Source organism: Miniopterus natalensis, chromosome 2 (genome assembly GCF_054644295.1).
Source record: "Miniopterus natalensis isolate mMinNat1 chromosome 2, mMinNat1.hap1, whole genome shotgun sequence".
NCBI classification, from domain to species: domain Eukaryota; kingdom Metazoa; phylum Chordata; class Mammalia; order Chiroptera; family Miniopteridae; genus Miniopterus; species Miniopterus natalensis.
The window spans coordinates 25464663-25594281 of record NC_142082.1 but is presented as its reverse complement, the minus strand read 5'-3'; the positions used below and the strand labels follow the sequence as shown (position 1 = coordinate 25594281).

Here is a 129619-nt window from a genome sequence, read left to right as displayed (position 1 = left end):
ATTTAAATAAGTGGAACAATAAATTGATGTTTCTCGCTCTCTAACTCTTCCTCTATCAAATCAATAAATAAAATTTAAAAGATAGCCAATATGGTTGTATTTTTGGTTTGTAACTCCACTTTGTATTTCCTACATGATTTAAAATAATTATAAACCTGTGTTATCAAGCAAATAATGTATAAATATGTAAATAAATTTAACTCCCCAATCAAAATATATAGATTGGCAGAATAGATAAAAAGCAGGATCCAACCATATGCTGTCTACAAAAAATTCACTCGTGATCTGAGGACACACACAGGTTGAAAGTGAAAGGGTGGAAAAAGATTTTACATGCAATTAGTAGCCAGAAAGCAAGGTGGTTATTCTAATATCAGACAAAATAGACTTTAAGTAAAAAACTTATAAAAGGCAAAGAAGGACATTATATAATCATCATCATAATGATAATATAATGTCCTTCTCTGTCTTTTGTAACAATGATAAAAGGGTGAAATCACCAAGAAGATAGAATAATTATAAATAGATAGAGTTGACCCTTGAACAACATGGCTTTGAACTGCATGGGTCCACTTTTACATGTTTTTTTTTTTTTACTTGACTGCACAGTTCAAACCCATGTTGTTCAAGGCTCGACTCTGTAGTTGGGAATCCTCATATGCGGAGGACTGACTTAAGTTATACACACGTTTTTGACTGTGCCTCGTAGTCAGCACCTCAAAGCCCCACATTGTTCAAGGGTCAACTGTATACACTAAATTAAACATCAGAGCTTCTAAATATATGAAGCAAACAGTGACAGAATTGAAGGAAGCCATAAGCAGCTCTACAGTAATATGCGACTTCAACACCCCGCTTTAAGGTCAAAAAGGATACAGAGGACTTACACAACATTATGGACAAATTGAACCTAACTGACAGATGTGTCTCTCTCACATCAATGTTTCTGCCTCTCTCTCTCCTTGTCCCTCCCTTCTACTGTCTAAAAATCAATGGGAAAAAATATCCTCAGGTGAAGATGAACGGAACAAAACCAAAAAGAGTATGTCTTACTTGGAGTCTCTTTATTTCAGTGCCCCCTAGTTTCTCATCAACCCAGAAGCAGGTCAGTCCATTGAAGAGTTTCAAGCAAAATGTAGTATGATCTAATTTCCATTTTTAAAGCATCACCCTGGCTGCTAACTAGAGTATGACAAATTGGAGGAGGGGAGAAGAGACAGGAGTTATTTTTATAGCCCTCAATAAAGAGCATGGTAGGTTGGCTAGGGTGATGGCAGAGGAGGTGGGAGAAAGTAGAGGAATTCAAGATATTTCAAACTGGTGACTGGTTTTCGTTAGGGCGAGTGAGGTACCTGACTTCTATCTAATTTCTAGTATAAATAACTAGGCGAACACAGTTCATTTCCTGAGGGAGAGGATACTGGGGGAGCAGCTGGTTTGGCAGAAGAGTGATGAGTTCATGATCAGTTGTATCAAATGGCATCTTAAGGATTAAGTACATTGCCCAGTTGCCTTACTGAGTAGTTGTTCTAATTAATACTGCCACCAATAGCGTATAAGGGTGTCCGGAAAACCAAGATTTCAAATGGTTTCCCCCAAAGGAATTTGTGTTCTAGTCTCAGAACGGCAAACCTCAATTTGGGGAAAAATAAAGTATCTGTGGTGGTAGAGGGTTTAGAGAGTCCAGAGAGGAAAGGGAATGAGAAGGTGGCATACGATGGTGTATATGGCAATTGCAGAGAAATTTCATAGGTCTTATGAAAGAAAACATAGTTAGACTTGCCCGTATCATTCCCACTGATGTCAGAATACATGTCTCTGCCTCAGACTTCCCAGTTCAGCCCTCACTCTGTCCTGCCTCTTCCCGCCTCCCCTGTGTCCTGCGGGAGCACCAGGCCTTTCCTGCCAGCCCTGCGGCTGCCTCGCCTCCGAGCACTCACCCCCCCCCCCCCCCGTGCTCCCCAACCGCTCTCCTCAATGTCAGCAGTTCTCTCATTGCCAGACTGAATGACCTCTCTTCACCTTTCGCTCTCCCTGATCCTTGTAACACGTTTGACACTATTGATCGCTCCCTCTTACTCAAAACATATCCTTTCTTGGTTCTGTAAATCAATTGATCCATGTCATCAGCAACCACTTTTTTTTTTTTTAAAATATATCTTTATTGATCTCAGAGAGAGGAAAGGAGAGGGAGAGAGAGAGAGAGAAACATCAATGATGAGAGAGTCATTGACCGAGCTCGCAACCCAGGCATGTGCCCTGACTGGGAATCGAACCCCGATCGCCTGGATCCTAGGTCGATGCTCAGCCGCTGAGCCACGCCCGGCTGGGCAGCAACCACTTTTTATGTTTAGAGTTTGAATCAGCCATGGTCCTGGCAGGAGTAGACGCAGGTCAAAAGTTTTGTGGATAGAGATCCGTGGGGACACTAGTGCAGAGGTGTGGGTGGGGTTAATGACTCCAGTAGGAGCTGAGGAGTACCTCCAGGCAGCCTTTCCTTACCCCAAGTCTGGGGAGCCGGGGGAAGGAAGCACAGATTAGGGACCTGGGAAGAGCTAGAGTTTTGGAAGAGCCCCCCTCGCCCGACAGGAGTTGTGGATGGAGAGGAATGCCAGGGTTGCCCAACTGTGGGCAGGTAGGAAGAGGGTAATATACCCCAGGGGCCTCTCCCCCCTCCTGCCTCTCTCTTCTTCTGGTGACTCCAATTGGCTGAATCCAAGTGGACAGCAAGGGAGAGCAAGGCAGTCCCTGGAGGCTGGGTACAGGGTGGAGGGAAGGGCAGAGCCATCCAGAGAATGGATGGAATGGGGAAGCAACCACTTTCTTAGGAGTGCATTCCCTGTCTTCGTCTCAGAACTAAGTTAGTGCTGAGCTGTGGAATTCTGTCTTCAGTCTTCACCTCTTCTCTCTTTCTGTGCTCTCTCGTCACTCCCACTCCCAGAGCATCCCAGCATCTATATGCTGCCAATACCACAGGTACATCTTAACCTTGAGCTTGTAAGAGCATCAGTCTTGTACTTTGAACAGTCTACTGATGTCTCACTTTCCTATTCCTCCCCAACCTGGAACCCAACTGTCAGAAATGTTTTCCCCAGACTACCCCTGTTCTGTCCTCTCTGCCCCAGCTGCTCAGCCTGCCCACACCCGACTCCTTGTCTGGCTCAGGACCATCCATTTCAACTCCAGTGGATTTGGGCTTTTGGGTATGACTCCTGCTCTTCCCTCCACAATACCTTACAGACCCTCAGCTATCCTAGTGAAGCTCTCTGTAGTAAAAGCTTGCATTTTGGAGGCTGTTGGTATCCATAGCAACTCCCTATATTTAGGAAACCTGCCCTCATTAAATATTGGTGGTGGGCAGGTGCCACCTCCCACCCTGGAAGACCAAGAAGTACCCCCACCAGAAGCTGGAGAATAGGAGAAAGCCCATCCCTTCCGAGCCTCCCCGGCATGGCTTTGACTCCAGTCAGGCCCAATTTAGAGGCATTCCAGCCTGTAGGCACTGCTGGGCAGCCTGGCTTCCTCAGCTCTTGCTGTTGCTTCTGAGCATGGACCTCAGCCAACCCCTAATCCTGTGGTCCCTTCTCAGTTTGTGCTGGCCAGTGTCAATCCCTGTAGCTTGCACCATGCCTCCTAACTCCTCACCTAACTGATGTCCTGTCTCAGATCATGTCTCTCTCCAATCTCTTCTCCCTACCGCCATGGGGCTTATTTCTCTGAAACACAAATCTCTCTTCAACATTAGGAAGAAATTGCTAATTGTCTCCCAATATCTGCTTTCCTCCCCTTTCTTTTATAGACCTTCAAATGCTTAGGTAGCTGAAGGGCCCAGAATAATGACCTCATTTCTAGCTTCCCTGACAGCCAGGTGTGGCTCCTGGCTAAGCCATTGGGACTGTTGTGGTCTGAATGTTTGCAGCCCCTCAAAATTCACATATTGAAATCTAATCCCCAATGTGGTGTGATTATGTCACCCCAGACAGGCCTCTTTGGTTCAGGGTTATTTTGAAAGGCAGGAGAAACTCTGAAAACAGAGTTGAAGTTACAATTTTGTAAGGGAAATTTACATTTGTAAAGGAAATCTCCATTTGTCAGAGTGTTTCCCTCTCCCTACCAGGAGATGGGTGACTAAACCCAAGAAACTTTCATCAATGGAAAAGGCGGGGACTTAAATCTGCATAACAAACCTTACTTTTGTTTACCTGCCTTTCCTGGTCCCCATAATTGGCCTCTCCCATATCTTTCTTTCCTTATTAGCTGAAGATGATTTTTAAGCCTGAATTCAAGCCACCTCTGAGAGTTACCCGTCTCTCCCTGGACCTCTCCCATGTATACGTGAGGCACACATGTTAAATTTCTGTTTTTTTCTGGTTAATCTGTCTTTTGCTACAGGGGCCCCAGCCAAGAATTTAGAATAGAGTAAAAATTATTTTTTCTCTCCTACAGGTAGTATTTGGAAGTGGGGCCTTTGAGAGGTAATTGGGTCATGCGGGTGGAGCCCTGTGAATGGGATTAGTGCCTGTATAAGAGGCCAGAGAGCTAGCTTGCTCTCCCTGCCATGCAAGGGTAAAATGAGAAGGTGGCTATCTGCAAGTCTGGAAGAGGGTCCTTACCAGATCCTGACCTTGCTAGCATCCTGTTTTTGAACTTTGGGTCTCCAGAACTGTGAGAAATGTTTCTCTGCCTGCAGGGGAAAATAATTGTTCCTGGTTCTGTGCTTCCACAGTTCCCGTTCCTAGTCACAAATAGAGTCTTGTCTCCTTATGTCATTTGTATGTGAAGCTGTCTCCCCTGTTTGACTCTGAGCGATCTCTATCTTATTAATCTGTACAATACCAGCCCTCAGCGTACTATCTGGCACATATTTGGAGCTCAAAAGATGTTTTCTAGGTATGGAATGCAGGAAAGATAAAGCTTTTGAAATTCTGGTTTATCTTCTCATCAAAGAACTGTTTTTATCTACTTATTTCTAAAAAAAAAAAAAAAAAAAAAAAAAAGCTAAAGGAATTTGAGCATTAGAGGCTGAGATGACTTATCCAAGGTCATTTGACTTTCCTTCATTTCAGCTTCAGGTGAGCTCTAAGGTCCTTCTCTGAATCTGTAAATTAAGTGGACAGGTAGCAGAGAAGTGACCCAAGGCAGTCGGTTGTGTATAAAGTCAAGTTTCTTACACTTGTGCTGTAGGCTCCTGGTACTGCTTTTACTCCTGGCTGATGGTAAATGGATTCAATTGAGGAAGGAAATGATACAGGGATCTTTCAACTTTACATTGTAGGTTTCCATAGAAAATAATCTTGATATCATTTTAGCCAGAACAATGTGAAATCACATAGAAGGAACACTTTAGAAGAATTGTGGAGTTGAAAAGCAAAGGAATGAAAGGGATTTCTTTCCTTGCAAAAGCCAGAGAACATTTCAGATGAAAAACAGATAAGAAGTGTCTAATAAACAAGACTTGTAAAAGAAATTTTGAGTAAATTTTGAGTGATCTAGAATTTGTTAGATCCAAGGGGTACTTTTCAAAGGGCTGTGGCTCCAGCCTGTAAATGATTGTGCAAGTCTTTAATACATAATATTGAGAGCACAATAATGCAAGAAGGTGAAGGATTGGCCAGTTTTCCAAGAGGAAGACTTTAGATTTGACCAGAAATTTTCAAAAGGACTCATGATGTAAGGAAAAGTAAGAGAGAAATAAAGATGTCTTTCTGGGTCTAGATGGTGGGGTAGGGGCTGAGAATTTCTCTGCAGATGGGGCTTAGAAATGGTGATCTTTCTGAACAGAGGACCAGGGGATTTATCCTTTGAGGTTAAACAAGTACAGATTTTATGATACACACAGTTTTCTAAAGATGCCTTTATATATAGAGTGTCCCCCCCAAAATGTCTACACACACTTTGAATAATTATAAAGGCAGTGTTTATTAAAATACATTTCATTTTCAAAATTGAGCTATCAGCTGTTAAAAATATATATCTTTTTTTCACCAAAGAGGGAGAAAATGTTACTTGTCCATATCCAGAAAAATTCTTCCCCTTCTATAAGTTCTATGACCCCTTGTCCCCCTCCCTATCTTCCCTCCTGTTAATGTCACCATGGCTGTGGTGACCCAAGAAGGTGGAAAACAGGAAATGGCTGGAGAAGAGACCAATGTTATTGAGGAAGGAACCAAAGACAAATCGGATATTCAACAAACAGATTTAGAAAAAAATTTCAAGGGATTAAAAAATTTTTTCTCTCTTTAAAGGACAGTTTCATGGGGTTGGGGGTTAGGATTTGGATCAGCTCTGAGACTCAACAGAACAGACACACAAAGAGGGAGCTCTTGGGAGATGAGGACTTTTCCTGGGAAGGACGTGATCCCTTCTTATAAAACATGGAAACGAATCATTTTCATGTGGTATCCTGGACAATGATACAGGGCTGCTTGCCAACTACTGGGAAGTGGACCAAGTCAACACCCAAATGAAAGCATCACTAACTCATGCTCCCTGAACTTCCCCCAGATATAGATTGGAGATGGAAGTATTGCTGGTGGATGAAATTCCCCTGTGGTTTGGAGGGGCAAGAGATTCGATGAATACAGAGAGTTATGGAACTATTACTCATCAAGAAAGTTGCATTTCTACAATCCAATCTAGATATTTCAAGGCAAGGCAGTGGCTAAAAATATTTGGAAATTCAATCAAATGTTTTATAATTCTGTTACCTTTTAACACAGAAACTGGGTTTTGTGGGATATTTGACAATTGAGAGGCCAAAAGGAAGAACTTTTTGCCCTTTTTCCAAGTAAACCAGAGCCTCAATAAGCTTTCATTGATAGCTCTTAAGAGTTCAGAATATTTCAATATGGTGATTTTTGTAAAGATTTTTGTTTTTAATATTAGAGGTAGTTATCCAGTATAAAACTACAATCTTGAATCTGTAAGGGAGATGTTTAAGATTTTGTACTCTGATCCTCCATTTCTTCCTAACTCTGTGCCCCAGCCCTGTGCATTTAGGTCCAAGGGCTGGAAGGGGGGCTTCTGGCTGCTATCTGGGGGTGAATATTCAAATACAGTAAAAATCAAAGAATTCCTGTGAAAGAAAAATGGAACTAGGAACATATGACCATTTGAGGAACAAAACAGGAATGTAGGATCAGGTATCATGGGGACCTGCTAAAGCGTGAAGAGCTATATACATTTCATCAGCAGAGAAATAAGTTGTTTTGTTCTGCTTACTGGATGTGTAGGACTTTCACAGGACGTGAAGGACTTTCCCTCTGTAAGCCTTTTATTCACCCTATCACCCCACCACCCATGTTTTTCTAAGTGTCCACTGTAGGCTAATCAGCAGAAAGAATGTGAAGATTTTTGCTGTCTTCAAGAAGAAACCAATGCTAATTAAGATGTTAACAGTTTAAGTGGCGCCTTAGTAGAGAAGCAGGAGTGGGTGTGATCAGCATAAAAATGGTTAAATTGTGAAATCATGCTAGGTGGGGTGTAATGCAGTAACATGTTGCCCATACAGTGCAGAGAGGCCTTTGCTCTGTGCTTAAGTCCTCTGCGATGTTAATTATGCCTGAGCTCACTGCACACCACACAGGGTGCAGCTTTGAACTTTGGACTCCTAGGCCCTGCCCACCCTCTTCTGGGTCTCTGCCTCCCCCTACCCCCCAGTGCCCTGGCCCTGGCAGTGGCAGTGGAGGGTTGCAGGGGGCACAAGTCACCTGGGCTCAGGGCCCACCAGTCCCACACTTAAGGAGCAAATTAGGCTGCCTGGTTTCCCTCCCCAGCACCCTTCTGCATGGACACCGGTAATCTGTGAGGAAGCCGTGTGTGGGTGTGGAGGTTGAGGGCCAGGCAGGAACAGGAGAGCACCAGGTGGACAGGGCCTTGCACGATGCATGGGCACACACCCTGTCTCCTCCCTGCACCTGAACACTCACATATGCCCTCCTCTTGTGTGTGCACGCATGAACCCAACCAAATGCGCCCACATGCATGTACTAGCCTGCCTTTCTCTTCACGTACACATACACACCTGCATGCACACACCTCACCTCCTCTCCAACGCGTTCACACACCCAGTCTTCTTTCCAACTCCAGGTGCACACTTGCAGGAGCACATACCAGTCCCCTTCCTCCGTATGTGCACATAAGTATCCATGTGAGCAAAATCAACCATTTTTCTGCCTGTATGCACACTCTTGCAAGTACATTCATGTGCACATGCACACTGCTGGCCCCTTTCCTTCCTGTGCACATACACATGCGCACACACAGCCTCCCACTCTAATCCTTATGTGCATACTCACAGGTGCACACACCAGGCCCCTTTTCACATGTGCACACACACCCCTGGCTCCTCTCCTACGTGTGCACACACACCCCTGATCCGTTTCCCATGTGCGCACAGGTGCACACACCCCGGGCCCCTGTCTCCGGGTGCGCACACGTGCACACCCCACTGGCTCCTTTCCCAGGCGCGCGCACCGCCGCATCCTGAAGCCAGTCCCTCGGTCACCATCCCCACTAGGCGCGCTCGCACACGCGCACGCGCAGCCCATCCCCCTCGGAGCCAAGCGCGGGCCGCCCGGCGGGAGGAGGAGGAGGAGGGAGCCGAAGGCGCGAAAACGCGCGCAGGCGCCCTGCGGGAGCCCGGCCGCCGCCCACGTCACCGCGCCGCGCACGTTACGCCGCCCGACGCCCGCTCGGCAGGGTGAGCCCCGCGCCCGGCGCCTTGCAGGGCAGGACCCCGGGCCGGAGTGCGCGCCGGGACCGCCCGCGTATCCGTGTCCTCGTGTCCGCGCCCGCGTGTCCGTTTCCGTGCCCGCGTGTCCGTCCCCGCGTGTCCGCGCGCCGACCGCCAGCCAGGTGCGGCGGGCAGGGGGTCGGAGAGGGCCGGGGTCCCGGGAGGGGCGCGGACACGCGGGGCGCCCACCGGTCCCCCGTCCCCCTTCCCCTCTGCGTGTGCGCGCCTCTCCGGGCTCTCCCGCCTCCCGCCCCCGGTCCTGGGCGCCACCGTCGGGGGTTCCCAGGTGACCCGGTCGTGGGGTCGGGGGTCCCGGGTCCCCGGCGGGGCCTGCAGGTGGCCTTCAGGCGGAACGGCAGCGCCGGCGTCTGTATCGGTCGGGGACCGGGGTCGGCCCGGGCGCACGGGGCCCGGGGGTCCTGGGTGCGTGGGGGTGGTGCTGACCCCGACTTGGCCTGCCCGACTGCCGGTTCCGGCGCGCGGGAGGCGCTCGCGGCGAGGCGGCCGCGGCCTAGTGACAGGCCGGAGCCCGGACCCCGGAAGCCCACCTGTCAGAGTTACCGGCCGACGGGGTGGGCGAGGGGAGCGAGCCAGCTGGACCCGGGCGCTCCTTGGGGTGCGCTTTTGCGCAGGGACAGCGGGGCTGCGTCCAGGCGGTGGCCAGGCGTCCCCAGCCGCGCCGGGGTGCGCGGGCGCAGGCTAGGTGCCAGTCCCGACTTGGTGCCGAGTCTTTGTGTGGGCGTCGGGGGAGGATGGGGGTCTGCAGGAGCGGGACCGGGCATCCTGGTATTGAATGCATTTCCATTCTTTGAGATGACTTAAAATCCCAGCTGTGGGTTTTTTTTTTTTTGCCAGCTGCGCTTTCAGGATGGAGTGTGGGTTTAGAAAGGAAAGTGCCTGCTACCTGGAGGAGCAGTCAGCATGGTGATGGTCCTGGGGAAAATGTTGATATTTTATTAACTTAATTTTTCATTCTTACTCATTTCTTGTTTTTCCTTCCTTCTCACCAGAAAAATCATTTTTCTTCTCTGGAGGGTGAACATTTATAGCATTGATTTCACGGATCTGGTAACATGGCAAAAGATGTAAGTATATTTGCTTGGTTTTACAGGCAGACATTTGCCTAGCACTACATTCTTTGTAGTTTTCCCACTTTATTTCAGAATGACAGCACAAATTACAGTTCTGTTTATTGCCAGACTTTTAAAGCAAATGACATAGGAGGAAAGAAATCTAATAGCTTTTGCAGAGATGTGTGTGATTTGCTTCTACACCTGGGTTTTACAGTCTTGAACACCGATGACCAACATTGCATGAGGCATAAATGATATCACTGACTTTTCTTCGTCTTTTCAGACTGCATTAACCTATAATTTTGAATATCTTTGTTGAAGGCCACCCTGAATTCAGTGAGATGGAGGGCTGAGACCATGTGCAGAATGACTCTGAGCATCTGTTTTGTGGAGAGTGTAGGAAGTTAATTCAGCTTTGATTCACAAAGTGCTCCTGCCCTTTAAAACCCACCTTATTTTGGCCACTTTTTTCTCAGAAAAAGTGAAGTTTGGTAATAAATGAAGTGTCATAAAAAGTCCTACTTTAGCTTGCTTTGTATTTGTCATGAAACAGTAGAATATACTGAATAATGTTTTTAACTTATGCCAAGAAATAGGCTTTAGGTGTAAAAACATAGTCTATTTTATTGGTTATGTAGTTCTTCCTCCACTTTGTAATACCAGTTAAAGTCACCAAAACCCCAGTTCTATCCTTTAGTGTTTCTCAGAATGCATTGTTCTGTAAACATTAGTGAGAAGAGGCTGTTTGTTTATTTACTTATTTATTGCACAGAGTTGGAAATACAGTTCCAATAAACTGCATCTACCTGAAACACAACTAGAAGTAAAAATGTGTCCATATCTGTGGAACCAAATAATAGGCATTATGCCTTTTCATCATTTCAGAGGTTTTAATAGTGTCCTAAAAGGTCTGACGGAGAGTGCTCCATGCTCTCACCTACTGTTGGACATGCTCTCACCTTTGGTTCCTGTCTTCTATCACTGGGTTTGATTTCCTAGAGAGTGTGTATGAATACACAGTTGCATCCTGTGTGGTGTGTTTTAAGTTAAAGTCATAATCCGTATATCACGTTAGGTTGATTTTTGCCATCTCTAATTGCATCTGTCCATGTATTCCCCAAAGAGACTAGACAGGGAAGTATGTGCTTAGTAAGAGGTTAATTAGGCATCTTTAAGAGGGTACTGTTGAACCCCAGTGCCTCTGTTAGAGTGCAGCTCTGGGGTTGTGTGTTTAAGGGAACCTAGTTTATTTGCTATTTTTTATTAACCAACTAGAGGAGAAGGGGAGACTCCTTGTTTGAGAGGCTCTCTTTGATTCCTTGTTGGCCTCTGGAGGATGTAAAGAGATCGTTTTGGCCCCTGCCATCTGGTTGGAGGGAGAAGGGCTCATAAACAATCTTTCCCGATATCCACTTTCTTTTGGAGGAGCAGCCCCTTGAAGTGCAGGGCAGCTGAGGGCTGCCTAGTGGCTGGGTGGTGGGTGGTTCCCCTGGAGCTAATGTTTGGTCACGGGCACCATGGTGATAATGGGGTTGGTAGTTCAGGCTGAGAAACTGTGAGGAGAAGCAGAGGTGAAGCGGCCTTCCCTCTCCTGAGAGCTGGGTGATGTCAGGAGTGGCTGGAGCCAGGTTTCACCAGGGCTGGTGGACCAGGCTGGAAATGGAGATTGTGGTCAAGTCAGGGCAGTTACTTTACTTTGGCCTTTTCTCTAGTGACCTTATTTTTTTAATAGGGGAGTGACATTTGAGTTTGGAAAGATGACTTTGGTAGCCAGTGTTGCAGGGGAAAGTAGAAGTAGTTCATTTAAGCAGTAGCACTTCTGTTTTTTTCAGGTGTAAGATCAAAGCCTGTAAGCACAGGTGGGAGCCAAGCCCCTTGGGCTGAAGGAGGTTGGCTGGGATCCCAGCTTTGCAGAGCTCTGCGGGCTCCATGGGAGGCTGTTGGGGCCCAGGGAGACTGGAGGGGGCTGGAGTTAGGTTTTGGGAATCACAATGGAGGACAAACTTAGGGGAACCATGAGAGGTCATCCTGGCAGGTTTTGGTGAGGAGGATGAGGAAGGATGGTGTGGCAGCTTCCTGCCTCCAGTGGATGTCCAGGGCGACCAGCAGGTTTCAGGGGTGTGGCCAGGGAAATGGCTGGACAGGAGTGAGCCTGTTGACTGGAGGTGAAGGGGTTGTGGGCACGGGTGGGTTTTAAAGGGTAGGAGCCGCCCTTGAGGGAGAGAGGAGTTGGGCTGGGCTGGACAGGACCTGGGGAGGGGCAGCAGGTCAGGGCTGTGATGACTGTCCTCCTGACAGGTGAGCTGGACTACACTAGGGCCAGTGAGCAGTTGTCTGGGCACGGACGACTGTTACAGGCTAACCCACTGAACAGTGTCTGGTCTAAGGGGCCTTTGTCACCTAGTCTTCTGGAAAGACTTGGAGCTTTTCACCTGTCCTATTGTAACAGGTGCATCTCAGATTAGAATGCTACACAAGCCAAGCCCGCTGGTTCCTGTGTGTATTTCATCTGCCGCAGTTCTTGGTGTGTGGGGTAGAGGTGGAAACACCTGAAATAATAACCTGCGCTGCTTTGTTCACACATCCATTGTTGCTATTTGTTGAGCACCTGTGCCCAACGGTGCGCTTCTCATGAAGTTTCCAGTTCGTGGGATACATATAGCCTATGAGTGGCGGGGCCCAGGCTTGCGGGCCTGTCTAGGAAGCGATGCCATTTTCACTGAAATCAGAGGATGAGGAAGAGAGCCACGGTCGTGGGTGGGGATCTGGGAAGAGAGTGGAAGTGGGGCTCCCATGGTGTACTCTGACACCCCTGTATACCCTAGGTCTTCTGTTTCTAGAACACAAATCAAATATTTGTGTATTTTTTAAAAAGATATCTAGACAAAACACTGTAATTCCTTTGTTTAAAAAAACCCCCACATTTCCCAACAGTATATGAAAATGAACCTGATTCTTTGGTGACTAGTAGTTAACATTCATTTCAAAAGCGTGTCTCTTCAGCGGGAGATGTGCTAGGATGTGTGTTTAAAATGGTAGGAATGAGTGGGTCTGCGAGAAGCGTCCTCATGGTAAGTCTCTGTCCTCCTGCTTCTCTGGTTTTACTCTGGTCAGACAGAGGAGTGAGAGGGTGGGAGCCCAGGCTGCTTGTGGACCCGAGATGCCCACTCCTGCCTGTCTAAGTGAAGCCAGCCGACCCAGCCTGAGAAGCAAAGACAGGAGGAGGCCGTAGGCCTTCAGAGCCTTCACTCTTACCCTCAACATTTGTTTGTTTGAATTAAGTTGGCATCTGCTTGAGGTGAAGAATGCAGATGGTAGAAGTTTGAATTCACTGTTCCTACGTGGTGTGGAAGATGGGGGAGCAGAGAAGGGGAGACGTAGCGACACAGAAGCACAGAATGGAAGTTATACAGGTCCCAGGTGCAGTCATTCAAAAGTGATCACTAACAACAATTTTGGGGGTCAGGCCTGGAAATTTAATGTAAGAGAATTATTGGCTTCTATTGGTATTTCGGGCAAGAATTTCCTTACTGAGGGAACTGGCATACACAGTGACAGTGGTTCCTTCCCCAGGCCTGAGACACCTGCAGGGCCACCCCTCCTTGTATTTGCTGACATCCTTGTGGGGGTCAGTGCAGCCTGGAAAAGAACCACTGATTCCATTATTAAAACTTCCCCAGGGTCTTCCATCATTACCCTCATGGAATCTGGTCGCCTTGATGTGTGTGTGTGTGTGTCTGTCTCGGGACTCACTGGCAGCGTGCAGGTTGTCCCTTGTTGTGACACCTGAAGCTTAGAGACCATCTTTAGATGTGCGTTTTGGAATGTTTTTCCCCAATTCCTATAGAGAGAACCTTGGCAGGTCCAAGGGTGTGGCAGCATGCACTTCAGTTGCTGCCCTGGAACTGTGTGGACCTGTGCTCCGGCAGCCTGTTATCTCCATCGTGGGGTCTTGTCACCCTCATACGTGAACAATGTAGCATATCGTTTATTGGTTTATACAAGTAGGTACCTTTGAATTTTATTCTGTGCCACCTACAGATCCCATGAACACAGGTCTTGATTGGGAGGGTTGGCCTTGTTGAGAATGTAGTCACATTTTCAGCACTGAGGAAGACTTCTAAGGTACCAGGAAACTTTAAAGGAAATATAAACCTTATAACTGTTAGATCTTCGTATTAAAGGTCACAATTGTGTGAGGTAGAAAGTGGAAGGCATCTGACATGACTGTGTTCATGTGTGCACACCCCTGTGTGTGCATGTGCGTGCACATGTGTTCTTTCCTGGGCTTCCCCCCTTTCCTACCATCTTTTTCCAATCTGTAGCTCCTCATGAGTAGTTTGGTGCTATTAGCATTTGGAAAACTGTAGTTATGAGATAAAGGACCTGCATAGTGGCCATAGTTCTTTTAGAACTGGAGCCGGAAGGGGCAGTGGGTAAGGGAGCATGGCTCAGAGAGGTTCAAGTACTTTCTCAAGGTCACAGGCAGAGCCTGTGTCTCTAGCTCCCAATCTCAGAAGTTCCTCATGGTCCCAGAATGAGGAGGAGGAGGAATGGTGTCACTTCCATCCCCACTGGAAAGGTCACATTCTCGTCCTTGTTCAGCATTGTGAAGGTTTGTAAAGAACAGGGAGCGAGCTAGATAGTTGATTTTTTTTTAAAAAAAAATATCTTTATTGATTTCAGAGAGGAAGGGGGAGAGAGAGAGAGAAACAGAGTTGTCATTGATCGGCTGCCTCCTGCACGCCCCCGTCCGGGGATCGAGCTCACAACCCGGGCATGCGCCCAGATTGGGAATCGAACCTCAGTCTCCTGGATCATAGGTTGATGCTCAACTGCTGAGCCATGCTGGGCCAGGCTAGATAGTTGACTTTTAAAATTATAGGGATGCTTTTGCCAGGAGATGTTGAGTGGTGGGTGTTCCTGGGCCTCACCTCTCCACACTTCAGGTATGAGAGCAGGTGGACAGCCTGGTGTGGCCAGTGAGTCCTGACCCAGACCTGAGGCCACTAGCCCCGAGCACTTGGCCAGAGGACCTCCTGAGGGGTGAAGATATCTCATATCCAAATATGATCTTGGGGTGGGGACAGTACTAGGACAGCTCCCCGCAGACAGGGTGGCTGTATAAGTTTTTATTCAGAGTCCATGGGCCTCAGTTTTGAAAGCTACTCTGTGAGTCCACTTGTGTTCTGGAAAAAAATCCCTAAATTGTATTATTGAGCTGGAGACCAAAGGAAAAGGCATCCTTTCTAAGCTTTTGAGGGATGCTATAATGAGGCCTGGTTTAATACCAATAGGAGACTAATGAGCTTATCTAAAAATACATGTCCTGAGTATCGTTTTACAGACCTAGACCTCGGTGATGAAATTCAGGGCTGAAGAAATAAACCTGGCGTAGCAATAACCTGCTGTTTCCGCCAGCCTTTGATGAAGTGAGTTCCGGGAACAGCCACTAGTTTAGTCATTTAGTACAGCCTTTTCTTTTGCCTGCCCTCATAAAGAAGCAACTTCACAGTTGAGATTAAGAGGGCAGTACATTTAGCCTGAGTCACCCAGGTTTAAATAGAGAAGAAATCTGTTATGGTGTGTGTGTTTTTTTTGCAGCAGGGTTTTTGTGTTTCAGAATTAATTTTTTTTCTATTTGGAATGAAAATGGAGAACTTTGAGATGGTATTAAACAGCAGAAAGTTGTAGCTTAATTAAAAGTGCTGTCCTGAAACATCTTGCTTTAAAAGGTGTTATACAAACACCTAGTATAAAACTCAAAAGATAAAAGGGATATCTTTTCCCCTCATATAATGAGCTCTTTTTAAGCTGTGTGCCTCTGGTATATAAAAAAATTATCTCAGACTTGGTTGTGAAACAATTAGGAAATTGGCCTGTGGTACTGATGCACAGCCTGACTTGCAGTTTAACCTCTAGATGACGTTTTCCTCACATAACCACCTTTTCAAAGAGCTCTTCTCTCTTGGTATTTAATAAATGATGTTGTTTTTCAGTGTAGAACAATTAGAAAATTCTCATTTGTCATTGATACCTGGCTTCTCTTTCCTGTAGTTTCACACTGTTTTAGGAGGGACTGGATTTCTAGGGAGGAATGGGTGGGAATGGGTCAGAGGTGGCACACAGCCTGCACATACCACGACCCTGTGGGTCCTTGCTGAGGGCATGAGACTCCTGGGATGTGTGTCATCTGGGATGTGGGCTGTTGGCATTGGATGAACTGAAGGTGGGACTCATCCCCAGGCACCTTCTAACTCAAATGATTATCATTATTAGGGTATCGGCCATAAATAGTGCGGATGCTGTGTCTACATGGCACCTGGCCTGGAAAGGAGTCAGCCATCAGTAAATACGGGCTGACTGGCTACAACTCCTGCAGACACGACTCTGCGTAAGGACTTGTATTTCGAGGCCAACTGTCTTTTCAGTTCTCGCACAGTTCATGGGTACTGTTCAGATCTGCTAAAGGTGATTGGAAGACTCCAGAATGAAGAGTCATGTGTACTACCTCTTCCTATCAGAGTCAGTTGTTTGAACTTAGGACCCTGTTCATCAAAATCCTGTTTTTACATGATCCAGTTTTAAAGAAAATGCTTATTTGATGGAATGAAACCATTATGCATTCTTAGGCTTTAAAATGCAGTACCTCTTAACACCCATGCTTGAACTGAGCACCCTGGTGTGTCCTTATATAACATCACATCACCGAGGGCTAAGAAAAGGAGTCAGAGTGAACATCTCTGCTAGGCAGTAACCAAGAAGGTAATTATGCCCCTAAGTCAGAAAACAAGACAGTTTCCAGAGTCCAGTGTCTCTACAGCCCCCCCTAGCTCATCTCTGACCTGTGCCTCCCCTGCCCAGGTGACAGGTGTGCTGGCCTCCTTCATGGTTCATTCTGCAGGGGAACTCGTCATTCCCAGGTGGTTCTGTATGACTGCGGTCTATTCTCAGCATAAACCACGAGTTTTGTTTTTAATGAATGACAGTCCTGTCGCACCAACAAACTTCTGACACAATCATTGGATTATCCATTTAGCAGAATTTCCACGAGTGAAGAGTTTGAAGTACTGAAAAAGTTCAAGTAACATTTCTTCTGTTTATAAAAGTAATGTTAATTGTACAAAAGTTAAGAGAGTTCCAGGAAAGTAAAAAGAAGAAAAAAAATATCAGCGGGTATCTGATATGCATTGTTGGTATTTTATAGTATATTCCTGTTGGATTTTTATTTAGTCTTATAAATAAAGTCATGTTTTACAAAGATGTGAATGTACTGGACGTTCCATTTTTAATCTTCCTTTTCTCTTTAATGTATTGTTAGTATTTCTCCAAGTCAGTCATTTTTTATTTTATTTTAATTTTTAAAAAAATGTATCTTTATTGATTTTAAAGAGAGGAAGGGAGAAAGAGATAGAAACATCAATGAAAAGAGAGTCATTGATCGGCTGCCTCCTGCACGCCCCCTTCTGGGGATCGAGCCTGAAACCTGAAACCCAGGCATGTGCCCTGATCGAGAATCGAACCTCGATCTCCTGCATCATAGGTTGATGCTCAACCACTGAGCCACACCCGGCCGGGCAGTCATTTTTTTTTTTTAAACTACGTTGTTTTTAGCAGCTGTACATTTATTTGATATGTCAGGAAATTGTAGATGGTCAGTTATTGATAAAGTGAGTTAAAATGGGAAATGGTAAAAATGATGCATTCCTTAATATGTCATTTTAAATTCAAACAAATGTGTATTCACTCCCCACTCTTCTGGCTATAGAGTGAAAGCCCTTTCCTGGTGATGTGCCCACTTACTTGAGTCTCTTGCCTAAACCGTACCCATAATACCCAGTTTTGATTGCTGTAGAATGGATGGGGAACATAAAAGACATTTAAAGACACTGATTGAACCTTCTAGATTGTTTGCAGTTTTTCCCTGGCTTTGTTTTCTTTCTTCTTTTTTCCTGAATTTAGTGAGGTGTCACCGGTTAACAAAATTATACAGGTTTTAAGTGCACAGTTCACAACACATCATCTACACTGTATTATGTCTTCACCAGGTCAAGTCTCCATCTATCACCATTTATGCCCCCTGTACCCTCCTCCACCTCCCCCCGCCCTGGTAGTCACCATACTGTTGTCTGTGTTTATAAGTTTTTTCTCTTTTTTTTTTTCTTTTTTGCTCAATCCCTCCAATCCCCCTACCCAGCCCCACAATCCCCCCTCCACCTGAGAGCTATCAGCCTGCTCTCTAACTATGAGTCTGTCACTATTTTGCTTATTATTCATTTCATTAGATTCACATATATGTGAAATCATATGGTACTTGTCTTTCTTTGACTGGCTTATTTCACTTAGCATGATACTCTCCAGGCCCACCCATGCTGTCACAAAGGGTAAGATTTCCTTCCTTTTTACGGCAGAGTAGTATTCCATTGTGTAAATGTACCACAGCTTTTTTTATCTTCTAATTTACTGATGGACACTTGGGCTGTTTCCAAATCTTGGTTATTGTAAATAATGCTGCAGTGAACAGAGGGGTGCATACATTCTTTTGAATTAGTGTTTTGGGTTTCTTCGGTTAAATTCCCAGAAGTGGAATTGCTGGGTCATAAGGCAGCTCCATATTTAATTTTTTGAGGAAACGCCATACTGCTTTCCACTTTCCACAGTGGCTGTACCAGTCTGCATCCCCACCAACAGTGCAGGAGGGCTCCTATTTATCCACATCCTCTCTAGCACTTGTTTGTCCCAGGCTTTTAATAACATACAACTGGCATAAATGGATTTTTAGAGATGAACACAGCTGAGTGCTGGATAGCAAGCTGCTGAACACAGATGTGCAGGTTATCTGAGAGAGTCCTGAAAGCCATCAGTGTCTTATAAGAGAGTGGAGAGTACCAGTTAATTTGATAAACACCGACTCCATGTTGTATGTACCTTAAGTCCTCAGTCCCAGCATTGGGGATACCAGTGGTTTCCAGTTAAATCTTCTCAAATTTGCACAAATCCATGATGATACCTTAGGATAAATTCTTGGAAGTATAATTCTGTGTGGATGTGTGTGGCCGTGCCTGGATAGGCATGCATGTGCCTGGATGGATGTGGGTGTGGGAGGACATGTGTGATGCAACACATATATGCACTGTATCTTTGAGAGATAATCAGATTACTTTCCCAAATGATTATACCCAGTTTTTACTTATTTCCATCAGATTGTAGGCAAGAGCCCATTTTAATGCTCCCTTTTCAACATTGAGTTCGATCATGATGTTAATTTAAAGACCCACAAACTTGCTCCATTTGGTAGGTGAAATTTTATTTTATTTAAAAAAAAAATTTTTTTTAATATCTTTATTGATTTCAGAGAGAGGAAAGGAGAGGGAGAGAGAGAGATAGAAACATCAATGATGAGAGAGTCATTGATGGAGCCCGCAACCCGGGTATGTGCCCTGACCGGGAATCGAACTCTGATCGCCTGGATCCTAGGTAGACGCTCAACCACTGAGCCACGCCGGGCCGGGCTTTTTTTTTTTTTTTTTTTTAAAGGATAGGTGAAATTTTAAATGGCATTTTGTTTTCGTTTGAATTTTTTGATTTAGAAGTTGAATATTTCCCCTTTAAAACATTGTTTCACTGAATGGATGGACATACCCTGTGCTCATTTTTTTATTCACGTGTTTATTTCATGTTGATTTTCATCCATTCTTTATATACTAAGGATATTAAACCTTCATCATTTCACAGCAAAATATTAACATTAGTTTGCTTTTGTCATATAGCAAGAGTTATAAAATCACCTCAACATAAACCTATGGAGAACACACCTTGGATTTTAACATTAAATATGGATAGTCTTTAGGTAGTTTAAATGTTTTTCCTTCACTTGAGTGATGAGTATATATTTGTTCATCTTTATTCAGTGTGATCATAAAGACTCTTTGAGGCCACAGTTCACAATAGTGGTTTGTATTCTGGTAGCTTCTTGGGTAAGTGATTTCAGCATAGCATAAGTATAGCTCATCAGATCTTTTTAGCTATTGCATAATATCTTACTTCCTTTGTTTTAAAAGTATTAATGATTTGGAGAACCTAGTATGGGTCTTATTTTCTGTTGTTTCCTTTGCTTTTCAGAAAAATCAGGGTTTGAGTGAAAATACCTTAAGCCTATACCTATATTAACAGGAGCTAAATCCTATTTTGCAGGGAAGAGGGATGAAGAGGGAGATATGTGTGTGAGAGTTCAACCTCTGACTTCGTCTCATGGCTGCGTTTGGGGATCGGTTTTAAAGCCACATTTGTGTTTGACCTGGTGTACTTTTAGATTAATCCAGATAAAGAAGTTATTTATTTTTGGAGGTTAATATTACTTTAGCAGTTCTTTTGAAAATTTGTTGTTTTTTAAATTTAGGTACCTTGTTTGAAATGATGTGCAGCATAGAAGATAAATGTTTGTCTTCATGTTACCCGGATAAGTAGCCTATGAGTTAAGATGTGGACTACTTGGGTGTTTCACTCTCCTTTTATGATGCCTTATGTGCCCCTCCCCCAACACACGCGCAGCTTGGGTAGGAGGGAAGTCACAGAATTAAACAATCTCATGGGGTTTTGAAACTCCGGAGAGCTTTGAAATCCTGTCTGTAGACTTAGGTGTTGCAGAGCACTTCCACGCCGGAAGTGGAGGCTACAGAGACGCCTTCCTCCCATGGATGTAACTCTGTCTTCTCTTAACAAACTGTAAACTCCTATGGGAGCTGCCTGACCAAATCTGACTTTGGGGATGGAAAGGATAAGGAGTTGGTTAGTGTGGAGGTGGGTTGCTTTGATGACTGTAGGCCCTAGCTCTCGTGGAATGATGGTGACTCCATCTGCCTCACCTCATAGGCCTTTGTCCAAGTGAGGTATGGATGGACAGGTGTGAACCATGGTCCTAGAAACCCTGCTTAATCTGTATTTTTGAGCACTCCTCCCCCTGGGAAGGGAAAGAGCCGATGATGGTGGCAGACTCTGCTGTTTTTGTCACAGCTGTTCATCCCCTGCCATCTGCCCACCTGGACCCTGTGCAACCTTCAGATCCTGGGCCCAGCAGGCTCCTGGAGCCTTCCCTGAGGGTTTGAGGAACACTGGTCCTTGTTCAAGCTCCCAGCCCTGGATGATTTAGTTTTTGTTAAAAAGAGTTAGGTTCTTTGTAAAAGGGAAGAAAGTATCCTGCAGTAACGTTTCCAGTAGAGAAGTCAGATTAGTGTATTGTTATTTTTAAAATTAGCTAATAAAATCAGTACATTAGATGATCAGAAAATGTCTCTACCTCCAGTTGTGTTACTCTCAGGAGAAACCACATGCCTGGACTCCTCCCCCTCCATGGAGTGGTGGGGGTGCCGGGTGCATGGGAAGCCACAGGACTGTGGGCGTTCTCCTGGAAACTCTTTCTGCTTCAGGAGAAAGGTGATTTTGAGTGGACCGACACTGCCTGGTTCTGAGTCCCAGCTCTGCCACTTCCTGGCAGTGTGACCTCAGGCAGAATCTTCTCCAGGGCTTGGCAACTCACCTATAAAATGCGGTAACAAGCGTACTTTTCTCTCAGGGAAGCAAAGATTAAAGGACCAAATGCATCATGTGCTCAGCCTGGCCCTGACAACACCTGGATGGATTCTGAAGAATAAAACATAAGTCTTTGAAGAAATTTCGAGTTCATCACAGGCCTGAGCCTCTGAAACATGCTACTGCTGCTTTTTTCAATATTCCTTTATTGATTTCAGAGAGAGGAAGGGAGAGGAAGAGAGAGAGAGAAACATCAAAGACGAAAGAGTCTTCATTGATTGGCTGCCTCTTGCACACCCCCTGCTGGGGATCGAGCCCACAAACCAGGCATGTGGCCTTACCAGGAATTGAACCTGATCTCTTGAATCCTAGGCTGATGCTCAACCACTGAGCTGTGCCAGCCAGGCTGAAACACGGTTCTTGGCCATGAGTAGTTGGTCCAATCAGAGCTCTGAGGGGAGACCTCACTCCTAGTGTGATTGAAGGGATCAGCTCCTTGTTAAGGTCTGAAATCAGGAGTGAAGTAGGCAGGCCACCAGAGATAGGGTTCAGGGAGCCACAGGCCACCAGAGATGAGTTGTGGGGGACCCACAGGCCACGAAGAGGATCCTGCTTCACCATTGAGGACTCATTCCTTGCCTCTATTACAGTCTTTCTGTAGACAGGCCTCTGCCCATCCCTCCTCCAGCTTGCTGTGGCTAGAATTTAGCGAAGTCCTGTGGGTGGTAGGCAGCAGGGACTCACCCTGGGGCAGGGCCTGCTGGAATAGGGTTGAGTGGATGGTACCTCTGTCACCTGGGGCTTCCCCTTCAGGGGCAGTGGCTAGGGCACAGCCCTCAGGAGGGTGGGCATGGGGCAGTTATACACAGCATGGGCTTTGTTTAAAGAGAAGCACTCAGTGCAGCTGGCTCACTGGTTCAGCCTTTGTCATAAAGAACAAGAAATAATGTTCCATTGGGGAGCTATTTCCTGATAAATTGGATCCTGGCCTGCTGTTATGTGTCCCCATCGGGTCCCGGTGAACAGTCTCCACCTTGCAGCAGGTGAGAGAATGCAGTATGTGCTATACATAGCTAACCCAGTGCAAATCTGCCACAAAAATGCCAGAAAGTGGGACCTAAGCAAATAGTTAAAATGGTTTTGGAACCACGTTATGTTTTCTTCCAGGCAGCTTTGCATTTGTGCCTGTTCTAGAATAAATGTAATATTTTTCTGGCAGAAAAGTGAGAGTTAAGATGACTGAAGGACACAGATTATGGATTAGAAGAGCAGATGCTGTGGCTCAGTCTGCTTCTTTCTAGGAAGGATTGTTACTGCGGAGCAAGAGAGATTGAATCTAGCGAGAAACAGCCTCGCATCTCGGCTTGAGCAGGAGGCAGTTCCTTCGCTGTGCGCTTTGGAGTGGGGTGGAGGATGATAGTTTAAATGATTCAGCATTCGACTGACCTTTAGGTCCAGCTTGGATGGCAGGAGTTGGATGGAAGTGCTAATTTATACTTCACTCTGAAGAGGTGGGCTCTGATGATGGAGGCAGGAGGCTGAGGGAGGCACTGCTGCAGAGGAACCGAAGAATCTTAGCATTTCAGAGGCAGAAGAGACTGGAGAGCTCCAAATCCAACTAAAGAAAAAAAACCACCGAATTTACTCTAGGCTGTCCATTTGAGTCCCAGTTTTGCTTATCGTGGAGAAGATGAAGAACAACTGTAATGTGTGTTAATTGCTAATGTCATGGCCCCCTGGCAGAGAACTTGAATTTCAGAAATCCTGTCAGTCTTAGCCCCCTGCTCCTGGCATCACTGGCAAATCCCTTCCTCCTCCCCTCCCCTCCCCACCTGTTCCTTTTTCCTCTGAGCCTGCTGGAGTTGGTCAGTGTAACCCCTACCTCGCCCTCTTCCCTTCGCTGATGGACTTCAGATTTTTCTCCTGAGGATGTGGATTTCCTGTGGGGGGAGGACTGGCATTTGCCTGGTCATTTCTTCTCCACACTGTTGCTTTTCTTCTCTCCAGCTGATTCTACCCTGCCTGTGCCTCAGGGCCAGTTCTCTGGTCGTGGGCCTCTGCTTCATTATCTTTTACTGTCCTCTTGGTTTCTTTTTGGCTCTCTGGCACCTTCTGTTCAGCTCTGTCCACTGTGGGCCTCTGCTCCGTCGGCTCTTGCTGCTGTCTTGGTTTCTTTCCCACAGATGCCCCATGGGGTCCTGAGCGCTTCTGACCCGTGGCTTTCTGCTTCCATCCTTACCTCTTCCTCTTCCTTAGATCTTATCCTTGCAACTCTGTATCTTTTGTTCAAAAATGACAATACTCATATGCTTTATTTAATTACAAAAATACACTAAGTTCTCACTTAGTGTTGTTGATAGGTTCTGCAACTTTAAGTGAAATGATGTATAATGAAACCATTGTTACCATAGGCCAGTTGATAGACACACAAGGGTTAAGCTTTTATTACATCTCACAAATGTTATAACAACCACATTGAATGAAATGTCATTATTCAAGGACCCGTTATGTAGGGTCTTTTTAACCAGGGACCTTTAGATCTTCAGTCTAACGCTCTCCCAACTGAGCTATTTTGGTGGCTTTTAGGGTCTTTTTAAAATCATAGTCCAGGGTGACTCTATTATTACATTTTGGTGATTATTTTGGGGGCTAACTCCCTGGATGTGTGTGTGTTTGGATGTACACATGCATTATACAACTTTATATAAATGAACTCACTTATTCTGTACCCAGCTATTTTACTCCACAGTTTGTCCTAGGCTTTTTCATGTTGGTAAATATTAACATAATTTTTAAAACACTTATGGAACATTCCAAACATGCACAGGAGCAGAGAGAACGTGGTGGTGACCCCTGCATCCCTGTCACCATTCTGCCACCATCTCAGTTCATGGCCATCCTGTCCATCCATGCTTCTTCCCCAGCTGGGTGATTGTAAAGCCGGTGACAAACTTGATGCCATTTCATAAAATATTCTAGTATGTATCCCTCAAAGGTAAGAACTCTTTATACATACCCAAGACAACAAACAATAATGCATTAGTATTGCCATATAGCTAGTGTTTGGGTTTCCTCATTTATCTCAAAATCTGTAAGTTTCATTTGCATCAAGATCTAACATAATATTTTGTTTGGATGTGCCCTCATTTGATCCTACTGATGGGCGTTCAGGTTGTTGCCAGTCGCTTGCCTTTATGGTAAGTGGAGCTGTGGCAAGTATGCATGTGGGGTTGGCTCTTGAGATGGCATCTTCTGCGTGGTGGTGCTGGGTCAGAGGCATTGATTTTCGGTTCCCGGCACCTCCCTTCCTTGTCTTAGGAGTGCTCTGATGTTGTCACACATATTTAAATATGGATATTTGTGTTCTTTTATTTTGTATTTTCAGCAGGAGCCTTGATCTGAAGCTCCTGTTTAGCCGTTGCCAGATACAGCATTCCTACCATTATTTTTCCACTTCATTTTATCCACTTGGAGTCTGTTTTTTATTTGATGAACCTTAGCTCTAACTCAGGTTCTTTTGCATAGTGCTCCATATCTCATTGTTTTGTAATGTTAGTATGGTATGGTGCTCTTTCTGTGGCAGAGACAAACCCACGGCAGGTGGTTACACCAGAAACAGGCCAGCGCATGAACAGGTTCAGGAGAGATAGCTGAGTGGTATCCAGCATCTTTACCACTCTCCCATGTCAGTTCTGTAACAGTTACCCAAAATGTAGCTGATTGGAGCTACAACGTTGTTATCCCATAGTTTCTGTGGGTCAGGAGTCTGGCTACGGCTGTGCTGGCCCCCCAGCCCAACACCCAAAGGTGTTGTACCCTGAGGTCCTGTGGGGAGGTACCTGGTTGTCGGTAGGATTCCACCCCTTGAAGGTTGTTGACTGGAGGTCACCCTCTGTTCCTGGGCACATGGGCCTCCTCCATGGGGCAGTTCACATTATCTGAGTGAGTGAGTGAGTGAGTGAGTGAGTGAGCGAGCCAGGGGAAGGAGGAGTGGAGAGATGACAGAGGGAGAGATGACGGAGAGAGAGAGTGAAGCCAGCAATACAGAAGTTTCAGTCTCTTGAGACCAAACCTGGCCTTTGCAGATTCAGCCACCAGCTGACCCTCATGCCTAAAATGCTGACTGTGAGCCCCTTCAGGAGGCCAACCTCTCCTCTGGGCTGCTGGACCCCTTCGGTCTGGGCTTCGGGGTCCTTGCTGCAGTGGTTTTCTTTCCATGCAAACATCCTGCTCTTACAGGTCTTATGGTCTAGTGGAGAGAGGCAATAGAAAATTCATTCGTAACCGAATAGTAAATTAGGAAGTGTGCAGAGAGGACTAGAGTCAGGAGGAGGCAGGAAGCATGGGGACTGCATCTGGAGGAGGGCAGTGAGAACTGAGGGTGCCAGGAGGGGACATTTGGTTCCCCTGGATGATATCCAGCCCTGCTAGTCTCTCACCAGCAGCTGACTATCCCTATGCTTCTCACTGGGACCCTTCCCGTGTCTCAGACCACCTTTACCTTCTTTCCCTGAGCCGTGCCCTGCTGCCTGGTATTGAGGCTTTATCTTTCTGGCAGCCTTCTAAAGGGGTGTGGGCAGGCAGGCAGCCCCTGGTCTCAGGGTCTCCGTTGCTGAGGTGTTTGCACTTTATCCTGTGGCGATGAGAGGCAATCATGGTCAAATATGTTTTAGAAAGAGGAAGGACGGGTTGGGAAGAAGGAGATGAGTGAGGGGATTCAGAGTGTGGGGGAGACGAAGTGAGGGCCTGGCCTGGAGTTAGGTCAGTTTTCTATCTGGGCCACCTGTGATGTGGTGTGGTCACAGCACCCTTCTCGGGGCTGTTACCAGTTAAATCGGTTTGAATTTCTAAAGCCTGGAACATGGTGAGCAAGAAGGTTTGTTCTAAATTAAGTAAGATAATCGTATTCAATTTTTCAGTTTTCATTTTTAATTGGTTCAACTTTTTCTAGAAGTACTATGTGTTTTGGGAATGTGTTGTACTATTATTGCAATTATTATTAACTAAAATAAGAATAATCAACTTTCATTTTTATTAAATAGCTTAATAGGCTAAGTATAGTTTTTCTAAGGAAAATTAAGGTTAGTTATGGCAAATGAGTGTCTTTGCTTTTGGTTTATATGTTAATATATTTAGCAGTTTAATGTTTCTCTATAGGAAGCTAGGTTTGCATCTTTGTTAATCCTTACCCAAGGATATTTTTTCCACAGATTTTTAGAGAGCGTGGAAGCAAGGGAGGGAGGGAGGAAGGGAGAGAGAGAAACATCGATGTGAGAGAGACAGATTGATTGGTTGCCTCCCGCACGAACCCTGACTGGGGCTGGGACTTGAACCTGCAACCCAGGTACACACCCCTGTATGGGAATCGAATTGAACCTGTGACCCTTCTGTGCATGGGCCGACATTCTAACCACTGAGCACACTGGCCAGGGCTGCATCTTAAGTATAAAGATTTTGTAGGAAAGTAAGTCGAGTACACTTAAAATTAATTGCAATTTCAGTAATGCCTTTTAAAAAATAAAAAACCTGTGTTTTGATGCTTGTATCAAGTACCTGCAGGTCATAGCCTCTGGGCTACAGGACGTAAGTAAGAAATCCAGTGGTGTAACCATAATATATTTTTAAATTCAGTATATGTGTTTGGGTGATTGAAGTTTTATACTAACCATAAACCTGTCGGAGTGACTTTATGTTGGAAAATCCCAAGTAGGGCTGTAATGGGATTCATTTTTGTATATACTCATGCTGATAATTGTGTTCCTGATGGTGTGGGGTGTTGCATTGTCTTGGACTGTCCTACTGTCTGAAGAACTAGTGGAGGTGAAACAGGTCAGAGGCCTCGTTCACCACCCACGTGCGTAGCACCCTGGAATCCTGGGGTTTTGAGAGGAGACACAGCATGTCAGAGTGTGGTCCAGGTGTGCTGGCTCCATACCGAGGAGAGGTGACTCAGAACTCAAGGCGAGTTTGCCGCAGGACCTAGGCTCAGGTGGCGGTAGCCTGGTTTGTGCCCCTCGTAAATCTTGTTTACATCAGTGGGCAGGTTGTTGGAGGCATTACTGTTCATAGTGACCACTTGCAGCCCTTCCTTCTTTGAGCACTGCCAGTCCAGCTGGACCCTTCCTTTGAGCACTGCCAGTCCAGCTTTCAGGAGACCTCAGAACTTCCTTAGTCCTGGGCAGACCAGGGTGATTGGTAACCCATGTGCAGACTTTTAAAGCTTTGCATGTTATATTGTAATTCTTATAGAGGCTGCGAGGGAGGTGTGGTTGGTGCTGCTGTCCCCATTCTGCGGGTAAATTAAGTAAAATAAGCAGTGATGGAGGTTGGGACTTCAAACTCATCCAGTTGGGGGAGTCAGTGGGAGGGTATACTGGGAATGAAGCAGAGCAGATGTGGGGAGTGGTGATAGGCCAGGTGTCAGGACTCAGTAGGGTGCCTTATAGTTGACCACACATGAATCAAATCAGTAGCGAGGGTTTTTTTGTTTGTTTTTCAGGAAAGATGACAGTAATTTCCCATTATACTTAGTTGATTCTTACCACACTTTCCTATTGTCAACCAGTGAGGTCTTTATTAGATTTTTCAGTTGTCCTTTGGGGCTTATGCTTCACAAAGGGGCCAGTGTTTTAGAAAAGCACCATTATTGTGATTCTGGGTGGGTTATGGGTGACGGCACTGAACCCGAGTGAGTTTGTGGGGCTTTGAGATAGACCAGCGTTTCTCCTGAATTCCACATGTCATAAGAGGTTCTAGTGTAGAGTTCTTAAAGGGCTAGGGTGGGGCTGTGCCCAGTGACACTAGCGCCAGGAAGTCTCTCCTGCACCAGCCACTGTTCTTGAGGGGAGTGGTCCCAGGGGGAGCTGTGCACCTTCTGATGGGGTGGAGACAAAAATGTCTGAGGATGCTGTCCCGACACATAGCCTGGAACAGGTGAAGTGTGTGTCTGGTCTGGGTTGGTCTTTAAGCCCACAAATAATTTCTGTCACCTTCATAGCTGAATTAGAAGGAATGTATTGGTGACCAGGGTAAGGTACGGGGAGAGGCTTGGATTCAGGTGTTATTTGGGAAAATCTGTTGTGCTGTATGGGCATTTAAGAGTAGGATGAATCAGTAGTATTGGAACTGGTTTAGATTAGTTGTATGTTGAAGCTAGTTGACCTGTCCTGCTCTGATATTTTTCACTAGAAGACCTTTAACTGCTCAGTTGTCAAAAATGATTCTGCTTTGCTGTGGCAACCTGCCACCTGGCTGACCAGATGCCACTGTAGTTCATATATTCCTGAGGTCCCTTCTTCTGGAAAGGACTTGTAAAGTGTTGTTTATCTAAGATCAGGAAACTTGGATAAATTATTTTGGACATGACCACTTGTCTTCGACAGTTTGCAGTCAGTCATATTACATCAAGAAATTTGAACCAGTGCTTTCCCTCTGGGGACCATGACTGCACCATCCCCTTGCCCTTGCCCTTGCCCTTGCCCTTGCCCTTGCCCTTCACCTTCACCTTCCCCTTGCCCTTCCCCTTCCCCCATAGGCACGGACCTCCTAAACTCATGAGACTTGCAACCAAGGGAGCAATGGGCAGCGGCCGCTCGTCCCAGCCTAATGAACCTGTCCCCAAGGCCCTCTCTTCTCTGACTTCCCAGAGAGCTAAGGCAGCCCAGCCTAGACTCTTCTGTTGCTTCTTCTGTGCTAAGCCCCGCCTTGTTTCACTGTCCCCAGCTTTAATAAATGTTCCCTCATAGTCAAAAAGGAAAAAAAATTTAACCAAAGCTGCATGTGGCTGTTAAGATTTGCTTCAAAAATACGTTCAGTGACTACTTGGTTAATGAAAAGAAGCACTTTTTGTTTTGTTTTGCGACTCTGACCAACCTGAAGGTCCTTGCTCTGTTCTCAGGCCGAATCACTGGTTTGCTTTCCAGACAGTCAAATGAATTTTCACATCTGTGTGCAGTATGCCTTTGCCAACCTCAGACATTACCATTTGAAATACATGTGCCACATCCCCTCCTCAATTTCAAATGCGTAAAAGAAACTGCAAAACTGTTGTTCTCTGGAGCGTTTGGGATCTTGCTCGCTGGAGTTTGTCATCAGTTTGGCCCAGATAAACTCATAAAAATTTTAAAAAATTTCATCTGCCAATTTAATAAGTAAAAATGGTATTTCATTACTATCTCAAGGGCTAAGCTTTAAAGGCTAAAATCTTCAAATTATCTTTTTATACTGTTCAAATGAATAACTCATGGGCTAAGGCAGCCCCACGTGGCTCCCTGCACCGAGGACCTGAGTGTTTCCCTCCATGGCTTGTTTGTATAACAGTGACGGTTTTATCTTTTTTTTTCGTTTTTGTTGAATTTATTGGGGTGACACTGGTTAACAAAATTATACAGGTTTCAGGTGCACAATTCCACAACATCATCTGTATGCTGTATTGTGTGATGTGTTATTTTATACCACTTTCTGACAAGGATGGTGTGTTAACAACTGTAGCTTTGTCACTCTATTAGCTGTTGTATTTATTATGACTGTTGTTGTTTTCTGCAGGCCGGTCTAATTGAAGCCAACGGGGAACTAAAGGTCTTCATAGACCAGAACCTTAGTCCTGGAAAAGGTAAGGGCAGCTACTTTGGAAATGCGAGTTTGTTGATAAATGTGTTTGGTGTATTTATGAATTTTTCTGTTATGAAGCTCCTCGTCAGCTGTGGAAACCCCTCTTTAGGAGCCTTTCTGCCCGAGAGTCCCCCAGATGGACTGAGAGGAGTGGCATCCAGAACTCACTCAGACACACAACCTGCACATATACATCAGTGGCTGGGTTTATTTTGGTTATAAGTCATGTGCTATTTTCAGAAATTTCAGAAATGTAGAAAAGTGTAAAGAAGAAAACACAGGTTACTTGTATTCCATCCACCTCATGACCTGGGGCTGGAGGAGTGTGCTCTTCGGACGTTTGCTCTGTGGCCAACCGCACTGAAGCAGATGGAAACAAACTCCAATGTAAAGGCTCACGGTACGGGGCATACCTCAGTGTGCAGGCATCTGTAAGCTATGTGTGTATCTTCAGTAGTTCTGTGGGGAGCAGCATTTCTGTGCATCACTGAATTTGGGGAGGATTGGTTAAAGCCACTCCTTCCCAAGGGTCCCACAGTTTGCAGCTTCCCTCCTAAAAGGGACATGTGATGAACATCTGGGAGCATGTATTTGAGCATGCTGTTACTTCCTCAGGTAAGGGCGTAGATGTGGAATTACTGGATGACAAAGATATGCACCTTTGAAGTGCTGATGTGTGACGCTCAGCTGATTGTAAAGCTGCGTTGGTGTGGAGCTTTGATATCAAGTTCGAGCAAGCCCATCTTGGTTCAGCTCGTTATAATATTGCTTAGTGCAGGAGAGCCTGGTTTGTTTTAGATTTTGCTTGCAGGGATGGATGACGTCCACGTGTGTGATCCCAGCTGTCACATCTACTCTGTGTCAACCAGGCTGGGGGCCAAGAGGCCTTGTGCAGTGTTAGGGCTTAGGTTTTGTTTAAGGATTACTTATTTTTGGTTTTTCTAATGATTGTCATACATAAAATTAGGTTTTTACTCTAACAGTGAGTCCCCTATAATTTATCTCTTGATATCTACCACAATCTTGGGGGAATTTGAAACTGGTGTGGGGGCCCTCACTTCATCTTCCTGCTGTGCCCCAACCCCTTAATGTCTGTCCATCCATTACAGGTGAGCTCTGGGACAGGAACCCAGCCATCATCTCCTTCCACATCCATTCCCCTCCCCCATGTATGTCCCTGTGTACCTAAGCAAGTCTGGTGTGTCGTGGGCTGGTGGGCTCACACCCAGTCCCCTCTGTTGCATTGGGACTTACCTTCAGATGCCCATGGAGGCCCTCTTCGCTCTGCAGAGCCTCCTGCACAGGCCACATGCTGCCTGTGCCCTTGGCCTGCACCTTGTCCAGGGCTCTGTTGCTCTCCCCTTGCTCCAGGCCTCAGGCCCACGCCTGCTCTCCTGGTTTCACTGGTTCTGGAATGTCATGGGCGTGGCCCTGCTCTTTTCCCTCTGTCCAAGGATGGAGAGCCCACTGAGGCATTCAGTGTTTACATACTTTTTTATCTTGATATGTTGTGAATGCTGATTTTTGGCACTCACAGATCGCTTGAGTGAAAAACTCAGTGTAAGTAATTGGACATTTATAATTTTCAGAAATTTGAGGCATGACATTTTCTATTAAAGTGATGAAGCAGAAATAATAATGGAAAAAACCCACACACTTTGCTCCCTTGGAAATGATGGAAGTCTTTCATTCTGGTGTTTATTTTGAATTTCTCTCCGAGTAAGCTTATTTATGACCACACACTGGCTGTCTCCTTTTCCTTTCCTACGGAGTTTAATTGTGATCCAAGGAATTGAATTGAAAGGATCAGAAAATAATAGTTTCTTGACTCTACTAAAATATTTTGGCGTTAGCTCCCTGCACTTTTTAAAATACTTTGTGTCCCTCTTGGGCATGGTCTGGCTTCTCTGCAGCCCTGTCGTCTTACCCTGTGTGTTCTTCAGCTCATTTTTTCAGCCTTACTCATCCCACTTGCCTTTGCCCTGCTGCCCCCGAAGCTCTGACGTGGGAGTCCCTCGACCGGATGCCCAGGCCTCACTTGTCCTCCTGACCAGGCTCGTTCTGGTTGCCTTGTGGGTGGTGGACTCCAGAGCTGCCCCACCGTGGCTCCTCGGGCTTCTCCTTCTGCTTCAGCAGTTCTGCTGGGACCAGTGCAGCCTCCAGCTGGTCTGGGCTCCTTTCCTTCTCCTGAGGCCCCTGTCCTTTCCACCTCACAGCAGTGTTTTAGTCGTGAGAAGGCACATGATGACGTCTCCACGACCCTCCTTTCTAGCTCCCCTGGTGCCCACATAGGTGAGTGCCCCCACATTTCTCCTGCTCCTTCCAGAGAATTAGTTTTTAATAAGTGGAGCCATTTGTCCGTTTGTGCTGTTCTGGCTGGTGGGGACTTGGACTTGGAGAGGGCAGGACCCAGCCATCTGGCCACTGCCCTTGTTCATTGGCAGACACGTCTTCAGCAGCAGTGCCCTTTTTTTTCTGGCTCAGGAGTTTTAAGGATAGATTTATAAAGTAGTGTCGTACTAACTCTAGCTGTTCACTTGGGGTTATTTATTAATATTAATTAGATTGAGGAGCCCCATGAGTAGTACACTGGAATGTCTTTTGATTCAGTGGTTACTATGGGCACTTCCTGAGGGGCAGTTGGCAGAGGCTTGTGGTCACAGCGAGTGAGGCCCAGACCTTCCCGCACAGCTTGTTCAAGAGTCTAGGGGAACAGTCAGCAGCATGTTCTGGAGAGTTGGTCTCTCTGGAGCGACTGAAGGAGCGGGAGCTGGTTCTCACTGTGAAGGTTCTGGCAGTAAGGATGGGATGGTCCTGAGGAGGAGACCGTAGCCCTGGCCAGGGTAGAGGCTGGGGCATCCAGGGGCAGGGACTGGCCTCGCTTTCTGCCCTGCACCCTGTCCCTGTGGGGCTAGTTCACTACTGCTCTCAGGCCCACCCACCAGGAATTCAGGAGCAGCCCAGCACCTGAGTATTGCCACTTCCTGGGCACCTTGCTGCCCTGGGCTGAGAACCTGCGACATCCTGAGATGAGGCCAGACCCAGCATCCTGTTCCTTCTCGTCAGCTCCTGCTGGACTTTGACTTACTTCCTTGCACCTAGGTCCTGCTGCGTTCCTCCTGCAGGCCCTACCACTCTTGCCGCATTGGGGTTCTTGTCCTAACACCCCTCCCAGTCTCGGTCTCCCTGCACCACCCTGCTCCTGGCCATTTTTATCAGCTCTTACCTTGCTGCTGTGTTCCTAGACCCCTGTGCCAGCCACAGTTCTCCTGAGAGGCAGAGCTGATGGAAAGCATGTCATGTATGTGAAAGAAGTTTGTTTCAAGGAATCAGCCTATGTGATGTAGGGCTGGCAGGTCTGAAATTTTCAGGGCAGCTGGAAACAGGCAGGAGCTGGGGCTGCAATCTCAAGGCAGAATTGCTTCTCAGGGAACCTCAGGTTTTGCTCTCAAGACCCTCAGCTAGTTAGATGGTTTATCCAGGTATTCTCCTTTAAAGTCTATAACTGCTGATGCTCACCACATCCACAAAGAGCTTCCAGAGCAGCCCCTAGGCTAGTGTTCGATTGGAATAACGGGTTGTAAGTGCCTCGGCAAACTGTCACACCCTTTGAGACTCCAAAAGCTATATTTCCCCCAGAAAAATGCATTGACCTCACAGCCTTTGCATCCATAGGCCCTGAAGACAAGAGCCCCCAATGCAGAGTTTTATTCTATTTATTTATTTATTTATTTATTCATTCATTCATTCATTCATTCATTCATTCATTCATTCATTTTTTATAAGTGAAAGCAAAAGTTAATTGAGGGAGAGGAGAGACAAAAGCTCCTGACGTGAGAGGGGTCCTGAATAGGTAGCCACCAATGCAGAATTTTAGACAGTAAAATCTGTGTGCAGGTTTAGCTGTGACAGCCATCTGGGTTGCCTCCAATTGTTTGCTCACAGCTGTAACACTGTGAGCTTCCACACACATTTGTTTTCGTGCTTTGGACAGATGCTTAGGAGTGGAAACTAGGTCACAGGGCAAGTGTACATGGCTGTCTCATTTTGCATCCAGTGGCTCCACATTCTCACCGTTTGGTGTCGTCACTTTTCAACTTCACGTGTCCTAATTGGTCTTTCCTCTTACTCCCTTCTTTCCTATGGCCTCACGCTGCTGGAAAGAGTCTGTCCAGGGCGCTGTGCCCATCACTGAAGTCCCTGCCTATCCCCTGCACCATGACCAGGATGAGTTCCAGGCCCGGCTGATATTTTCACCTTTGTTTCTCATGGCTCTTGCGTGGGTCTTTTCTTCCAGCCACACGGCAATGGGACACAGGCAGCCTTCCCTCACCACCTAGGTGCCTGCACAACCCTTCCTGACAACCTGCTCCCTGCCCGTCCCTGCCCAGACCTGACCTTGGACCACAGCTTAAGTGTGCCCTTTTTCTGACTCTATGTCTATGTCTACACTTCATCATGCTTCCTGCCTTTTAAAATTGAAGTTTTTATTTATTATCCAGATAATATATGCTCACTGAAAAAACCCCCAGCTATACCTGAGAGTACAGTTAAACGTGTAAACATATGTTTAAGTGCACACTTACTATTTGGGGTACACTTTTCTACACCCAGTGTCCACGCACCTAATGCTTTGCGACGTGGGGTGACCCTCTCCATCTGTGTGTAACTTCCGTGTGTTGTAGCTGGGCTGTTTTTGTCTGTTTCTAATGCCGCCTTTTGTTACCTGGCACCTTTTTGGTGGGGAGCTCTGATACCTGCTGATTGATTTCTTTTTCCTGAAGAGCTCAAAGGCCCCTTATGTTAGGTATGTGCAGGTCACTCTCTCCAGCTCCTGAGAGGCAGGGCCCATTTCCACGTGCTCTTGCTTTAACCCAGAACGTTGCTTCCTGCGTCGCGGTCTTTGTCTAACTGGTAGAGAGGATTCTCCTGTGATGCATGTCATCTTCCCTTGCTTCAGTATGGTCTTTCAGCTCTACAGTTCTGAGGTAGAAAGATGAGAATTTAGCAGAGATGTGCGGCTGAAAGCTGAATGTTACTTTGTAATTCTTGAGATATGGTAACTGGATCCTCTTAAATGCACAGATACATGTACACACGCACACACGCACACGCACAGTGGGTGCTTTCAAAATGGTCTTCCTGCAGTGGTTAGGAGGGGGAGCCCAGTTGCAGGAGGAAGTGGCAGAACTTTTGGTTAGCCCCTTAGACGGCTGCCCTCCTGGAGGATGTGGAGCAGAGGCATCAGCTTGTTTTCTCCTCCTGTTCTGTTTTAACCCAAAGGACATTTAAAGTATGGTAGTGACATCCTGCCCTGTAATCCTTGCTCCTGGACATGATGTGATGACTGTTCTTCAATTAAATGCTGGCCAAGGAGCAGAGGGCTGCTACACAGAGAGGTGGTATGGATGTCACCTGGGATGCGGGTACTGAGCTGACCCAGCTGATACTGCCAGAGGGCAGCCCTTCGGCCCTGGCATACCTCAGCTTGGATCCACGGAGGAGCCTCCTGCAGAGCCCATTTCTCCCAAGTTTACCTGGCTGGCTGATGAGCAGCATGTCTGCATGGGTTGGGTGTGGCTGTTGTGATGGTCCAGGAAGGAAGTTCCTTCTCGGTGCTTGGGAATGAGAAGAAAGCTGTTCTGGCTGATCCAGCACCCACATATGCCTCTTCTGGGCAGCACCTGCTCTCACTCGGGCCAGAACCCTGCAGGTGCAGCATGCGAGGTAGCCACGTTCTAGTGACCCTTTTGGCATGTTAACAAACAAAATATTTGTAGCATGTGCGCAAAATAGTAACTCTTCAAACATTAGGTTTGAAAACTGTAAAATGTTTGGTTAAAGTTATTTTCAAGAAAACACTAAACCATATGCTTTCATAATTTAAGATTCTTAAAAACCTATACAGTATATAGTAACAGAATATGGTTACTAATTATAAAAACGTTCTTATATAATATGTTAGAATTCTGTTCCTTTTAGTGGTTATAGCAATTCAGACTATGTATATTCTTAACTCATTTCCTTGCCAAGAAAAGAATTCTCCATTTCATAACATTATATTTGAAAATATTTTGTTATAGAGTTTCTTTTAAAAAGGCTGTGTAGTAGTTTTACAGCTGAAACAATATTATTTCTAGTGAGTAGATTCCCAGGCTGTGTTATAATTTAACCCATCTTGTAACTGAAATGTTGGTCCCCTCCTTCCCTCTAATAAATAGATTGGATGTGGTAGTATTTATCAGAAAATGTGTTGAACATACTAATTTTTATGACTAGATTAAACATAAAATGAAATACCATTTCATTCTTGAGGTTGACATAGAGTGACAGGTCTTGCTGAGTCAACAGTTGGCAAAAGCCTGGGAGAGGAACACCACCTGCTGGGGTGTGTGTGCGTGTGGTGAGTGTGTGTGTTTTTGTGTACGTATTTGTGGTGTGTTTGGGTGTGTGTGTGCGTGCACACAGAACAACCACGTGGAGGTACTGTGGTGAATCTATAACACACAAGGTTGTCTGGAACTCAGGTTTCCTCGGCACATCTGCATAAGAGAAAATGCCTGGGAGAAACCCATACTCAGCAGTGGGAGGCCCCAAACATAACCGCAGCATTTTAGTAGTGACATACTGAGAGCATTTTCATATAACATCTAGGTATTAATATTGTGATAGCATTACAGCATTGAAGGAAATCAAGTAGATTTCTCTATGGATGTCTCAAAAACACTGTAAACAGAGTTGCAAAATTTGTTCAATGTGTATTACTTTCTAAATTTTAAAGGCCCACAAAGACAATACTTACATTGTTCTTGGATTCATGTGTGGAAAGTATGAAAATGGACTGAATGCATCCATCAAGCAATGGTAGTTGCAGGTGGGGCCCAGTTGGGGAGCAGGTGGGCCTTCTGGGGCTATAAGGTTAGCTTTACTGCTCAGGTCTCTTTAGCACATACAATAAAATGATAATAATAGTTAATTCTAGGTGTACTGGAGTAAGACTGTTTACAAAAACAGTTCTTTATATTTGAAGAGTTTCTCAATAAAAACACAAGGGAGAAAACCTAGTGGCTATGACAGATGGTGTTGGCAAGCAGACGGAAGAAAGGGGCCCCTGGCCCCAGTCCATTTCTGCCTCAAAGCTCTGCCGTTGCCCCGAAACCCCCAGAGTACTCCTCGTTTCCCCGGCTGGGCATATAGTGAGAGGCCCAGACTGGGGCTCTGAGCATGTTATTTTATGGAAAGACAATAACCATGGTTCTGGGGTGTTTCGTGTTGTGCCAAGTAGTGGGTGGCAGGTGTGTGGCTGGACCAAGTCTTGCCGTAGAAGATGACTGCCTCGTCCTGTCTATTGATGTGCTGACTTTCACAAATTTGACTTACAAAATAAGCTTTAAAATACTATGTCAAAAGAACTGCCTGAGCCACTGATATTCACAGTGACTCTGAAAGCTTCTGAGCTCGAACACGGTCTGTTTTTTTTCTTCAAGTTCATTGAAGATTAGAGAATCATATACAAATTAGAAGAAAACAAAACTAATGTTACCTTTTTAAATACAAGAATAAACTCTTTCGTGTACTCACAACTGTAAACCTACTTTTGCCTCACCTTGTAGATCTCTAATTTTAGAGGAAAATAAGAAACTCAAAGCAGATAAACTTATTTACAGAAAATAATTTAAATATCTGTTTCTGTTGGTTTGATACTCATATTTAGCCAGTTGAATTGAAGGATGAATATCTGTCTTAGTTTAAGTTTTTAAAAGGAAATTAATGTGTTCCTGTGTAGCAGCAAAATTCATTGGTTATTGAATTTTGAAGAAGTCTCTTCTTTAAAATGCATGGATTGTAGAGGGTTCAAAAATGAAACTTTAGGCTAGACTACATTGAAGATGATGCTGCACTGGTTATTTGGAGGCCATCATAATGCTGACTGGGTGGAAATGAAGGAAAATGGCATCCTGGTATCAGCCCTGCGTGAGGCCCTGGCTGCTGAACTACCACTTCCAAACTCGAGAGGACAGATATGGCTCCCAGTTCGCCCATAGCCGTCTGCTTTGGGGAAACTGGAAGGGTTTAGAGGCATGGCCAGAACAGAGGTTTCTTCTTTCCTCATGTGGTAATGGCCCAGATATCAAGGCAGTTCTCACCTGAGGGTATTCTATTTTATAATTGTTATAGAATTAGAGCCTTTTAAGAGCTGTTAATCTCTAGAGCCTGTAGTCCCACAAGAACGTTCTGTAGATGGGCAGACAGGGGTTTGGGGCAGGTTGGTGATAACTCCTGGGGGAACCTGAACCCCTGACCCCAGAGAGGGGCTAATTGTATGGGAGAACAAGCCGTCGTGTCCATGCAGCCCCCCTTAAATTGAGAATTAAGCTAGTAGAGGTGTGCATTATTGACCCACAGATCTAAAATGGTAACAGTGGGGATAGACTTTCTAATTAGAAGCAACATTGTCCTGAAACTCACCATTAGCTTTAATTCAGCAAAGAACTAACCTCTTGTTTCCTTGCATTGCAGGTGTTGTGTCCTTAGTAGCCGTTCACCCCTCCACAGTAAACACGCTTGGGAAGCAGCTCTTGCCAAAAACGTTTGGACAGTCCAATGTCAACATTGCACAGCAAGTGGTAAGGGGACCCGAGTAGGGTGAGCTTGCGGGTTCGGGATAGTGACCCTTAGATTCCAGCTTGGAGTTTGGAGTGTGAGGTTTGCTTTTGCAGTTTCCTTTTGAGTGCTCGCAGTGCTGGGACGGTCACCTTCCTCAGAGATTGCAGGAGCATTGTGGTTAGAGTGCAGGTGGTCTCCCAGTGCTTCTTTGTTCTGCCCCTGGCCAGACCTTTCCTTCTATGCGGGTGGACAGTGGGACTCAGCCCAGGCCAGGCAGCTTCCCCTGTCGCTTTGTGTTTCCTGCCGGTCCTGGATCTGCCCTGACAGGTCTCTTAGGTGTGATATGTAGAGCTCAGCTAGAGCGTCATGGAGTTGTGTGGGGGCTGGCCGCACCTTGGCTTTGACATTCCTTAGGGTGGACATTACCTGTTGGGGAAATGAAGCTGGTGCCTGTGCGCAGGTCACGTGGGGTTAGGACTCTGCAGGCTGTCAGGGTACTGTGTGACAGATGCATTCTTGCCTTTGTCAGTTCTACAGGAGGGGGCCAGAGGTGGATCTGTGGCTCCTGGGACTGTGTGAGCCCCCTGCCCCCTGTTGCCCCACCAACTGAATTGTTCCCACGTCTTCTTGTGACCCTGGTTAGGCTGAAGCCATTCCTACTCCTGGGCCATGCGCCCCCATGAGAAGAGAAGGGCATTAGCACCCACCCGAGCTTGTTCACATCCCAGGCCCCCATTTCCAGGTGATCACCCTTGGCAGGTATATAATTGCTCCTCATCACTTAGCCCTTCAGTAAAATTTGGCCACATTTTCTTAGCAGAATGTGATTTTTTTCCCCCCAAAGCAGTAGTATGTAGATCACGTTTGGCACATCTTAGTTTTTTAGTAAATGTCTTTTTGGTATAAGCTAAATATTCCATTTTATGTTTTAATTTATAATTCACATTTTATAGGTACTGCGTATTACAGTAGAATATAGCTTGGGAATACCTCATTGATTATAGGAACAGACTTATTTTTATTTTTATTAAGTGTACATAGTTGGGAGGAAAATTTTGGGGAGATTTTCTGTTGGTTCACCTTAAACTTTGTCAGTCTGAAAGTTAAATCACTGATTTGAATCATGCTGCTTTGGGTGGGCTAGTAATGGTAATTCATCCTTTGCAAAATCCCACTACTGTGAATTAAAGCCTATGCATTGCAAATATCTCATAAAACTATATGCCAAAGGATTAATCATAAGAGGACTGGCTGATTCTGACATGAGAGGTGAGACTTCATGTGAGTGGAAATGTAACCTGGAGTATGTTAGGTCTTTCCAAGTAACCTAACTGGTGGTCTGGGTGTTCAGCTCACAGCTAGATGGAGGGTTCCCCACAGGGCAAAATTTCCATGTAAAATAGTGAAAATAAAAAAGCAAAGAGAAAACCTGCAGGTGTTGGTAGCCTCCATTCCTCCATGAGGGCAGGGGTGATGGTCAGTGGGTGCAAGGAGCCCTCCTCGCTCACCTATCCTATCACCAGGGAAGGCTGTTCTCACAGGTATTGAGCAATTGCTGTGTGCCTGGCCATCTGGCTTTCTGTTCTCACTGCAGAACAGTTGACCTAAGGAAGAGATGCAGTTTAGAGTGAGGACAATAGAGAGGGCGCTTGTCTCAGGGCCCAGACTGAGTGTCCGGTGAGGCACCGACCCGACCCTGAAGTTAGTTAGGTAGCCCTCCTCTGCACAGAGCTGCAGCATGTGAGGCCAGTAAGTCTCACTTGTGCTCGTCCACATCGCTTGTGCTGGCATCCTAAATCTGTTGTCCTGAGAGTGTAACCAGCCGGGTTCAGGAAAATGTGCTTGGGTAAGTGCTGTGAGTGACAGGCCTCTCTGTTTCCCAAACTGTGGACCACGACCTTAGCAGGTGTGCGTTCTCCACCGTGACCCAGTGCCCCGTAAATGGTAAATGCACGCACCTATTTAACAGAAACAAAACTTTTACAAGGCATTCCTCCCCTCTGGGAGATTTGTTCTCTTCTCTATCCTGTTAAGTTCTTCAGAAAATTCACTGATTTGACTTCCTGGCTTTCGAATGAGGGGGATCTACAGTTTGACAACACTGTGATAAAGCTCGTATCATTGGAAATATGAATTAAAAGAATGAAATTCAGTTGATCTGTTTTTCTTTCCATGGTTTGTGGATCATTAACATTGACAGGTGGCCTGGGCTTAGCTTAGGGATAATTTACAAAATGCCAGGCCAGCTGTCCCGGGGCCACGGCAGGTAGCGCACTTATCCTGCTAAGAAGGGTACTAGAGGGAGCGTCCAGCTTAAAATAGCCAGGCTGCGGCCACAGCAAGTCCCTAAGCCACAGTTTGCCCTCTGCCCTTGAGTGTGGCTGCCCTAGCATTTGGGTGCCTGATGTTAACATGGTCAGTGACATCAGGTCATCGAGGCACTTTGCTGTGTAGTAACCGAGTAGTAGTTTCTGAATGATTTTCTGGGCAAATTTATCAGTTTAGATAATCATACAACAAGATTTTTGAAAAATTGAAATTTTATTTTACTTGTTATTGAACTATAGTTGCATAAAACATTATATTAGTTTCAGGTGTACAACATAATTCCGTATTTGTATACATTGTGAAGTGATCACCACAATAAGTCTAGTTAACGTCGGTCACCACACATAACTACAAACTTTTTTTCTTGTGATGAGAACTTTTAAGATCTACTCTGTTAGCAACTTTAAAATATGCAGTACCGTATTGTTAAGTGTAGTCACTGTGCTGTGCCTTACCCATGATTTATTTATTTTATAGCTGGAAGTCTGTACCTTGTGACCTCCTTCATCCATTTTGCCTACCTCCCACCCTCCACCTCTGAGCTTTTTTTCTGTTTATTTACTTTTTTAGATTCCGCATATAAGTGAGAGCATACAGTATTTGCCAGAAAAGTTGGAATTTTTACTTGGCTGTACAAGGCAATGTTTGTGTCTCTCCCATTTTAATATTTGAATATTAATGGGTGGGACCAACGTTCTAAGTGCTTGTTTCCCTTCCTTTGGTGAAGAGATGGGTATTGGATGCTCAGACAGCTGATAAGAGGGGTGTTGGCCCTGCCACCCCAAGAGTTGTGCTTGTTTCAGGCTGTGCTGTGGGCATTGAGACCCCTTGCCTTTGCTCCCAGTACTAGTCGCCTCCCTTATCCCTGTCTTGTGCTGTTTGGGATGCCTGGGTTCCCCCCCACGAAACCACCATTGGGATGGGCTTCCCGCACGTGGACAAGCTGATGGGGGCACCAGAGTCTCGCCCTGTGTTCCTTTTCTCCTGAGAGCTGTCTTCCGTTTGTTTTTTGGCCTCATTTCAGTGCCACTGAAGGACAGATTTCTATCCTTGTCTCTACCATTGAAAGGGAGTAAAAGAGGGCGAGAGGGAAATAGTGTGCTGAGCCCCCACAGAACTCTGTGCCTGGGACATGGGATTTACATGCCCCACCACTAAACATTACCTCGTCGAGGCTCACGTGCCCCCAGCGGTGCACGCTGTTCCATGGGCTTGTTTGTGCTGTCTGATGTTTCCTGCTGCTTCTGTTTAACTGGAGAAGATGCCTGAGGTTGACGAAGGGAAATAAAGACACGTTCAGAACAGGTGTGGCCATGTCGTCCATAGTTCAGAGGGTCAGCTGTTGGGTTACTCACATTGTCATTGCTCTTTCTGATATCTGTGGTCAATACAATTCAACAGTGGCTATAGATAATGAGAAATGATAAAATGGCAGCGTCATATGTGGGAGATTTCTGATTGTGTTCTGAATTGTCTTTTTTGACTGTAGGTAATTGGTACGCCTCAGAGACCTGCAGCGCCAAACACTATCGTGGTAGGAAGTCCACACACCCCTAACACTCACTTTGTCTCACAGAACCAGCCTTCAGACCCCTCACCTTGGTCTGCCGGGTGAGCACATTGCCTAGAATTGTAACCCCCTAGCTCTCTGTGGCCATAGGGGCTGATGGTCATGCCAGAGGATTGAAAATGTCCAATGTGTGCCCAGAAGAGATGTGTAGTCAAGGCATGCTTTTCCTCGTAAAGGAGGTCAGGCTGCAGGAGAGCCGCCCCCTGTAGTTTTGGAGTGATGGCTACACTGTAAAGGGCGGGAGAGCTGCCCCCTGTAGTTTTGGGGTGATGGTTATACTGTAAAGGGCGGGAGAGCTGCCCCCCTGTAGTTTCGGAGTGATGGCTACACTGTAAAGGGAGGGAGAGCTGCCCCCTGTAGTTTTGGGGTGATGGCTACACTGTAAAGGGCGGGAGAGCTGCCCCCCCTGTAGTTTTGGAGTGATGGCTACACTGTAAAGGGCGGGATGATGGGTACGCTACACTATAAGGTGTGGTTAGCTTTTTGCGGAAGAAGAGGGAGCTGGCTTTTCAGCACAGTGGTAACCTTGACACTTTCCGTTGTCTGCACTGGAAAGTAGCTTTTAGGGAATCATGTGTAAATGTGACAGATCTCATAGCAGCTTCACCTGCTGCAGCTACACGTAACTTTGCCATTTCATGGTGGGGTCCCATTGAATGGCCCCACCACACTGTTACTTTCTTTCTTACACTAAAGCAAAGTGATTTGAAAACAATTTTACTTGAAGGTCAGCTGTGCGACTTTCTTTAAAAACTAACAAAAGCAAAGCTATAGAATCATGTCCATATTGGTTCTCAAGCAAAAATCATCAGTCCCCAAAATTCATCCAGTTAGAAACTCAGTGACCCTTTCCTTGATGCAGTGACTTAAAAAGTTCAGGCATTTGGGTTCAGTCCTGATCAGAAGCATACTCGGTCTTTAGCATTTGGTGCCCGCTGCCACCTGGCCGTCTCAGTATCCCCTTGTCTATTAGCCTGCTCAAATTTGCCCTAAAAAGTCCTAAATTTGCAGTAAAACTTTCATAATTCCTGATGTTGATTGATACCATTTTAAGAAGCAGTGTTTAGTGAATTGATGCCCAAAGATATATACTGGGTCCTGTCCTTTTGAGTGTCTGCCCCATTTTTCCTGAGAGTTGAAGACACAGATGTGAGGTCTGACCTTTAAAGAGAGAAAGGAAACACTGGACACCCATTGATGGTGCTGCGCATACTCTTCGGAGACGTTGCCAGGGTCCCCTGTGGCCTGTTTGCATGAGCTCCAGCACCCGCGGGACTCGGGGCCCTTGTGTAGTTAGTCCTTTTAGGTAAACGTGTGTCTTAATTCAAGGCTGCCTCTGAGAATGCTAAGGGCATTACTTTTCCTTTGTATTTTTGAAGGAAACGCAACAGGAAAGGAGAGAAGAACGGTAAAGGCCTGAGGCACTTCTCTATGAAGGTCTGTGAGAAGGTGCAGAGGAAGGGAACCACGTCCTATAACGAGGTGGCTGACGAGCTGGTCGCAGAGTTCAGTGCTGCCGATAATCACATCTTACCAAACGAATCCGTAAGTATGTGTGTTGTGGGCACGGGAGAGGCCAGGAGTAGCAGAACCACCAGCCCTGCACAGCCCACTCTGTTTTTATTGAAACAACTTCAGATATACAGAGGGGTTCTGAGAACAGTACAGAGGCATTTTTCCTGACCCATTTGTGTGTATGATGCCTCATCATCCCTAACTGTTTTTGTGTGTGGGCCCTGGCTCTGCCTGTCGGGTGATCTTCCTCTGTAGAAATACCCTCTGGCCCGGCCAGTTCAATGGGGCTGTGTTAGGAGTGGTGCTGGCAGCTGCAGTGGGTTCACGCCACATGAGACAGGTTGACGGTGCACTTCCTTGAGTACTTCAGGCTCTAGCATTTAACGTTGATCTGTGAGCCTTCCTGGATCGTTTGGAAAACTCCTGCTTCACCTTCCCTAGGCTTATGACCAGAAGAACATAAGACGGCGAGTCTATGATGCCTTAAATGTGCTGATGGCCATGAACATCATCTCCAAGGAGAAGAAGGAAATCAAGTGGATCGGTTTGCCCACCAATTCAGCTCAGGAATGTCAGAATTTAGAGGTACCCTACTAACCTCTTATGTTCCATGTGTCCAGGTAGAGTAATTTTCCCTAGAGCAGGCATTTTGTTTGCAACATTGGTACCTGCAAAAGGTCTTGTGCTGTCTCTGCCTGGTCTAGAATAGGTGGACAGCTTTGTCCCTGTATCCCAAAATCTCTGACGTTGGTGGAATGTCCAGTCTGCGTGGGCTCTGCAGACTCTCACTGTGGGTGGGGAGGTGGTCGAACCAGTCGAGGGCATTGAATTCTAGTCATTTCTGAATCCTGACTTGTGGGAATTTTAATAATTTTTAAAAAATTTATTGAATTTAGAGAGAGAAACATGGATTTGTTGTTCTAACCAATTATGCATTCATTGGTTGATTCTTGTATGTGCCCTGACAGGGAGTCAAACCCACAACCTTGGCATATCAGGACTACACTCTAACCAATTTAGCTACCTGGCCAGGGCCCAAAGTTTTAAATTATATTATAGCCATATGCAGAAAGTGAGAGAAGACAGGAGAATATGTAGATATGGGATTGAAGACAAACTTGCCCGTGTCTTGTTGCACGTGCCATGTTCCAGATTGCTCTGTTTTTCACCATTAGATTCAGGACGAACATCTGCAAGAACCTGCTTGGGCGACATTACGTTGATAGGGGTTTTACTGTTTGCTATATTAAACCAATTGTGATGACTTCTTGTATTGGTGGTTTATTTTTGAAGGTAGAGAGACAAAGAAGACTTGAAAGAATAAAACAGAAACAGTCTCAACTTCAAGAGCTTATTCTACAGGTAATGAAATACTTATCTTTGGAAGTGAGGTAATTTTAATGTCTTCTACTAATTTAGTGTTTTCTTAACAGCAGTATCTTGCAGTTCATTCTTTTCCTACATGGTAAATAAAGTTTCTACTTTGAGATTATGAATGTGAATTTCATAAGTATTCACTGGGCTCATCCCATGCGTGTGTTGTTGACGTGAACGCTCAAGAACATGGGCCTTGTGGGCAGAGAGAGGGTGTGTGAACATGAGTGTGTGTTGACATGAACACTCAAGAACATGGGCCTGTGGTCAGAGTGTGTGAGTGTGAGTGTGTGCAAGTGTGTAGCCTTGTGAGAGTGTGTGTGCATGTGAGAGCACATGTATGAGCATGCATGTATGAGGGTGACCATGTGAGCGTGTGTGTCGCTTGTCACAAAGTGTCCAAATGGCAGGAAGGATGGCCCCTCTGGAAGGGAGCATATAAAAAATCTCTGGGGTATATATGAAGTGTGCTCTGAGGACCAGACCCCTGACTAGGGGTGTGAGATGCAGAGTGAGCCTGAGGTGGGTCTTGGCAATTACTGGTTAGAGGTCATTACACATGGTTGAGAACAGGTGTCAGTGCACCCATTTCCTGTCCTCTCAGACACATGTGGACAGTGAGCTGTGTTGCCATCCCCTGGGCCTGCAGAGCTATCCCTGAGCATCAGCCTCACCCCTGTAGGGTCCTGAGGATGCATGTTCTGCGTTAGAAACAAATATTAAAACACATGTGTAAAACAATGGAATACTATGCAGCTGTAAAAAAAAAAAAAAAGGATTTGCTACTCTTTGAGACAGCATGGAGGGACCTGGAAAGTATTATGCTAAGCGAAATAAGCCAGTCAGAGAAAGACAAGTATCACATGATCTCACTTATATGTGGAATCTAATGAACAAAATAAACTGATGAACAAAATAGATCCAGAGACATGGAAGCATGCAACAGACTGATGTATTTCGGGGGGGGGGGGGGGGAGATTAACCAAAGAACTTATTTGCATATATGCATAGCCCATGGACAAACTGGTGCGGGGAAGGCCTGTGGAAGGGGGTAGGAGTGGGGTAGAGGGGATCAATGGGGGAAAAAATGGGGATATCTGTAATACTTTCAACAATAAAGATAAATTAAGGAAAAAGTAAATAAATACATGTGTAAGGATCTTGATGGAGGGGAACTGCTGGTCCCTGGACTGAGGCAGCACAGTGCTGGGGTTGCCACCTGGGGCAGGGGGCCAGCTGCCAGCAGAAGTGGTGGTTGGTTAATAAAAGGAAAGATGGCTTAGCAGCAATTTATTGAGATGTTTGTGGACCCCAAGGGCAGCAATGCCATGGACCCTGTGGACAGGTTGGAGGCTGTTGGGGAGCCCTGGGAATGTGTGTCCAAAACCCAGAGGGTCAGGGGTGTTAGAAGCTGTGGCAGCAAGTAAGACCCTTGGGAGGAAGTGTGGGGGGTCTGAGAACAGGCCTGGGGACATGGGTATGAGAACAGAACCTAGCTACTGAGGTTAGGACATCTCAGAACATGGGAAAAGGGCAGAAGGGGTCACTGTGGCCTTGGCACATCAGCCCCAGCATGCTGCAGAGCCCAGGGTCCACTGCAAAGGGTATGTGTCTCACCCAGGTTAGGTGCGCTCAGCATGGGGGCACCTTACCCTACCCTTGGTTACTCCATTGCCCTTTAAAGAGGTGTTTAGGACCCTCCGTGGGGGACCAGCTGAGGGGGTGCTTTGGCAACGGGAGAAGTGGTCACAGAGCCTCGGGGCGGAGGGGACTTGGGCAATGGAAGAGTAAATAAATGGTTATGACTCTTGCTGAGATGGGAGGTTGCCCCAGGCAGTGGCCCCTCCCAGCTTCCAAGTTCTTCCACTTGTTTGCCCCCTCTAGAATGAATTATTTTCTTTTTCTGCATCCATAGCACATTAGAACTACTTTAGAAAAAATCCAAGTCGCTGCCTGTCTCCCACTAAGCCTTGAGCTCCTGGGTCCCAGTGCCAGGCAGCTTCGCAGAAGGCTGGCTGGGGAGGGAGGGAATCTTCCTGGTTTTACATTAATGGCAGGAAAATTATCTTGAAGGTAAATGTCATTTCAGGGCCTGAGGCCCTGGCTTTTTCTGGCTTTAGGCCTGAGGACCCATGTCCCCAGAGGAGACACCCTTTACCAGCAGGTCCATCGAGCGTTCTGCTTTCCCGGGAGGCTCCAGGTCCACAACTGAACATCTGCCTTCTAAGGCTGTGACCCATGGATGGGCCAGGCGTGGGCACTCGCAGACCCCTCCCCAGAGAGGGGTAGGAGGACCGTAACCTCCAGAATCGATGTGTTTCTCTCCATCCTTCTCTGCGAGGGTGTTTCTGTCTAAATGGTGTGAGTGCCTGTGTCTCTGCAGTCTCAGTTCTCTGGGGATGTGGTTTTTCAGGATGCATTTTCTTTGTTGGGCGGCTCACTGGGCCTTCAGCCCCTCAGCTGTTTTCTCTGATCTCTAAAGGGGGGCCCAGACCCTCTTGCTGTCTTGTGGGATCCGGGGAGGGTTGTTGAGGATACCTGGGGAGAAGGTGTTAGGTTTGGTGGAGACTGGTATGAGTGGTGTGTTGATTGCTCATCTTTTTTAGCAAATTGCCTTCAAGAATCTGGTGCAAAGAAACCGCCAGGCAGAACAGCAGGCTAACCGGCCACCCCCGCCCAACTCTGTCATCCACCTGCCTTTCATCATCGTGAACACCAGCAAGAAGACCGTCATTGACTGCAGCATTTCTAACGACAAGTAGGTAGTAGGTTGTCCGTTGGCCCAATGGTCCCAGCTCAGGTTAGAAGTGAGGAACGCCACAGTCAGTATTGTTAATAGCTGGTTAATTTATTTATGTAAGTATCTATAATTGTTATATATAATCATTTTGCATAATTAATTTAGAAATTTGCTTCTCCTTTCCCTGATTATGCACCTTTCTTTTAAAAGGAAAATAAATCGCAGCTGTTAGGATTGTTGTTAGGACAGCTGTTCAAACATAACACAACTGGTAGATGGTGCTCACTGCTAGTCCTATGGGGCAGGCAGCCTGAGCCACGGGTAGTACACCAGCCCATGCGCCAGGGATGTGCCTGCAGTGCGTGGATGGTGATTAGTGATGCTGCCTGAATCTCGGGTCATTGTTTCTGAGTTGGTGGATTCTATGAAGACACCAGAGGGAAGGGCACCCGAGGAAAGGCCTGGGTGCCTGAGCCAACTAGGCCGTCTCCTTCTTGAAGATGGACTTTTCTAACAGGAGCTTTCTCCTCCAGATTTGAGTATCTGTTCAATTTTGACAACACATTTGAAATCCATGATGACATAGAAGTGCTGAAGCGCATGGGGATGGCCTATGGGCTGGAGTCTGGAAGCTGCTCCGCTGAAGACCTGAAAATGGCAAGAAGCTTGGTGCCGAAAGCACTGGAACCCTATGTGACAGGTCAGTTGGCCTCGGTGACTGTGGTGGCCAAGTGGCTAGAGTGAGGACACTTCCCTAGCCCTGGGAATCTGGCCCTCTTCCGCTGAGGGTGGCTCAAGTGTGCAGCACCAAGAACAAGGACAGGTGGGGACGTGAGAGGGCCTTGGGGACCACAGGTATGGGCATGGTCGGCAGGACCACCATCTGACAGGACTTTCGCTCTCTGGGACACGTGGTCAGTGGAGTTCACAAGTGGCATTCTGTGGGTTTACCTGTGCAGCTTATATGGTAAAGGTGTTGAGTCATGATCTCACCTTCCAGGTAGGGCCCCAAAAAGGAAGAGATTGAAATTCTTTGAGGAGTTTAATAGGCGTGGACGTTTCTCCTGAGGTAGTTGATTGGTCACTGCATCAAAGTAACCAAGAATATTGTTGTTCTGTGCCAATTACTGACGGCCAGAGCATGGAAGCGTGTGCTTGGTGAGCAGTTTCACAGGCTCTCTGGCTTTCATTCTGGTGACTCCTTTGCTGAGAAAAATCCTGGCCACAGATGGAAAGGGGCTTTGTGGGAAGAAACAGCTGCCATTGTGGCCTGACCCTTTGGTGCAGATTTATTCCCCAAGAGCCATAGCACTGGATTGGACTCGGGGCTGCTGAGCTGTCTGGAACCGGTGGGCATCTGACCTCAGATCGTCCAGTGAAACCTGCCCCTTCCCGCACTCCAGGCTCCAGCAGCTGGCCTGCTGGGACACCACTCCGCCGTGCCGTTGAAGTCCTCTGCCTTTCACACTTCCTGGTGTAGACCGCTGTCTCCAGGACGGGAGGGGACGTTGGTCCCTCCTCTCTCCCAGTTCCTGCTTTCTGCTCTGTGACGACCCTAAGTTTCAGTGGCACAGCTTTGTTGTCATTGGTGACTACACAAAAATTAAGGACTTTGAGCCTACTTACAGAGGACTGGCCCTGTGGCCATGCCCTGGAGGATCAGGGCTGCTTCCTGGCAGGTGGCAGAACACAGAAAACGCCAGCAGATCAGAGGTGTCCAGGCCCCTGGCCCTCTTGTTTCAGTATGAGTGCCTCTGTTTTCTGTGGTCTCTGCTTCTGATATTTGCATTATCTTTCTCGTTTCAGAAATGGCTCAGGGATCACTTGGCAGTGTGTTCATCACGTCATCGGTTTCAACCTCTAACGGCACAAGGCTTTCTGCCAGGTGACTGACTGCACTTCTGGGTTGGGGCGGGCAGGTAGGGGGCCGCCTTGTCACCTGGCAATGGGAAGCCCCCCAGCTTTCATACAAACAACCTCAATTCCTCAGCCGTTCAGAATTGGACTCATTGTGCAGACAGTGGGACCCCACTCCTAGAAGCAGCTTCAGCCCCTCTCTCCCACCCGAGGGCACTTCACACATCCATAGCTTGTCCCCTGTGTGGAAAGAAACTTTCTTATTGGTTTATTCACCCTAAAAATTGAAAGTAATACGTGGTCTTTATTTTTTTAAACGTCGCACACAGTGAAGTGGGGGCAGAAACCACCTGAACCCCACTGCCGGCAGCCTGTGACAGTATTTCTAACATTTTTTTTCTATTTCTTTTAACACACTTGAGGTCACAATGTACATATGTAATTTTGTTCCTTGCTTTTTTCACTTTACCTTTTATTGTATGTATTTTTTCTGTTATTGAAGCTTTATTATTTAAATCAGTGTGTATTTAACCCTTGACTAGCAATCCCACAGAGAATTGTCATACCTATTTCTCTTACTATTTTGAAGATAGATGATAATTTCTGCATTAAGTATTGACAAAACTGGTTTTATTAACTTTTATATTGCATTATGTTATATATTATACATACTACTTTATATTAATCCTAAGAATTAATGTTTAATTTCTTAAAATATATGATAAATTAGCAGCCTGGAGGTTCAGCAGAGATGGGATTGAGCTAATAAATTGCAGTGCGTCCACACCTTGGATGCAGTGCTCTGCGGCTTTTGAACAGGGCACTTGGGTTTCTGTGTGACACAGACCACAGAGGCCACAGGGGGGCCCTAAGGGAGCCATGCATGGGCAGTGAGGGTGCGAGGCCCTGGGGTCAGCTGTGAGGGAGGTTCCAGGCTCTGCTGCCTGGACCATTCCAGGGAGAAAGGACTGGTGATGGATTAATCATTTATCTGCTGCAGGGCTCTGTGAGGCAGCCAAGTCCTTTGTAGGGTGTCGAGCACATGGTCAGGCTTTGACAGAGGTCAGCTCAGTGTTTAATTCTAACTCTTCTGCTGTATGTACATAGGGGTCAGTCTGTAAAATGCTGAACATTGGTTACTCCAAGAGGTGGAATTGGGGTATTTTCTAAACTTTCATTTTCATGAAAGTTCATCTTATTGATTACATTTTCAGAGACTCATGTTAATTTTTATAATGAGGAACACAGAGCGTTACCATTTCAGAAAAAAAGCCAGCATTAATGGTGGCATGATATGATATTTTATGGAGGCACGATAATTTACTGACCCATGGTCTGTTGTTGGACATTTAGGTGGTTCCCAGTTACAGGAAAAGCTGCAGTGAGGAGCAGCTTTATGGCTCAGTTTTTCACGCTTCCTGACTTGTTTTGCTAGGCTAGATTTTCCAGGTGTGGAGTTACTTTGTCAAAGAATGCAGAATTTAATAGTTTTTATTGTACAGGTTAATAAATTCCAGTAAAAGGTATTAACATATATGCATATGGTTTTATGTTTATAAAAATATTTCTTAATGTTGGAATATATTGCAGCTCTGGCCCGGGGTAGGTTTCTGTTCTGCTGCAAACATTTTAGGGTTCCTGATCGATTTTGCCAAAGTATAGCAACACTTATTACTTAATCATTGTGAGCATCAAACTCTCTCCTGTTCAGGGGTTCACAAGCTGCATCTCCAATGCAGTCTGACCCCTTAGCGTCCTGTTATCTTTAATCAGGTTTGCTGTGTGAGACTTGTCCTGGGGGCGACTCCAAGCCTCCATGTAGTTGCAGGAGGTGTTAGAGTCTAGAATCTGGATGATCTCTGTCAAATTTTGAATTCTAGGCTGGTGTCCCTTCAGTACTTGATGTTTCTTAGAATACCTTTTCTTGCTGCTAAACTCAAATACTAAGAAACTGAAATTACTTTTGACCATAACCTGAGAAAGTTATACTTTACGGTGAGAATGTGCATTTGCCCCTCTCCCAAGTGATTGGCATGGGCCATCACCTGTTTGTGCCTCGGGATGATAATTAACCTTCTGTGCCTGACTTGCTTTGTGCTGGGATGCTAGGTGGTGGCTGAACCCAGGGGTCTTTCACCAGGATCCCAGCTCTTAAATCCTCTCACCATTTTAGGCCAGGGTCTCGCCTGTGGCACTGTTGACATTTTGGGCAATACAACTCTTTGTTGTGGGCCCTGCCCTGTACTTTGTGGGCTGTCTGGTAGAACCTTTGGCCAATACCCTCAGATGCCAGTACCCTCCCCAATGTGCATCCCACCCTTAGTTGTGACACCAAAGATTTTCACATGTTCCTGGTTGAGACTCCCAGGAGCATAATGCAGCAGCCACCTAAGGACCAGTGTGTAGAGCTGTGCAGCCCAGCAGCTCCACCCCACCCCTTTGGGTGCTTGGGCCCTGCCCAGGGCCAGCCCCACTGACTTTTAGCAAGTGCCATTTTATAAAACTGTAGAAGGCTATGGGGTCCTTGAAGCTTTCCTGGAAGTATAGGTTGCAGGGAGAGCGTCTAAGTGAGACTCACCTGTCACAGCTCAGCTTTCTGGGCTCTCTGTAGTCACCAGAGGAGCTGAGGGTGGGCCTAGGGATGTGGTTTACACGTGCATTCACACACACACAAACTCAGGTACGTACCATCACACAGGTACACACTCAACACCATAGCACTTGCACAAAACGTGGACGTGTGTGTGTGCACATACAACACATGCATATACATACACATGTGCACACACACAGAACTCGCTGGACACCTCCCACACACTGCTGTCCAGGGAGCCTTGCTTCAGAGGGTCCCATGTGGTCGTCGGGGCCCCTTAATTGTTTTCCATCTCCTTCCCGGAGAGTAAGGAGTTCACAGGTAAAAGGACTGGAAAGAAGGATCTCATGGTTTTTCAGTTTGTGCACTTGGGGACTTTGTTTCTGATGTAATGATAAACCAGGGGAAAGATGAAATATAGTGGTCTTGCCAATGTCCCCTCATTTACTGGTTATGTTCACGAGGACAAAGCTGGAAGAGGGAATAAAAAGGGTGAAATTATTATCGGTGTTGGGATTCTGCACTGCAGATGTGGGCGTCATTGAAACCACCCGGACTTCCCTGAAAGGTCGTCTTTGGCTCGGCCACAGACATTTGTCATTGACCCTCGTGTCACTTCCTGTCCTTGCAGTGACTTGACCAACGGTGCAGACGGGATGCTGGCCACGAGCTCCAGCGGGTCTCAGTACAGCGGGTCCCGGGTGGAGACGCCCGTGTCCTACGTGGGGGAGGATGACGAGGATGACGAGGACGACGAGGACGACCAGGAAGACTGATGCTTTGCGCAGCCTGCGCGCCCCGGCCAGCGCCAGGGAAACACGTTGAGGGAAGGGAAGCTTTTCTTAATGTGGGCTTTTCTCTTCTTTTTGGCCTCCTCCCAAGAAGATATTAGTCAGCTGTTGGATTTGACGTGCACCTCTGATAAGCAAGCGAGGGCTGTTTTCTGCAGGGTCTCAGACGGGCTGCGGTGAGTGTGGATTCCAGTCTGCCGGCGCAGGGCTTTTATTTACTTTGTAGGATTTTGTGTTTTCATTTTCTATTTTTTTAAAATTCAGAGTTCCTTTTTGCCCCTTAACAATTCTTGCTGAGTTTGCTGAAGAAGTTGTACTCCATCTACATCAACGAAAATACTGTCATTCTCTCGAGGCCTCTCCTAGTGCCACTTTTATGCTGTTGTGAGTGGTGCCGCCCACTGGCAGAGTGTGAAGCTCCAGGACGAGTTTCCACTTGTGAAATTCTGTGGCGTCCAACAGAACCCAGCAAATGGCAGATCTCTGCTTTTTAGCATTGAGCACCATAAATCCTATTAGGACTGTTTCTCTCTTAAATTATATCTACTGTTTGATTCCATTAAGCTTATACTTTTTCTTTCTTTTTTGGTCTTTGTTGCAGCAAACACATTGCTAAGTTCTTCTGTGTGTGTGTTCTTTTTAGTAAGTTTATTGCCGTGCTGGTGCAGCTATGAAAACTGTCTGGAAAGCTTTGAATGGTTTATTGCTTATGGTAAAATTTGCCTGATTTCTTACAGGCAGTGTTTGGAACTTTTTATTATATAGTTGTTTACATACTTATAAGTCTATCATTTAAAGACATGTACTGAAACAAATGTTGTATTTGTTTCGTAAGCATCTTCCTGTAATCTATTATAAAGTTGAAATTAAATATAGAGAATGTTTTAACAGTTTTTTAACTCAAAATTTGTCAATCATTTTTAATAGTTCTTTTTTTATAAAAGGAAAAAGGAATTTCAGGACAGGCAGTAGCTTCTTTTAAAATTTATTCACAAAGAACGATTAACTGCACAGTTGCTGTTCGCTGCCTGTTCTAAAACAATAGTCTTTTTATTGAAACACAAATAAACTTTTCTGTAATATTTTATGGAATATAAAGAGACTTTAATTGTTTGACTTGTTTAACTTGGCACTGTTAGTTTTTATTAATAAAACGCGCATGAGCATTTTAAACAAGCTCTGTGTTTTTCTAATTCAGGATTACTGTCTAGAACTTATTTTATCCTGTTAGTCTTGCTTTTCGCTGGAGTGAGAAGAGGTAGCCAGGCTCAGGAGTGAGGGGCCGGGACCCCACCACGGTCCTCTCAGCTTGTCTTGCAGCTTCCTGAGGGATGGCAGGGGCCCAAGAAGGATGTCACAGTGGCACAGACCAAAGCAACACCTCCTCTCCTGTGGCCAGTGATGGGGAGAGAGTTTCTTTCATGCCTTTCTCCTGAATCTTCAAAGTTTTTGAAGATTTTATGGGTTTGACTTTCAGAAAAAGTCAAACCCATAAAGTCTTACCCTCTTTCGTAAGGTAAGAAAGGAGATCTGACCTCCAACGTTATGTTATCATGACATATCTGAGGTGACCTGACCTCTGACCTATGACACGAGATTGCTGAAGTGGCTCAAAAAGTGTTTACTGATCGGCCCAAGCCGGTTTTTCTCAGTGGTTAGAGCATTGGCCGCAGATGGAAGGGTCCTGGGTTCGAATACGGCGAAGGGCACATGCCTCAGTTGCAGGCTCAATCCTCAGCCCCAGCCAGTGTCTTGCAGGAGGCAACCAATTGATGTGTCTCCCTCACATCGATGATTTTCTCTCTCTCTCTCTCTCTCTCTCTTTCTCTCTCTCTCTCCCCCTTCCACTCTCTCTAGAAAAATCAGTGGAAAAAAATATCCTCAGGTGAGGATTAAAAAAAGGTTTTTACTGATCATATCAGCGGTGAAGGACACTGACCATTGTCTTATGTGGTAGAGCTGTCCAGCAACTAATGAGTCAGTGGCCTTACAGAATACTGAAAGGGTTTTGATTCTCTCCTCAAACACTGTTTATAACTGGGTTTCATGCTGACAGATTCTCCTGTTCAGGAGCTGTGTGCAGCTGTCTGTGTCACTCTGTTGGTGGCAACCGGCGACGTTGCGCTTGGTACTCTTGTGGGAAGAGGGCACCAGGCCTCAAGCTATGGTTTGGGCGCAAGTGGGCGACACGGTGAGAGCAGGTTTATTCACACAGAATGTTCTCATTTCAGTTTTTTCAAAAGGCCTAGAGTTGCAGACTCACGAGTTCCTGGCTGTTGGAGGAGGGTCTTGTGCTTGGTGAAAGGAAGGTTAATTACTGTTTGTTATGACCTCTAGCTCATAGGTTCTCTCACATTGGTGACACCCTTGCGTTTTACTTATGTCCTGGAACTGCTTTCAGGTGACAGTCTCTCTCCAACATTGTTTTGTAATTTCCCTGACTTGCAATGGAAACTTTAAAAAGAAGATTTTTAAAGAAAGAGGTGTTTGATTTTTTTGTTGTTGATTTTTTCCCCCCTTATCAGGAAAGACATGGCTGTTTTATGTAGAGTAAGAGTGACTTTACTTATTTTTACAATTTAGGAACTACATTCTTTAAAGCAAGCATCAAGGATGTACATTTTCGTAAGTCATATTTTATATCAGTTCATTGATAGTTTTTATATTACCATGGGTGGTAGTTCATTGATATATAGAAAAAATAAGTTATAGTAAGAAAAGTGATGTCTATACAGAAAGATGAATCATTTAGGGTCTTGTTAGTTGGATAGCTTCTGTCTTAGGGTTACCATGTTAACCCAACATTTTTATCATAGCTATAAACTCTATCTAAAAAATAATAAAGACTTAATAAGAAATAGTTGATTATAAAGCCAAGTGCGTGACGCACAGGTGCCTGTCTGGAGTTACTGAGCAGACTTAGAGTTTGCGTTTTGGAACATTTGAAAGCTGGCTTGGTGCAGAGCCAGCGGGCAGCTCCTTTGGAGGATGGAGGTCTGCGAGTTACCATGAAGGGTAAGGCCAGCCTCCTTGGTCCATTACTTCTGAATTTTAAGCTTGAATTCCACTTTCCCTTCAAAGGGGTCATGGGGGTTGTCATAGGTCACATGTTCTGCCAGGATCTTGCACACGATGACAACTTCTGTGTTCCTGGGGACGTTGAGAAGCTTCACGGCCACTAAAGGGTTGCTGTAGTGGGGCTGAGGCAGAATTGTGGAAAGAGGAGATAGTCAGAAACCTGGTGCTGAGTGTCGATACTTAGGTGGTACAAAGAGGTGATTCTTACATGCTCTCTGAGTTAGACCTGCAGTGATCTGTCTAACCTGGAATTCACCAGGGTAAATGTCTACCCACTTAGAAATGAGAATTGGTCTGGGAGGGACAGATAATGCCAATGAGAAACTCAGCTTCAAATTATATTAGATGGAAGTTAATATAAAAATAAAACAAGCAAGATATTTAGAAGAAATGCTTTAAAATCAGTACACAGTTGTCTAAAAGGATTTGGGAGGCTGTCGAAAACGAAAACATTTAGATTTTGTATTTTGCGTGAGACAATGTGCCTGCAGGTAGTTAGGAGAACGTGAGTTTGGGAAACAGCCAGAACAGAAAATGCCTTGTTTCATTTTTATAGGTAAAATATTTATGGCTTTCCCTTTGCTAATCATTGCTAAATTTGGGATGATCCAGTAGCTGTTGTCAGGTGAAAAGTGACACACCTACCTGCGCTTTCTTCCCATAGTAAGGGAAGTAGTGTAGACTGAAGGTGCCGTTGGGCGGGTAGTACTCCACCTGCAGGGGCTGGACGTCCTTTTGGTGCTGGTCCTGGGGGAGGAGAGGCCACTGCTTGAGTAAGGCAAGATCTGGGTGCGTGGGTGCATGTGTGTGTATCTCAGTGTCTCTCAATGCCTGTCTATGTGTGCATGCATGTGCCATGTTTGTGCATCTCTGTCCATGCACACATGTACATGCATGTATTTCTGCATGTCTCCACATCCGTGTGGCATGCATATTGTGTGGGTATGCATGTGTGCACTGTGTAGGTGACTGCATAAATACTTTATTGTGTAATTAACATAAACTAGATCTAATCTTTATAATCAGTATGGGGCTTCTATTGGGGGTGTAATTTGTTACTTGCAAAACCCCTGGTGACTTATCAAACTTGTATTTGTACCATTTTAAGTCCTTATAGGATAACACAGAGCCCAGAATGCATAGAGCCCAGAATGCTTGCTTATCTACATGGGATGAAAGCTGATGAGGCTGTACGGGCTGTTTGGAGTGGCTTTCTGGGATCAGCATCTGCTTTCAGAGTCAACAACTTGCCTGATGGATAGCTGGAGCCTCTCGGAGAACAGATTAAGGCTACTGTGGTGTCTGTTAAAATCTCAAGTCAGCCTGCACAGGTGTGGTTGAAATAACTAAAAAAGGAAAAACAAAACAGGACGACCCCATGCCCCATGGAGAGATCACAGGCTTTGAGGGGTGGGGTGTTTCTGTGGAATACCCAAGTGGGGTGCCCACTGCTGGGAACAGGGAACCTTTGGTTGAAGGCACCGTGGTGAAAACAAGCTTTGGAAACTATTCAGTGAAGATAAATTTAGTTTTTTTCATGTTGTACTTAAAAATGAGTTTTGAGAGCCCGGCCGGGCGTGGCTTAGAGGTTGAGCGTCGACCTAGGATCCAGGCAATCGGCAATCGGGGCTCGATTCCCGGTCAGGGCACATGCCCGGGTTGCCGGCCCGATCCCCAGTCGGGGGCGTGCAGGAGGCGGCTGATCAATGACTCTCTCATTATTGATGTTTCTATCTCTCCCTCTCCCTTCCTCTCTCTAAAATCAATAAAGATGTATTTAAAAAAAAAAAAAAAAGTTTTAAGAGAAGCTGGAATAAACTAATGCCAACCCTTAGCAGCCCATAGACATACACCATTAAACAACTCTAGCTGTTGGTAGTCCGGCACGTTCTTCTAAATAAGCAGATAAAAAGAACAAACAGCAGTAGAAGTGTCTTAGTTTCTTCAGTTTGCCACCAGACATCTTGCAGGGTATCAGTAATACACTGTCCCAGATGCTTTTTGAAGCAAAACAGTAACAAGTTTTTCTCTTACTAGGTTTTTATCCCCCGTAATAAACTATTTTAAGCGATGATTTATGTGATCTGTGTATCCGGTTTATTAGGCTGACAGTTGAGCTGGTCATAGGGAAAACCAGTTAAGTTATTCCCAGAGGTTTTGTAGCAATAACAAGATTGCCGTGGATGGTCACACTCACCAGGAAGGCGCAGTCCACCCTGGGCGCTGTTTTGTTGCTGGGGAGAAACCTGACGATCTGGAAGGGAAAGGTGTCCATGTGGCCTCTCATGCTCGTGTGAGCACAGAGGGACCTGCCTGAGCTGGGTTTCCACAGGCCAGTGAGAAGGGTCTGGGGTGCTGGGTGATTCCTGTTCTAATAATCCCTGGGGGGTATTACCAACTCCTTCAAAGCCAGAAGCCCTTCCCCAGGGCTGTAGTCTTGGCCACAGGCAGGTGGCAGATCTGGACAGGAGGTTCTGAGCTATGGCTGCCACTTCCAGGCCCTCCACGCTGCACTGAATTAGGGCACAGCGTCTGCTGGCTGTGTGGCAGCTCCCCATGCAGACTTCAGCCCACCTGTGCTTCTCCTAGTCCATGCCTTTCTCAGCCTCCTAAAGTCCTGGCCCTTGTGTGTGCCCACTTGTGCCCAGAGCCTGATAGAACACCTGCTTCCCCCTCCCACACCTGCCCCGATGTGCACAGCTCTCCTGTGCTGCATGAGTGTGAGCTGCTATCACACCTGCCAAGCAGCTCTGTCGAGACCCAGCTGGGACCTGGGGCACGTGCACAGTGTACAAATGGTTGGCTTCCTCTAGGCCTCCTAGGAAGGAAGATAAATAGTGCCCATGCAGATGCTCGCAGACCGCACCTGCTGTCCGTCATGGAATTGTGTTTCCTCACTCCCCTACCCCGCCAGATCCCAACCCTCCTCAGGTCTCTGCACACCCCTGGCCTAGATGGACCGAGCCCTCCTGTGTTCGCTGCATTGGCTCTGTACCCATGCTCTGCCTCCCTTAGTGCCTTGCCCTGGGCCCGTCAGTGGATCCCTGGCCCAGGTTGGAAACCTCTGCTCTGAATGGTTCCCAGGTATCCTCCCAGCGCCTGTACACGACCTGGCTACTTTCTGGGTATTGTGCACATGTGGCTACCCCAGCCACCCTGAACAGCCCAGTGCTCTGCTGCTCAGTGTCCAGAAACCACAGAGCGTCTAGTAGATGCTGTATTTGAATGGGTGGCTTTCATTTGTATTTGAGAGAAGTAATCAGCTTATGAGTTAACGCAATGGGCTCGTGTTTAGTGAAGGTGCAGAGCAGGGAAGGGGCAGCCAGGACAAATCCAACCTGCCACCTCTGGAACCCTGGGCAGGAGGGTGCGTGTGGTCATGGGAGGGCTAAACACCCTGACCCTCCACCCCACAGCAATCTCCAAAGGAGCCTCATAGTGGACCTCTGACCTCCAACCCTTTTATACTCACCCTGTTCATCTTAATAATGAAACACGGCTTTCCTTCCTTAAAGCCAAAGTTGGGATCCACCAGGCCTGAGCAGTTTTGCAGCATGTCGGTTGTGAACTTGCAGGAGAACTTGGTGTGGTTAGGGGCCCTGAAGCTTTCCTGGATGAACACCTTCTCAGAGGTGCAGTTTATGTTGTCCTCCTGGGCCACTGGCGAGTAGCCTGCCGGCACAAACACACCTAAGGGCCCCTTCCTCCAGCTGCAGCCACCCCAGGGCTGTTAGAGGGTGGCGAAGCCCAGGCCCTACAGTGAAGTTTTCTTAGAAAAGGAAAAATAAAGGCTGTGGAAGCATTTTAAACCTTACCTGCCAGGAATTCGTGGAGGGTGTGCACTAGGTCCGTCCAGGTCCTGTTATCAGAGACATTGTAGGAAATGTCCAGGCCTTTCTCCCCGTAGACATCTGGCCTCAAGGTCACCCCTGGAAAGAGAGTGTAACACTTACTAGTTTCCCCACATGTTCATCACATCTAAGCTGTTTGCTATGGAGTTGGTGAGTTGCATGCAGAGCTACCCCGGGCTGGTGGAGGCTGAGTGTGGGATGCAGCTGGACCAACTGGGCCCAGGTCTTCAAGGGCTGCCGGGTGAAGAAGCTGCCACCGAGGCAGCCACACTTGTTGCAGGTGACAACTCATCTAAGGTCAGCTGGGTTTCTAAGTGAAGTTGTATTTGAAAGCATATTTGAAAACTCCTCACTGGTTTTGAAGTTAAGTACAAATGCACTCTAACAACATATTAATTGTAAAAGGAGAAAGCAAAAAACAAAATTGTACAAGTGTAGGAAGTTGAGGTGACAGCCCTGTTTTCAGGATCTCAAGTCTAGCGTGCATCCTTAGGAAACTTTCCTGTTTCTGTGCATACAAAGATACCATGTGTTTCTTCACATAAATGGGAGCATGCTTTCCATATTCCACTTTCCTCTTTTCTTTTTGTGACACCAATTGCAATCATCTTTCCCTGGCATTTCATATCAACTCCCCTCTTTCTTTCCATGAATACCACATCGTGTTTCATTGTGTGAATGTTCTTTGACTTATTTAGCCAGTTCCCTGATTGACGCAGGTGACTTTTTAAATAAGTAAGCTAGGAGTTTTGTTGTTTTATGAATGTTGTGAAAGTAACAGGTGTACATGGTTTAAAATAAAAACCTTCAGAAAGATCTAAAAGAAAAGCTCTCCACTCTCCTCTCTCAGCTATTTACTCTGAGTGTGTCCTCAGGTTCTCACATAACTTGTTCACCAGCTTCAGATGGCAGCTGTCACCTGTTCCCTGCCTCCTCCCCGCGATCAAGAGAACACTCCTCGCCTGCCTTCCATCCTCAGGGTTTTGGGTGAATTATGTTATAGCTATGTTCTCAAGTTTGTAATATATTACATTCTGTTTTGAAATTATAGTGAAATCCTCCATGTTTTATCTGTTGGTTGATTCTAAAAATTGACACCCGATAAAGCACTTTGATGTTATTACTTATGGATCCCAGCAGAATGGCTGGACATGCTAAGCTCACCCGCTGGAGAACATCTGAGGCAGCTTCTCTTAAAAACTTCTGGCTCAGCTGGGCGTGGCTCAGCAGTTGAGCATCGACCTATGATCCAGGAGATCGAGATTTGATTCCCGGTCAGGGCACATGCCTGGGTTGTGGGCTCTATCCCCAGTGGGGGGCATGCAGGAGGCAGCCAATCAATGACTCTCATCATTGACGTTTCTCTCTCTCTCCCTCCCTCTCTCTGAAATCAATAAAGATATATTTTAAAAAAACCAACTTCTGAATTTTCTTTTCCTATGTGCTGCTGTTGGATGTTTCTGGGGCTATTATCTTAAGGATGTGTGGGTGGTAAGCATTCTGAGTAACTGCTGGAAATACCCCTTCATGTCTTTCTTCCTTCTCCCTCCCTCCTTTCCTTTATGTTTTTCTCTTTTTTTTTTTTTGTAGTCACGTTTGTTTAATGGGCTGGGTGTGGAAGGTTTGGCTCAAATCACCTTCGCCAGGACTGTGGAGGTGACACCTCCCTGTCTCAGACCCTAGAGTCCTCACGAATGACTCGTTTGGTGCCGAGAGGAGAGGAGAGGCGGGGCTCAGCCCACGTCCCGGCCGCCTGCATCCCACAGGCTGGCAGACTGCACGGGAGAAGGCTCTGCTCAGAATGGAATTTGCTGCTGTGGAAGCAAGGCCTCAGTACTGACGGGCACAGTGGAAAACCAAAGCTCCTTCCCTCCCCCAAACCATTCCCTCCCCATCACGCTAGGAGCGGTTTCTTATATATCTTCCCAGAAATGTCTTCTGTGTGTATATTTGCATACAAAGCAGGTGATAGACTCTTATCACAAAAACCTCTGTTTTAATCATTACAGCTAAAGCCAAAGTCAGACTTTATAATCTGGGGTCACCTTCCCCATTGAAAGAAGCCAGGGTGCTGTCTTCAAAAAGAAGCCCAGGTGTAGCCCTCAAAGCCCTGTGGCCACTGGGGGGAGGAACAGAGAGGCCCCTCTAGGCCTGCTGGGTGCCCTTTGGGGCTTCGTTCCTGGAGGGTTTATGCTCTGACAGCACCTCCAGGACTGAGTATCGCCTGACCTGCTTGGCGTCCTGGTGCCCAGGCTTTAGTGTCACCCCCGTTACCTGGTGACTTTAGCTGGTCTTGGTAGTCAGGCGTGTATGGGTCAAGCGTACACATCAGCGAGTAGATGCACAGGGCGAAGAGTCCGGTCATCACCACGTAGAAGGCCACGTAGTAGAGGCTGATCCACACTACAGGGAGAGGCCCATCAGACGAGCTGACACACTTCTTCATCGCGGTCGGGCCCACACGTAGAACCCACCACTTCAACCATCTTAAAGTGAAAAACTCAGTGGTGTTTAGTACATTCTCACACAACGTGCAATCAGCACCTCTAGTTCCAGAACATTCTCATCACTCCAAAGAAACCCCATGCCCCTTGACTTCAAAGACTTTTTACAAATTGTAAAGTTCAGGAACATAGCTGTAAACTGCTATTCTCAAGTCTAAGCCTGAAACTTTGGGGCCAATCCTCTGATGTTCCTGCCATGTGGGTGCCCGGTGCCAGGGAGAATTAGAACTGAAATGGGCCTTTGGGGTCACCTGGTGAGGGAGGTAAGGCCTGGCTGGAAGTCCGGGCAAGGCCTGGGTCCCGGGAGCCTGGACCACCCGTCCCCAAGCTGCTGTTGGGTGGTCCTCTGCCTCCCTTCTCAGAGCTGTTCCTCCTTTCCCTTCCTTGCGGGGCACATACCCCACCGGGACAGGGTCCGGCCCAACATCTGCCCCGTGTCTGGGTTCCAGCAGTAGCGCTGGAATTCCTCCATCCGCTGGCTGCATGACTTTTTCTCCTGCAATGCTGCCATCGTCCCTGCTTCTGGAGGTCTTCCTCCTGCAGACTGAGAGCAGACTGCAGACTGAGAGCAGAAAGTCCTCCTCTGGGTTTTATAGTCTCCTTCAGAGGTCAACAGCACCGTGGCGCGGGTTCCAGGGAAAGCACCGCAGCCGTGTTATCAGACCTCGGCTGTCCAAACACCAGTGACCAGCTCCCTGGGCTCTGCAGGTTCTCCTGCTATCAGGTGCCCTCCACCTCTCCCCTGGGCAAATCGGGGCGGTCACCTCTTTTTACCTTCCCTCCTCTGGGATGCCCTTGGCCCGTAACTTTGTTATGATAATGACTAAGGGGAAATACTTTCTTGGGTGAACAGCCACTTGTTCAGCTCTGCCCCATTCTCTTGCTTCCTCCAGGAAAGATGTAAGATCAGAACGAGCACTGGCCTGGACCCGATGCTTGCTGGCTGCTCAGACACTGCCTGGTCTGAGATGATGGGCAGGGGGTGGCCGATGTCATGATATTGCAATTGCTGGGGCTTTACGAGTGGCTCCAGGCGCTGACATTGTGGAAACAGGGCCAGAGTGTGAAAGGGGCTGGGAGTTCTGTTCCAGAGGAGAGGGTTTGGAGGGTTCCCAGGTCCCTTTAGGCCTTTTTTTGTGTTTATGGGAGAACTCACAGCCATACCGTCTAGAGGTATTTTCAAAATTGAATGCACACCACACCCCAGGCATCTAGTTGGAATGCAGATTCTGACCTAATAGGGACCCAATGGGCCCGGGAGTTCCCGGTGGAGTTCCTGGTGATTGTGGCTGCAGGACCACAGCAATGCCCAGGCAGGGGATGCTTGGCCTGGTGGCACATTGGAGTCACCCGAAGCACCTTGAAAACTCCTAACGCTTGTCTCACCTCCACGTTTCTGAGTGTGCCAAGTGGCCAGGTGACCTGAACTCCCAGAGAGCTTCAAGTTCCCCCCTCACCCAGATTAATCTTGATGTGTGACCAGAACCACTAGCTCAGAGACTCTGGTGGTTAGAGACATAGCTGGGGACATGCCATCTGCTCACTGGGGCGTCATCTCTGCAGTTAGGTTGAAAGGGCAAATATGTGTCACAGAGGCCTTTCTACAAATATTTCCATCAAAACCCAATTAAAATAATGTGTATTATATACAAAAATCTGACATTTCATTCACTGTCATATATAGGTTTTCCCTCTAAGGGACCCATGTAGCCAAATGAAGGGGTTTCTTTCAGAAGAATAATGAAAACTCTCTGGCCATTATTCTGCATGTTTTCTTTACGATGATTTAGGGTTGATCAGCAGAATGAGCACCCTAAAATTCAAAAGGAATTGTACTATTTTAGCTAGGACTAATTTTTTTAAAAAAATTATGTTTTTATTGATTTTAGAGAGAAGAAGGGAGAGAGTGAGCGATCGAGAGAAACATCAATGATGAGAGTCATTGATCAGCTGCCTCCTGCACGCCCCCTACTGGGGATCGAGCCCGAAACCCACACATGTGCCCTGACAGGGAATTGAACCGTGATCTCCTGGTTCCTGGGTCGATGCTCAACCACTGAGCCAAGCCAGCCGAGTGGATTTCTAATTTTTTAATGGATCAATCGTATACATTTTCCTTAACACTGTTCCCATTCACAACTTTGGAACTTTAAGGCAATAGAAACACAGAGTGTGGTGTTAGGTTGCAGTCTAATTGTTCACACCCGTGGGTCTGGGACCCTGAGTGCAGAGGCCTTAAAATAAGTACAGCAACTGTTGACCACAGAATAAATGCTGCTCTTGTCTGTGAAGTATAGAGATGAGTGTAGAAATGCTCATTTTGTAATGAGCAAAATATGAAGTCTTTAGACTAAATCTTCCCCATTTAGTCTCTGAATTCTCCAAAGCATGAAAGCATGTGTTGAAGTGCACACACATTATCAAAATGACCTTTCCTGTACATGTGCCTGTAGGGAAGGAGAGGCAGGCAGAGGGACACTGGTAGAGGGCAGCTTCCCCCTGGCATTCTCTGAAAATGTAGGACAGATGCCCCATAAAGAGCGGGCTCCAGACAAAGTGGGGAGCATACCCCAGACTCCCAAGTGGGAAGCCTAGACTTCTACATTCACCTGGCAGGAATGAGGTGGAGCCCAACGCCTTCTGCTGGAGTGGAGTCAGAAACAGCCAGCTAAAACTGAAGGGGTAAATAATAGGAAAATGTTACATTTCAATTGATAATCACTCATCCTACCAAGACCAGGAGGGTTTCAAAATGAATTAAAACAAGAAAATCAATGAATGCCAACATCAAAGACACAGAAATGTTGGAATTACCTGACAGAGATCTTAAAGCAGGCATGATAAAATTGCTTCAGTGAGCGATTATGAACATGCTTGACACAAATGAAAAAGTAGAAAGCCTCCTCAAAGAAAAGAAAGTTTAAGGAAAGAAATAAAAGATACAAAGAAGAACCAAATGAAAATTTTAGATTAAAAAATACAATAACCAAAATAAAAAGCTCAGAGAATGGATTCAATAGCAGAAGGGAGGGGGCAGAGGAAAAAACAAAAACAAAACCAAAAACAATAGAAACATGGAAGAAAAACACAATAGAAAGGACATAATCTGAACAATAGAGAGAAAGTAAACTTGGAAAAAAATGCACAGAGCCTCAGGGATCTGGGGGACTGTAATAAAAATCTAACGGCTGTGTCATCGGAGTCCTGGAAGGAGAGAAGTAAGAGGGCAAGGTTGAAAACTACTCAAAGAAATAATAATGACTGAAAACTCCCCAAACTTCACAAAAGACATAAACTTATAGATTCAAGAAGCTGAGTGAACCCCAAACAGTTTAACCATGCCCTCCAAGTCTATACCAAGATGCATCATAATTAAACTTATCAAAATTAAAGACACACACACACAACACCTAGAAAGCAGCCAGACAAAAACCATCTGAATGACAGCTGATTCCTCATCAGAAACCAGAGGCCAGAGGGAAGTTGTACAATATTTTTTAAGTGCAGAAAGAAAAGTACTGTCAACCTAGAATCCCAAATCTAGCAAAAATATCCTTCAGGAATGAAGGGGGAATCAAGTTATTCTCAAATAAAGAAAAAAGGAAGATACTTTTTCACCGGCAGACTTATCCTAAAAGGATGACTTGAAGGGAGCTCTTAAAACAGAAAGACAAGGTTAAAAGGAAGGACTATTGGAGCATCAGGAAGGAAGAAGTAACAGTGAGCAAAATGTGAGTAAGCACTAAATAGGCTTCCTTTCCTTCTTGTTTTCCCAATTATGTCTGATGGTTGAAGCAAAAATTATAACATTGCCTAATATTATTCTAAATGTATGTAGATGAAACAATTAAGACAATTATAAATAGCCCGGCCTGGCGTGGCTCAGTGGTTGAGCGTCGACCTAGGATCTAGGTGATTGGGGTTCGATTCCCAGTCAGGGCACATGCCCAGGTTGCGGGCTTGATCCCCAGCCGGGGGCGTGCAAAAGGCAGCCGATTAGTGACTCTCTCATCATTGATGTTTCTATCTCTCTCTCTCCCTCTCCTTTCCTCTCTCTGAAATCAATAAAGATATATTTAAAAAAAAAGACAATTATAAACAGAGGATAAAAGGTGAGTTTTATACTTCACTCAGACTGATAAAATGACAATAAATCGTGAACAGTTATGTATGTATAATGCAATGCCTGTGGCAACCAATAAAAACTATATAAAGAGATATATTAAAAATACTACAGATAAATTAAAATAGAATTCCAAACAATGTTTAAGTAACCCGAAAAAGAGGGAAAAGAAAACAAATGAAAAACAGAAAGACAGAAAGATACAGGAAAAAAAACAAACAGAAAAATGGCAGAGTTGAGCCCTAACATAGCAATAATTACATTAAATGTACATGGTCTAAGAACACCAATGAAAAGACAGCAGATTAAAAAATGACTCAACTATATGCTATCTACAACAAACTCACCTCAAATACAATGATATAGGCAGGTTGAATGGGAAAAAATGGAAAAAGATACATAATTCAAATATTAATCATATAAAGTAAGAGTGGCTATATTAATATCATATAATAGAGACTTCAGAGCAGAGAAAATTTCTAGAGACAGACATTGTATGGTAATAAATGGCTGATCCACCAAAAAGATATAGCAATCCTAAATGTATATGTACCAAGCAAGAGAACTGAAAAATATGTAAAGCAAACTGATAGAACTAAAAGGAGAAATAAACAAATCCACAGTTTTAGTTAGAGACTTCAACATTACTCTCTCAACGACTGATAGAACAACTAAATAGAAAAACCAGCATGGATATAGAAGAACTTAAGAACATCACCAACCACCAGAATGCCATTGACATTGGTAGAATAATCCACCCACCCACGGCAGAATACACTTTCTTTTTAAGTGTTCATGGGACATTTATCAAGATAGATCACATCTTGGGCCATAAAACAAAGCTCAACAAATTTGAAAAAAAAAGGAAATAATACAAAATGTGTTCTACAACCTCAGTGGAATCAAACTAGAAACAATAACAGAAAGGTAACAGAAAACGCCCCCAAACATGTGAAAACTAAACAATACACTTCTAAATAATGTATGAGTCAAAAAGGAAGTCTCAGGGAAATTAAAAAAATACACAGAACTGAATGAATGTTAACGCAGTGGTCACAGGAACATTTATAGCAGTAAATTAATATATTAGAAAAGAAGAAAAGTCTCAAATCAATTATCTAAGTTTTCACTTCGAAAACCTAGAAAAAGAAGAAGGGGGAGAAAGCAAACAGGAGGAAGAAATAAAAGATAAGAGCAGAAACCAATGAAATTAAAAACAAAAGAGAAAATCAGTAAAACAACAAAGAACTGGATCTTTGAAAAGACCAATAAAATTGACAAACCTATTGCAAGAGAGAAGACAAATAGCCAATATCAGAAATGAAACGAGATACCACTACACATCTATCAAAACAGCTAAATAAAAAAATAGTGACAACATCAAATGCTTGGGAGTATGCTGAGGAGCTGGATCCCTCATATGTTGTTGGTAGGAATGTAAAGTGGTACAGCCATTCTGGAAAAATGGTTTGCCAGTTTCTTAAAATACCAAACATGCAGTTAGTTACCATACAACTCAGCTATTACACTCTTCTGACTAGGGCATTCTTTGTTTCTGGAACCCTTCATTTCCTTTCCTCTTTAAACTATAACCACCTGCTACTCACTGCCTTGACATTCTTTCCCAAACATTTGCTGAGCACTTACTGTGTAATAAAATAGACAGACAAGGCTGTGATGTCATGAAGCTGACATTTCTGTTGGTCCTGGTCTCCCTAGGTATACCCCAGATGTGTCCCAGGTGTGCCCCAGGTATATCCCAGGTGTGCCGCAGGTGAATCCCAGGTGTGTCCTAGGTATTTCTCAGGTGTGTCCCGGTGTGCCCCAGATGCGTCCCTGGCCCCTCCATTCTCCTCTCACTCCTGCGTGGAGCCTCAGCACTGGGTGTAACTTCGGGGGTGTCTCCTATTTCCCTGTCCTAATCTCACCTGAATGCTTTTCTTGTTACTTTGGCTTTGCAGGCAAACGCCAGGTGAGGGGAAGGAATGATGCGGAGCTGACTTCTCAGCAAGTGCCGAGGTTACTTTTGGTCCTCAGAGCCAGCAGCATGATACAGGAGCACAGCTGCTCTCAGGTCAGGACAAGTGTCAGCCCCCACATACTGATTGTTCACTGGTGGACACCCTAAGAAGCAGTTCACTGCGTTCCCCCACTCTCTAAATTCCTATTACAGCAGGTTCTCTTCTCACTTGCTAATTTTCTTTAAGATAAAAATAAAATATAGTGGGGAAGAAACCAGGCATCCTTATAAATTAACATTTCTCCGGCCTCCTCTTCAGTTCGGCCTCCAGTCCCTTCAAGGAAACAAATGGGCACTCTGCCCGGCTGCTGAGGCCAGAGGGCTCGACAGGGCAGCTTAGAAAGACTGAATCTCTGGGGCTTCAGGGAGATGCTCCCAGGGAGTCCTGGAGTTTGTCAAGACAAAGCTGGTTTCTGAGGAAGGAGCCCTGCAGGCCCCCTCTAATCTTTCTGGGAGCTGCTTAGGGGATTGTCTTTTTCTGGCACCTGCTGGCTGCCCCGCCCCAAGTGCATCCTGCATAACCCCAGGCTGGGATTTAGCCTGAGCTGTGTCAGCTGGGCTCCCGGGGGGAGCTCCTGGTGTGGCCCCCCAGTCATCCTTTTACCTTTCCGGACACCTCCTGTCCCTGGAGCTGGGACCAGGCACAGGCCAAGGGCAGCGAGTGAGGCCTGCTCTGGACATTGGCGCCGAGGGCTAGCTCATGGCTCCTGGTGCCTGAGTGGTGGGAGGCGGGCGCCGGGATGGATTTCGGGTCCTTGGAGACTGTGGTGGCCAACTCTGCCTTCATCGCTGCCCGGGGCAGCTTCGATGGGAGCAGTGCCCCATCCTCCCGGGACAAGAAGTACCGGGCCAAGCTCAGGCTGCCCCCACTCTCCAAGTGCGAGGCCCTCCGGGACAGCCTGGACCTGGAGTTCCAGAATGTGTGCTCCGAGCAGCCCATTGGCAAGCGGCTTTTCCAGCAGTTCTTGAAGGCCAGCAAGAGTCACGTGCCGGCCCTGGAGCTCTGGAAGGACATTGAGGATTACGACACGACCGATGACGACCTGAGGCCGCAGAAGGCCCAGGCCATCCTGGTTGAGTACCTGGATCCCCAGGCCAAGCTCTTCTGCAGCTTCCTGGACGAAGGGACAGTGGTGAAGGTCCAGGAGGGGTCGGTGGAGAGCGGGGAAGGACTCTTCCAGCCCCTCCTGCTGGCCACCCTGGCCCACCTGAGCCAGGCCCCATTCCAAGAGTACCTGGGAAGCCTGTACTTCCAGAGGTTCCTGCAGTGGAAGTGGCTGGAGGCCCAGCCCACAGGCGAGGACTGGTTCCTGGACTTCAGGGTGCTGGGGAAAGGTGGCTTTGGGGAGGTGTCCGCCTGCCAGATGAAGGCGACTGGCAAGATGTACGCGTGTAAAAAGCTGAACAAGAAGAGGCTGAAGAAAAGGAAGGGGTACCAGGTGGGCAGCACAGCTGTGCACAGTGGAGGGCTCGCTCTTAGATCCAGCAGATGGGCGGGTGGGCCAGTGGCCAGGAGGGCCCTCAGGTGCTCTGTGCCGCTCCTCGCAGCTCCCCTCGGCGGGCTGGTTGGCTCACGTTCCCGTTTGGACACCAAGACCCTTCCATTGTGCAGCTGTTGGCTGGTTTCTAGTCCATCTGAGTCTCCTTGACTTGAGCCAGCCCCATCTGTGCCCGGCAGTTGTGGGCCTGGCCTGGAGCGGGGTGACAAAAGGAGGCAGTGTGTGGCTTCTGGGGCCCCCCCGGCCTGTGGCTCAGTTTGTCCAGCAGCTATTAACTACCAGCCTCACGCTCTGCACACAAACAGGTCTGCTGATGTCCCTCCTCGTAAAGCGGCCTTTGCATCTGCTGGTGTGGGTGATGCGCCACATCCTGTCATCCTCGGTTTCCCACCAGCAGCGCAAAACACAGCAGTGCTGGGGAGGCTGTCGAGGGATTGTTCTCCGAGTCTCCACTCTGACTTTCTGGAACCTCCCCAAGCCTTGGCTTTGCCGTGATGGAGAATGCACAGGGTATCTAGCCACGGCTGATGCCAGTCTTTTATGGGAGGCCGAGCCTGTCTGTGATGCCGGGTGCAGGCTGCTCCCCGAGCACAGCCGCTTTCCGGGGACAGGGAGTGAGGCAGGCACAGGCAGGTCGCTCCGAGTGGGGTCCGCTCTCTTTAACTGGAGCCAGGCCCCGTCTAGGCAGGATCAGCGAAAGCTGCTTAGTGTCCTAGGAACTCATCTCTCAGCTGCACATTCTGTCTCATGTGGTTCTTTGTCCCTTTTCTGCTGCACAGTGCAGATTGTGTAGGGGGCAAACACAGGTTTTGGGATAAATAGCAGCCACCACGGAGCACCCCTCCTGGGGTTGCTAGCTGGTGCTCTCCCTGTGGGACTTTGGGGAAAGGTATCATCCTTCCCTCTTGCTGTCTGTCAGTAATTTTTTTAAAAAAATATATCTTTACTGATTTCAGAGAGAGGAAAGGAGAGGGAGAGAGAGAGATAGAAACATCAATGATGAGAGTCATTGATTAGCTGTCTCCTGTATGCCCCTTACTGGGGATGAGCCCTCAGGCATGTGCCCTGACAGGGAATCGAACCCCAATCTCCTGGATCCTAGGCGGACGCTCAACCGCTGAGCCACCCCCAGCCGGGCTGCCAATAATTTTAATCCAACAATTAGAGTACTGCAGTCTCTTATCTCCTTAGTTCAGGACCCTCCTTGAACTTAATACAAAGTAAAATCAACCCCAAATCTTCTAATGCAGTGCGGATAGAAAGAGGCCTCTTCCAACATCATGAATTCCTCCTTCAGAAAGGAATTCTGCTTTTTTTTTTTTTTTTTTAATCCAAACACAACTTTAAAAAACATGTTTAGTGGATATCATGCAGTTTTAAAATAAAGATAGAAAATGAACAGAGGTACAGAGTGGCTTGGGACCTCTGCTGTCTGCTGTCCAGAGGTGTGGCCAGGAGAAAAGGGGCTGAGATTTTGGGCAGGATGATTGGTGAGATGTAAGAAAGGAGGGGAAGGAAAGTCAGCACTGAACAGGCAACTGGGCCAGGCTGGAACCCTCACCTGACACTTTTAAGAAGGTTTGGCTGGAGTCTGACTTGCTGGAGGCTCCAGCAAGCCTGAAGTCCTCTGTGCATGACTAATTTGCATGTCCGATTTTAAGTTATTTGCAATTGCTTTGTGCAAACCACTTTTAAAATGTATTTGAAACTCATTTTCTATTTTATTGGAATTCTTTCTGGTTTGCGGAACTTGTTTTTTCCTGGCAACGTCACTTCCCTGCCTAAACCTGGGTACTTTTCTACATCTTGCTTTTCAGGGCGCTATGGTAGAGAAGAAGATTCTAGCGAAGGTACACAGCAGGTTTATTGTCTCTCTGGCCTATGCGTTTGAAACCAAAACTGACCTCTGTCTGGTGATGACCATCATGAATGGAGGTGACTTAAGGTAAATTGGGTTCCTCTATTCCACGTGGGAGCTGCGAACCTGGAGGGCTCAAGTGGCTCAGCTTAGGGAGGGGACCTCTGGGGCCCAACAGAGCTGCTTCCCAGGTGCAGGGAGCACGGTGACACCTGAGAAAAAGCCCACATCAACATCTACTCCTTTCTGTCTGCCGGTTGCTGATACTCAAAATGATGTGTCCTCAGTCCCATGTGAAATGCAGGAACCCCAGGGGGGTGCTGTGGTTCTCTAGGCCACAGGTTTGTGTGGAGGGGGCGGGGGGGCCGTTTGTGGGGGTGGCAGCAACGTGAAGCTGTGGGTCGAGTGCTGGTTGGATGAATGAATAAAGAGGAGTGGTGGGGACCTCATGGGAGTTGAGGACCTTGTATTAACAAGGATGGTAAATGAAGACTAACTTAATCAATGACCCATTCTTGGGCATGATGGCAGAACTGAAAACATGTGACCACCTTTGGAACCATGGCTCTGCCTGTCATCGGCAGAGAGAACCAGGGTGGCAGCAATGTAGGGTGCCTGGATTTGCCAGGGATCTGAGGGCCCCGCTCTGGGCTCCCAGGGGAAATCACATCACTGGCTCTCAGAGGGGAAAAGACCCACTCGCAAGCTGGGCAACCTGACCACCCTTGCTTCAGCGTGCTGGTCCATGAAACGGGCATAACACTGGTGTTCAGAGGTTGTGGGGAGTAGGTGAATGGGTGTGAGACACTTTAAGAGTGTCACAGTTGCTTACTCAAAAGGGGGGATGTCGCTGTTGCTGTTATTTACATTCTCCCATCTAGTTCCATCTCCACTGAACTCTGCAGGTAAGTTTGTTGGGCCCATTTTCCTGCTGAGGATTCTGAGGCCTTGACTAAGTAACCCCTGTGAGGTCACACAGAAGAGGAACAGAAGGGTCTAGGAGGTGCCAATCACCTGGCTTAGAGCAGAGATTATCATGACGCTATACTATACTACATTATAGTATATTACACCGCACCGCACTCGCTCTGCTGCACCACACACTGCAACATTATACCCTGCTCTGCTCTGCTCCACTATACTGTGCTGTGCTGTGCTGTGCTATACCGCATTATACAATACCATGCTGCTATATTATCCTCTAGTATATCACATTACACTGTGCTGTACTATGCTCCATTATACTACATTATAATATATACTATAATACTACACTATACTATACGAAGATACACTGTATTACACTACAGTATAGTAGCACATTATACTGTATTATACTATACGCTATATTCAACTATACTGCACTGCAGTACACTACATTATACTACACCAAAATATACTATACTGTGCTACACTGCACTATACTAGACCACACTGCACTAGACGATACCACACTAGACTAGACTACACTAGACTAGACTATAAGTGTAATATAAAAGCTGTTTATGTTATTGTTCTAGCTGTCTTGTGCTCAGGCTGATTCAAGGGTTTCTCTATTGTTTCTTTGTGTTTTTTTATTAAAGATTTTTTTTTTTTAAATACATCTTTACTGATTTCAGAGAGAGGAAAGGAGAGAGAGAGAGAGAGTTAGGAACATCAATGATGAGAGAGTCGTTGATCGAGCCCGCAACCCGGGCATGTGCCCTGACCAGGAATCGAACCCTGATCGCCTGGATCCTAGGTAGATGCTCAACTGCTGAGCCACGCCCGGCTGGACTCTTTGTGTTTTTTTAAAGTTTCCAGGTCTACCTCTATTCTCCCTGGTTACTATCTAGTTTAAGTAATTTATTTCCTTTTATTTGTTATGTTTTGCCCCCGTGTAAAGCGTGATAGAGGAGAACATGAGAAAGGACAGTTACGGGGTGGGGAGGCTGGGAGGAGGTTCCTGCTGCAGGCCCACCCAGGGGCCTGTCTGCGTGCTCGGGTTGGGTGAAATAACCGGCACCTGTCCGTGACTCCGTATTGACTACTTACATCTGGCGTAACTTGGGCTGCTCATGCGGACTTCCTCCGCCTCCCTCTGCCCTTGCTTGTTTGGTTGTCGATGGAGAATGGCTCTGGGGCTCATCTCTCGGCCTCTGCAGGCCAGGGCTGGGGAGGCAGGAGAGAGAGTGTACTTTGCGGCCCCATTGCCCCCATGACACCTTGGTGAAGGCCTTGAGGGTGCGGCCACCAGCTGCTGGGGGTCTTGACATTGCCGCAGGCTCTTCAGGATAACACCACGGCCCCCAAATGACCGGACACTTTACTGACACAACATGGGATTCTGAGGCCCTCCCTGTTTTCCCGAGATTTCACTTCCATCCCAACCCACACTCTTGTAGTTGTGCCAGAAAAGCACAGGCCTCCGCATAGTCTGCCTCCAGGTACCACATCTACAACGTGGACGAGGAGAGCCCTGGCTTCCCGCAGCCCCGCGCCGTCTTCTACACGGCCCAGATCATCAGTGGCCTGGAGCACCTGCACCGGAGGGGCATCGTCTACCGCGACCTCAAGCCTGAGAACGTGCTCCTGGACGACGAAGGTGACGTGGCTTCCCGGCCTGGCTCCCCTCCCGGCCTCTGCTTGCTCCCAGCTGCACTTTGTGGCCCCGTGGGTCATCTGTAGGGGGATGGGTTGGTTTTAACAAATGCCTGTCAGAGCTTTCAGTGGCACCAAGACACTTCTTAAATTTGTTCTTTGTTCCTTTAGCCTTTGCATCAGAATGGCATCGTCTCCAAATGGAGATTTTGGGTGGCCTTTGATGAAATGTGGTCCATAACGAGGCACCTAGAGTTACAGGGAGTTAAGCCAGGATGTCTATAGTGTCTGGTAAATAGTTAATATTTTATGGCCAAATTCTCACTCTGTCACTCTTTCCTTCCTGCCTTCTATGTGAAGTCAAATTGGGATTCCTAGCAGAAAATTAACAGAGATTTAGGCTTCCTTTATATCCATTTAGATTTCCCGCCCTTTCGGTCACCAAGTCTCACAAATGCATGGGCATTCTCAAAGACCATTGCTGCAGAGCTTGGGGAAGAGAAAGCAGAGGAGGAAGCTGAACTTGGGTGGATTATGCTTCGAATTCAGGTTGCAGGCGCTGATGGGACCCCTCAGTCCCTCTGTTACCTGGTTGGGGAACAGAGGCACCTGGCTGCTGAGACCTCTCTCATGTGTGCAGAGGCTGGCTCTTGGCTCCTGTGGGCTCCAGAAACACCAGGTGCCTTTATTCTGTGGAGCCTCATATGACCTCAACCCATGTTTGCTTTTCAGGCAATATCCGAATTTCTGACCTTGGGCTGGCCGTGGAGCTGAAGGAAGGGCAAACCAAGACTAAGGGCTACGCAGGGACCCCAGGTAAGGGTGTGAGAGCAAGGATGGGAGCAGCCTCTCTCAGGAGAAGTGAGGCTCTGGGGGTCCCCATGGCCTGGGGTGAGTGGCACAGTGAAGACCGGGGGTTTGTAGGGAAGTGGCTCCCTCATCCCCAGAGCAAATAGCAAAACCAGAAGGACTGGCTAGTGGGCTCGAACAGCTGCAGCAGGAGCCCTCACTCCCTGTAGGGACTGCCCCTCCCCACCTGAAAAATTACTGTTGGTTTTACCATGCTGCACCCTCTGATATGAAAGCTTCTACCTTCGATGGCTTTCTTGATTTGTGTCACAGAACCCTCCCAATCCTTGGGCTTTGGGCTTTTTTGGGATTTGTACCTGTTACCACAGTGTCTGTCCTCATCTGTGGCTTTATTTAAAAAAAGGTCCAATCTTGAATTTTCTGGATCCTCAGCCAAAATCTATGAAGTTCCACTACTGGCACAAGCATGTGGGTGGAAACACTACTTGCAATATTTCAGGGTGATTCAGATTATTAGGAGAAAGTCCAGAAAACTTCAAAGCCAGGATTTGAAGTAGTTTGACCTCAAGGATATAGCCTGACCTTGTTTGTGCTGAGTGTGAGGGCCCTGCCCGCCACCAGAGGGTGCTGTAGGCTTTGCTGTGGCCACTGAGCACCTGCTTTACTTTGAACAGAGGGAGAAGCTTTCCAGGTGGGTGGTTCTCTGGATGGGATCATGCAGGTGTGGCTCTGAGAATTTGGGCTCAGGTGAGGGGTATGACCCTCAAATAGCCACAGTAGATGCTGAAGTTAGGGTAACTTAGAAGGTGAGGCATCCAGCAAAGCCACAGGGGACTGCTTCCTGGATTCTTCTTCAGCCCCTCTGCACTGTACCAGCCCTAGGCCCCACCTAGAGCCAGAGCCTCTGACCCTCTGCAATTGACCATGAACAGGGGGCTCATCTTGGCTAGTGCTGTGCTGGCCCAGTGGGATATGCAGAAGGGATATAAAGCATGCTCTCTGTTCCCAATGAGTTTTCAGCCAGGAGGGGGAGATGGGTCAATATGTGGAAGAATTAGTAACTAGACTGAAGTAGCATTAGTTCATTCATTTATTCATTCAAACAACAAAAATTTGTTGGCTCTTGCTTTGCCCCAGGCACCAGGTAAGACCCCAAGGATACAAAAAGATGCATCATTTGGGACTGAGTTGGGTGAAACAGACTAGAGGTGCCATTGAGTTATTTGTCACAGGAGGTGATCGTGTCCCTGTGGTCTGATTGGCCTGTCTCTTGGGCCCCATTTTAATCTAGAAGTTGTGGTCAGTTCAACATATCTTTTTCAAAAAGTCTGAGCAATCTGGAAAATAACATAATTCCCTGAAAAACAGAATTTACAAAGGTGTATTCAGGGCCAGGAGGTTTTTTAGAATTTGACTCCTGTAACCTCTCTGGGGAGAAATGATTCAGCAGTCACATCAGCTTGGTTGGCATTGCCAAGTGCATCTCCCTCTTGGAAACTTACCAGGAGCATGGGTATATTGAAGGACCAGGAAGAATAAAAAATAAATGGACACAATTAGCATTGCTTACTTCAGAATGTCTAAAGTCAGTTAAGCACAGAAGCCCGTGCCCAGAAACACCTGCCCCTGGTCTCAGGGATTGGCCCCAGTAGACTGGCCTGTCTACTTTTTCCACATGCTGGTCTGGCCTCTACACAGGTCGCAGTTAGGGAGTGGAGGCCCAAATCTTGTTGACCTTCAACATGTGCAACTCAGCACATGGCCCCAAAACCTGAAGTACGACACTGACATGGCATGGGAACAGACGAGGTAATGGTAGGAGTCTGACCTGCTCCCGGAAGTTGGACTGAGCCAGACACAGGTGTCTGACAATTTTTTACTTGCTTTGCTGAACATGACATCTTCTATCTGAGACAGAGGCATAAAGCATGTGATTAAGGACATATAACAACCAGACAGCACAGTACTTAGGAACACGAACCTAGCACTGGGCTGCACAGGTAGACTCCAGGCTCTAAGACCATCTATCTCTGTGACCTACGAGAAGTTGCCTACACTTTCTCATCCCCATGGGTGATATTGGAAGTGAGAAGACAATGGAAAAATGTCCTAGAAATAAAAGAGAAAATGATTTCCCACCTAGAATTTTATATCCAGCCAAACTATCAGTTAAGTATTAGGGCGCAATAAAGGCATTTTCAGATACAACAGTTCTCATAAACTTACTTCGGCACCCTTCCTCAGGAAGCTACTTGATCGAAATAAGGGAGTCAACGGAAAAGGGGAGTATCTTAGAAAGAGGTCACACAAGGAGACAAAAGGTTTCAGGGTGACAGGGAGATTCTAGGTTGGTGGCTGCATACCAGGGTCCATATTAGAGCAGATTAGGAAGCTCTAGAAGACTTTCTAGTGAGGATGAAGTTGATAAAATATTTAACATATCAGGACGTGACAAGTATTGGAGAACCGTCAGAGAATTTAGGGAATTCAGAAATTGATAATAAGGACATAGAACTAAGCAAATGAAAGAAAAGATAAGGTAATCTGAGAAAACCAATAAAAGCATGTCCTAAAGGAAATATAACCGGGGCTTAGTTTTTGGTTCAGTGGGGAATAGCTGAGTTGAGTGCTGACCAGCCAGATGATGTATCAGGAGAGAGAAGAGGGAGAAGTGTGTGCGGGGTGGTGGATGGAAGAGGAACAGACCCTCAGCTTCCCGAACGAGGCGTCAACTGGAGAGTCCCCCAGGGGAGCTGCAAATCCAGCAATAGAAGCTTGTCATTTAGAGGTATGAATGTTAATTCCAAAATAACCAGCTAAAAGAATACTGAGATGGGGATGAGGTGGAGGGAGAGGGGTCAGGCCCTGTGGAACTAGCTAATTCTTCACATACCTGAATAATTTTGATACAAACGAAAACTAAGTTATAGAAAGACCATTAGGTGGAGTAGTAGCAGGTTAGCTACCATACCAAAGGATTATGTAGGGATTCAAAGCTCAGATGCCTGGGTCCGAATCATTCTTTGTTACCTACTATCTATGTTATTGTGAGCAAGTTAGTTTCCTAATAGTAGGGGGAAAATAGTGGCACTTACTTTTTGGGGTTTGGAGGATTAAATGAGATCCCTTTGTATTTTCACCTGCCACACAGTAAGCATGGAAGGGGGGGTCAGCTAGGATAAGTGCTGCTAAACGGTGCTGATATATGGACCCGCATCTGTCGAGAACAAGGCCTCCTTGAGTTCTGAGAGCCTCGCTTTTGTGAGCACCATTCAGCTTCAGCCTCAAGTGTGGCTCCTGGGACAATACCCCTCCTTCTTTGGAATATCTTGGCTTAAATCTGTCCCTTTGTGTCCTTTCAGGAAGCATCTTATAGTGGCTGTCTCCGCAACACTCGTCACCACACACATCCTTAGCTGTATAGGTCACACTCGTGTCTGAGAGGGAAGCAAGAACCGCTGCTCTGTCTGCCATGGTGTACCTAAGGGAGAGGAGGCTTCACACTGGGGGCATAGAACAGAGGCTCTCAACCGAGGATAATTTGTATCTAGGACGCTTGGCAATGTCTGGAGACATTTTTGGTTGTCACAACTGGGGAGGGGTGCTAACTAGTGGGTAGAGGCCAGGGATGCTGCTCAACACTTCAGTGCACAGGGCAGCCCCAGCACAGAGGATTTCTGCCCCAGATGTCACTGTATGCATATGGAGCATCGGTTCTGTGCTCACCACCATGCTGCTGCGTCTCTGAGTCCACACTGTGCTCTTGCCTGGCAGGTTTCATGGCCCCCGAGCTCTTGCGGGGTGAGGAATATGGCTTTTCTGTGGATTACTTTGCCCTGGGGGTCACGCTGTATGAGATGATCGCGGCCAGAGGACCCTTCCGAGCCAGGGGAGAGAAGGTAGGAGGTGGCCTCGCCAGTGCCCCTGTGGCTGTCCTGGGGTTGACTCTCCTTGTTGGGTGGGTGTCCTAAGAGCAGGTGTCACCGTAGCTGACCTGGTGATGACCCTCCCTTGTGGGAGAGCTGCTTAAATCTTGAGCACTAGACTTCTTGTGGTGGGTTCTTCATGGGCAGAAAAGGGGGGACACAGCGACTTCATCTCATGTAGCTCCGGACAAAAGGAGCATTTCAGGATGAGAGGTGCTGTGACCTGTGACACATCCCATGCTGTGCCCTGACCCTGGCCTCCCACATTCCTTTCCTGGGTGTTTGCCTCAGTTGTCTCCATAAACCAGAAATGAGGAGGCTGGGTGAGAAAGGCGGCTAGGGCCTGGTGTGAACTGCAGTCTTTAGATATGGCACCTCACCCGCCTCAGTCTGTGTGGAGGTCACGCCCACCACTTCCTTCTGCCTGGACCTCCCAGAGCGTTTGCCCCAGGCCCCAATCCTGTCCCCCCTGAGAGAGTGCTCACATGACTAACACATCAGGCACTCTGTGTCTCTGCAACTCCACCTTGAAGTCTAGTAACCAATTCTCTCTCCTGACTTCCAGCAGCTCAGAAGAGCAAAGTAAGACAAATGGTGAGGGCCAAGATGGAAGCTCCCAGCTCCCACCGCCCCAGCCACAACCTCTATTATCTGTGTGTAAATAAGCACGATGGGCTTTTATGAGATGCTCAAAGTGAACCAACCGTGGCCCATCAGTACCGTAGAACAGACACCATAGAGACAGGAAAGAAGGGACCTACATACATCCACAACACACATGGACCTCAAACTTGTTACATTAAATAATTTCATTTCTAGGATATTTTAGGAAAGGCGTATCTAATCTATTGTGAGAGGAATAGGTCCGTGACTGCCTGAGGTCGAGGTGGAGTGGGCTGCAGAGGGCACAGGGGACTTTTGGGGTGATAGTGGTGGCGGAGTCTCTGGAGAGTGATCAAACCCTTTGCTCAGGTCACTGAAGATGGGGCTTTGTGGTACGTACATTATACTCCATAAAGCTGGTTGAAAACAAAGCGAAATAGACGCCCCCCAGGTTTCTGTCCAGTTGGAAGGCTCTCTGCCAGCTGGGGTCTGTGAGGTTGACCTTTTATTTCCTGGGTTTTTTCTCTCTCCAGTAGCTAAGGAGCGGTTATAAATGATGTTCCTTAAACTATGCTGCACCCCAGCTCTGACCAGTACCTTTAGGGTTTCACTCTTTCAAGGAGATATTGAGCCCTTTAACTGCTACTGTGCTGGGAAGGAGAGCGCACCGGGAGTTCCCGCGGCCTCTGTGAGGGGCAGGCCTCTCTCTGACAGCAGCGCTAGCCCAGCCCAGCTACCAACAGGGTCGGCTCTGGTGACGTTGGTGGGTTTGGCAGGGGTTTGACATGTTGTGTGTCCCCCTGTGCAGGTCGAGAATAAGGAGCTCAAGCAGAGGATCCTCTCGGAGGCCGTCAAGTACCCAGACAAGTTCAGCCAGGCCAGCAAGGACTTCTGTGAGGCGCTGCTGGAGAAGGACCCGGAGAAGCGCCTGGGGTTTAGAGATGGGACTTGTGATGGGCTCCGCGTCAACCCCCTCTTTAAAGACATTAATTGGAGGCAGCTTGAGGCTGGTACTGTCAGCATGCCTTTGGATCTGGGGGTCTGCAGGGGGTGGGTCTGTTAGGTGACTCTTGCTTGCCTGACCCATCCTGTTAGCGTCATCTGGGCTTAGCTCAATGTCGGCAGAGCAGGACCGCCTGGTTGATGTTTTTCCAATAGCTACCCTCCTGCCCCTAGTAAAGCCACCACCTTCTATACTCTATTCATCCCGCATGCATCCCAGGATTGAATGTTACCCGATTAGGCCTTTTGGAACACCTGCAGGAATTCAGAAAAGGCTGGATATAATATGTAGGGAATATGCTGGCTTACCTTTGATCCAAGTCTGCTGTTCTGCATTTCCACACCCTGCTTTTTGTGGATCCCATGATCCACATCAAGGCAGCATTGCTCAAGCTGTCTGCTTGGGAGAAATTCATTCATTCAACCAGCATTTGTTATCAAGTGTCACATGCAAGATCCTGTGTGTGTGTATGTGTGCTTGTGCACATGTGTTTGTGAGACACAAGTGTAGGACACAACTGCATGCCAAGAACTCACAGCCAGGACATGCAAACATGTGACTAGATGGCAGGAGCTCCAGAGCAGTGAGCAGTAGATGCTCCAGTAAGAAAAATTACTTTCGCAGGGAAGGGTCAGAGCAGAGGTGGATCCTGGCTGATCTGAATGTGGGCTCCACCAGGAGAGCTGTCAAGACCAGCCCAGGATGGTGTGAGGACACACAGCTCTGAGGGATCAGAACCAGGAGCAGCTGAGCCAGGAAGTTAGTCCTGAGATGTGACAGCCCAGGGTCCACGAGATGAAAAGAGGGGTGGGGTGAGAGGTGAGAGGGAGGCAGGGTCAGTCTAGGTGGGGGTCCTGGGCAACCGAAGTTCTGTATCCAGCGATTAGAGAATCATGACTCCTGAGCAGGTTACAGAGAAAAGCTGGATTTGGAAAGATGAGAAGTTCAGCTCTGAGCGTATTGGGTTGCAGGTGTCCAACCTGCGTACGGCAATACCTGGGGGAGGCTGACCTGAGGGTGTATCTGGGGTCTGCAGTGAGAGTGGGTGCGACAGGATGAGGGGTGAAGACCATGTAGGGCAAGAACACACTGTCCTTCATGTCGGGGCTCTGTGAGGGAGGCCCAGGACCCTCTCGGGTATGCTGATTTCTTTGTTAGCAACCCAGACACCCTCAGGAAGGGCAGCAGCCAGACCATGGCCCTGTCTTTCAAGCAGGGAGGATTCCTTGGCAGATGGCTGCTGCCTTCCGCTGTGTGCCATTTCACATCTGTGTTTTCTGTCTTCTGACAGGGATGCTGATACCCCCCTTCATCCCAGACTCCAGAACTGTCTATGCAAAGAACATCCAGGACGTAGGGGCCTTTTCCACAGTCAAAGGTGTGGTCTTTGAAAAAGCCGATATGGAGTTCTTCCAGGAATTTGCTACCGGCAACTGCTCCATTCCCTGGCAGGAGGAGATGATTGAGACTGGTGTCTTTGGGGAGCTGAATGTGTGGTGTGCTGATGGGCAGATGCCCAATGACATGAAGGGCATCACCGTGGAGGAGGCCACTCCTTCCTCTAAGTCAGGAATGTGTCTGATTTCCTAGATGTGGAAGAAAAGGGACCTCCCTCTGCAGCTGGCAGGATGAACAGGCCTCTTTGAGTCAGTGGAGCCCACTGGTGGTGACAGGCAGCTCCCTGGGCCGGGCCCCCTGTGTTGCCGAGCTGCTCACAGCAGGGGCAGGGGAAAGGAGGCACAGAGCCACTAGACTTCCCAGCCCCGGGGGAAGGAGCTCCAGCTTGTAAATAGTCCACTTCTTTTGCCCCATTTCACTCAAAAAAGACACAACAATGGTTCCTGGAAAGAGTACAGCAACAATGCTTAATTGTCCAGACTCCCTTGTGGACATGCAAGTTGGCAGTGGTGGTGGGCAGTTGGGGCAGATGGCTGCTTAGAAGAGAGGATGCTCAGTTTGGGTTTCCTGGCACCTTAACTGCAACTTCCAAGAGCCCTATTCCTGGTGGAGGCCTTCTCTTTGTTGGTCCAGTGGGTGATAGACCATGGCCCTCGGGCCCTGGGGAACCATGAGAGAGAGCTGGACTGTGGGCCTTGGCTTGGTCCCCTTTCACACCCAGCTCCTGTTCATTCTGCCACCTGGTTGCTGCCAGGGCCCTAGGGACATGCCACCAGCTCTCCCTGCACCCTCAGGAGAAGAGTAGATCTTGACAATCAATGGCTTTGGAGGGTTGCTGGCCAAAACTAGGACCCAACTACCTTCTGTTTGCTCTAGAACCTGTGTAGGAAAGATGACCTGTCCCCTAAGCAGTTGTATGAGGTACAGATGATTGTTAAGTGTAGACTCTAGTTTAGTGGAGACATTTCACGTGTGTTCGTTAGAGTTACCTTATGCACATGAAGACTTTAAAGCACCTCTGGACTGGTGAAATAAACCTTCCCAGAATGATCCTTCTCTCCTGGCTGTCATGTGGTTTTGTAGATGCTCCAGAAGGGCTTTGGGCAGGCATCTAGTGCTTTTTGGTCTGTGATCCGGTACTACCACCCGGTACATCTCCCTGGGCAGGCCTAAGATGAGGGATCCAGGGGTGGAGGGATGCTGAGCTGTTAACAGGACAAATTGCTGCCCCCTTCTCTAAGTGTGGTTTTGTTTTCTAGAATAGTATATGTGGATTAGGTAATGGCAATATATTTCAGTTCACTACATTCTGGTGCAAGAAAGACCTGTTTCTGATGTTCTAAAGCTGTTTATTCTGCACTAGGTTCCCATGGCCCTGAAGGGTGATTTAAACAGCCTCAGCTCTGGCCACCATCACCATGTGCCTGTCTGGGCCCCACGGTGCCTGATGGTGGGGCCCCTCTTTTGTTGTCCCAGATTTACCAGCGAGGATCTTTCTCCCTTTATCTTATTGTTAGGTGGCCAGATAAACCACAGTACAGCCGGTTACGTTTGAACTTCAGATAAACAACAAATAATTTTTTTTAGTGTATGTCTCAAATTATTGCATAGGAAATATCCTAAAACGTTGTTCATTGTTTTTATGGCTAAATCTGGCTTAAGCTGTGAACAAGTAGTTATTCCATTGAACTCGCAGGCCGGTTGGGATATAATCACAAAAGCAACTTACTTGCGACTTCAGCTGTTTCTCAGAGTCTGTTCAGGCTGGTCTTTTTCTACTCCCCACTCCCTACCCCCAAACTCAGGTTGGCCTCATGTATTCACACATAGGCAATCAAAAGCCCTATAGTTACTTTATTTTTAAAAAACTTTTAAATCATGAAATTTCACATGGAGAAAATGAATCATGGATGCTTAGTTAATGACCACATGTGACACCCAGAGACACCCCACAGGTGCAAGAATCGGGATGCTGCTGGCACCCCACCAGCCCCGTGTCCACGCCCTGCTGCTTCCCTGCCCAGAGGTCACCATGCATCTGCCTGCAGCCACTTTAACTAACAGTGGACTTATGGCATTAACTTAAATGCCCTGGCCGTCCATGTGACAATCGGGACTCTAGTTACTTCAAACTTTTTCCCTAGCTGGGCTGAAGGGACGTTCCCACCCTCTGCTCTGAGCTCTCCTGCCCTCCCCAGTGAGCCTCGGCTTCTGGCTCCTGGGGTGAGGCTGAAGCGGGAGGAAGGTGGGCAGGGCGGTTCTGAGCGGCCAGGCAGGTGCCTACAGCCACTCTTTGTTATGGGGCTTCTTCATGGGTCTTTGGGGACCTCTGCTGCGGGCGTCTCTCAGGTGCAGTCCCCCTGCCCGGGCACTCCAGGGGGTCTTGCTGCCCAGCAGGGTATGACGGTCCTCACTCCAGCTATGTCCCTGCTCACCTGGGTCCATGGGCCTACTGTCCTGCCTGGGCTGCCGGGCTGCCTGCTGCCCCCAACACAGAGCAACTCATTCCTCCGCCCCAGGACTGCTGGCCTGTCCGGGCTTTGTGTTCACCCACAAAGCACTTCTTGAAGGCCCCAGGAGGCCTGAGGTGAGGTCCTCTGCAGAAAAGCCTCCATGCTGTGAGCCCGCCAAGGATTCTCAGAAACCAGGTTCCAAATCCCTACAAGGCGGCTGGTCTTAGGCACTTGGGCACCTGATCTCAGTCCTCTACGTGCACTGGCTGAAAGCCTGATGAGAAATGTCCCACTTTTACCATCCTGGGTGTGGGGTATGTGTTTAGATATACAGTTGTGGTAAGAATGTCAAGACGGCATTTCCTTAGCAACCTAACCCCTGGGAGGATGGTCAGGGCAGTGAGGGGCCCTGGAGGTGCTTCGAATGCTTTCAGGGAGACTTTCTGTTTGTAAAAACAAAAAATGCAATTTCTATGCAAGTGAAAAAGGGTTACCATAAAAGTTAAAAAAGAGGGATGAACTAGCCTGGGGGCTCGGTTGGTTGGAGTATCGTCCTGCACACCAAAAGGTGGCAGGTTTGATCCCCAGTTGGGGCATGTACAGGAGGCAACCCATCAATGTTTCTCTTGCACATTGATATTTCTCTCTCTCTTCCCCTTTCTCTAAAGTCAATAGAAACATATCCCTTGGCAAGGATTAAAAAAGAGAGAAACGAACTCTCTAGATTCTGATATGAATATTAGTTGCATTCTTTCCTTCAAAATCACATATTCACATATGCACAGACATACATACAGATACACCTATACTCATACACACATATACATGTGCACACATATATGCACACATACATACATACATATACATTCACACTCATATATATGTTTGTATGCAAACATACACATGCACACACATACATACACACACACATGCATACACATGCACACACACTTGGCCTTCATTCTCATTTCTCCATGGCTACCTGATTTTAGAAACTGCTCTCAAAGTCCCTGTTCATCAAACTTTGAATTCCAGGGCACCCGATTTGCATACTTCCACTTTATTCCTTGTCATGGCAAGTCTCGTGTGGCTTTATTCTGCTATTCACAGTAGCTAGTTGGTCCCTACTGTTTATACATGTAAATCTCCCTTTTCCAAACCCGAGTCATGCACTTGTTTGAGATTCTGCGTATTTGAGTGGAGCCGTGGCCTGTGAGAGACAGAGCCGCCTTAGAAAGAGTCCACCCTGACCCAAGGGGCAGGCCCAGGGGGTTTATTGCGGTGAATCTACTGTGATGTGGTGTGAAATCTGCTCAACACAATAGCTAACAAAAACCAGGAGAGGTTGTAGTTAATGTGCAGTAACTGGGAGTCTTTGGGCACCAAGTGTCGTACGAGCTGCTACGGAGAAACACAGGCACGTTATGTCTCACTGTTTCCTGTTCATCTCCTGGCTTCCTCAGTTGGCCTGAAAGCTCCTCCAGGTGAGAGACCTGTCCTGGGCTTCTCTCACATGCTGCTGTGCCCACATCTGTGCCAGCTGCTCCCTAACCGCCTGCCCAACTGAGGGAGCAGACATTTCCTCTAAAACCTTGAATGACTTGCATTTGTTGTAAATTAAATGAAGTCTCTTTTCTGTTCTGCCCCACCCACCTGTTTACCCATGAGATACTGTGTGAGAGGAAGGCTGCTAACGCCGACAACTCCAACAAGAACCAGAATCTATAACACAATGCCCAAAATATCCAGGATAAGTTGGACAGTCACTGGTCATACCAAGAACCAGGAAAACCCCAACTGCAATGAGGAAACACAATCACAGTGTCATTGCAGGAATGACTCAGATGTTGGGATTCTTTGACAAGGGTTTTAAAGCAGCTATCACAAAAATGCTTCAACAAGAAATTAAAAAAATCTTGAAGCAAAATCTCAGGAAAGAGACAGGACAATGGGACTGTGGCCACAGTTTGAGTGGGAGGGGCCATTCCATGGCTGTCTGGGTGACGTAGGCAAGACACGTAGGAGACATGCTCAGCTCTCCCCCAAAGTCTGCACTGTCCCCTTCTTGGTTGGCCATGGGGACACCCCAAGTGGGGCCCAGCCTTGAGCTCCCAAGGGCCTGACCAGGGTGACTGGAGAGACTGCTTACCAAACATTTGGGGTCCTGTCTGATCACTCAAACACATGTTACACTCCCAAAATTCTCATTTTCTCCTTTATTGGGTTATTTATTATACTCATAGCCAGCTGATTTTTTTCTTGTTTACGGTCTTCATAGATTTGCTAACTATATAATTACCCAACATGTGCTCAGCTGGAATGAGCCTTAGAAAGGCTGAGCACTGGGGGACATTTGTAAGAGTGTCAGCAATAAAAAGAGAGGGGGAGAGAGAGAGGGAGGGGCTGAGTATACCTCCTTTTATTTCGTAACAGTATTTCCTCCAGAGAGGGTTCAAACACACAAGTGGGCCTCAATGGAAAACAAAACACAGATCACAGGCATTACACCAGCTGATAGAAGAACAGTTTTGAAAGAAAAACCTCAATTTGGAAATATCAAACTAAAAAATGAGTAAGAGAGACACTCAGGTAATACCCGGAGAATTTAAAATGAAGACAAGAAGGCTTGCTTTGATTTTGTAAAAATCAAACCTCAATTCCCCAGTTCCAGTAAAAAATGTTCTTCCAAGTTCAACCTTCTTACTTGTGAGACACATGGGCTGAGGGATAAAGGTTATTAAGTAGGGCTAATCCTTGTGTGGGGTTTAATGGAAACGCGCGTGGAGCGCAGCAGCCTGGCTTCCGACCCGCCTGGCCTGGGTGACTGCCCATTGTCCTGGTTCCTGTCCTGTCCCCATGGTTCTAGGGAAGCTTGTCTCTCCCTGGCATGACAGTGTTTAATACGGGCTGTCGGCAAGGGGGACGGGTCTGCAATGGGCATGGTTCTCTCCTTTCAACAGGGCAACCACCAGGCCCCTGAGACGCGCCCTTTGCAGGTTGTCTGACTAGAACAGGACACGTTGGGCAAGCCTGTGGCTGCAAACCCAGGACAGGGAAGGCGCTCTTGCTCCGAGGAATTATGGGAAGTATGAGAGCAAAAGAACCTTGAAATGTGAGCCGCCTGGGACAGTCGAACCTTCCTGCTTGGGCTCATTAGAGCGATCTGGATCTGGCAGATCATGGTTACAAGGCCTTCTAGCAAAGCCCCGAGAGTGTTTTTAATTTAAAAAATTTATGTCTCTGAGACCATCTCCTGTCTCTCTCTGCTGCCTCACCCACCTCATCTGTGTGGACAGACAGGCAGGGGCCACCTGTCATTTCCCTGGTTGCTTGTCTGCATTATTTATTCCCTGAGTGTCATCTCAGGGTTATTTGGTTACAGGAAGGAGTCGTGTTTTGTTCTCTGCAGTCCACTAACCCTTGAGAGCTGAGAGTCAGGCTGTGTCCACACTCATCCCTGTGACGATTCGCACCTGCACAGGGACCAAGTGGCCTGTGGTTCTGGAACAAACCGGAGGAACCAAACTATGCCTATGGCTGACACTGGTGGCTTTGTGGTTCTTTTAATTCCAGTCTTTTCACAGTTGGTACAGCCCGTGGCCTTGTTGTGAGAGCCTGTTGACCCCTATCTGCTCAAATAAACTGGTTTTCCCATCAGTCAGACTGAAGAGATGGGTCTTCCAACAAGTTCTCAGCCGGTGGGGCCGAGAAGGTGAGGTTGCAGGTAGGAGAGGATGTGCCCAGGATGTGCCCCAGGCTGGCAGGGGGCAGTGCTAAGTGGTGTTCGGGAATCAAGTTTACTCAGTCTTCCTTCAGTGTGTTTTTATTGAGTGCCTACCCTGAGCTAGACAGTTTTAAGCAGGGAACAAAAGGGCAGAAGTCCTTGTCCTCAGTGAATTTGTTTTCATAAAAGAACTGAATAAGTGCTGCGGCCACCCCTGCCCACCCATCCCCTACCTGCTTTTATCCCAAAGAGGCAAAGCTTTTGGTTCTTACAGCCCCTGGGAAGGCCCTTCCCTGGCTCTCTCTGTCAGCTGTCCTGGCCAGTTTCTGCCTCTGCAATGGCCGGGGGCAACCAGAGAGGGTCTGTGTGCATTCTCTTCTTGGGCGGCCAGATCCTGATCATAATTTAATATACTAAATTCTAAATTCTCTTGTATTTCCTCTCCCCCTTCAAGCTGGAGCCTGTGATATTCATGGCTTCAGGGAGGGAGGCCTGCGGCAGGGTGGACAGGCAAGAATCCCTGCAAGTCTTTCCATCTCAGGCTTCTCGAAAGCCTAAACCCAGATAACTGAGGGGAAGTGAAGAAGGCAGAGGGGAGAGGTCGATCAGTGTCCAGGGCGGTGAGCATGTGCCCTGCTTCCCAGGCCAGCCTTTCTGCAGTAGGACTGCGTGGTGGGCACACGGTCACCCAGATGTCATCCTCTCACCTGGCGGGAAGGACGCAGAGGCATGCTGGCCACAGCCACCTGGGCTCAGGGGCAGACAGGGGACCATTGGTGAGAAATAATGGCCAGATGTACCTCCTTCCCCACCCCATTCCCCCATCTGCCATTGCGACATAACACTGTCTAAACTGGGACTCGGGGCCAAGTTGGGGTGTGTGTGTGTGTGTGTGTGTGTGCATGTGTGCGCGCTGGTGGGATTGTGTGGAGCCCACAATGGGCTGACCCAGGACCTGGAAAGATGAGTCTCTGTTCCTGGAGTTTGGGGGTAGAGCTACCCTCTCCCATTAGCTCTTCCATGCAGGACTGGTCTCTAGGGACAGTAGGGGGTCACGCTGGCCCTTGTGCTGGGAAAAGTCTGCCGCCAGGTGTGAGTAGGATGCAAGGAAGCCTATGGCCCAGAATTGTGAGACCTAGTGGCGATTTTCCACCTCTCTAACTTAACTTTTCTCCGGAGCCCCTGGAACTCTGCCCCACCCGGCACCATCCTCCAGGCCTGAAACAAACACAACCTCTTCCTGGAACCACTTACCCTCCACTTCTCTCCCTTAGCATTCTATCTGTCCTGAAAGCAGTGTTCCCAGACCTGGTTGCTCACAGACCCACTTAGGAGCCTCAAATGTTCTCCCACCTCCAGAGACTCTGATTGAAGTGTCCTGAGCACCAGGATTTTAATAGCTCCCAGGGGTTCCAGTGGGAGGCAAGGTTGAGGATCACTGTGCTGTGATCAGGGAGGCCTTGATCTCTGCAAGTGCAGGGCCATGCCCATAGGGATGCTGGTAGTTCTCTTGTAAGGTAATTGCGCTCACAGATACTATTGTCACCATCTGCTTTATAGTATAATAAATAGTATGTTACATTTTCCCTTATTTCTCACTTTTAACTGTAAGTTTCTTAAAGGGCATGTCTGTATGATTCATCTTTGCAGCTCTTTTAGTATTTTGCACGTAGAGGAAATGTAGTAACAATTTGTTGATTGCATAAATAAAAGATTAAATTAAATGTTTGTAGTCAGGTAAATACATGCTTTTCCATTTAGAAGATGTAATTATGCTTTGAAATTGTACTGACTTGTTTTATATCTTGTTTCTGCCATTGCCAGCTACTTGACTTTGGAAAAATTATTTAAATTCTCAGTGCCTCAGTTTCTTCATCTGTGAAATGGGTACACTATTGTATGGATTACATAAAGCAGCATGTGAACAGTGGTGATCACAGTGCGAGGTATATAGTAGGGGCTCAAGGGGAGGCAGAGGGTAGTCCCGCCCTCATTCCTGCAGAACCAGAACCTCTGGGTGAGAGCCTCTGAGGAGACTCTGTTGTTCCTCCAGTCTGTTGGGACCTGTGTTCATGTAAGGGAAGTCAAGGTGGGACACCCTAGGATATTTTAAACATTTACTCTAAGCAGGAGGTATTTGGTATTAGGGATGACAGCAAGCATTTATCATAACTGTTTTAATAAGTTATCTTCTTAATGTCAATAATAATTTGTTCAGTCCCTCTGATGATCCTCAGACTAGTATAAGACAGATTTCCTCATCTTCTCATAATTGCTTTTGTAAAAGCTAAATTAAATTACATTTTAAAAATAACCTGATCCCAGACGATTGCTCCTTGCAGAGTTCAGTTTGCTATAGGCCTCCTCCGTCAGCCTGAGGCAGTGTGATAGACCAGTTGTCAACTGATATAACTGGCACCAACACACCTCACACACTTGGGCCGGGAGGGGGGTGGGTGGTTCTAAGGAATAGAGTCTAACCAACGTTCCTCCCTACAATTAAACACCCAGGCTTTGTAGGAATTCTGGGTCTGCTCTTGGTCACACCAATTAACCTCCTGGACCCTCAGTTTCCTCATCTGTGAAAGGGGAATGATACTGAGTTTGTCGGAGGATGGTGTGATGTAGGTGAGATCATTTGATTCCTGGGGCATTCTTATACCTGCCATGACCCTTCAGAGCTGTGGTTTTAGAGATTCTTTGCTCATGGAGCCCGGAAAACATTTTCAAAATCTTGCCCCTTTCAAGTCTGCATCTAAATTTTCTGTGACAAATTTATTAGTTGGAAAATGATATCACTTGTGGCAACACTCACATATTTTAGAAACAAATTTTCAGTAAACCTTTGGAACTACAGGTCAAGCCCATCCAGCTTCTGGAACGCTGCTGTTGCACAGGGTGGTGGGCGAGAGCTGGGCCAGCCTGCCTGGGTGGGCTCTGGGCTCTGCCACTTACTAGCTGTGTGGCCTTGGGCTACTTGCCTTACCTCAGTGAGCCTCAGTTTCTTCATCTTAAAATGTTATGAATTATTCAGTTCAGACAAGTGGGCATCTCCATGACAACCCCTCACTTCTGAATTTACTTCTACTGGCCCTGGTGGTGGGCACATAGACCAGAAATCTAGAAGTCTGTTCCGTCCTGGGTCTGTCTCTTCCTCCTGGTGTCCAAGCTGGACTGATTTCTGAGAAAACTAGAAGCCGCCGGAGGGCTGGGGAGGTGGTGGTGGGGAGACAGGAGAAGGGGTGTGGGGGAGACCAAGGGACTAGGAGAATGTGGGGGGGGCAGCAGGAAGGATGGGGCAGGGGAGGAGGGGACAGACCGGGGAGCTAAGAGAAGAAAGGGGACAGGAGGGGGCGGAGGGAGGGAGGAGAGAGCAGGTGGGGAGGAAGCCGCCAGGCGCAGAGAGAGGGGGCGGTGCTCAGGGGCAGCAGATCCTTGGGCCACCGCGCACCTCCACTGTCGCTGTCGCTGTTGCTGTCGCCCCGGAGAGCCCACCTCGCGCGTCTTCGGGGAGGAGCAGCCGGGGATGCAGCCTCCGGGGCTGCCGGTGCCCGGGCCCCTGGCCTTGCTGGACACGACAGGTGAGCGCGGCCGGGCATCCTCGCCGCCCCCGGGGCGCCCTGCCCGTGGGACCCTGGCTCGGGCACAGGGCCCCCTTCATTCATTTCTCTCCCACTTTCTTTCCTCTGGCTTTTCTTCTGTTCGGCTCCCCCGTCTCCTTCCCACTGTCGTTCATTATGAACAGTAGCCCAGGACATGTGAGGCTGGGACGACCAAACTGCCCGCCTTTCCCCTCTACCCTGTTTCAGTCTCTCCCAATTTCTGCGCGTCCCTTGCACCCGGCCACTTAGCTGCTTCTGGCTTGGAAGTGACAAAGGCGCCCACAGCTGGCTTCTGCGTTGCTCCCCACATCCTCGGAATCTCTAATCCTTTGATTTCCCGAATCAGGACCGCGCCGCCTGGAAGCCAGGCTCAGGCGGGAACGGGAACCTGTTGCGGTCACAAGCTGGGGAGCTGGCCTAGGTTCTCCCCTGGGAAGTGGCCACCGTGGGAATGGCGTGGGGTGTGTTTCCTGAAGGGGAGAGGGCAGAGGAGATTGTGAAAAGGTGAGAAAACAGTTCCACAGCCAGGGACGCTCCCTGACAGCCGTGGGGGATCAGGGCTCTGCCCCTTGCTTCAGGAATCATCCCATCCAGAACTCAGGGCTTTAAACCCTGTTTGGAGGATCTTTGGAAAGTCTCTTTTTAAAAAATGGTTAGTAATGTTTGATTTTTAAGTAATAATCAAGGACTCCAGCTTCTTCCTCAAAGCAACAATTCTGTTTTCCCCACTCTCTGAAGCAAAGTACTCGATGGCAAAACTTATTTACACGGGTTTTCCTCCTCCAGGGAACGAATTGCTTTGTAATGTTTAATAATAATAACTTTCTGTTACTACTGTATTATTATACTAGAATGGATTGATGGTTTAGAAATAGTGTTCGACCTTGCTTTCTCTTCTGAAGAGGAATTATAAATTAAAAACACCATGAGTTAGTCTTTTATGTAAAAACACGAAACATTAGTGTAGCTGGGTGGGATGATGGATATTTTCTGCCTTACATTTCTGTGTTCACCGCCCTGGGCATGTGTTACATTAAAATCTCAAAAGGGGGAAACTGATGGCTGAGGGCACATCACTCTGCCTTGGTCTACGTTCCCAGGGACTGTCCCTTCACCTCCCCGACTGGGTTGTCCCCACGTGATTAAAAGAGCTCATCCTTCTTTCTGGGAGGCCCTGGGCCCTGCTAGTAGGGGGGCCATGACTGTGAACACCCTCCACCCCCAGTCTTTATGAGATCCCCCTTCCCTTCCTGGCTTTACCAAGTGGAGAAAGTACTGAGAGACAGAGACAGAATCTGCCTCCCTGTCCCTGCTCCTGCACTTCTTCCAGACAAGACAGGTTGTCACAGGAGCTGTGGTTTAGTAACTCCAGCCAAGGCTAGCAGTAGGGACAGACAGGGGCGGGAGAACTGGAGGGGCCCATAGGGAGTGACAAGGTGATATTCGGAGATAGTCTAGATGGGATGAACCAGGGGACAGACTGGAGTTTGGAGAAACGGTGAGCAAGACAGGTGAGATGTAGCTGTGGGCCCGTTCAGCTTTACATGGCAGAACTACTCTCAATTCCCAGGTGGAGAAACACTGGTTAAGAATAACTGCTATGCCATCTTAACATTAACACCACCATTATTAATATATGTATTAATGCCATAGTTAATATATTTATTACATTAATAAAAACATACATAGGATTTTTACATATATTCGTTCACTGGATCCTTATAACAGTCTTAAGAGGTGAGTAAAGCAGGTGGTTATTATTATCTCGACTTCACAGGTCAGGAAACTCAAGTTCATTCATTCATTCAACACAAGGAAATAAGCCGTCTCCTAGTTTGAGCTCGCCCCGGGATCCAGCGGAGAACGAGACAGACGCAGCCCCTCCTTTCATGGAGTTGTCTTCTGGCTGGGCTCAGAGGGGGTGGCTGGCTGCCTAAGATCACACAGCTGTCTGAGCAGATCCAGAACAGTCTGGGTACAGTCCATGTGGGCTGCCACCACAGTTACACACCTAATAGTAGATATTTTAGTTAACAAGCACTGTTTTAAGAGCACTTTAATCATAGCAATGCACATAATAATATTCTCGCTAACAGGATATGAGAATCTAGGGAACAGTTCAGGTAATTCTAGTTGTCTTTCTCCAATTCAAAATCCCCTTTCTCTCCAAAATCTGATCTAAAAATGCATGTCTTATGGCAATTATAAGGATATCTTATCTATTCTTATCTTTCTTTTTTTTTTTCTTTTTTAAATTTGTCTTTATTGATTTCAGAGAGAGGAAGGGAGGAGGGGGAGAGAGAGAGAAACATCAATGATGAGACTCATTGATCGGCTGCCTCCCGCACGCCCCAGACTGGGGATCGAGCCCGCAACCCGGGCGTGGGCCCTGACCGGGGATCGAACCGCAATCTCCTGGATCCTAGGTCGCTGCTCAACCGCTGAGCCACGCCCGGCCATGCTATTCGTACCTTTCTTAAGTTAATTTTTTGTTTCTTATTTTTTTGTAATATCCTATATTTATAAAAAATAAGGTCAGGATTTTTCTTTTGTTACTGCTGTTGTACTTGGAGTCAAAATATGACAATACGTGTCATTAGAATAAGATTGTTCAGAACCTTTCCTTCCCAGTGTCCCATATGAATTATGTGGGCTGCCTCTCCTCACCGTGTATCAACCTTGGAGCCTGTGATAGAAATGCTGACAAAAAGGGACCGCTTATGCCTGCTGCTTTTTGATCATGTAGCAGTTTCAGAGGAAAAGTCAGACTTGAGAAAAAGTAGTAAAATGGTAAAGTGATATTGAAAATGGTTCACAGGAAGGTTTTCATGAGCTCAAAGATGTGTTTAACTTTTTGCTCTGTGATTAGCATGTCAGAATGTCACACACAAATTTGACAAGGGCTGAGCAAACGCTGCCAGCCTGGGGATCTGAGCAGGTCCTCGTTCCCATGCCAGCGTCCCCCAGGGGATGAATCAAAACGGAGCCACAAGCTTGAAGGGGGCTCTGCAGACAGACCCCAAAGGGAGCTACGAGATGAGGCCCATCGAAGGTCATAAGTGTGGTTGGAGGCAGATGCTGAGGCATCTAGTTAATTACTTTGGGCATAATAGATGTGCAATGCACTTAATTAACAAAATCCTTTGAGGAGGAGGGCATTTGTCGGGTGATTTTCTCAAATATGTAGTCCCATAAAATGTCGTTTAGGAGTCCTCTTGCTCTTAAATCGCATTTTAGCAATCAAAACATTGCAATGGGAAACTAAGGGGGAAAATATTCAAGGAAGAATAACCGAAGAGGAAATTGCACTAATTTAAGGCAATTGGCACTTGGCTCCGTCCACAGATATTTGGAGGCTGGGAAAGGTAACATGGAAAACGGGAGAGATTAACCCTCAGATTCTGATTGAATAAGACGGAGAGAGTTAGATGGCTCCGAGAAAAGCGGCAGTTGCTACCCAGCTACTAGATAGTACTGTTACCATTAATGTGATTATTTTATGAACTCCCACAAGAACGGTTACATTAACTTCTAAAATGTAGAAAAATATATATTTTAACTTTTGTGTTTGTTTTTTTTTTCCCAATTTATCTACCTTTCTAAAATTAATTAACCACAGCAGGATTTCACCTGTGGGGAGGCTTCTTTCTTTTGTTTTTCTCTCTCTCACCCACTTGCTCTCAAAGTGGCGTTGCCATCTCAGGCCTCTGTGTCCCCCACAGACACCCCACATCTGTTGCCATCATTCACGGAACTGCTGATTTATCTGACTCCTACATATAGCCTTGGTTTCAAGCTTTAAACAAATGCAAGAAAAAAAAGTCATTGCTGTCTGCACGCACCCTTCTTAGCAAGTAAGATGCTGTAAATATTAAACAATATGGGAAAAGCCCAGTGTCTCAAAGAGCATGAGTGTCTGCTTGCACTTGGGGCCATATTTTCCCATAGGACACTCCTGCAAAGGCTTTACCCTCAACAAGTCTTCTATATTTGCAATAAAAGTTGCTAGAAAACAGCAATGAAAAGAGCAATTTAACAACAATCAGATAAAGCTATATTTACTTATCTTGCTTGTAGGTGAAGAATTCTGTGGAGCTACGGAGAACTCTTTCCAAAGCTTGCACAAGGACTATAGGTTTATCTTCTGTTTTGTAAGGCTAGATTTGACTTCAAAACTTTTACTTTCTCCTTAAAAATATTTTGCTTTCTTGTCCTGAATTTTCCCTGTAGAAATTTATCCTAAAAAAGTGATGAGAGGTGACAGAAAGATTTATATACGAACATGTTTATCACATTGTGTTTTTATATTGTGGTTTTTAAAAAAAATAGACTTTATTTTTTGAAGCAGTTTTAGGTTCACAGTAAAATTGAGGGGAAGATACAGGGAATTCCCATACACCCTCTGTTCCCCCACATGCACAGCCTCCCCCATTAGCAACAGCCCCATGAGAGTGGGACATTTGTTACAATCAATGAACCAACATGGACACATCATTACCACCCAGAATCTATAGAGTACATTAGAGTTCACTCTTGGTGTTGCATATTCTATAGGTTTGGACAAATGTTTAATGACATGTATCCACCATTAGGGTATCATACAGAACAGTTTCACAGATCACAGATCTCAAAATCCCCTGTGCTCCATCTGTCCATCCCTCTGCATTCTGTTTTAATAATAAAAAAATTAGAAATAATCCAAATATACAACAGTAGGGATACCCATTTAGTGGAATACACAATTATAAATAAGAGTTATGTTTAGAAAAGTATTTCAAAAGCTGGACAAATTCTTACAGTTTATTAGGTGAACAAAACAAATTTTTAAAATACTTTGGTCCCAATTTAAGAAAGACCATAAGGCTATAAGCTCACTTGCCAATTTTGGGTGATTTTTTTTTTTCTTTTGTATTTTCCTGTACTTTATAACTGTTTTACAATAAATAACTATTGCTTTTATGAGCAGAATAAAAGCCATACATTTTTAAATATAAAACTTACAGTCTTTCTTTTCCTTGTAAAAAATGTCATTATCACCTTAGTTATATTTTCCAGCTCCAATTAGGGTTGGATTTTAGTTCACAAATATAATGAGAAGTGTGGGAAAGAGAAATTCCTGAGGTCACTGAAAAAATTAGATGTAAGAAAGAAGAAAGGAAGTGTGAAACAGGAAAGATAGATGGGGAGAAAAATCCAAGAATGCTGGAGCTAGAGGGGCCTTAGGATTGCCTATTCAGGGCTGGCAAATGTGCCCCAGCTCCTTCCCCCAGGGCTCAGGGCAGACACAATTAATCAATCAAGGCACCTCTCAGACACCCCGGCATACCTTGCCTTGAGTTGGAACTTCCTTGCCATCTACCAAACCCCAGCAGGTACAGGAGGTGACTTACTTCTGCCCACACAGCAAGCAGGTCCTGTCCTCTTGGGAAGACTGCAACCGTGACCGGGGCATCAGGCCACATGGGTCAGCGTTCAGCCAGTGCCCTCAGGAAAGAGCATCGAACAGAGCACCTTGGGAGGGATGGGGGGGCCTCCTGGTGGCTAGTGTGTCTGAAAATAAAGGAGAGAATGTCACTCTAGAATATGTGCTGAGTTTAGAAACACTGGGAGATGTCACAGAGCCTGCGTCTGAGTGATGGGGCTGGTGGCGTAGCCGTGGGCAGTCGGCATCACCTCCATGCGCCTGTGCTCTCTACTCCTGGGCCTACTCATGAGTCCACTCATCCATCCACTTATGTGTTCACTCTTGGGTCCATTCATCACTCAGTGCTCATTCAGCAAAAACTCTGCAGAAGCCACTGTGGTGGGCCTGGGAGCCCATTGCCAGAACATGTCCAGGAGGCTTAGATGAGAGACGTGGCATGTGGCTGGCCCCTGGGGGCTGTGATCACGACAACTTTGTTGTTGAAGAGAGGGAGCCTTTTGAAGTGAGGAACGTGACAGGCCTTGAAGACCTGCTTTACCCCATGCTCTCGCTGAGGGGTGCACAGTGCCAGTGTCAGCTGGCCACCCCCCTTAGGGAAGGCTCTGTCTTTTACTGCATGGCTGGGCTGCCCAGCTGGTCCATCCTCATAGGCATGAGCCTTCAGAGAAGGTTTTATACAGTCCATCCTGTTCCTCTGTAGTTTACTCTCAACACAGCAACCACAGTGCTGCAGGAATCAGAAAAAAAGAAAACCAGGGTGCCTCCTCCCTCCTCTGCTCAAAACTCTGCAGTAGCCCGGCTCTCTCAGGGTATAACCAGGGGCAGGTACAAGCGTGTGTCCATGTGGGTGCAGGAGATAAACCTGCATTTTCAGGGAGCCAGAGAGAGGAGGGCGTAACAGAAGGAACTCTGGAGCCTGATGACTGGGATTTAAATCCTAAATATCCACATCTGAGTCTGGAGAGCCTGGGCCACGGCTTGCAGAGCATGACCTTGGAGGTAACATAGGGACAGGGCCACCTGTGCAGAGGGAAGCCCCCTTCTGCCTCCATGCTGCCATTCTGAGGCCCTGAGAGCTGCAGGCAGCACCTGGGCCCAGACCTTCAGCTGGTGGGGACCTGGTGGTTTATTCTCTTAGTGGATGAAATGATCTCGTCCCCTCCAAGGTGAAGGTAATAGGTGGTTCAGGATGAGATCCTTGGGAGAAGCATCTTCCCAAAGGTCTGGAGGGAGTCGGCTGTGCCGAGGGCTGTGATGCATCTGAGAGGGGTGCTGGTGAAGGAAGGTGTGGGGAGGGTCTCACATGTGGTTCCTTTCAGCCCCCAGAATAAAGTGTCCTTCCTGAGGCATACACCCTTGCTAGGTCACCATGCTCAGTTGAGTCAAGTTTTTCTGAGTTTGCGCATTGATTTATAGTTTTGTGCAATCTATTTGAGCATGTAACAATCCTGTTCTTGGGTGTTGCAACCTTGAGTTGACATTAAGCTTTGCTGCCAGGACTGCAGAAGCGTAACTCTTTGGAGGCAAACCTTCCAGACTGTGAACAATGCCCGCATACCTGCGGTTCAGGTGGTCACCTGAGCTGGCGGCTGAAGTCAGATATGAAGCTCTTTCCCCAATTAAACACACATGCATGCATATACACATGCTCTTACACACACACATGCATGCACACACACAGTTGATTCAGACAACTTTGGCATGAGAAAAAACATCATGTTTTTCTTTTACCCCCTGTTTTGTTTTGGAGTCACAGGGATCGAGATGGTTAAGCTTCAGGGCACCTGAGGTGGGCACTGGCAGAGGAGACAGCACTGGGCTCGCGTCCCTGGCTCCAGAGCCTGCAGGGCGCAGTGAGAGGAGCCACACGGACACCCAATGCACTCACTTTTGCTAGGACCCCTTCTCGGAGCCCCACCCTTACTAAAGGCCTCCTTGTTTATCTTCACCCCAGAAGGGTTTGGAAGAAGAAAGAAGACTTCCCTGTGGTTTGTGGGGTCCCTGCTCGCGGTGTCTGTCTTCATCCTGATCATCGGCCTTGCTGCCACCACCAGGACGGAGAATGTCACTGTGGGAGGCTACTACCCGGGGATCATTGTGAGTGACAAGGTCTTGGGGTCTGAGGGAGGGGCACCAGGTAGATTTCCGTGTGGTGGTGACACACTTTGCTTCAGCTCCGTGGAGCTGGAGGTTTAGGGCATGGGGACTTGTTTTGGTGGTTGTGGTCGGCAGAATAATGACCCCAAAGGCATCTGTGTCCTACTCCCTGGGATCTGTGAATTTGGTGGGCTACACAGCAATGGGGGGTGTCAAGGGTGCAGACGATGATCCTGCCTCATCCAGATGGCCCAGCGTTAGCACAGGGTCCTTAGAAGTGAAGGAGGGCGCAGGAGAGGTGTCAGAGCCGTGTGATGGGAGATGCTGATGACGGGCCAAGGGCCATGAGCCAAGGAGTGGGACAGCTCTGGACACCGGGAACGCCTGGCCCAGATTCTCCCCAGAGCCTCCAAAGGGAATCAGCCCCGTGACACCTGGGTTTTAGCCCCGTGAAACCAAGCTGACCGAACTAGTCCTCAGAAAATGGACACGTAGTTTTAAAAGACACCTGCCAAGAAACCCTGATGGACCATTACATTAATAATGTAATCATGTGGGAACAACAGGAAAATGACAGCTAATCAGATCTGGCAAGAAGCGGTCACCTGAATTCAAATTATCAGGAAGAGTTTTTGAGCTATGAATTCACATCCATTGTTGATGGCAATAAGATTTGCTCCAACTGTCCAAACCCTGCACAGAAAGTGTTTGTGATATGGCCTTTTATCAGCTATGACACCCTTAAAACGCACCAGGACCTTCAGGTGCTGTGTCATAAAGTGCGAAACCAAGATAGTAAAAAAAAAATTAAACTTATCAAATACATTACTCTCATTAAAAGTATTAACAAAATTAGTAATAATAGATTCAAGATTTTAGCAAGGATAAAAAGGTTTCGGCACTCTTAATATTTAGAAATATTTTACAAATATTATTTCTTTCATCTTTATATTATCCTTTACTTTTATTTTTTGTGTATGCTTCCAAATTGACATCACCTGTATATAATTTATGAGTAAACATAGATAAATAGTGTCTGTGCAGAAAAAGTTTTGGCGGTGAAATCTCATGAAGCCGGCGTCATGTGGGAGACTCCGCTTCATCCTGGACGAGAAGGGCAGCCCAGGATTCAAGGGGCTAGCAGCTGTGAGGATGCATCCTTTCTAATTACCTGCAAAGTTTCAGGATCAGTCTTGAGTAGGTCTTTTTGTGTGTGTATGTTTTTGTTGTTGTTCTTTAAGCTTCACTTGGGCAGGATTTCCCTCCTCTAAGAACATCCTGGGTGTTGTCAGAGCCATGCTCTGTGAAGAACCTGATTCCTAGGCAATGACCAGAACAAAATTAGCTTCAGCCTGGATAGTTCTGAACCCAAACTAATGGAGATGACCGATGAAATTCACCTGAAGAAAATGTAGAGAAAAGTCAATTCCGTGGAGATCTGTCCTACTCAGAGACTTGTAGCAAAGAGTGGATCTCAGGAAGAAATTGGGGCTGGGTGGTGAAAACACCTCAACATTTTGGAAAGAGGATTTTTTTTTTAATCCAAAAAAATGAAACTTAGTGAAACTTAATAGATATATTTTATTACATTTATGTTGGAGTGGAATTTTGAAATTTTCGAACTGTGGAGTTAGACTGTGACATTTTGAAGTTCCACATGAAGAAAACATTCACCTCTCCTTCCTCCTGGAGAATTCTTAAATTACTGGTAAAAATGACATCTGTGCATACATGTCCATCTCCATAAATATGATTACAGAAAAAGATATCTGCAGACATAAATAGGTCCAATTTTTAGTGCATTAAACTTGACAGCATCGCCTTACAGACGCCACACCTGTGCTGGTCAGCTGGTTAGCTGTCCCCAGACTAGCCCCAGAGGTCACTCAGAGGTTGGGTGTGTGGTGTTCCCTGCTGCCTGAGAGTGGCTCTAACGCAGGGCCCCAGTGCAGCAGCCCCATGCTGTTGCGAGAGCCTTGTCACCAGCTGCTCTGAGCAGCGTTGTTTGTGGGAGTTGCTGAAATTCCAAGTTCTTTAAGCTGAGGGGAAACTAAGAAACTCTTCCACCAGGTGGGCATGGAGGATGAGGCACACCTGTGTCCCCTGGACACACTCAGGTGGAGGGATCCTGGTGCCAGCCCTCGGAGCCTTCATTCTGAGATGAGGATGGCCGCATGTGTGTTTCCCCAGCATCCCAACATCACTGCCCCCTGGGGGTTCAAGAGCTCAGGCTTTCTCCAGGAACCACAGAACTGATTCTCAGGAGCCCCTAGGCGCGCCCCTGTCCTTCCCCGAGGTTACCTGTCTGCCTGCTCACCTGAGTCAAATGCTCATCCTTGAGTGGTGCAGCCAGGCCCACGGGTGGCTGGTAACTCTTCTGAAATGCCCATGGTTCTAGTTTCCTAGTATCTTACCTGAGGAGTCCTTCTCTAGTTATGGGATTTGAGACAGGCCCAAGAGAAACATCAGGTGGGCCTCTTTACCTGATGACCAGATGCAGGAGATGAGCCTTGAGTACTCTGGGCTGCCATAAAGAGGTTGTCCTCTGTAAGGGGAAAGGGGGGCACACAATGCTCTCTTTTCCTGTAATCTTTTCCTGACCTAAGAGTTAAAATGTTTGAACACAGAAGATGAGATGGATCACGTCTCAGCTGTTTCTATCCCAATCACCAGCTTCCATTGAGCCTGAGGCGCCCACCCAACGGGGCATGGACCCATCTGCCACTTAGTGGTGGAAACTTGGAGAGGTGGGAGTGGCCGGCCTTGGCATTTGTAAAATGGTTTAAGGGCAGCAGTCTCCTGTGCATTGTTTACTGTTAAAATCAGCATCAAGCCACCAGGCATGTTAACTGGGTGCTTTCTCCTTGTTTTTCCTTTGCTCTCAGCTGGGCTTCGGATCTTTCTTAGGGATTATTGGCATCAACCTGGTGGAGAATCGAAAGCAAATGGTAAGAAAGTACAGTTACTTTCAAATGGCAATATTTCATCTTTTTTTTAATCTTTATTGTTGAAAACATTACAAATGTCACTCTTTTTCCCCCATTGATTCCCTCTGCCCTGTACCCCTCCCCCCAGGCCTTCACCCCACTATTGCCTGTGTCCATGGGTTATGCATATAAGCATATAACTTCTTAGGTTAATCGGTCCCCCACCCCCCGCCTTCCCTCTGAGATTTGTCAGTCTGTTCCATGCTTCTATGTCTCTGGATCTATTTTGTTTATCAGTTTATTTTGTTCATTAGATTCCACATATGAGTGAGATCATGTGACACTTGTCTTTCTCTGACTGGCTTATTTCTCTTAGCATAATCCTCTCTAGGTCCCACCAAGGTGGGGCAATTGCCCCCCCCATCCCCCCTCAGGCAAAAGCTGCTTAGAAGGTAAATGTCTGCCTGAGAAGGATGTCTCCTGCCATATGGGGGAATGATTCAGCACCAGGGTCCAGCTGAGTGCTCTCTGATATCTATTCCCTCAGCCAGCCCCCTGGATTCTCCTCACACTGCTCTAGGCCACTCTATCTTCCCTCTACCAGAGTCCAAGGTGAGTGGCTGCACATGAAACTTTGTGTGTTGGCCCTTTAAGAGGGTGCCTGCATTTCCAGCCATCTCTCCCTGGCAGACAGAAACCCTGCTGCTTTTTTGCAGCCAGGGTGGGCACCTTTCTCAGTTCTTGTGCTCTGGGCCGGGAAGCCCAGCTTGGGTTTAGGCCGCAGAGTCCTCAGTGGGAACCCCCACAGCTGAGATATCCCTCGGGACCTTCAGCTGCTGCCTGTGGGAGCCCAGCCGGCCCTCTCAGGCCTCCCCACTTCCTACCAGTCTATGCGGTCTCCACTTTTCATCCTTGGTTATGAGGGTGCTCTCCAGTCAGTAGTCAGTTGCAGTTGATCATTTAGGGTGTTTTTTCTATATTTTAGTTTTAATTCCAGTTTGGTTCTGGAAGAGTGTCAGCTTGGATCTCTGGAATTGTTTTCTTAACTTCTTTTTTAGGGTTGTTTATTGCAAGTGTATAAAAATATAACTGTTTTTTTTTTTTTGGCTGGGCTGGACGTGGCTCAGCAGTTGAGCATCGACCTAGGATCCAGGTGATCGGGGTTCGATTCCCAGTCAGGGCACATGCCCGGGTTGCGGGCTGCAGCCAATCAATGACTCTCATCATTGATGTTTCTATCTCTCTTTCTCCATCTCCTTTCCTTTCTCTGAAATCAATAAAGATATATTAAAAAAAAAGTTTTTAAAAAAATAATAAAAATAAAAATATAACTGTTTTTTCTATTTAATCTTGTATCTTGCAACCCTGTTGAACTCATTTTTTAGGTCTCGTATTTTTAGTGGATTCCTTAGGATTTTCCATCTATAAGATTAGGTTCACCTGCAAATAGAGATAGTTTTGCTTATTTTCCCCCCATTCTGGATGCTGGAAGTCCATTTCTATGACTTTAGTAAAAGAAATGGAATGAAAGGATGAAAATCCGTAATTGACAGTAGCTGCCAAAGCAGTGTGGGGTCCAGCTCCCCAGTTAGCTTCACTGTATGCCAAGCAGGTTAGGGCACCCAGGTTCCTCAGGGCAGAGCCTTCCGACTCGCATTGCTGCAATGCCTACACAATCTCGTCTCTGCCTTTTCAGGAAACGCATTCTTCCAAGGCTAACTTTGTATGATAAACATATATTTCACTATCTAACATTTAATTTAATGTTTGTGAAAGCCAAAACTTGTATTCATCATCAGTAGTGGTGTGATCTCAGGAAACTTACTTGACAGATTTGAACTTCAGTTTCTTCATTTTCAGGGTGGCTGGGACCATCTGGGGTAATGCATGTGAAGATATCTAGCACACACTCACCCATATCGGGTGTTCAGGGAATAGCAGCCATTGTTGAATACTGTGTTTAAGCACATAGGTTAGTCAGACATTCAAGTTGTTTCAAAAGGAGATAATAGCAGGCTGAGAAAATGTCAGCTGAAGAGAGAATGCTTGTATTTCATATGCTTCTAAATATAAAGAATGCTTTCTTTTTCCTTGATTTCTTTTCATTTAAAAATTTTTTTTTTTTTTTTTTACAACAGAACAGTTTAAACATATTCCAAAGTAGACAGACTAGTGTCATGAACTCCTCTGTGCTCATATCCCAACTTCATCAGCTATTGACTCAGGGCCAGTCTTGTTTCATCTCCCACCCGTTTCTTCCCTTCTCATATTATTTTGAAACTAATTCCAGACATGGTATCATTTCGTCTGTAATGATATCATTACATGGTATCATTTTACTCTGTTCAATCTAATCATTAGAAGTGGCTTCACCATTATCTCTGCCATTATTATGTTAGTCTCCAGTGATGTCTAAAGATTGCTCTAAATTGAGTCAGCTTTTGATATTTTTCCATTGATGAATGAGTTATTACTTTCCAGTCACTGAAACAGGCACATGAATCATTGATTTCACTAATAGCCCTATAGCCTAGCATGACCCCAAAGGCCAGAGATGGAGAAGTTAAAGGCCTAAAAATTTGTTAGCTAACTAACAAACTAAAAGTTTGATCCCCCCCCAACATTGAACTAGAAGAACCAATAAGGACTAATATATAACTTATAGACTAAAAACATTTCCTGCAAAAGGTTAGGACATCAGCCTTTGTCTGGTCTAGAGATGCCTTTTTTTTTCTATTCCTTTGAGTGTTGTGTGAAAGAGGGATCCTGGTTGTCTTCCTGTCCACTCCTCTGCCTAATGTCTTCAGCTTTTGGTCTGTAGGGGTCAGCTGAAGGACAAGGGACCATGAGGGATACCTTCCCCTGAAGACAGTGCCACCTACACCTTTCAGAAGTTTGATTAACTTCGGGAGAAGGGTAGGGAGTTGGGGTGAGGAGGGTGAATGGAGAAGCCAGTGGTGTTACACACATTTCCTGCCATCTGGTCAACTGGGGTGTGTGTGACAGAAACTAGGTCTGGTCATAAGAAAACAGGTCAAGTTCCAGTATGTTAGCACCTGAGTCTTGTGGGATAAGGTGAGAGAGACAAGAAGAGAGCCACTTCCAGCTTAAGCAGAGCAGAGCCTTTGCTTTATTCCTATCAAGATTTCTACCTAGAGGTTCAGGTCATCAATGCCACCTCCTGGGAGAGCCTGGAGAGGTCAGGAGGGCCTTCCAGGCTGTCCTCCTTCTCTTGTCTGGGTGTTGAGGGAAGGAATAAACATTTAACGAGTGCTACTCCTTGCCAAGTTCCTGCCAACTGATCTCTTTCCCTCTCTTCCTCTCTCCCTCTCTGTCTCGGTCTGTCCCTCTCTCTGTCTCTTTCTACCTGTCTGGAATGCTCTATCCCCCACCCCCACCTTCTTCTGCTTAGTTAACTACACTTCCTCCTTCAGATCTGAGCAAAAATGCTATGTCCCCAGGAAAGCTCCCCTAACCTCCTGGATTCATACCTTTATAACAATTATCCTTCCTAGCACTTACCTATCTATAATGACATGTTCCCTGAGATGCGACTCCAGTTTTTTCACTACCAAATGGGCACCCACACACCTTTGTTTAGTGAATGAATGAATCTTTGAAAGACATGAACTTGAGGTTAAAGTGGTTGCAGAGCTTTTGGCTGCAAGTAACATAAACTCCAGTCTTAACCCTGCAGAGACTGTGAGGATTTGTATGCATTTAGGATGTCCAGAGTGGGTAGTTTTATGGTCAGCTGACTCAATGGCGCAGTGTGTCCTGAGGCCCCACTTTCTTCTCTCTTTCTCCTCTGCCCTCCTTGGGTTTGTCACCCTCCTGATATAACAGCATCCAGAGGAAGGAAGAAGATGCTGCCTTCCTTTGATTCTCCCTGAGGAAGGAGACAACTTTCCCAGAATCTATAACAGACTTTCCCTCTTATCTCATTGGCCAGGTCCACACTCATTTCTAAACCAACCCCGGTCATTGGATTACCTCACCAATAATAGGCTCACTGAGGAGCTGGGTGGGGTCAGCTCCCTAGAGGGATATGACTAATGTGGAAGTGGGGGACCTGAACAAAATCAACTTTAGTTTGCAGGAAAGAAAGGAGGGGTGGATGTTGGATGGACAGCCAGCAGGATTTCCTATAAAGATCTCTCTTCTTTGAATTGGAAAGTCTAATTTCAGGCAATGGGTTATATCACCTGTGTGTCTGAAAGATACATCTCATTTCAACAGATAGTCACTGAGAGCTTACTATGTACCATAAGGGACACAGCCTCTGCCCTAAAGTTTTAAATTTTGATGCAGTCCATTTTATCTATTTTTCCTTTTATTGCTCATGATTTTGTTGTGAAATCTAAGTATTCATCACAAAACTGAGGTCATGAAGATTAACCCTTATGTTTTCTTTTAATAGTTGTGTAGTTTTAGCTCATTGATCAATTTTTAGTTAATTTTTGCATATGGTATAAGGTAAGGGTCCAGCTTCATTCTTTTGCTTGTGGGTGTCCAGTTGTTTCAGCACCGTTTGCTCAAGAGACTGTTCTTTCACCCCATTCAATAGTCTTGGCACCCTTGTTGAAAATCACCCGGATATAGATGTTTGAGTTTATTTCTGGACTCTCAATCTCAACAACATATAGACATTGGTCAATATGTCTAGCCTTATGCCAACACCACACTCTTTTGATTACTGTAGATTTCTAGTAATTTTTGTGATCAGCTTGAGTCCTCTCATGATGTTTTTCTTTTTCAGGATTGTTTTGTCTGTTCAAGTCCCCTTGCACTTCCACATGGCTTTTCCATTTCTGCAAAAAGGCCATTCACATTTTGCTAGGGATTGCATTGAGTCTCTTGATTGCTTTGGGGAGGATATTTCCATTTTAACAACATTAAATCATCCAATCTACGAACATGAAATTCTTTCCATTTAATTTGGTCTTTAAAAATTTCTCTCAACAATGTTTGTGTGTTTTTTTGTTGTTTTTTTTTTTAAAAAATATATCTTTATTGATTTCAGAGAGGAAGGGAGAGGGGGAGAGAGAGATAGAAACATCAATGATGAGAGAGTCATTGATCGGCCGCCTCCTGCATGCCCCTGACTGGAGAGCGAGCCCGCAACCTGGGTATGTGCCCTGACTGGGATCAAAATGCGATCTCCTGGATCTTAGGTTGATGCTCAACTGCTGAGTTACACCCAGCTGGACTCTCAACAATGTTTTGTAGTTCTTAGTGTACAAGTCTTTTACTTCCTCGATTAAATTTATTTCTAAGTATTATATTTTTTGTATGATATTATAAATGGTTTTTTTCCTTAATTTCCTTTTCAAATTGTTCATTGATGGTGTATAAAAACACCACTCACTTTTGTGTATTGATTTTGTACCTTGCAACTTTGCTGAATTCATTTATTATCTGCAGTAGTTTTTTGTGAATTATTTGTTATTTTCTACATATAGAATCATGTAGATAGAGATAGTTTTACTTCTTCCTTTCCAATGTGGATGCCTTATTTTACTTTTCCCTGCCTAATTGCTTTGACAAAGACTTCTACGACAGTATTGAATAGCAGTGGTGAAAGTGGACATCCTTGACCTGTCCCATTTATCAGGGGGAAAGTTTCAGCCTTTTACCAGTGTAAATGTTAGCTGGTTTTGGTAAATTCCCTTTATCATGTTAAGGAAATCCTCTTCTATTTCTAGTTTGCTGAGTGTTTATATCATGAAAGGATTTAGATTTTGTTAAAATCTTTTTCTGCATTAATTAAGATGATAATTTAGGTTGTTTTTTCTTCATTCTGTCAATGTGGTATATTGCATTGATTGATTTTCTTGTGTTAAACCACTCTTGAATTCCTGGACATGGGGTATGATCCTTTTAATATGCTGTTGGATTCAGTTTGCTAGTATTTTATTGAGGATTTCCACTTCTATATTCATAAGGGATGTGGTCTGTTCTTTATTCTTTCTTTTCATATCTTTGGCTTAGGTATCAGGGTAATGTTACCCTCATTGAATGTCAGGAAGCATTCTCTCCTCTTCTATTTTCTGTGACAGTTGAAGTAGGATTGATGTAATTCTTCTTTAACTATTTGGTAGAATTTACCAGTGAAACCATCTCGTCCTGGACTTTTCTTTGTTGGGAGGTGTTTGGTTATTGATTCAATCTCTTTAGTTCTTATAGGTTTGTTGAGATTTTCTATTTATTTTTAAGTTAATTTTGGTAATTTGTGTGCTTTTCAGTAATTTGCCCATTTCATTTTGATCATCAAATTTGTTGGTGTATAATAGGTCATAGTATTTTCTTATAGTCCTTTAAATTTCGGTAAAGTTGGTAGTAATGTTCCCACTTTCATTTCTGATTTTAGTCATTTGCTTTTTCTTTCATTTTCTTAGTTTAGCTAAAGACTTGTCAATATTGTTAACCTTTACAAAAAACCAACTTTTAGTTACATTGATTCTCTTTATTGTTTTTCTGTTCTGTATTTCTTTTATATCTGCTTTAACCTTTATTATTTCCTTTCTTTTGCTAGCTTTGGGTTTAGTTTGCTGTTATTTTCCTATTTCTTAAGGTGTTAGGTTGTTAATTTGAGATATATTTTTTTAAATGAGCATTGTGTTTACCACGTCCCATGAGCTTGGCTATTTCTGTTTTCATTTTATTCATCTCAAAGTGTTTTTAAATTTCCTTTGTGGTTTTTTCTTTGATCCATTGGTTGTTTAAGAATGTGTGTTTAATTTTCACAAATTTGTGGATTTTCCATTTTTCCATCTGTTATAGATTTCCAGGTTTATCTGCTGTGGTTGAAAGGAGGAAAGGTAGCAGCAAAGATGAAGAGACAAAGGGCAGGGGTGTAGATGGAGGAGGTGGGAGGAGCAGATATCGTCCTCCACTGAGTGAGGACAGGTCACCTCTTCAGGTGCGGAGAAGCTGGAGAGCTGTTTTAACTCAGTTTGGGTTTTGGCAGGTAAACGTAAGAACACGAGGAGGGAGCAAGGGGTTGTAGGTATTCACAGGGGTAATGACTGACCCGGGTCTGTAAGCTGGGAAACGTGCACATAGTTGAGGGATGGTGACAGGTAGTGGGACCAGGATGAAGGGCCAGGTGGGAGGAAAGTTGGTGCCTGTGTGGCATTGTTGTGTGGGACAAAGACAACACAGGGCATGTGGCCAGTACTGAGCATGCTGAGGAAGGTGGTGAACATGGCCAGGAACCAGAGCCAGGGCAGTGGAGGGGTCACTCTAGACCTCAGAGTCACCAAAAATCATGGCTGTGGTCCCACTGGGGAGGGTGACTGTGAGCCAGGAAATAGGGGATGACTGCCACCAGGAGGACTGAGTCTGGGACATGGACTTAAGTGTGGGGTTGTGGGAGGAGGAAAGAAAGCTCTGAGTGAGACATAAGGACCCCAGTGAGAGGCAGGGGGAAGATGTTACTAAGGGGCTGAGGGTTTATTGGGTTTTACCAGTTACAACACCAGAGGACACAGCAGAAAGTTTTAGGAGCTTGGTTTAGAAAAGAAGATAGATACATGGGGATGAGGGACACACAGAGTCCTGACCACCCCAAGTGACAACCTTCCCAGGGAGAGGCTCTCACCTTAACCCTGTTTTCTTTCTGTCTTCTCCTCTTATCACCACAGCCTTATCTATCTGTTTGGTATTTGTTGTTTTAATCTACTCTCCCTATTGGAATGCAAATCTGTGAGCCCTGCAGAGGTCTGAAGGTGACCTTTTCCCTACTGAATAACCTGATTGCCCTTCTCCCAAGAGAAGAGAATCCCAAACAGTGCCACAAAATATTAATAATTAATTTAAAATATTAATCTAGAGCCTTTCAGAGTTGCTAGAGTAATAGACAGTTTCCACTTGCAAAATCCCTAGGTTCTGGCAGTCCTCACATGTTATAGAAAGTGATTTGGTTTGAATCTTTTGAGAAGTGATTAGGTGTCTGCCATGTGCATTCTCCTGGCTTTGTCTTGTCAAACTCACTACCAGCTTGAAGGAGAGTTAGTGATGCTTGGAAAGAAGAGAAGTAGCTGTGACTCGAAACCCAACTCAGGTCTTTCCTAAGAGGCAGCTCTCCCATCTCTGATTCTGGCATGTTCTCCATTTCCAGCCTGAAGAGTTGGAGGAGAGAATTTCCAATATCTTTCCCAACATGATCACCGGGACCCTGGGGTTTACGCACCACAGAAGTTCTTGAGCAATAGCATGTGTGTGATTATCCCAGCACTGAACTTGTCATGCATGTGATCTTGTTAGCACTGAATTTATCACATATATGATCATGAGTTTACCATGTGAGTGGTTTTGCTAGCACTAAATATTACTTTTGCAGGAGTAGTAGGAGAAAGGGCAACCAGGCAGAACCAGCTGAAAGTTGATGACATTCGAATGGTAGGGACAGATCGTGTAAGACCAAACCAGAGCATGTTTATAAATCTAGACAGTTGAGGGCAGTCCTGCAATGTTAGAGGATACTTTGGAAATGCCATGCTTTCTGTGAAGTTCCGGATGAAATCGGGTGGAGGTATAGGGTGAGGGTCTCTCGGCTGTCCCAGCTGTGACTAGGCATGGTTGGGCCAGAGCTGGCCTCCTGGCTGGGACTCATGACGTTTGCTGAAGAGTCATTGGGTTGGTTCAGGTTCATCATAAACTCACAGGGCAGCAGGTCCCTACATGGCTTAAAGAAATCTCAGGGCATCAGGGGGTCGCGTGCAGTGCTACTTCTGGAAGTTTCTCAGGTAACAACATCCCAGTTGTTAGAATTAGATGGGAAGTGTGCTATAGGACTCTGGGAACTCCAAAGTGATTCTGTTCATCTTTGAGTCTCTCCCTGTTTTCCCACTTTCACCGTGAATTCTGCCCAACAAGATTTTGGGGGGGGGGGTACCCTTATGGAACAGAGTGTGAGCCGCGTCCTTCCCATCCAGCTGCGCTGGGTTCCGGGCCTTGCAGTTAATCACAGAGGCATCCTTGGCAGGAGTCATGGGGACATAGTGCCCTTCTCTGCAGCTGATGCTAAAATGAGCTGGTGTAGCCTTGGGATTCATGGCTAGTATGAAAGAAAAGCACGAACTGTGGAGCTTCGTATTTCATCTTTGAAGGGTGTGCTGAGCCAGGACAAAGAGCAGGCGGAGGCTGGGAGGACACAGCTGCTGAATTAGATGCCAGTTTCTTTTTCCTTCAGAAAAGCAAGGGTGCCTGGCCTCCCTACTGGGAAATCTGAAAACTGCCTTTTGAATCTTTTGTATATGTTGTAATTTGTTTTTTTAACAACACACAAATGTAGGAAGGCTCTTTTAGGTATAATTCCTCAAATGATTTTTACGTACCTCTTTACATCATAATAATTTTATTTGCTGCAGTAATTTCACAGGGGAAGAAGATATATAGATTTTCCTTTCCCCATTGAGATAAAGGAAGAGTTTTGCCTTTAGCCATAGTTCCTTAGCACTGGTGAACTTCAAATGTTAATTGGTAGGTAGTATAGCTCCTGGCTGGAATGGCTTCTGGAGGAAATTCAGATTATGTTCCCAGGGCTATCTCAAGGCCTTCATCATCCTCGGGGTAAGGCGAGTCCTTCCTTTTTGTGCACATCCAGAGCGCTGGGTTTACGCCTGTTACAGCGGTTATCACCCTGGGGTGTCAGCTCTTCTTGGAGGGGACTCCGTCCCATTCTGCTTTTCTCCAAAGCACAAAACATCCACTGAGTCATTACTGAGTCCATTGACCCAGAGCAGCCCTGCCGAGGAGTTGGTGTTAAACTGCCACGGCGCTGTAGCAAGTCCAACAGGAAATCATTTTTTGTTGTACAGATCAAGCCTTATGCAGCACAAATCCCCTCGGGTAGTCCCCAAGTTCATCATCAAATGTTATTTACTGTGGGGAAGGGCCAAAGACATCTGTCAATTTTGCCACATCTGCACCATAACACCTAGAGCAGCTCAGCTATCCGGAGGCATTTATTCAATGCATTGATAAGGCACAGCCCAGCACTTCTTTTTCCAGATGGGGAAACTGAGGACCAGTTCAGAGATCCCCCCAAAAGACTCAGGTGACAGCTCTGATTTGCAATATCGGGGGACTGTTTTCATTTGGAAGCAATACGCGGGGGCTGGAGTGGGGGTGTTTGGGAAGGGGCTGCGCCCAAGGCAAGCCCCGGAACCAGCCTGCTCCCTTTCACCTTGGAACGGCAGCGCCTTGTTTCCTGGCATCTGTCTCCTTGAGAAGCCCCAGAAAGTTTCACATCAAAACTGAATTCAAAGTTCTGGGGTGTCCAACCAGGCAATGTTTCTTACCAACTCCCTACACTTTGTTGAACAAATAAATAATGCAGATTACCAAGGATGGAGAGGGAGAGGGCCATATGGAATACAGTAACCGGTGAGCCTGGCTGCATTATTAATGAGTAACTCAGCCACAGGGAAGCAGCCAACCTAAGTTACATGGGAAAACAGGTTTTGGCCATATTATCTAAGGCTAGAGACAAATAGAACTGCACATAAATATTGGACTCTAATTAGTAGCTTGTTTTGCACAAGGTTTGGGTTAGTGATTTCAAAATTTTTTAATGCACATTATAGGGCTGAGGAAATACGTACATTGTGGATCACGAGAGCAGGGTTCTCGCTGCTGGAGAGAGGAGTTATGATAAGGAAGGTCACTGATGTGGTTTCGAAAGTGTTGAAATCTGAGGGAAGGACACACAGGAATTCTTTGTAGGGTTTTTGCTATTTGTTTTGGTAAACTTGAAATTATTTCATAAGAAAAAATGTAAAAAAATGGCCAACAACTGTAAGAAAAGATCCTCAAGCCTCAGATTGGTAAAACTTAAAAGATTAATAATATGATGTGTTGTTTGGCATCTAAGGAGATGCGTGTTAGACTGTCGGAGGGAGGGAGTCAAACTGGCCACGTCTCTTTATGGGACAATGTGGCCTTCTGGCTCAGATTCTAAAGTGCAGAGATCCTAAACCTGTCCTATCTGAAAGTATGGGTTCTTGAATGTTCCAGGAATCTATCCTACTCATACATAAACCCCCAGATTATATATAGAACAAATTTAAGGTCTTTGTAGCAGTGCATGTAATAGCAAGAAATCGTAAACCGTTTAAATACCCATTGTAGGCACTTGTTAAATAACCCCTGATTATTCATGAGGATCGTGCAAAGCGGCGGGGGACTGAAGACTCTCTCCCACCACAAAGCAGCCTATTTATTGTGTGAAATGAAATCAGCAAGAATGTGCCTTGCAAGGGGTGAAATCTGGCCCAGGGTCTGTTCTGGGCTGTAAGTCATTGAGGACAGAAGGTAGTGGTAAAGTGAAAATTCTGCAAAAGGCTCAGCTAATATCAAGGCAGGATTTTGAACGGGTTTGTATTAAAAAAAAGGTTTTTGTTAAACACTGGACGCCCACAGCCGCCTTTTGTCTTATGCTTCCAGCTGGTGGCAGCCATCGTGTTTGTCAGCTTCGGCGTGGTGGCCGCCTTCTGCTGTGCCATCGTGGACGGTGTGTTTGCCGCTCGGCACATAGTGAGTTCCGTCTTTTAAATTTTGTTCTCAATTGCTTTTCTGGGTTTAAAAGATCTACATACAGAAATAATTCCCCAGAGCTCAGAGGCCTTCCCTGCTGGTTTAAGCCATCACATGTGGGGTATTTGTTATGGCAGCCCAAGCTGGCTGAGGCAGCGCTAATGGAAAATGTGCTCTCTCAGACCTGGGCAATCAGCCCTCGAGCTGGGCTGGACGTTCAGACCAGGAAGGCGTGAGGGTGACTTTTGGGTGACTCATGAATCTGGACCCTTTCAGCGAGGCATCCCTGTCCAGTCTGGAAGGGCATTTCCACATGATAGACACCAAGAAGAAGGACTGTTCACAGAGTCAGTCCACCAGAACTGGAAGCTCGTCACCTGCACACTGATGCAGTCACCTGGATTGTGCTGGCACTGGCCTGAGTCCCTGGGGAACAGACACTGAGCCGGAGCTGCTGATGAAAAAGCCTTGTTGGGATGACACCCAGGAAGTGAAGGGAGGAGTAGAATTGGCCAGGGGGCACCGGGCAGAGGGTCCCCATGGGGTAGACCGACCCTGACCCACAGCCCCACCTAGCCCTTTCCACCATCTTCTGTGTTCCACGCACATTTCCTGGGCTCTGGTATCTGTCTTCCTGCAGGAAGATAGACTCTATGAGGACAGAGACTCAGCTCCAGCCCCCCACCGCTGTGTCGTCCAGACCGAGCCTGGCATTTAGAAGCACTAGTCCATCAGTAGCTGCTGCCTGGATGAACAAATGCATGACTGTCCTTCTCTGTTGCCATTGTCATTGGTAGTTTTTTATACTCTTTTCTTAGGTCAGAAGTAGGAATGCTATGAGAAATGCAACTAACATAACACAGTAATAAAGCTAAATACAACTGTTGGGATTTAACTCATTTTACGTATTACAGATTATACAGACTCATGGCATTGGACAGCTGTTCTCTTTCAGAGATTATAAACACTTTGTCATTGCCAGTTTTTTGGTCTGTCTCCTTCACTAATCCCCTAAGGGCAAGAACCCTTATAATTTGGCTCTGTGTCTGCTCCATGAATGTTGGGGAGAGACTTATGGATGAATAGTTGCATAGGGCCATAGGTGGTTGTATGCTTGGGTGTGGGGTTGGTGGGTGGATGGGTGCATGGAGGGGGTATGGATGGATGGGGATGATTGGATGGATTGATAGAGGAGTGGATAGATGGAGGGATGGAAGGATGGAGGATGGGTGGGTGGAGGGAGTGAAGAAGGGAGGAGAAGGGATAGATGAATAGTTGGCTGTATGGAGGGATGGATGCATAGATAATTGAATGATTAAATGATTAGATAGATGGTTGGGTGGGTGGATGGATGATTGGCTAGATAAATGAATTAGTCTGAAATTCATCCCTCTCCCTTCCTAGTGGAAAAATGTGTTTTGCTTTCAGAGGAAGAGACAGGAGCCAAGGGGTCAACTTGTTGAGAGTTGTAAAAGTGCACCTGAAAAGTCACAGGGCCACCTCCTTTCAGCTGTCCTGTATTGACCAATGAGAGAAGATGTGTCAGCCCAGCCTGCAAGGACAGGGTGCCCGTTCCCCTGGGGCCCCTGCCTCCTGGACGCAGGAGCCCGGCTGCTCTGGAACGGGCTTCGGCATTTCCTGCTTTGTGTTCTCCATCTGGCAGGCTGTTATTGGCTTTGGCACCTCTCCTTTAGGGAGATCTGAAATTGGCAGACAGGTCTGAAATTGCCTCTGGCCACTCCCAATTTAGAGATGAAACTGTACCATTCTATTTGTGTTTGTCTCTAGGAAACAAGACCCCTCACTACGGGAAGATGCCAGTTCTACTCCAGCGGGGTGGGATACTTGCCTGATGTCTACCAGACAGAGGTAAGCAAGAGCACTGGCGGACGTGTCTGGCTTCACTCTGCTCATCCATGGATCCCACACTTTCTGTGTCCCTAGTCAAAATCTGAACGTTTGGATTCTGGTGGTCCTCCCTGTCATGACTGCCCCCTGTGCCGAGGTGAGGCATTTGCAGCTCACCCTTTGTTTAGAACTAACTTTGACATCTTAATATGCTTTATTTATTTTGGAATCACAGCTGCTGACTTGTCTTCTCTGCACACAACAGTCCTAGAATTCACTAGTCTGGTTGGTTGTGGCTTATCCGATGAACATTTTTTATTGACTTAATCACAGCAATAAAAAGCTAGTATACTGCATTTGCATTGGCCAAGAAACTCACCCACTGTTCCAGGGCCAAGGACATCTGCAGGGTGATTTCAGTTCTATTTCTAGCTGCATGAAATGCCAGGAGTAACAAAGTGCACCATGGCATGCCGTCTTCTCTCAGACCGTCAGGTAGGCACGTAGCTCCCCTTATCTGGCTATTTCACTCCAGCTCTGTGTCGATTTGCTGGTTTAACTAAACATGGGCTCTCAAACTGTGTACAAATGTCAGAGAAGGGGAAGGACAGAGTAGCCAGGAGTAGACAGGAGAATCTAGGAGAACACGAGAACAAATGCCAAGGTTAACGTCCTGCATGGTTGTTGAGGTGCTCTGTGAACCATAGGAGGAGAAGGGACATTCTGCATGCTGTGGCATGAGGCACTAGTGGCCTTGTGACCAGGCCTCCACTGCTGGCCTGAGGCTCCCTGTTGCCCCTCTCCAAGGCAGGTGGCATATTTCTTCTCCGAAGGCCTGTCCTGGCACTCATGACCTTTCTTCTGGCTGGAGGGAGCTTTGGGGACCTGTCCTGTTCAGAGGGGTCATGGGCTCTTCAGGCCCTCTATGTGTGCCCCACTCCTCCAGAGGCCCTGGTGCTGCTCTTTCCTTCCTTCCTACTTACCCTAATGTATTCAGTCCAGTTCAAGGTCAACTGTTACCCTCTGCTCTGTGATCATAGAGAAGCAAGCCCCCCCACCCTCCTGCCTCACCCGGTTTGTCAGGCCTAACGATGACAGGCCCAATCAGTTCCATCCGTCCATCAGAGGTTCCCAAAACCACTGCCCATAGGAATCAGCTTAGGAGCTTGAGCAGATCCTGGTGCTGGGTCCCATCCTAGGGAGGGGGTTTAGTGGACCTGGGGATTTAGAAGCTCCTGAGGATACTGGGGAAGAAGCCACCCACATAGTTCAAACCAGGGGCCAGCAACTTTCTCCATAAAGGGTCAGTAATATTTTAGGATTTACAAGCCAGACGGTCTCTGCCCCAGCTACTCAACTCTGTCTCTCCCACACCAGACCAGCCACAGGCGATGCATACACAGATGAGTGTGGCTGTGCAGAGCTTCATCTTCAAACAGACAATGGACTAGGCTTGCCTCCAGGCCTCTAGTGCTGACCCTACTCTAAGCCTCTCTCTCCTGCTGCTGTTCTCCATACTTCCTGGGAGGGAACACCTCCCAGCAGGAGACACCTAGGGTTAGGGCCAGGTTTTTTGACCTCCAGTTCCCCATTCTGTGGCTCTGACCTTCCCACGAGCTGGTGGCTGGGCTCAGAGCCATGCCTTGCCCTTGTTCCTTCCTTCCCCCTCTCCCTGTGCCTGCCTGTGACTGTTGTCTCCTTAGTCCTCCAGATTCACCTGTCACGCTTCCCGGCCCCAGTCTCCTTCCGGGTCTGAGTCACACTGGGGCTACCTTCATGGCTTCCTGGCCTGCCTCTGGTCTCCACCCCATTGGAACTGTTTCCCACACCATTTCCAGATTAATCTTCCTGCTACCCTTTTCAAGTGCTCTAGGTTGCCCCATTGCCAGTTTGGGTGATTACCAGAAGTTAACCACAGAGCTTTGAAAGAAAGGCCATGTGCCCAAGGGTTGCTTGAGCTTCTGGACCCATTGGGGCCCCAGGGAGGTTCTGAGGGCCTCTAGGATATGATGTGCCTGTGGCTCTGCCTCTCAGAGCCACCTCAGCTCCTGCAGAGAGAGCTTGGAGAGTTTGCTTGAACCTTGGCCCATCACGCAGTGTATGATCCTCCCTCGGAAGCTCTTTCTCCCCAAATGTCACTGTCCTCTTTCTGAGGTCAGGGTGGTCTCTGCCCTTCTTACTTCCTAAACGTGAGTGGCATGGCTCATGCCCCCACCTCGAATAGTGGTGGGGGAAGGAGGAAGTCTTGTGTTTTTGCCCTAACCTTGCTTTTTTTAAACATCAGATGTGTTCCCAACATTTGTAGCCTGAGGGGAGGCCTCTGGGTTAGGCAGGGGCTGGCTTGGTCAGATCAGGCTGCTGGGAGCTGTCCTCTGTGTTGTCAGGAAGGGTCCTACCTGGAGGGGTCCCACCTGGAGGAGGTTCACCCTACCTGGAGGTGTCCCCGCTTGCAGAAATCACTGCCTGCAGGGGTCCTTACCTGCAGGAATCTCTGCCTGGAGGCATGGTGCCCAGAACCCTCTCCTTCCCCTGGTCCATCAACCACTGTCCACCTGGACACCCTGGCATGACTGAGCCTGGTCCTCTAACTCCTCCTGGAGGACAGGGTCCTGCCACACCCTCAACCTCCAAACCCCCAGCACCTGGAATAGGGGGAGGGAAGGGAAGGGAAGGTCAGGAAATGTGGGCTCAGGAGAGAGAACTGACTGACTGACCAGGTGCAGCCTTGCCCACTGTGGGGTGAGAATGAGTGGGCACATGGGGGACAGGTCCTTGGGACCTGGCAAAGTCTCTCTGCTCTCAGGTCACCTGTCACTCCCTGAATGGCAAGTGCCAGCTAAAGGTGAAGAGCAACACCTGCTATTGCTGCGACCTCTACAACTGCCAAAGGTGAGTCCAGCGTGGAGGGGTAAGGGGGAATCCCATTACTGCTAGCAGCCCTTCCTCCCATCCCTTCCTCCTCTCCCCTTCTCTGCTCTTCCCTGTCCTTGGATACTGCATCTACGTCATCTCTTTTAGTCTTTGTGTGAGGGAACAGTATTGGCCCCTTTCACAGATGAGAAAACCGAGGCTCAGTTTTCTGGCATGACTAATGGGGCTGGGGGCCTTTGAGAGCAAAGACCCATGGCTTGTCTAGATACTGTTTGTCTGGCCCCAGCACTGTGTCCTCCCAGCCCTGCTGTCACATGGCAAGGTCTTCTCCTTCCAGGCACAGGTGACACTGTCATGTCTTCCCCATGTGCAGCACCGAGTACTCTCCCACCTACTACGAGTTCGTGGGCGTGAGCGGCTGTCAGGATGTGCTCCACCTCTACAGGCTGCTCTGGGCCTCAACTGTGTTCAACGTCCTGGGCCTGTTCCTGGGCATCATCACAGCAGCCGTGCTGGGGGCCTTTAAGGACATGGTGAGTAGTGACACTCTGGGCTGGGCTGTGACAGCACTCGAGACAGACCTGGGCTTCGGGCCCATGTTCTTAGAGGCACACAAGGCAGGTCTCACTATCCTTCCTCAGAAATGGAGAAACTGGGACTCATGAAAACCATCTGCCACATGTTTTAATGACAGCCAGCCTTCACTGGTCGTTTCTGGGAGCCGTCTGTTCAAGCACTCGCCTCTGCCCTCTGAGGAAGAACCTGAACTTGACGCTTTGATGTGTCTGTCCCCACCATCTCTCACCCCAACTGCATGTGGAATCACTGGAGCCTCGGTTTGGTAGATTGGGTGGTGGGGGAGGGGGAGTGCTGGGTCTGCATTCTCCCAAACTCATAGGTGATTCTGATGCCAGAACTCTGGAGGGCAGGGGCTTTACTGTTTGGGCCTCAAGTGTCAGAGCTCCAGGAAGGGGCAATGACTGCAGGGTCCTCACTGTGAAAGCTGCTGTAGCTGAATCTGTCCCTCAGGGCAGCACCCTCAACATGGTTCCTTTTTCACAGGCAAATAGCCCGCTCTTGGGGCTGGGCCCGGCAGAGTTCCCCTTCTCCAGTCCTCTCCCTGTGGGGCCTCTTGGTTCCAAACTAGAAATTCTCATGTGGTACACAAATAGCACCTCCTGCAACAACTCTGCCTTCATCCTAGAGGTGCCACAGGTGAAGGGACAGCCCCCTAGTGTCACTGGTTGCAAACCCCAAGGCATGCACATAACAGCTCAGAGACAAGGAGCCACCTGCCCATTACCTGATTTTAACTCTAAGGCCAGCGTGAACACTCATGCAGGCAAGTCCCCAAGGGCCAAACCTCAACCTGCCTCTGCAGCTCAAACTCTTCCTGAGTGATCTCTTGCCACCCAGCTATTATGGAGACTTTGGTCACTGGCCATTTTTGTAGCTTAGCCTGGAGCTCTCTTAAGATCTGTGATTTTCTTAAAGGTTTTGCTTCTCTAGATAAAATCTGAGATAGCATGGAAAATCCTGATATCTCTTAGGAACCAAACCTTTCTCCTGGCTACCACCCTGGAGGGTGCAGATACCTCTCCAAGCTCTTTGGTCTTTAAACTCATAAAAAAGAGAAGCCTCCTCCAAGGATGAAAGTCGCCGGTCACCATGCCTTCAGCAAAGTCTCCAATGGGTGTTGCAGCTCTCCCAGGGTGCCTGGGATCTGCAGAGGGTCCCACAGGGTGCCTTCTATGAAAACCCTTGATATAGGGACTTTTTCTACTGCAGCTAGTTCAAAGTTTTCTCTTTTGACAGATTTTCTAGAATAACAAGATTAGCTTGGAAATTGGATGCCCAGTGTGCCTGGTTAGAGTTCTGTCATCCCTGCAAGCCTGGGACAGTAGTCAGCCTCATGGGTTTCCCAGAAGGGCTCTTGTGTTCATTAGAGTTTCTAATATAATTGCTGGGTATGCTATCACGAATGTAGCCGTGCCCCAGAAGGGCCACTAGGTCCTACCAGACCACAATGTTGTGTCTAAACTCTGCTCTTTCCTTCCTCAGAAATGGAGAAACTGGGAAGGAAAGAAAGTTTTCTTTCTCCAACCCAAAGCTCTGGGGTGTTGTAAGAAGCAAAAAGGGTGATTCCTTAACATTTTACACCTACCCAGTAGATACTCTTATAAGTTTAGTAGGTTTTATAATTTAAAATTATTTTAAAGAACAAAGGCCCTTCCTGAACCAGCCCAAAGCTGTGTGTGCCCTCTCAGCATATAAGGGCTTCATATGCAGGTCACCAAATGCTTGTCATAGCTGGGTGCCAGAGTCATTTCCTTTGCCCAGCAGGCAGGGCCTGAGGGGCCTGCAGAGGGTCTGCTGAGGCTGGTACCTGGGTAATGTACAACACTTACAGATATAGTCGTTTAAACCAGTCTGGTGAGGAAGGGTCTGCACTGAGCCTTGGGTACATTGAGAAATGGAGACGGACAGTCCTGTTGGCCCAGCTGGGGGCTCCTAGAGGTTACCCACACTGTGGGGCCCAGGGGTCAGAAAGGTGGACGAGTGGTCAGGGTGAGACTAAGCAGGGAAGCCAGGGCCAAAGCTGGGCTGGGCCTCCCAGTACCCCACACAGACAGAGTGGCCGTCACTTCTCCAGAGTGAAACTGCTGGTGCCAAATGTTTAACTCCCTCAGGCAGACCCCCAGCCCTACCCTGTCTTCCTTAAGCCCCAAATGGCACAACTTGCTGAGCAAGGCCAGGCCAGTTCCTCTTTGGCCAGTGAGGTTATCTGTGAACTTTGACCTTCAACCTTCATCACCCCTGCTCAGCCAAAGCCCCCAGGCCTCTGGCTGCAGCTGCTTCCACTGGCCAGGATGTTCCCCCCTGCCCTCTGTGGGGTCCAGGATGGCTCTTAGGTCAGCCTAGTGTATATAGTAGGCACTCAGCCGTGTCTGTTCACAAATGTGGAATCAAGGTGGCCAAGTGTGCGGGCTTTGCCCCAAGTTTTCCACTCTTTCTCTCTTCCTATTTTCAAGCTGCCCTCTCCTCAGAGTGTTACTAACACTCGCTACCTCAGTGACATTCAATGGTGTGCAGCAAATTTGTGCTGAGCTCCTGCTGGAAGGGCTCACAGTGCTGGGCCTAGCAGGAGAAAGAATAAATGTGATTGTGTAACCCGTTCTCCTTCTATGGGAATGCCTGCATTCCTGGGGGCTGGTGGAGGGAGTGTTTGAGCACAGGATGTGCAGAAAGCGGCCCTGGGTCAGGGAGGGCAGGAGGTGAGACTGAGTTAGCAAAGTGACTGACCCCAAGGTCCCCCTGCAACTGCTGGTGGGGAGCTGGGAACAGGGTGACTTGTCATTTCCCACCACCATCTCTTCTTGGGCCACTTCTTTCCCGCCTGGTTAACATCGCCCTGAAGCTCTGGGCCTGGTTCCAGGTTCCAGCCTTCCCTTCTGTCCCCACCGTTACTCTTCAGGACCTTCAGTGGGTGGTGGTGAGTTTTCAGATAATCTACCTCTGCTGTTCGAGCCCCTCCTCGACATGGCAGTGCCTGCCCCATGGGTGTCAGGTGGGATCCAGATTCTGTCCTCTTGGGGAGAGATACATGTCTCGTCTGCAAATCTCCTGAGCACCCCACATGAGTGACTGGCCTCCTTCTGGGGAGGGGTCCGTGCTATGGCCCATCTTCTCTAGGGGATGGGTGGGCAGCTAAGAATCAGGGCCCATGTCCTGCCCTCCTTCTGAGAATTAGAGCCTCCAGCAAGCTAACAAAGCATGAGCGCTGAGGAATTTGGCATGCTTTGGTATTATTTGTGTTTCTCCAGAAATCCCTGGGCTTAGTCACCTTCAGTGGCACGTGTGGGAAGCAAGCCCAGCATGACCATGCCTGAGTGTCTCTGTGAAGTCGGTCCGCCCACTGTGGCAGAAGTTGTAAGGGAGGTGCCTGCAACACTGTATCACCTGGAGAGGAGGGGCCAATGGTTTTCATGCTCTTTCAGAAAAGCACCAAAGAGAGCCTGGGCCTACCCTGGAATCTTAGTGGGTCCCTTGGACAAATAAAAAAATAACAAGTAAAATAAGTCCTGCTTTTTAGGAGTTTAGTTCTGATCTGAGAGATATTGATCTGAGGACTCATGGCATCTCTCCCTGGCATATTTGATAGGCCTCACCTTGCTGAATGACTTGAGGATGGAGCTCCCTGGAGGGACTGCTCAAGGCTGAAGGTGCCCAGGCTTTGGGAGGGCAGGCTGACACATCTCCTTTCTCTGTGGCAGGTCCCTCTGTCCCAGCTGGCCTACAGACCGTCTGCTCCACCTCATATCCTCTACAACCCTGGCCAACAGATCCTGGCCTATACGGGCTTCTGTCCGGCACCTGCGACTCTCCCCAACTGCTCATCCTACCCTCTGCCTCTCCAGGTAGGCCGAGCGTCACCTGCCTGAAGCTGGTGTGCTCATATCTCGGGCAGCAGTCATGCAGGACAGTGCTGGTCAGACGGGACGTGGAGCGGGGCTTGGGTTGAAAGAAGACTTAGGGCTTCCCCTCTCCTGATGGAGGTACTGTGGTGGTGGAGCAAGCATGGACTAGAGAAGGGGTTGGGGATGACCTGAGGGGTGATGTGACAGGTAACTCCACACACAGCCCTTCACAGGGACGTTCCACAGCCCAGTTTGGTATTTTGGACATCCTTTGCTCCATGTGGCCATGGTGCCCCAGTCATTGGTGTCCTTTGGGACACTAACCTTTTCTAATACACAACCTGGACCCACAAAAATTCACTGCAATTTCCTGGCCAGAGCAACAGGGGGACACACTGTATCACCATGTGCCTGGATCCCATCAACATAGTCAATGTATTTAGGAGGAGCCCTGTGAATTTGCCAATACCCAACCACACTGTACCCACAACAGCAGTGATTTCACTAAAATAGTGCTGTTGGCCTTGGGGTTGCTGTGGGAAGAGGGGCATTTGGTGGGGGTGAAACCTTGTTTGTAGAGCGACGTTTGCTTAGTCCTTCCATTACCCTTTGTGGTTTCGGCTTTTCCTTCTTTATATTCTAGGAAGCTTCTGGTTGAAATAGACCCTGATAATCTGTCACCTTATGGACTCCAGACCAGGGGCCCTCAACCGTGGCACTATTGACATTGGGCCAGATGGCTCTGGAGGGTGGGGTTGCCCTGTGTGCTATGAGATGTTGAGCAGCATCCCCTAGACTCTGCCAGTACACCTCCTGTTATGACAACCAAAACTGTATCCAGAAGTTCCCCAGTGTCCTCAGGGGGTCAAAGATGAGAACCATTGGTCCACACACCTTACTTAGACTTCCATTTCTGGGTGGGGCAACCAGAAGGACTTAGCATTCTTTTGCTTATACTAACACCACCACCAACCACCAAGTGCTAGGAAGTTCACAAAATTAAAATGCATGAGGAATTGCGTTTCTGTGCTTGGGTGGGAGGCATGCTGTGGGTGCTCAGACCCTTTTCGTTTGTTATGAATTCATACCTCTTCATGTGCTGATCGAGGGGACCAGCACCAGATGAAAGGTCCTTGCAGGCAGGCAGCAGCCGGGGCTCTTGGTGAGTCTGGAGCCTGACGTTGGGGCGCTGGTCCTGTATCCTGCTCTTGCAGGTCTGCCGTGATCCCTCAGGAGACGTGTTCCTTGTAGGAGTCCAGGATGTGGGTGGATGGTCTTCTATTCCTAAACCACGGTGCTGGTGAATGGATCTGCTTCATTCCGGTGTCATATTCCATCCTTTGGGGGCCTCTGGCTCTTCACAAACAGCAGATGCCCCCTCTTTACCCTCCCTGGGGAGGTCTGGGCTCCCCTCCTGATGGCCTAATCAGCTATTACCGCCAGCACATGTAGGAGTATAATTACATATATGTCAGTAACTGGATTTTGAGGAGAGGACAAATCAATGAGGTTCCTGTGTTTCCTTAGCAGAACACAACAGAATTGATGCTTCTGTTTCTGCTAACCAACAGAGAAGGGAGGGGACACTTTAGATGTCCTGTTGAAGTCATTAGCAGCAAAAATGCTCCCACGTAGCAGCAGGAAGCAAGATAGCTGTGAGGGGGCTGTTTTGAGCAGTTGGCTAAAAGAAAAATTTTTGAAGAGAACCCACCTTCCTTGCTCCTAGCAGTTGCCTGGTCAGGAAAGTCAGGGAAGGGGTTGGTGTCGATGAGTTTTCATGCACAAGGACACAAGCAGAGATTTAGCTCACACCTTGTAATTAAGGGATTTCTTATCCACTCCCCTGGTGGGGGTGCTTGTGTGGGCAGAGCCTGTCCCTGGTGCAGCCCTGTCTGTAGGGGTAGTTTACTCTATAGTTTCTGGTGGTGGTGTACTCCATGGTTCATGGTGGTTTGTTCTGTGGTTCATGGTGTTTTACTCCGTGACTTGTGGTGTTTCACTCCATGGTTGATGGTGTTTTACTCTGTGGTTTTGGTGGTTTATCCTGTGTTTTATGGTGGTCTACTCTGTGGTTCATGGTGTTTCACTTAGTGGTTCATGGTTGTTTACTCTGTGGTTTGTGGTGGTTTACTTTGTGGTTCATAGTGGTTTATTCTGTGGTTCATGGTGTTTTACTCAGTGGTTCATGATGGTTTACTCTGTGGTTCGTGGTGTTTTATTCTGTGGTTCGTGGTGTTTTACTCAGTGGTTCATGGTTGTTTACTCTGTGGTTCGTGGTGGTTTATTGTGTGGTTCATAGTAGTTTATTGTGTGGTTCATAGTTGTTTACTCTGTGGTTCGTGGTGGTTTATTCTGTGGTTCATGGTGGTTTACTCTGTGGTCTGGGTGGTTTATACTGTGGTTTTCTCAGGTGCTCATTTCCAATGAAGGACATGTATAGTAGGATCTGGGAGCTCCCAGCAGACGTGAGAGAATGTTCTCTAGAGGTTTGCTCTGACTGTGTTCAAAAGTGTGAGTTTGAGAGAAAGAATGAAACAAAGGTGGACAAGGTCCCTGGGCTGTCAGATCCTGAAAGCCCAGGCTGTTGACCCTGAGCAAGGTGACATTTTTGGCTTCAGGTGCAGCTTGTGAGGAAATCCTCCTTTCAGAAGCCTGAGGTTCTGGGGCTCCTGGGCTTCCTCAGTGGGGAAGTCTCCAGGGAAGGGCGAAGCAGACAGGCTGGTCTTGCAGAGACCTGGGCACTTGGCAGGCAGAGAGCAAAGGAATGACCAGCACTGCCAGGAGACCAGGGTCCTACATATACACCCTGCATTATTTTACAGAAGGGACTGTTTGCTTTATTTAAATATTGGTTTTAAGTAGGTGTTTTCAACTCTTAGAACTTAAAAAAAAGAAGAAAAAAATTAAGAGGTTGTAGAGAAAAACTAGAAAAACACATTTCTTCTCAGAATCACTTGTACTTGAGTCCCCAGCTCATTTGGGGATGCCAGGCTTCTCCAGAGAAACAGAACCAAGAAGATGGATGGATGCACATATATAGACACAGACACAGACACAGATACAGATTAGACATACAGATAGAGAAATAGAGAGATGGGGTAGAGCAAAAGTGCCAAGGGCAGGGCAGGACAGCAGGAGGGAGACTAAGGGAAGAATGGATCTTGCAGTTTTGAGTCCAAGGTCAGTCTGCCCGGGAACCTCAGACTTGTTCTCTTAAGGCCTTCAACTGATTGGGTGTGGCTCACCAATATCATGGAGAGTGATCTGCTTTACTCAGAGTCTACTGATTTCAACGTTAAGCACATCTACAAATCCCTTCACAGTAACCTCCAGACTGGTGTTGACCAAACATCTGGGCACTGAGGCCTGGCCAAGTTGACACATAAAAGTAACCCTCACACTAGGTGAAAAATGCCGAGTTCTTGTTTTTTCCCCTCAAAGTAGGACGTGTTGAGTGAACCCAGGGGTCCTCAAATGAGCTGGGCAGCCTTCTCGTTGGACTCCTATGCGTCCTGGTGTCAGCCTGGTAAAAGGCCCACACTTGAAAGTGAGGACTCACACGCAGCAGGCACGAGGGTTGGGAAGTCTGAGGAATTCCACAGATGGGTGTTTCCAGAGGCGGCTGCAGGAGCAGACTTTGTGCAAAGGAGGCCCCAGCTGGGCAGGGCAGGGCAGGGCCCTCCCTCTGGCCTTCCTGAGAACCTACTCTGATCAGGGAGTGTTCTCACTAGAAGGGCCTTGGTTAGGCGGGGGACCTTGGGTCTGGGGGGAAGCCCGAGCCCTAGGTGGGCTCTTTGAGGGGCGCTCCACGCGGGCTCCATGTGCGGCCGGCCCTCTCCACTGACTGAGGAAGCCTTTTCTGTTCAATTGCAGCCGTCCAGCAGCTTCCCAGCCTCGTCCTCCACTGACCTCTCTCTGTCTGAGGACACGCAGCCTCCGTCCCAGTCCAGCTCCAGCTTCGGGCTTCCGCCCAACGCCCCGCCTCTCTATACTCCAGCCCCCTTCCTCCCTGGGGAGAAGCCTCCCCCCTATGCACCATGACACAGAGGGGTAGACTGAAAAAGATTTGTTCAAAAAGCAGCCTCTACAAAGCCTGCTTCTGTGGCCAACTTCCTAGAGACACCAGAACATTTCTGAAGTCCGCCTCCTTCCCTCCCTGGGCACATCTGAGGCAAGGAGAGGCCAGGGCCAGCGGTGAGGACAGAGTCCCAGGTGACCCAGGCCCAGGCGGCACCTCTGCTTGGTCGCCTCGCCCAGCATGTAAACCAGACACCAAATAGAGCTAAAATTTCTAACCGGAGCCTCCTTGCTCTGGTGTTTGTCACCACTTACAGAAAACCAAGTTTCATTTCCCTACACATTTTCATTTCCTCCTAACTAGTTAGTTATTATTATTATTTTGCAAAGGGAATATGACCTGGGGTATCCACGTGAGGATCATTTTTAAGGGAAATGTATTGAATGTTTATATATTTATGCGTGTCCCCAAGAAGGGGCAGGGTCTCCACCCCAGTGCTGTGTCCTCCTGGCATTTATTTGCTTGACCAAAAAGATGCTCTGGCTCAAATATAAAACGCTGTTTCTAAGGCCTGCAAGTTGACCTCGGTCTGTGTGTCATCTTTTACAAATCTGCCGTCACGCCTGCAGAGAGTTTTGCTGCCTGAGGCTGTGTTTCCTATTTAAGGCTTCTGGGCTTTCAACTGTAATCCTTCACAGAGTGCTCAGGAGGCCGCCTGGTCCGCTCCGTAGAGCACCCTGTATGGTTACCCCACTAGAGTGGTCGCTTCTGAGGCCCTTCAGCCAGAGCCTGGAGTGCAGCTCTGCCTATTACAGACCAACAGCTATTGACCCAGGGCCCAATGTGTACCCGCCTGCTGCCAGACACACCTGAGGCAGTCAGTGAGCACAGACCTTGGAAATGATCAAATCCTATTGAGTGACAGGCCAGGGTCCCTAAATGACTGTCCTGGATCATTGGGGAAAAGAGTTAAGGGATGAGGAGAGGGGAGAGGAAGAAAGGGGGGGAGCTTTTTAAAATATATATATCTTTATTGATTTCAGAGAGAGGAAGGGAGAGGGAGAGAGAGAGTTGAAACATCAATGATGAGAGAGTCATTGATCAGCTGCCTCCTGCACGCCCCCGACTGGGGATCGAGCCCACAACCTGGGCATGTGCCCTGACCGGGAATCGAACCATGATCTCCTGGATCCTAGGTCAGTGCTCAACCGGTGAGCCACGTGGCGAGGGGGCGGGGGGCAGCATTTTAAGAAGACAAGGTCTCCTGCTTCCCCCCTGCTGGCTCTGACTGCAATTCTAACAGACAAAATATTCTAAGACCTGTATAAAGATATCTCACATTTAATTTTCTGAGCACATACAATGCTTCCTGTAAAGAAGGTAAACACACGTGTTCAAATCAGGAATCGACACACCTGGAATAGAGCAGACATGGGGTGAGCTGGGCCCGAGGGGTCAGGCTAATTGATCTTGGAAAGGCTGTTGATTACAGACTAGGAGCGAAAGGCTGGTCACCGGTCTGGTGAGCTGTCTTTAGTTTAGTGTGAGTACTATTTTGTTAAATCTAGACTCACGCACACTAGTGTTTTCCAGGAGAACCTGATCTGATAGTGGCCCAGTATCGTCCTGGCCTCTGCAGGATGGGGACGGGGTGCCCCACTTCCCGTTTGCAAAGACAAGGGGTGCCCAACCTCTGGGTTCCTAAACAGTAAAGAAGGTGCTTTGTCATTAAGAGGAAAATTCCTTTTATTAGTTGAGACCGTGGCGAGTAGGAAATGCAGCCACATGAAGGCAGACTAATGCAGTGTCAGCTTGGGAGCTGGCCATCTGACCAGGGGTCTGGGGAGCAGAAAACAGAGTGGGGGCCACTAGGCATGAAGGGCTGACCCAAGCCTCTGTCTGATACACCCGACTGTTAGTAATAATAATACGCTGGCAGAGCCACCAGCTGCCCCTGTGGCTGACACATCTGGGGTCTCACAGCAAGTACCTCAAAGAGCAACACTCCACTGCCTGGAGTTTAAGAACCAAACACTGTTCACGGAGGCCTTTGCAACCCAAGACACTGGACCCACTGGGGGGTTTCCTATTCCATGAGCACCTACACAGGGGAGAAAGGCT

The 129619-nt window shown here is 47.0% G+C and overlaps 4 protein-coding genes across 5 annotated transcripts; 3 read left to right on the top strand and 1 right to left on the bottom strand.

Moving 5' to 3' along the window:
- Positions 1-8720: 8720 nt before the first annotated feature.
- Positions 8721-54497, top strand: TFDP1 (transcription factor Dp-1). The gene is made up of 12 exons (XM_087814213.1): positions 8721-8856; positions 9745-9819; positions 29881-29947; positions 38467-38573; positions 42371-42492; positions 43831-43996; positions 44408-44551; positions 45260-45328; positions 47947-48098; positions 48614-48780; positions 49887-49965; positions 53162-54497. The coding sequence occupies exons 2-12, from the start codon at positions 9808-9810 to the stop codon at positions 53304-53306; spliced, it is 1230 nt and encodes a 409-aa protein (XP_087670339.1). The 5' UTR covers positions 8721-8856; positions 9745-9807; the 3' UTR covers positions 53307-54497.
- A 1862-nt stretch (positions 54498-56359) lies between these two features.
- ATP4B (ATPase H+/K+ transporting subunit beta) lies at positions 56360-63265 on the bottom strand. Its single transcript, XM_016212873.2, has 7 exons — positions 63154-63265; positions 62525-62653; positions 60215-60328; positions 59872-60071; positions 58597-58653; positions 57045-57146; positions 56360-56521 (listed from the first exon to the last, which is right to left on the bottom strand). The coding sequence occupies exons 1-7, from the start codon at positions 63263-63265 to the stop codon at positions 56360-56362; spliced, it is 876 nt and encodes a 291-aa protein (XP_016068359.1).
- A 6372-nt stretch (positions 63266-69637) lies between these two features.
- On the top strand, positions 69638-82766 carry GRK1 (G protein-coupled receptor kinase 1). Its single transcript, XM_016212875.2, has 7 exons — positions 69638-70336; positions 72214-72341; positions 74681-74838; positions 75567-75650; positions 79419-79543; positions 80982-81183; positions 82468-82766. The coding sequence occupies exons 1-7, from the start codon at positions 69638-69640 to the stop codon at positions 82764-82766; spliced, it is 1695 nt and encodes a 564-aa protein (XP_016068361.2).
- A 9511-nt stretch (positions 82767-92277) lies between these two features.
- Positions 92278-127521, top strand: TMEM255B (transmembrane protein 255B). 2 transcript variants are annotated; one of them, XM_016212893.2, is made up of 9 exons: positions 92278-92332; positions 99733-99875; positions 102761-102823; positions 114254-114343; positions 116132-116212; positions 118995-119080; positions 119436-119595; positions 123337-123480; positions 127354-127521. In XM_016212893.2, exons 1-9 carry the CDS (start codon positions 92278-92280, stop codon positions 127519-127521), a joined length of 990 nt encoding a protein of 329 aa, XP_016068379.1. The 2 variants fall into 2 exon arrangements, with proteins under 2 accessions (XP_016068379.1, XP_087670338.1); XM_087814212.1 differs by lacking the exon at positions 123337-123480.
- Positions 127522-129619: the final 2098 nt, after the last annotated feature.

Bases quoted from the DNA above. Each gene is read 5' to 3' on its own strand.
- ATP4B (XM_016212873.2), bottom strand. From the start codon at position 63,265: ATGGCAGCATTGCAGGAGAAAAAGTCATGCAGCCAGCGGATGGAGGAA. The intron at 58,654-59,871 runs GTGAGTATAAAA...TTTCCCTTCCAG, and splicing joins TCATTATTAAGATGAACAGG to ATCGTCAGGTTTCTCCCCAG. The intron at 57,147-58,596 runs GTGAGTGTGACC...CTCCTCCCCCAG, and splicing joins GGGTGGACTGCGCCTTCCTG to GACCAGCACCAAAAGGACGT.
- GRK1 (XM_016212875.2), top strand. From the start codon at position 69,638: ATGGATTTCGGGTCCTTGGAGACTGTGGTGGCCAACTCTGCCTTCATC. The intron at 79,544-80,981 runs GTAGGAGGTGGC...CCCCCTGTGCAG, and splicing joins TCCGAGCCAGGGGAGAGAAG to GTCGAGAATAAGGAGCTCAA. The intron at 81,184-82,467 runs GTACTGTCAGCA...GTCTTCTGACAG, and splicing joins TTGGAGGCAGCTTGAGGCTG to GGATGCTGATACCCCCCTTC.
- TMEM255B (XM_016212893.2), top strand. From the start codon at position 92,278: ATGCAGCCTCCGGGGCTGCCGGTGCCCGGGCCCCTGGCCTTGCTGGAC. The intron at 102,824-114,253 runs GTAAGAAAGTAC...TTATGCTTCCAG, and splicing joins TGGAGAATCGAAAGCAAATG to CTGGTGGCAGCCATCGTGTT. The intron at 123,481-127,353 runs GTAGGCCGAGCG...GTTCAATTGCAG, and splicing joins CCTACCCTCTGCCTCTCCAG to CCGTCCAGCAGCTTCCCAGC.
- TFDP1 (XM_087814213.1), top strand. The intron at 29,948-38,466 runs GTAAGGGCAGCT...CTTGCATTGCAG, and splicing joins GAACCTTAGTCCTGGAAAAG to GTGTTGTGTCCTTAGTAGCC. The intron at 43,997-44,407 runs GTAAGTATGTGT...CACCTTCCCTAG, and splicing joins ACATCTTACCAAACGAATCC to GCTTATGACCAGAAGAACAT.